The 140,611-nt window shown below is 40.3% G+C and overlaps 7 protein-coding genes and 2 long non-coding RNA genes across 21 annotated transcripts; 8 read left to right on the top strand and 1 right to left on the bottom strand.

The window, feature by feature from the left end:
* The first annotated feature begins 23,698 nt into the window (after positions 1 to 23,698).
* On the top strand, positions 23,699 to 50,352 carry wt1a (WT1 transcription factor a). Of its 7 annotated transcripts, none has more exons than XM_040035732.1 (9): positions 23,705 to 24,833; positions 28,183 to 28,305; positions 29,402 to 29,504; positions 34,050 to 34,133; positions 40,190 to 40,289; positions 42,720 to 42,864; positions 44,221 to 44,310; positions 44,684 to 44,767; positions 45,022 to 50,352. In XM_040035732.1, exons 1-9 carry the CDS (start codon positions 24,365 to 24,367, stop codon positions 45,141 to 45,143), a joined length of 1,320 nt encoding a protein of 439 aa, XP_039891666.1. In that variant the 5' UTR covers positions 23,705 to 24,364; the 3' UTR covers positions 45,144 to 50,352. The 7 variants fall into 7 exon arrangements, 4 of the variants coding, with proteins under 4 accessions (XP_039891666.1, XP_039891656.1, XP_039891680.1 ...); XM_040035722.1 differs by having other exon boundaries at positions 23,710 to 24,833; positions 44,684 to 44,776; XR_005696376.1 differs by having other exon boundaries at positions 23,699 to 24,833; positions 44,221 to 44,776; positions 45,022 to 45,050.
* Positions 50,353 to 59,058: 8,706 nt separating this feature from the next.
* LOC120735897 (probable E3 ubiquitin-protein ligase HERC3) lies at positions 59,059 to 69,278 on the top strand. Of its 3 annotated transcripts, none has more exons than XM_040035684.1 (23): positions 59,059 to 59,366; positions 59,456 to 59,576; positions 59,808 to 59,884; positions 60,108 to 60,329; positions 60,427 to 60,518; positions 60,660 to 60,790; positions 61,169 to 61,293; positions 61,378 to 61,451; positions 61,525 to 61,640; positions 61,770 to 61,829; positions 62,190 to 62,295; positions 62,922 to 63,117; positions 63,215 to 63,363; positions 63,473 to 63,589; positions 64,495 to 64,596; positions 64,726 to 64,884; positions 64,998 to 65,132; positions 65,266 to 65,438; positions 65,542 to 65,608; positions 65,695 to 65,765; positions 67,884 to 68,067; positions 68,151 to 68,253; positions 68,557 to 69,278. In XM_040035684.1, exons 1-23 carry the CDS (start codon positions 59,141 to 59,143, stop codon positions 68,772 to 68,774), a joined length of 3,024 nt encoding a protein of 1,007 aa, XP_039891618.1. In that variant the 5' UTR covers positions 59,059 to 59,140; the 3' UTR covers positions 68,775 to 69,278. The 3 variants fall into 3 exon arrangements, with proteins under 3 accessions (XP_039891618.1, XP_039891611.1, XP_039891605.1); XM_040035677.1 differs by having other exon boundaries at positions 64,717 to 64,884; positions 65,272 to 65,438; XM_040035671.1 differs by having other exon boundaries at positions 59,060 to 59,366; positions 64,717 to 64,884.
* Positions 69,279 to 70,753: 1,475 nt separating this feature from the next.
* On the top strand, positions 70,754 to 80,609 carry LOC120735913 (probable E3 ubiquitin-protein ligase HERC3). The gene is made up of 23 exons (XM_040035696.1): positions 70,754 to 71,061; positions 71,151 to 71,271; positions 71,907 to 71,983; positions 72,804 to 73,025; positions 73,123 to 73,214; positions 73,578 to 73,708; positions 74,279 to 74,403; positions 74,488 to 74,561; positions 74,635 to 74,750; positions 74,877 to 74,936; positions 75,099 to 75,204; positions 75,411 to 75,606; positions 75,698 to 75,846; positions 75,958 to 76,074; positions 76,253 to 76,351; positions 76,443 to 76,613; positions 77,211 to 77,351; positions 77,519 to 77,685; positions 77,790 to 77,856; positions 77,953 to 78,023; positions 79,031 to 79,214; positions 79,344 to 79,446; positions 79,747 to 80,609. The coding sequence occupies exons 1-23, from the start codon at positions 70,842 to 70,844 to the stop codon at positions 79,962 to 79,964; spliced, it is 3,027 nt and encodes a 1,008-aa protein (XP_039891630.1). The 5' UTR covers positions 70,754 to 70,841; the 3' UTR covers positions 79,965 to 80,609.
* Positions 80,610 to 83,187: 2,578 nt separating this feature from the next.
* On the top strand, positions 83,188 to 92,353 carry LOC120735237 (probable E3 ubiquitin-protein ligase HERC3). The gene is made up of 23 exons (XM_040034492.1): positions 83,188 to 83,601; positions 83,696 to 83,816; positions 83,941 to 84,017; positions 84,145 to 84,366; positions 84,527 to 84,618; positions 85,181 to 85,311; positions 85,513 to 85,637; positions 86,324 to 86,382; positions 86,510 to 86,628; positions 86,740 to 86,799; positions 86,893 to 86,998; positions 87,109 to 87,310; positions 87,797 to 87,945; positions 88,062 to 88,169; positions 88,298 to 88,519; positions 88,819 to 88,965; positions 89,062 to 89,202; positions 89,317 to 89,486; positions 89,682 to 89,745; positions 89,835 to 89,905; positions 90,002 to 90,185; positions 90,306 to 90,405; positions 91,589 to 92,353. The coding sequence occupies exons 1-23, from the start codon at positions 83,385 to 83,387 to the stop codon at positions 91,804 to 91,806; spliced, it is 3,105 nt and encodes a 1,034-aa protein (XP_039890426.1). The 5' UTR covers positions 83,188 to 83,384; the 3' UTR covers positions 91,807 to 92,353.
* Positions 92,354 to 92,473: 120 nt separating this feature from the next.
* LOC120735231 (E3 ISG15--protein ligase Herc6-like) lies at positions 92,474 to 93,082 on the top strand. The gene is made up of 3 exons (XM_040034477.1): positions 92,474 to 92,515; positions 92,630 to 92,799; positions 92,995 to 93,082. Exons 1-3 carry the CDS (start codon positions 92,474 to 92,476, stop codon positions 93,080 to 93,082), a joined length of 300 nt encoding a protein of 99 aa, XP_039890411.1.
* A 9,170-nt stretch (positions 93,083 to 102,252) lies between these two features.
* Positions 102,253 to 120,047, bottom strand: LOC120735865 (kinesin-like protein KIF1B). 5 transcript variants are annotated; one of them, XM_040035635.1, is made up of 10 exons: positions 118,384 to 119,430; positions 116,162 to 116,239; positions 109,612 to 109,720; positions 109,427 to 109,493; positions 109,195 to 109,279; positions 104,039 to 104,143; positions 103,807 to 103,940; positions 103,645 to 103,706; positions 102,505 to 103,604; positions 102,253 to 102,424 (listed from the first exon to the last, which is right to left on the bottom strand). In XM_040035635.1, exons 1-6 carry the CDS (start codon positions 118,397 to 118,399, stop codon positions 104,136 to 104,138), a joined length of 363 nt encoding a protein of 120 aa, XP_039891569.1. In that variant the 5' UTR covers positions 118,400 to 119,430; the 3' UTR covers positions 102,253 to 102,424; positions 102,505 to 103,604; positions 103,645 to 103,706; positions 103,807 to 103,940; positions 104,039 to 104,135. The 5 variants fall into 5 exon arrangements, with proteins under 5 accessions (XP_039891569.1, XP_039891551.1, XP_039891540.1 ...); XM_040035617.1 differs by lacking the exons at positions 102,253 to 102,424; positions 102,505 to 103,604; positions 103,645 to 103,706; positions 103,807 to 103,940; positions 104,039 to 104,143 and adding exons at positions 119,607 to 119,688; positions 119,832 to 120,047 and having other exon boundaries at positions 108,810 to 109,279; positions 118,384 to 118,603; XM_040035606.1 differs by lacking the exons at positions 102,253 to 102,424; positions 102,505 to 103,604; positions 103,645 to 103,706; positions 103,807 to 103,940; positions 104,039 to 104,143 and adding exons at positions 119,607 to 119,688; positions 119,832 to 120,047 and having other exon boundaries at positions 108,810 to 109,279; positions 118,384 to 118,599.
* Positions 103,934 to 114,282, top strand: LOC120735892. The gene is made up of 3 exons (XR_005696370.1): positions 103,934 to 104,140; positions 112,690 to 112,705; positions 114,271 to 114,282. It is a non-coding gene; the product is annotated as an uncharacterized LOC120735892 (long non-coding RNA).
* A 6,854-nt stretch (positions 120,048 to 126,901) lies between the features above and the next one.
* LOC120735884 lies at positions 126,902 to 127,833 on the top strand. The gene is made up of 2 exons (XR_005696368.1): positions 126,902 to 127,585; positions 127,667 to 127,833. It is a non-coding gene; the product is annotated as an uncharacterized LOC120735884 (long non-coding RNA).
* Positions 127,834 to 129,117: 1,284 nt separating this feature from the next.
* On the top strand, positions 129,118 to 137,693 carry LOC120735224 (probable E3 ubiquitin-protein ligase HERC3). The gene is made up of 23 exons (XM_040034463.1): positions 129,118 to 129,259; positions 129,356 to 129,476; positions 129,702 to 129,778; positions 130,406 to 130,627; positions 130,725 to 130,816; positions 131,063 to 131,193; positions 131,309 to 131,433; positions 131,522 to 131,595; positions 131,675 to 131,790; positions 131,906 to 131,965; positions 132,185 to 132,290; positions 132,871 to 133,066; positions 133,180 to 133,328; positions 133,438 to 133,554; positions 133,742 to 133,840; positions 134,234 to 134,389; positions 134,480 to 134,620; positions 134,725 to 134,894; positions 135,090 to 135,153; positions 135,243 to 135,313; positions 135,410 to 135,593; positions 135,714 to 135,813; positions 136,998 to 137,693. Exons 1-23 carry the CDS (start codon positions 129,118 to 129,120, stop codon positions 137,213 to 137,215), a joined length of 2,931 nt encoding a protein of 976 aa, XP_039890397.1. The 3' UTR covers positions 137,216 to 137,693.
* The last annotated feature ends 2,918 nt before the right edge of the window (positions 137,694 to 140,611 follow it).

The raw sequence follows: 140,611 nt of genomic DNA, 5'->3' as shown, positions 1-140,611 counted from the left end.
GGAGCTCACTTCATGAAGGAGTAGTCTGCTGTTCTTGATGCTACTGTTTTGGAGTGAAAACAAAGTTAAGGGGCTGTGAAGAGTTGCTAAACCTAGTGACAAAATGTTTAGGTTTGCAAAACTGAGGAGAAATGAAATGTAGCAATCACTGCTCCAGAGATGTCAGGGACTCCAGCTGTGAAGCGACATATAATTCTACAACAAACACTCAAAGTGAAAACCTACCCAGCAAATGAATCTCTGAATAGTGGAATTGGTTGAATAATGCTCTAACCTAAAGGTTACAGTTAACATAATGGTTGCTCTACAGTAATGCCACCTGACGCCTTTGCACCTGTCATAGTAACCAAGACCACCAAAGAGCTTCTTATGTCTGTTATATGTGAAAAAGTGTATATGTCATTTTTTAGGACATTCACTAAACAATTAGTTCCCTAACATTGCCGTTGAACGGTGTCCATTAATAGTGTAACATATAATAAACTGTGTAAATCGGTCACTTTCAAATCATTTTTAACTTAAACTACCAGGCAAAAGAGATTTTCTGATGATTTCAGAGAACGATGTTACACATAAAAGAAGCTAAAGCTACACACTGAATATTTCCACCAGAGTTGGACCGATCCACCGCTGACTGGTCTCTTGCTGTTATTTGCTTATCAAGCTGAAAATAAAATACTACATGACGAGAAAATCAGATGTTGAATTAATTTGAGCTGCTGGTGGAGTTTAAAGAGGCAGTAAAAGCATGCTCGCACCTAAACTTCTCTATAATTTACTTACTACCCCTGGAAATGTGGTAGAGTCACAGGCAAAGGGGAAAACAGATGAACTTGAGCGATGTAAAGAAAGACGGGATGAAGTGAGAGATAGAGAAGCCAGCCAGGTCTGTGATACTCTGTGGACTGTTACCAGCTCCAAAATTATCTTCACGGAGGACCACCATGGCGGCAGACATACGTTTCTGATTTCCTGAGAGGGCTTTAACTTCTTACGGGTACATGGTCCTCCCACAGACTAACACTGTCACTGATGCCTATATATCTACAGGAATGTGCGCGTATGTCGCAGCATGCGTACGTGCTTGTCTCTGCACGTGCACGCCACTCTGGAAGATGAAGCCATTTTGTAATTGATGGAGCAGGGGCCTAAATCTGGGCTCTGGGTCACACAGACACACGTGTGCAGATGCACACACACACGCCATGTTAAGTGTCAAGCCTGGGAGTCCCTCCCTCAGCGGGTTGCTCGTGGTCGGTATTGCAGAGCATTTCTTTTCATTCCAGGGGATCCTATAAACCTGTCACAGCCATGATGTCTCTCTCTTTCTCTCTCTCTCTTTATTTTCTGCTTCACAGCATCCTTGTCTCTGAATCCCAAAAACTAAACACAGCTTTTCCGAGATTAGAAGTTCTGCATCTCACTTTCGTACACACACATGCCCTTCCCTCTAAATCGTCAGCCCAGAGCAACCTGCCAGCTCCGTTTTGGTACAAATGTATTCAACTTCTAAAAGTCAGGCCTTGGAGGTCTATAACAACCCTGTGTGTTTTTTTTTTTTTCTTGTTTTGAACGTGGAACTCAGCTTGAACTCATAGATAACGGTTGCTATGTTTCACCTTGTTTTCTTAGATTTTGTTTCAAATAGATGGGACCTGCGAGGCTGAGACAATAAACCCAGGGTGTCATGTAACACGTGATTTGTGCAAAGTCCTGGCTGAACGTTCATGAATTTTAACAGCGTGCATCAAGCATGCAAGTATTATCAGAGCGCGGTGAATAACGCGGCGTTATGAGGAGAGCGGGAAGGTAAAAGGTGCATCTGTTCATATCTGTCAAGTCCTAGACACGCAAGGCTAACATAGAGGCTATGCTGTAAGATAGAGCATCTCTCCTTCTGTATATAAACACAGTCAAATTTACCATAGTGAGACTAATTCTCTGGAAGAGGTTAGGTGAACCATTGGGTAACCACAAAGCACCTCATGGTGCGCACATGCAAAAAAGCAGCTTTGTGGAAGATCCTGTCAGTGCAAATTCACTAGTCTTCTGTGAAAGCTCTTTATTTAGCATTTACATTTGTTGCTGGTCAGTTATTTCTATTGTTTGTTAATGTCTCACCTGTCTTGTTAAACTGCCACATTAACTAGATTGCATAATTGATTGCCTACAAAAATCCAGACTAATCATCCTGTATTCGTGTCTGTATGATCCATCATTTTCTCCGATGTTAAACCAAATCTATACGAAAGAAGTCATTCCATTTTTGTTTTATTAATTATTTTTGAAAAGGATGTAAGAGATGTTGAATGTTTATTTTATGGGATAAATGTGTAAAACATGTAAAAGATGGATGTGAGGTACTGTATCTGCATTCTTTCTAAGCAGCCACCAGGGGGCGACTCTTCTGAATCTCATAACATCTGGAGCTTTCCTTTTCCTGATGAGTTTACTGTTCTGGTAGTTGATTTCAGGCCTTTTTGTTTGCTTTTAAAATTATGGGTCCCATCAGTGTTAAAAAGGAGGATAAACCTGGTTATGCTTCGTTGTGTGATTGACCTGTTGCTGACAACCCGTATCCATCAGTTTTCCAGTCACATCCGAGCCTTACAAATCACTCAGTCTCAGGTTGATCCTTCACACCGTGGCTTTTGTGTTGTCCACATTTGCATGTTTTGTTGTCTGTAAATATGACTTTTGTGTTGTTTTTCCTCTGATTTTTCATCTGACGGCTGCTTTTGTGCTGACAGAACCTCTTACACGGGTCTCGTTTCAGTGCTAGACGTCATCCCACTCACTGCCCCATTAACCACTCTGATACAGCTCAGCTCTGTTTGTTTTGATAGCACAGCAGCGACACAGATGAATGTCTCTCTCTATTATGATTTCATTAACAGAGACAGTGTCATTTTCCCACTCTGTGCAGCTCATGGCCTCTGTGGTTTTCCATGGACTAGTCTGCCCAGAGACCCACTTCCTTCTTCTGCCTCCAGAGTGGGTTACTGGGGGATAAGTCTGGATGACCTCCCTGGTATACTGGAGGGGCTAGACCCAGAGATAAAATATGAATAAAAGGACAAAACAAATAGAACCAAAATGGAAATTTTACGATCTCACTCAAGGGAAATATTTTATTCTCCTCAACTGCCACAGTTTGAACAAGGTCAAAGCCATAAATATAAAAATGACAGGGAACCAGGCTCTATGAGACTACGTTTAAAGTTCATGTGTACGTGACAGTAACGGCTTTGACCTTGAGTTGTGATTTTGTGATTCAGAATACTATTTGACTTGACAAAAATCAGCTCAATGCCACAACAGAACAGAAATATGAATTCACAGATCCATTGAACCAGAGGTGTCAAACATCGGCCCGCCATGTCTGACCCCCTGGAAGACTTTCTAAATGTGCAGCGGTGCATAGATTTTGCACTTTTAACTGTTTTTTTTTAAATAAGTTTTATAGATTTTTCTATTGATTAAGACTTCCCTTGTTGCCATTCATGCAACACCAAATATTTTAGTTACTTAATAGAGAAATGATTAAATGACCTTTTTCCAGTATCTACTATATCTAAAAGAAGAACATCATTATGAATACAGCTGCCATTGCCTGGTCAACCAGCTACCAGAGCTTTTTACAATAGATTTTACAATTTTATCATAAAGAAAACTGAAATGTATTGTTGAGATTGCACTTCTTTTTCTTACATTAATATATGTCAGGGATTAAATGTAAACTTAGACACTCACAGAAAGTGGAGTTTCACTCGTCCGGCCCACTTAAGGTCACATTGCCCCTTATGCGGTAGTTTGACATCCTGCATTCATCAATTGGAGCACTACAGAGTTACAACATCTTGTACAAAATGCCAACATTAAGGAGAAAGAGATCCACAGTGTGTTTTTGTCCTGTCTCTCTCCCCTCACCCCCAACTGGTCACGGCAGATGGCTTTCCCTCCCTGAGGCTGGTTCTTCTTTTCTCTTAAAAGGAAGTTTGTTCTTCCTACTTTTGCCAAGTGCTTGCTCGGCAAAAGTAGGGGTTCATTTGATTTTTGGGTTTTTCTCTTTATTATTGTAGGGTCTTTACCTTACAATATAAAGGACCTTGAAGCTTCAGGCATGCTTTTGTGTCATGTAGAATTCAGTCTGTACACTCTGTGCGAATCTTTTAAAAGTGGTCATTATGAGCTATGAAAAGGTTTCAATATGGCAGTGAAAACACCTCAGACAGTATACAAGATGGACATCGCTGCTGTGATGTCACCCATCGGTTGTGAAGTCCCACTTAAAGCCTCAAACATTTTCCCCATTGTCTTCTTGGTGTTTGAAACTGAATGTGTTGAGTGAAGGTGTGGGTCTGACTGCACAACCACACACTCTAAATTTCAAACCACAGGCTAACAGACTAATGAACTGGGACTGAAAAGCCATTAGCCATTGGGCATGTCCTGAAATGTGCATGTCCTGAAATCAGTCGCAACTGATTTAGTTTTGTACAAATGTTTCCAGTAACAACCACAGGAGCAACAAAACTTTTAAACTTCCGCTCAGCCCTTTTCTTAACATTTCGATTGTTCTTTTTTCTTCCATAAAACAACCTTAAAATCTTAAATTCATATAAAAAAGTTCAATTTCCTGTAGAGCCTACATTGTAAAGAAACACAAGTGATGTGGTTCAAATACAGTTGTTCTGTTTTTTGTTCTTTTAGACTTCTTGATCATTGTGGTTGGTTGCAATCATAGCATGTCAAAGCAACGTGTCTGCACATCCTGCGACGTCATTAATATGCAACACGAACACTACAGAAAAGATGGATGTCGAAGCAAATATATACTTGCTGCTCGGTCTGTAGCTGTTCGTCACACTCGGGAACACAGTGTTGTTTTTTGTAGCCATTTTCTCTGTCGCCGAGTTTCAAACATGACGATTTTGATTTTCCTGAATGAGACGCTCTCATGACTCTTCGAGTGTCGCTACTGACCAGCCAATCAGTGGCATGTAGTCTGATGATGTCACATTTTAGTACCTTGTCCTTGTACCTAATGGAAAAACCTGCAAGCCTCGCCGAATCGATCAAAGTAGGTACTAATAGAAAAGGGGCTTTAGTGATCGTCTGGCAACCTCGTCTGGAAAAAATCTGCATATATGTAAATGTGTTGATGAGTGGTTGCAGGAAGAGACTGGGTCAAATCAGTCAGAAACTGGGTGCTGCACCAAAATCTGCTTGTGACTGCTTTGGTTGCTAGCAGATAACCACCTGCATCTGTAGTTTGTACGAAAGATGCAAACTTGCCTGTACTCACCATTTTACTCTCCGAGCTGTAGTGTAGCTACGCTAGCGACCAGAAACCAAATGCCAACTCATCACAGAATACACACTTTCCCCAGTTACCAAGGTGTCACTGACCCTCTCTAGGTTTGGGTGACTCGGGCTTTAGCAATTGATACCAGGAACCACTCACGTCCAGTCAGGGAATACATATTTTTCTCTGTACAACTAACCGGTTTCATGGCCTGTTTGACTGAGCCCTTAGTTGCATTATTTATATGGGTATAGAGAGGACACAAACTCAAAAGAACAAGTAAAGTCTTGGTGATCCTCAGCAAGAAAACAGGCAACACAAACAGGGCACAGAGAATGTTTGCCATCAAAATAAAAGGTTGTGCTTTAGTGCTGTAACCAAGATTTTCGAAGGTTTAACTTTTATTCGAATGGTCTCTGTTTCCTGTTTAAGTGTGACACCAAGACAAAACGGAAATAAATGTTCTTAAATTGTTGAAGTTGTTAGGTGAGAAAGGATTTTTCATTCCATTGTTGCTTTTCAATAGTTGTACCCCACACTCATACTGAGGGTTGTTATGGTTGCATATTACTCACTGCTACACTGCACATCTAGCGAAGGGGAGCCTTGGCTGTAGTGGAAACAGAAATGCAAAACTGCTCACGTTCACTAACCCCCATCAACTCCTCCAGACCTACAAAACATTACGGTTGGCCCCCACTTATCTGCTGTATTTAAATTCACAATTCCTTATCCAGCCCAGAGTTTACAAATGAGCACGAAACTGCACGCTTGTGTTTGGGAGAGCGCTTTGTAGATAGAGTTTACAGCCGTGTGGTCTAAACTGTTTTTATTGTAGAACTCCGTGTTTCAAGGCTCCTACGTTTTTTTTCAAGTTTTCTTTTGGTGTTTTGAAGCCAAGATTCATTTTTCTATTTTTGAAGTTTACCATTCTCATTCTGCAGAGCAGTAATTTTAGAAATGGCTCCATGAGCTGATTTACTGATACACAGAGGTCAGCAGTTTGATTTACTCACTTCCTGTAGTGCCTGCCTGTTATTTGTTCTCATGTTTTTTTTTCTCTCTTTTAATGGTTTTTCATAGCCGGTAAACATTTCTCAGTGAAGATAGCTGTTTTTCCCCCCATGTTGTCTAATTGATAACTCTTCAGTCATGGAATTTTTATTCGACAATAATTTTCATCGAATTGTGGGATCAAAGAGATAATTGTTACACACACGGTTTTGATAACTAATTGATAATGATGGATAAAGTGTTTTTACTTTCAAATAACTATTTGGAGGGAGGCAATAATGTGAGTCGATAGTGATCTGTTAGTAGTTGATTGATTGTGTTCAGTCCAGCCTGAAATGACCTGTCAGATGGAGGAAAAAAATGAGGTCAGAGGTCATCAGAATCAGATCAGCGGAGCTCCTGCCCACTGCCACTGTGGTCATCTCTCCCTGTGTCTCTGATAAAGACAAACAGTGTTTGTTTTCTGGTGGGTTTCTGCGTGTCGGAAGTGAAATCGGGCCGTCCTCCAAGAGCAACATGTGGAACTAGAAATAGAAGGTTGAGATTTGCAAGGGAGTTCTGATGGAAAGAAAACAGAAGATAGAAATGTTAAGAAAACTAAAGGGAAGCAGAATATCTCCTACTGGGCTGCAAGGAGTCTGCTATTGCTGTGCCGAGTTCAGTCAATGCTTTCAAGTAAAAGAACAGCGGTAACCTCAGTTATCAAAGCTTTGTCACAGTACGAGATACTTACTGACTATGCAGCACCAAAGAACAGTGTTAAAACGATCTATTATTACACTTGATGACTGAACTCATACCCCCCCATCATCGTTCGCTGTCAGCCCATTTGTTATTAAAGTGCTGGAATGTGTCTGGTACTTCATCATGGCGAGCGTCGCTGAGTGGTCACTCTGCAGCGGGAGACCTCATGACCGAGCTACGCTCTCACCCACCAACTCAAAGATGTTGCAACAAAAAACCCAGGAAAAAAGATGCAACCCGGATAAAAAGACTAAACTGTAACGAGACAAAGATGAAGATGTCAAAAGAAGCAGTGGTGATAGATTCAGAGTTGGTCTATTGGGCAATAATCTCTAAATGTATGAAGGAATATGTATGTAATATAACGAGCATCATTTTCTTCTTGTTTTTAACTGCTATGCCAAGACTGATCTCGCACTGTATTTACTGCCTAAGAATATAAATCCATAGTTTAGGGATTTCAAAATGTGGACAATGAAAAAAATATACCAATATCAACAAAATGAAAACTGGATTTGTGTGACTAAAAAGCTGTCATAATGGCATTGTAATTTATGGTTCCCTAGGGTTAAACTAGTAGAATTTTAGACACCCTATATCTCAGTTCAGATACATAGAGTTTGGTACCACACCTTCATGTAACACGTGGTTGCTTCTGTAAATTGTGAATTTTGACAGGGTAGTGTTTGCAATGCCGTCAGGGTTTTAAGTTTTGGGATGTTTTTAGTTTTCTGTCACCTCATGATTGCCGCTTTTGGATTTTGAGATGTTGGTTTTTTTGTAGGATTCTCCCTCAAGCTGTCTGTACTTCCTTGTGGTTAATCTGTGGTTACCTTTTATTAGATTATTCAGCTGTCCTTGACAGTTGACTGAGATCGTCGCGCTTCCTTCTGCATTTTATGAACATTTGCAACTTGGGCTTTTCCTGTATATGTGTATTCTATCAGGCTTGATATTCCTGAAACCAGGTAAGTAATGGCACCAGTTCTGAGCTGAACTTGTCCTTAAGATCCTAACGGCGTGTTTTTTAATGACAGATCTACTAACCAGTCACAAGTGTTGGTTGGCAGAGTGAGCTGAGTTGGAAGAAGCCATAAACTGCTAAATATCTGTAAAGTCTTTCACAGGACAGAAATCTGTTTGTTTATTTGGGGGGGAGGGTGTTTTGGATTTTTTTTAAATATGTAAAAATATGTATTTAGCCACAGGAAGGAAAGGAAAAATACTCCATATCCTCTGAAATCAGTTTTCAGTCTTCCCTCTGAGGTCTGAGCCAACATAGTTGATAATCCAAGTATAACCTTACATTTTACTTTATAGTTTATATTATATTAGAAAAGATCTTCGTGTGTGTGTGTGTGGGGGGGGGCTGTGTATAATAGGCTCAGAGCTAAACTAGACAATTGTGGTTTGATCCATGATTCTAATGGCAAACATACAGAAAACGTGTCCTGTAGCATTAGCCACAGTTTATAATACTAGTTTGGAATGTTGCTTTTTTCCTTTTTCCTAAAACGCTTTGTTGACCAGCCAGTGAACCCAACACGCATATAAACACATGTATGTAGTGCTTCCTCTGTCTGAGATCTGTTTCAGTGTTTCTGCCAGTTTACTTGCCAAATGTATCATTGCCAGAAGGGTAATCTGTTCTGGTCTGACTCCCTATTAGCTACTTTATAGTCCCGGTTGGCTGACTGAATCTCGCTCGTTATGAGCAGGTGACAAGGACAAGATGAGGATGGAGGGCAATGCTTGATCCCTGTCACTACAGTCTGGTTAGCCCAGTGTGGAAGGGTGGGGGGTAACATTTAGTTTTCTGTGTTGAGTGTAGCACTTGCATTAATACTATAAATCTGGAGAACTTTATACATATTACAATATGCTATGTAATCAAGCACTTGGCGACAGTAGGAAGGAAAATCTCCCTTTTAACAGGAAGAAACCACAGAACCAGACTCAGGGAGAGGCAGCAATTTACCTCGACCGATTGTGACCTCTTTTTTTCACAATCAATTATGATGTGAAACTTACTTACTACTAAACCTTACAACCAAAGAAGCGAGTAACTTTTTAATATTTTATTTTTCTGAATTTTTATTTTTAATTATTAATTTTTTTGACAAAGGGGGGATTTTTTTTTTTTCTTTCTTTCTCAAGTAAAAAAAAGTTCTTTTCTGAGAAATGTTCTCTCTGCTCGACATTGTTTCAAAACTCATCTGGAAACAGAATTGTGTTACGGGAGGAAAAATGAGATATCAATGAGAATGAGCGAGAGAAAGGAGACGACAGGTGTGCGCACATGAAAACTTACATTCAACAGTGTTATCATTATTAAAAACATGAGAAATCTCTGGCTGCTTCATTTTCCATTTAATATAAGGTACTTCAGAGTACCTACTTTTCATTTCCTTTATAATATGTCGGATTATTGGGCAAAGAAAAGAAAAACCTGATCATCAAAACAAGCTGGCTATGAACTTTTACCAAACATTGGCACCCATGAGTCTATAATTTGCTGATATATGGATGACAACAAGCAATACAGCCCAGAAATCCTGCAAGAGGCCAGGTAGACCCCAGGCAGGTCACCAGTCCCTCCCAGAGAGCCAGAGTAACAACACAGACACCTGGGAGACCAAGGTCAAAGTTCAAATGTTCTTGCACCTTTCCCCCGCCCCCACTTTGTGTTTCTTATTTCAACCGTGGTCTTGTTTGATGCCGTGAATCAGAGGTTACTTTGACTGTAGCACAACATCAAAACATACTCCATCAGCACCCAGCTGTTAGATCCCACTGTGGCCTTGACTGGTCTAGTTTCATTGTGTATTCTTTGTTGCATTTCACGCTCGTCTCGGTCCTTTTATCTTTCTCCATCCTGGTTTTATGTGGTTTTGGGTACAAGCAAGAGTTATCAGTACCTGTTAAACCTGGTGAACCTAGGGAAGGGTCAAGCATTGGCTAAAGGCACAGAGGGGTTGATATCAGTCTGTTTATTTATCTTTTTTATAGACGTGTTTTACCCATAGACTCGCCTTATCAGACATGAGTCCGTTCTGGTTTTGTGTGTTTATAAAACTGCTGTTTTTGTGTTTTTCTCCATGCCAGTGCCTGCATTTCCTCTGAACGTGACCTGCGTAAAGGTCACAGACTACCTGCAGTGTTCCCTCAATTTCACCTAAAAATGCAGCAGTGGCCAAAAAACTTTAATGAGCCTGATTAATGAGCAGTTCTTTTCAGTCTGTTTTAGCATCAGACAAATTTTAGTGTCTGGCGAGTTAAATCAAAGCCATCTCAAGTGGGTCAGATGTTAGGATCTATTTTCAGATGTATATTAACTCATGTCTACAGCTTCAGATTGTGTCGGTGGATTTGGCTGGATATTAAGGAGAGAGCAGTGATTTGTTGCTCTTCTATTCAATGCTGAAAATATACATACATACTGATTTGGAAGTCGTTCCCTCAGCCGTCTGCTCAGAGACAGAGATAGTATCTTTGAAGAATTGTCTGCAACAGCCAGAACATAACTTACTTTGCACAGCCTGCTAAAGCTGATAGCACGCCAACATCTGTGTGTGCGTGTGACTGTGTCTGTATATCACTACCTCTCCCTCTGTCCTCTTCTTCACATCTGCTTCAGCAAAAACATCTAAAAAGTGTTCATAGAAATCCACATTTCCACAGGAACAGCGAATACATTAATTATATCTGAACAACTTACAAATAAGTAACAATACATTGAACCATTTATGTTACTTTGAATATCTGGTCTTATAAGAGTGAGATATGTCAGTAGCGAAGTTGCCCTCATTAATATTTTTATATAATCTGTAAATCAAATTATGTGTAACACTGAGACAGCCACAGCTTGGTTTTATTTTTTATTTTTTTATGTCTTTCGGCTTCTTGTTTTGTTTTAAAGCACACATTTACATTTTTTCTCCATTGAGGATTTTGTGCTGACTGTGCATACTCTACACTCGTTCAAGAGCATGAACGGTAAATTAATTTTTTTAGTCTTAAAAACCAATCGACCAATTACACGTTCAGCTGTTCATGCACACATTCACTTCAGTTTTATTTATACTGTTTTAAGTTGCCTTGAGTTGCTTTTATTGAAAAGACCCTACAATAATACAGAGAAACCCCCAAATCTCCATCAGAACCAGGCTCGGGGAGGGACGCCCATCTGCTGTGACCCGTTGAAGGTTGAGGGGAGGAAGACGGGACAAATGGGACAAGATTAATAATAACTAATGATTGAAAGCAAAGAGGTGTATAAACACAGAGAGTGAAAAAGGTGAGTACGGAAGAAACACTCATCATGCGAAGCCCCCAGCAGCCCAGCCCTGTTGCAGCGTAACTAAGGGATGTTTCGGGCTCACCTGGACCACCCCTAACTATAAACTTTCATTGGTTCAACACTTTAGTCTGTGCTCTCTATGTTATGTGCAGATAACACACATGTATGTTCATGTACCGTATTATTTTAAACAGTTTCCCTTGCCAATTTTTTCTGTTTTATTTATAATAACCTGATATACATTACAGTGTTAGAAGAGGCCAGTGTCAAGCATAACTTTAATGATCCTTGCTTCTCTGAATTCCAGCAGTTGATTTATTTCGAGCTGCAATTCATTTTACTATTTCTTTCTTTCTGTGTGTGTGTGTGTGTGTGTGTGTGTGTGTGTGCGTATGATCACAGTTGGTTCAAGGTTGTCTAAAATATGAAAAACTGAGAGCGCAGCTGGTACTACCACACTCTTAAAGCATTCTGGGACTGCATATCCACCATCTGGGGCCGGGCCGTTATTTGCGCCCTGCTTTATCATTTGTAAAGTGGCCGGTGTTTATTCAAATAGCTTCAGAGAGGCAGAGACTTCAGTCTGTTCCAGGTCAGTCTGGTCCAGCACCTGTGTTTGCAGAGAGCGCCTGTCCACTGTGGCTTGTAAATTTGTGATTAGAATTGGCCAAAGAAAACATTATTTGGAGGTCAAAGGTCATGGCAGTGGCATTAAGTTCACTTAAAACTATTAATTACCAGTGTCAGTAAAAAAAAAGAAAGAAAGAAAAAGGTGCGACCAGTGCGTGACCTTTCCCCATCTTCTTGTGGTTCTCAAAGTTGGAAGCTGGAAGCAGTTCATGTTTAACGAGGTAACAGCACACTCACTCCATACCCACCACCACCACCTCCGGCTCAACTGTGCCCCACCTGCAGTGGTTTTAATCTCCACTCTGAGGCTTGCCGAATACTTTCAGAGGAACTGCTCTAATCTGCAAGTTATGAAACCCCAGGAGAGTTTCAACAGAAACGCGCACACTCCAAAGCCAACTTTAACATGCAAATTGTCCAACCGCCCTACAAAACTGTTGCTGAGTCAGTTTTTTGCATTTAGCACGTGTGACTCATCTTTCTTCATCATCTTGCCTCCCTCTTGATGATACTTCTGTTTTTCCACCGAGGAACAAAATGCAAGTTGATGAATATGTGGTGCACTCCCTGTTGTGTAACCAGCTGTGCTTTACTGTTGCTCTTTGCTCCTTTGCATGACTCTGGATGCGTCTTTGAGAGAAATCTGCTTTGTTTAGCTGGAGAACAATATGGCAGAGACTAACTTCTTCTTCCGCCTGAAGCACAAGGAGGAGTGCAGTAGTTAGCCTAAGACGAACTGCATATATGTACCATTGCATCTCCTTTTGTGTGTTGGCGTAATTTTCATAAAATTGCATTTTATTAATGACGATTGGCAGAAACAAAGTCATAATGAAAAAAAATGATATCAGTTACCATATTGCTGGCCAGCTGCATGCTGCAGTGCTCATCCTTGCTCCATATCAGTAAATAGCTCAAACGGGAGGATCCAGGGTGAACGCACACACACACACACACACACACACACACACACTCTTACTTGCAGCACGTCTGTAGGAGAGCAGGGAGGACACATTTTGGCCCCGGCTAATCCAGACACAACCTGCTGAAACAAAAGAGGGCTTCATACACATAAATATCTGACACAAAGGTATAAAACACACCTGAGTAAACATGAACACACACAGATTTACACAGTTAAATGTTCTAGTTAATTCTGCATGGCATCAAAACATCATCATATTCTTTAAATAAAAGGGGAAAAACTTGAAATGAGTTCTTAATTTAAAGACGCTCCACCTTAATGCCAGTCTGCTGGGAAAACAAAGTATTCCTCGGGTCACTGGGATCTCTGTGTTTCTAGAGAAAACATTGGGGCTAAGGTTGTCGAGTTTTCATTTGAAGATAATTTGTTGTTCGTGGAGCAGGAATGTGTTCCATTGGCCGCGGGGGCCATCAATCTTTAAACCAGATTGGTCGACTGGTCAGATGCCTGAGAGCTCCTCGGGGATAAGAGGCAGCCATGTTAAAGTGGAGAGTGAAAGTGAGCGTGATTCTTTGTGTGAAGGAAGAAAAAAGAACAAACAGGAGAAGAAAAAAAAAGAGGGGACGAGGTAGAGGAGACTGACCTGAACATGTTCCTGAGACTATCCTGTAGCGCGCTGCTGGCTTCTTTCTCAGCCCGAGTCCTATCAAAGATCAGAAGGCTTATCATGATGGATCAGAGGACATTTATCAGCAAAACACAGAACAAAAGACGCAAATGTGTGTTTGTGTTCGTCACTGAAGCTGAGAGGACTCTCAGACTGTGAGAATGTTAACACCAAAGATTACAAGAAGAGTGACCTCTGATATAAAATGTCCACAAACTCACGTTGGTTTAATTTAGGGCTTTAATGGACAGCTCTGATCATTACCACTTGATAAATAGAACACTAACACTAAAGATGGCTTTACTCATTTGGCTGATAAACTACAACTGACTGAAGTAAAGATGCAGTAATATTAATTGCAATTAAGGGGAAATAAAGAGTGATTTTACAGTACAAAATAATCTTTCTTCTTTCAAAATAATCTTTCTTCATCTTAAACTAAGCTGTGACAGCCCCCTTAGTTCATCCAGTGTCCGAAACAAGCTGCTTTAACTCTCTCTTAAAGACAAGAAGAGATCCTCTCGCATTTACATCACAGAGATAGAGTAAAAGAAACAATAATTAGTCTTACTCCCAAACTATGAATGTGAATTATGAATTGTTATCTCAGTTAGCAGCAGCAGCATCTTCTCCTGTGTGGCTGTGTGAACACAGAGGAAGAAAGAAACGAAGAAGGAGAAACACTTTCAGGTTCAGAAGAGCTGTTGCTAGTTTGCTACCTAATCTTAACATAAAGTTGCCTGACCTCCTGGTCCCATGTCAGAATAACAAATAAGTTAAAATGTACACGATTCACTTAAATCACCAGTTACATGTGCAACATGTTTTGAATATGAATAGTCTTGCTGAAGAACAGAAATGAAAACATCAGGTGGGAACAGGTGATGCACATTTGAGCAGAAGACTCCAAACAAAAAATATGAAAGTTGCCTGATGTTCAACCAGAATTATGAACTCATTAAACTTTTCCCAAATACAGACATTTCTACCATAAATCAGGGCAGAAAAGATACAGGTCACTCCACGATACTCCAGCAGAATGAAAAAAAATGAAGTGTGTGACGCTCTAAATATCCTGGTGGAAGATGGATAATAATGAAAGTGTAAAAGCAGGGCATGGCTAACCCTCCGCTGCTAATCACAGCATGCATTTTTCTAAAACAGAGACCGTTTCCCCCTCTCACCTCCTTCACCCTGAAAAGGCCACCTAAAATTAAAGTATCTTTCCTTACTTCTACCGCTCAGTAGGATAAAACATCCTGTAGTTAAGATTAAAACTAGACTGCATTTTATTAGCTCCATTATCAGGCAGTTGAATCTTTGTGTCGCAGTGCAGTGGCTATATTGTTACGGTCCAGCCATGCATGCATACGGAGGCAGGACTCCTGCACCCAATAAACTCATCATAACTCGAAGGATTTTTCAGCCAGTTTTCAAGTTGTTTGGTTTGGTGCTCGCTGGTGTAGATGACAACACTGATGAAGATTGTGAATTTTCCTTCAGAAGGAAGAAATGAGACAAAGTAAAGCACGTGTTTTCTTACCTGCGTCTTATTTACAGATTCACGTATATTTTGCTTAGAGGATAATGCACAGTCACACGGACTCACACTTCAATACTGAGCCATTCTTTTAATTCCCAACATGTCAGCCACAGTTTGCTCCGAAACAACATAAGCCATTATAATAAGAACAAAAACTAAACACTAAACAGCGTGTAATGGTACTAATGATATAGCAGGGGCTCGCCTTTCTTTTGGCGACAAACTTTAGGGTGGGTAATTTGGGATAAAACTCCTGGATTTGACTGTAAGTCAGTTTAATGTTCTCTAAAGTGATGGAAACACGACTCCGTGTGTGTCGGCCTGCACGTCTGGATGAGTGCACATCTACTCCTCTTTCCAAGACTCTTGTTGACGGCTGAACAAAGTAGTCTGACGCGCCGAATTCTCCTCATGACAAGCACTTTTAACACCGCGCACCTCCTGCCTCCCTCATCCTCTCCTCCTGCTAACCTCCCTCCCTCTCTCTCTCTCTCTCTCTGTTCCTTGTGGAGTTGAAGAGTTGAATCGTGGGTCAGCAGTTCTCTTGCACAGAGAGCCAGACTAGATTTCCAGATGGTGAAGTCACCATCTATCTCTCCTCATCAGCTTAACACAGATACACCCAAACTCATACAGCAGGCAGCCACATTTAACCAGTGCGCAGAGAGTAAACAACAACACACTGCTGCTGTCTAACCATGTCTGTTTACTCTGATGTACAGAGTGTTAAGCAAATTGAGTCATGTCAGTGCTATAATTGGTTCCAGAGGAGGAGCGTGATGGGAAGAAAAGTGCTGAGTGGACACTTCCGTTAAGAGGGGGAAAACCCACTTTAACTGTGATACTTTAAAGCTTCAAACTGTGTGTGTGCTTGGGTCCACTGGTGGCAGTTTGCCAGCATCTCCGGCCTGCAGAACATCCATTTGTCTTCAAAGAGAAGAGCAAGCAGACTAAAGAAAATACAAATACATCTCAAAATCAAGACATCATTTTAAAAGTTGGACGTCTTGTTTGAGAAACAAGGTGTCTTAATAAATGCTGAAGACTAAATGCGTGCAGCTGTTTGGCACCCAAACATCAGCTGGGAACTTTGTTTTCACTTCTTTTCTCGTGTTTGTGTCCAGATGTGGTCTGTTTTACACGAGGATGATGAGGAGGAAAAAAATGTCTAAGTTCTGGAGAAGCCTGTTAAAAATAAACAGAAACTTACCGAAACTGGTGTCTGGTACTGTGTGTCCGTGTATGAGCATGTTGTCAGGACAACAAGACAGCTGGCAACACCAGGAGCATCAGTCAGAGTGAGATAACCATAAATAGGCGGCGGTATCGCCGAAGACAGCACAGGGGGAATCTTAGATTTTAATGTATGTTTGGAATATGTGAACACTGGAGCTGAGAGGAGGCGGCGGTACTATGACGTGACTCTTTTCATGTTGGCTCCAGACTTTCTTAGTCTGGACCAGGCAAAAAGGTCAGCACGCTGAGTGATTTCAAGCTTTACAGTCAGATAAAAACAATGCTGATGACGATTTTTATAAATATATTTTAAATAGCTGTTTGATTTACATGAAGCATGTCAGTCACATTATTTAGATGGAGAGGATGGAAGGAGACTTCAGAGATGTGGCACATCGTTCAGTTAAATCCATCAGCACGAAGATGGAAACTAATTTCTATCTTACACTGTTATGCAAATTCTAGAGGTTGAGGTCATCGTGATAAGCAGTCGTCCGGCTGAGTTCCTGAAAGCTGCAGCTGAATAAGCAGGGGACTATTAAGTGTGCCAGCAGGGCCAAGAGGTGGCCACTGCTCTCACCACCGTTTGATCACCTCCCAAACGGGAGTCAGTCTCCTTAGAGTTATATATTAATATGTACAACTTTACAGAATTAAGCAGCATGTGTACACACTTCCTGCTATGGATCGATGTCCCCTTAATAACAGCTGAATTTCTTTATCAGATATCCATCCAAATACTGGAGATAAGGGTATGAAGCTTTGATTGACAGGCATAAAGGCTTCGATTATAGACATAAGTATTGCTGTTATTCCCTAACTGCTAGTTTCAAATTTAGCAAATATGCTCCGACCTTAGTCAGCAATTTAAAAAAAAAGAAAGAATAAACACTCCAACTTTGCGACAGTGATGCAAAGAATAACCAAATAAATGGACTGTGCTGCAAACAGCAAATCACAATGCAGAAAACAAACATTAACATTAGTTTCTGTTTAACAATTTGGTTTCAATCTTCCACGGCATGTCTTCTATCCTGTCTTCCTTCTCTCACCCCAACCGGTTGCAGCAGATGGCCCCGCCCCTCCCCGAGCCTGGTTCTGCCGGAGGTTTCTTCCAGTTAAAAGGGAGTTTTTCATTCCCACTGTCGCCAAAGTGCTTGCTCATAGAGGGTCATATGATTGTTTTTCTCTCTATGTGTTATTGTAGGGTCTACCTTACAATATAAAGCCCCTTGAGGCAACTGTTGTTGTGATTTGGCGCTGTATAAATAAAATTAAATTGAACTGAATTGAATTGAATTTCAGGCTGGTTATATCTATAAATATTTCGTAGCTTTGCCAATAAGTGCCAGTCAGTCCTCAAACCATGGCAACAATGTGAAACTCAATTTTCAATTAAATCCAGTTAGTGCCAAATCACAACAAGAGTCACCTCAGTGCACTTTATATTGTGAGGTAAAGACCCTACAGTAATACACAGAAGACCCAAACAGTTTGACAACCCCCTATGAACAACCGCTTGGTGATAGTGGGAAGGAAAAACTCCCTTTAAACAGGAAGAAACTTCCAGCAGAACCAGGCTCAGGGAGGGGCGGGGCCATCTGCCGTGACCGGTTGGAGGTGCAGAGAAAACGTTCCATAGCTATTCATTTCATCTGCTCCTTCCATTGATCCACAGGTCTTATGGTTGTGTCTCTTCGCTGGAAGCTTCAGTCAACAGCCACTTTATTAGGTACATCTCTGCAACCTGTGCAGTCCGATACTTTTCCAAAATCCTGCGTTTTCAGTCTCTATTGACAATTTTGCGCAGAAAGTTGATTTTTACTTTATGGAATGATAGTTGGTGGTACTGATGCTGAAAAGAGATATTTTATCCACTCCATTATCATACATAATTTTTGTTTTTATCTTAAAATTATAAAAGTAAAATATACGTAGTTGCAATATTCTTAATCTTCTCACATTTCACATTGGATACACTGGCCCAGTAGATATATTTTATCACGATAATTAGCAGAGGTGTAGAGCTATTAGAGTAGCTTTGCATGATTCACACTTTAAAATAATCCTTATTTATCTTATACTGGGCATTGGAGTAGGATTTCAGTTAATCCACTATCTGAAACAAAGACAAAGCCGGTGTCTTCAGATTGGCTGTCTCTAGCAAGCAAATTATTTTAACAGCAGATGGGCGGAGCTTCTGGAGCAGTGCCTGAGATGACAATACATCTGCTCTTACAGGAACCGTATAGAGCCAGGATTTCTGTTCCAATTTGGAGCAATCAGAAGTCGCAGGTTATTTGTGCAAGTAACAGATTACTTACACATGCAATGACATAATTTGACATTTGGACATGTTTAATATGAGCGTCCTGGAATCTAGGACACACATATGACAGAAAATTGTTTATCTGTGTGAGCAAGCTGACTCTACTCAACAGTGTTGTGTCACCCTGACCTCAATTAAGGAACATATAAGGCATGTCAGTTATAGTCAAGACATTTCAAAATATACACTACATACAGATTTTTCTGCACTTAATCCCATGTAGGGTGGAGCTAGCATAGGGAAGCGCCGTCTTTGTGAATGACTTTTTCTGTTGCAGTGTGGAGGCACTTCATCACAGTCGTCCTCCTCTCTCTCCCCCTCTGTGTCTTTGTGTCATCCAAAATTATAGCCGCAGGGTCATAAACTGGTCTTGAGCTTGTTTCTTGTGGCTTAGCGCACTTTGTAACATGCGGAAGTTGGCGTGGCTGAAATGTGGGAGACGAAAAGAGTTTCTCTCCTGGAAATAGCAGTGCCAAGATTAGTTTTTGATTGGTGATGTAGGCATTAAGAGCTAAATTAACAAATACGTGGTGACAGAGGTGCGTCTAGAGGGAGGGCCTTGGGTGTCACTGGCTCCCACCCAAAATAAAATCCCACTCCACAAACAGTGACGTTGAAGTGGAGTACTAGTCTTACTTTTTTTAAATGCTATAGAGCAGGGGTGCCCAATCCCGGTCCTCGAGAGCTACCGTCCTGCAGCTTTTAGATGTATCCTTGTTCCCACACACCTGAATCAAATAAATGGCTTGTTATCAGGCCTTTGCCAAACACGATGGCATGCTGAAGAGGTAATCAAACCATTTGATTCAGCTGTGTTGGAGTAGGGATGCATCTAAAAGCTGCAGGATAGTAGCTCTTGAGGACTGGGATTGGGCAGCCCTGCTATAGAGGATGGATAGGCCCATAGTGGAAATGTAATTTATTACATTCAGTTTAAATACTTTACTAAGTTACAAATTTGATCATACCTGTGTGTTTTTTAGTATTTTCTTCTTCCTGCTTCTACTCCAAAATGTATCATTTGTCCTCCATATGATTTATTTATGCTAGGTTTTTTAATCATTTTACATACTTTATTTAGATTTTCAAACATAGACAAACCTACCCAGCAATATAAAAAGAATTCAAATTGTCTAGAGCTGGAAAAGTAATGTGATATACACATTAATTAATCAATATTTATGAACCAGTAATATAATGTATATATCATGTTTATATTTTGTTGCAGTCAACTCATCCTGTTGACTGTACTTTGGTGTTTTTCTTTCCTGTCATTACAATTTTGAATTTGTCAGTGAATTTGTTCATAATGAGTATAATAATAATAATACATAATCAATTAGATTTTTGCTTTGATTTTATTAGTGCTTTTTAAAAAATGTTTTGCAGCTTCAAGGTTTCCCTGTCAAAAGTACCCAAATTCATCTATGCAGCAATTTATGCAGTTGATATTAATTTTAAATACTTTACAGCATCAAGAGGAGTAGTTGTACTCTAGTCAGTCATTTTAATTAAAATAGACTCCATTGCCGCATCCATTATCTGAACGGAGAATTTCCCAAAATGGAAATCATCAGAAGGTTGAAGGCCCCACCAACTCTACCCGGCACAGCTGGGGCATGCCCTGGTCATGTCACACATGGAAAAAGAGAGTTGGTACTGCTACACTGCAAGGCCCAGTCCAGGCGGCAGTGACCCTGCTGGGAGTGATGCATGTGCTGATGTTGCTGTCCAATTCTCAGCTGGAAGGCTTACATCATAAAGGTGTTATCTTTGGTCCTGAAACACAGACAGCAACTGTCACATACCAGCTTGCCCTGAACATAGCATGAGGCAAACTGTGTGCTCTGCCTGCCTGTAGCATGTCTTTAGCTTCACTGGTTTTTAGTTGAGAGTCAAAGTTTGGTACTTGTTGCCAACAAAATGTCAGACTGGTCTCCATCAGTGCTAACCTTTGTCAGAGGCTCTGTTCATAACTTTTAATGGGCTGAATTTCTTAGCATATCCAAGAGGCGTAGGGTGTCAGATTCAGTGGACTCATCTCTGCTTTTTGCAGATGATGTGATTCTCTTAGGTGTATCAGGTGGTGACCTCCACTTAGGCTACATCCACACTACATCGTTTTCTCTCCGTTTGGGCCTCCCGTCCACACTGAGACGACGTTTTCGCTGATGGAAAACGCAGCATTTTGAAAACGCTCCCGAAAACGCATACATTTGAAAACGGTGCTCGCGTGGCAGTGCACAGGAGCCGCTTTTTGAAAACTATGACACATTTTAGTCATGTGATGCAGTCAAGTGACCAATTACACTTATATACAAGGGCATTATACAGCAGTTGTTTTGTTTGCTCTCCCTTTTGACAGCCCTATCTCAGATTAATATCAGTTTGTACGTGCTTCAGATAGCTTTTCTTCAAATTCTTTAATTCTCACTCGCTTTTGCAACTTTCTACTTTTGTGTTACTCGCAGCAACAACTCCACCTCATTGTTAGTCCATTTAAAAAACTCGGTGCTTTTCCTCAACATTTTGCCGCGACATTTCAAAGAGCTGGAAAGTAAAGAAGCGGCAGACAGAAATGAGGCAGGTTGAATCGTCTCCCGTTTCACGCATGTGCAGTACTGGAACGTAAGCGTTTTCGGCTGTTTCACAGAATTGTTCAATGCACATTTCCGTGAAAACGACTGAAGTTGATCGTGTGGACGCGGAGCGTTTTCAAACGAAAACGCCGTTTTCAAATCTATCCGGTCTAGTGTGGATGTAGCCTTACACTCAGGTGGTTTGCAGGTAAGTATGAAGCACTAGGATGGGAATTAACACCTCCAATTCTGAGGAAGCCGTTCCCAGCTGGAAAAGGGTGGAGTGCCTACTCTGGGTCAGGGATGAGTTGCTGCGCCAAGCGGAGCAAATCTCAAGATCTCAAGGTCTTGTTCACGAGTGAGAGGCGAACAGGGTGGGAGAATGACAGAAAGATCTTGTACAGGTGTGTTGTGAAGAGAGAGCTTAAGATAAAAGCTAAGCTATTGAACTACAAGGATCAACCTGTGGTCATGAGTGACTGAATAAATACGACTGTGTTTATTAGTGGTTGAAATGAGTTTCCCCTGAAAGGTGTCTGGGCTCAGACCTAGAGGTAGGTTGCAGAGCTTGGTGCTTAATGCTCAGTGTAGAGCTACTCCTCTTCATTTAAAGGAGCAACCTGAGGTGGTTTGGATGCCTCGTGGATGCCTAATAGGTCAGGTCCTGTCTGGTGTTTATAAATAAAATAAAAAACAGCAGGAATAATATTTATATTGAAATGAGTGAAACCTCAGTGATACCAGAATCAAAGGACGGTAAATAAGCTGTTAAGTAATAATGTGAAAATTAAAAAAAAGTGTGTGCAATAATTTTTTAACTTTGCCTTGATATTACTATAATAATAGTTTTCATTATTCACTACAATTTCATTAATCACACAACTAAATTGCTCTTCTGTTTTTTAAATTTATTATTCTCGGGGTCCCCAGAGACTTCAGTTGGTAGTCTCTAATATGTAAATATTTCAGTATTAACATTTTTTTTAGGATTATGATTTTTTGTCATAGTCCTTAATATTATCATTATGAGTTTAAAAAAAAAATCTAAAAACTTCCCACTGACTAGGAGCAATGTTTAAATTCTTGTGCACCCACACATTTGATACCACCTGTAAGAGAGCACAGGGCTGCACACCAGCGAGAAAATCAAGCCTAGTTGTGTTTTTTTCCACTGTGGAAGAAAATAAACTCTGTTCCTGGTTCCCCACAGTGTCCTGTGCTACTTGATTCTTTAAAGAAAATGCTAACAACGCCCCTGCACAGTTAGTTGTGATGTTAGATTTTTTTTGTTTGTTTTTTATGCAGTTGAGCAATAACGAATTAATTTGAAAACAAAAGCACTTGAAGGAAGTCGTATTAATGGATAATAACCGGATTAATAACCGGAAATAGGTGCATTTTTAAAAGGTTTTGACGCAGGAAAAATACATTACCGGCATTTTAATTTTAATAATTTATTTATTTTTTCCTTTCCTGTTTTTTTCTTTCGCACTTTTGTTAGTCTATCAGGAGGTCAGACACTGTTAGCACTGTGTTCTCGTCGTTTTGACGCAGGTGGAAAAGACAGATTTGCATTACGGGAAAGGCCGTTGTTCTCCCTTCAGCCACGGCAACCAGCACGCGCAAACGTGGAGAGTTGAAGATAAATGGACTTTTCACGCACACTTTGGGAACTCTTATCGCATTATTCCCAAAGCAGGAAAGTGATAACCAGAATGTTAGCAGTAAGGTGAGCCGTTAAAATGTGTTTTCGTTGTATGGACGAAACATTAAATTTTAAACCACTGACACGCGCGTCTCCGTTCATTTAATTATGTATTTATTCATTTCTCAGTGATGATTTCCCTTTTTCTGGCCTTTCGGCTGAAAACCTGAGGCGTCACAGTTCTTATTATTTTAGTGTTCGTGTGATTTTAATATGTCGACAGCTTTTCAACGAATACAATTAAGAAAACAGAGTAAATAAAATAGGAAAACGTAGATAAATACAGCAGCGGGCCTTAAAAGCTGCAGTCAGACATGATTTATTGGCGCGCGGGGCGTTCGTGCGCAACCGTTTAAATTAGACCGTAACCCCGCCCCGGTTTGTACTTAAACACAACAACAAAAATTAGATAAATTAGATGTTATAATAATTTAATATTGTCTAATAATTTTAATCCGTGTAAAATGCTGCGTTTATTTTCAGTCTGGAGGAGGAAGGTTGATTCGTTTCTATTTAAAGCGGACTCCGGGCCGGGCCTCCTTTGTCACAGGTGAGTTTATTCTTTACGAAATATTTAAGTCGTCTTCAGAATAAAATCCATTTTAATGCTGCTTGATTAAATGCATTCAAAATAGCTACTGTATCGGCCTGTCAGCAATAAAATAGACTTATAGTTTGGCCTATTGTCTTTCAACAAATAGTTAGAAAATTATGCTTGTTGAAGATTTTTGTTCCCAGATTTTTTAAATACAGGAAAAGCACGTGGTTAAAATTTTATTTTTGTGTGACTGAGGTCAAAGTTTGGCTTTATTTGTTTGCATCAGAGTGACTGTTCAGTAGATGAATGAAGTCAGAGGGTGCTTTCCCTCATCACCTCCTGACTCCACCCCCTCCACCCTCCTCTCACACACACACAGACACATGCACAAGCTCAGAGAGTGGAGGGAAAAGAGGGCTACTCCTCCTCACTCCTCCTCACTCCTCTTTCTCCATTCACAGAGAAAGCTCTGAGCTCCTTCTTGAATGGACCCCATCTCTCCGAGCCAAAACTTGCTTTCTGCTGTTGTGGACGAAAACTGAAGATCACCACTGATCAATCTGTCTGGTTTTTTTTCTTCTTTTTTCTTCTTCTTTTGCTGAGAAACTTGGCTGCAGAGACTGTGCTGTGTCGCCATGAACTTCTGTACTTCTGTCAGACTTGATGATTTTCCAGAGCGCCTGTGTGTGATGTCGTAGACGACTGATTCAGAGAAGAGCTGAGAAAAAGAAGACGTACTCCTTAAAGTGACTGAAAGACTCCCAAGGATTAAGAAGGTGGACACAGGGAGACGGATCGAATTTAAAAATAGCCTTCCTTTATCCCAGTTCTCTCCCCTGGACCGCGATGGGTTCAGATGTACGCGACCTAAACTCCCTGCTGCCCCCGGTCCCGGCGGGCCCCAGCCCTGGCTGCCCGGCCCTTCCCGTCAGCACGGCCCCTCAGTGGGCTCCTGTCCTGGACTTCCACACCGCCCCCTCCCCTTACACCTCTCTGGCTGCTCCCCACTCTTCCCTGGGGGCGCACTCCTTCATCAAACAGGAGCCCAGCTGGGGGGCCGCTGGTGACCCCCACCACCACGATGCAGATCCCCATTGCCTCAGTGCTTTTACCGTCCACTTCTCGGGGCAGTTCACGGGGACTGGGGCCTGCAGGTACGGTGCGGCGTTCGGGGCACCACCTCCTCCGCCGGCCCCGAGCCAACCGCCACCCGTGGCCGCCCCGCACCACCACCAGCCCCCCAGCAGGATGTTCAGCAATCCGCCATACCTGACCAACTGCATGGACACGCAGCAGGCGGCCCGCAACCAGACAGGTAGGGTATGAGTCTGGGTGTTAGAACATCACCAATTTAACTGTCAATTCTTTCACAAGAACTTTTGACAGATGCAGCTTGAAGTCTTGGTATCATTTTTTTTTATCATTCAATTCAACATAAATCTTTTCTACTTTCTGCAGAAGGTGCTTCAGAAGGTGAAGGTCACTTTTCTATAACTTAGCACATTTTCTTTTACAAATTTTACCCCCTGTATATGCATCTGAAGTTCACTGACAAATCTGTCGGTCATTAGTACATCACCAAAAATGATTTCATGTGGTTTAAACCAGCTGACGTGTTCCTTCTCTGGCTCGAAATCTTGGCTCGGCCTGATACGACCAAGCACATTACAAACATTGACATCTTCTTAAAAGCACACACAAGTTGTAGAAAGGCGATCCAGCTAGTACTCTTACACAAGACTCCTGTTTGTTTCTGAAAAGGTGGCGTTAAAAGCATTCGAGCTGTAGGCATTAATGTTTAAGCCACAGATGTGTGTCCTGTGCAAACGGCCCATTAAAAGATCACATCCATGAACTTCTTTGGATCTGATCTTGCTTTTAATCGCAGTCACTGAATTTTTTAAATAGGGTTACAGTAATTATGATCATTCTTTTCTTTTGTGTCTGACGCCCTTATAAATTAATTTTTGGAAGGTTTACTTTTTATATAAAATAACATGTCATGTGTTACTCATAATATAGCTCTGAAAATATCATAATTCCAGGTGCAGTGCTTCATATGAAATTTTATGTAAAATTACCGTTTCATACTTTTTAAGGTAAATAAAATTTTGTCTGAAATGTTTTAATTCATTTACAAAATCCGATTGTCAAGCACAACAGTATTTTGCTCTAAAAAATGTCAAAGATTTGGCAATTTATAATTCTTTAAACATCTGCTTAATATGTAATAAATGCATGACTACAGCAACGTGCATCAGCACGATCCACTTATAATTAAATACGCCACCGAGTTAGTTCGAATTCGTAATTTCTGCCATTGGAGTCAAGGGTTTTTCACATCTCAGCTTAGTCGTGGTTGTTTAGATTTAATTTCAATTTGTGTTTTATTCGGAGAACAAAAACACTTTTCTGTTAACATCTTTAAACATTTTTCCATTATTATTTTCACGTTCGCATGTAAATTATATAAAGTTTCATTTTTTTCTGTGAATTTTTCTGTGAATTATGTTCACCTGAACCACGCTTTGTGCATCATCTCATTTAACCAGTAAAATCCGTCATTTTAACCAGACTAGAGTTCAGTAATTAACAATGAGCTGAAGCGTGTCCAAAGTCAACAGTGGGATTCATACCTTCTGAGTATCACACCCTAAACTTTTGTTTTTGTAAATGTTCATTTCAGGCAGAAAAATTCATCTGTTAGTGATTACCCAACTGATTAATTAGTAATAACGTGCTTATCAAGCAGATCGTTTAGGAATAACACAGCAATCAAAGCGCCAAGCCGACCTCTAACCTGTTTTTATCTGCTCCCCGCTGTGGCTGGACGAGCACAGACAAACAAACCAACAGCAGGACTCGGGTCACACAGTAGAGCGTGATAGCACAGTGGGGTCACACAGGGACCATCACACACACTCACACACAGCGCTTTTCTGTTTTTCTGTCATGTTCTGACGTTTTTGTGTGATTTGAACAACAAAACAAACAAAAAGTAAAATAAATTTTACCAAAATACTTCAACTTTACAGCACAACTTTTATTGTACTTATTGCCATATATTTAACCTTTAGATAACACATAAATACATACTGACGATCACCTAATATGTAAAGCTGATTTCCACAATCATCCATTTGAAGATTTATTTACAACTCTGAGTATTAAAAAAGAAGAAGACAATATGGGGTATTTCCAGAGTTTTCCAGCTGACCTCATCTCTTCTCACCTCAGTGCTAGACTTCAAGGAGGCAACAAAAATGTCCCAATACATGGATGAACACACACACGCTCAAACATATGCAGAGAGAGAAAACTCAGACAGGGAAGAAGACAAATGGAGATGTTTAATGAGTTTTTTTCTCGTCCCCCTCCGCCTCTCCTCTCAAGCACCGATTTACAGGGTAAAGTCGGTGAAAGTGCTGTATTTTAATTAATGAGGCGTGCATGTGAGAGATAAAGTGTGTGTGCGTGCGTGCATGGGTGATTTATGGCAGTGTGTCGTGCCCTTTAGGCCAGTCTAAGTCATGAGTCAGGTCTAGTCTGGGGTGTCGGGCACGGATCTCTCTCAACAGAAGTGGGCGTGTTTGAGTGTTTCTTTGTTTTTGTTTTTAATAAAACTAAATTTATTCAAACTGAACTCGCAGTTTAACTGTGTGCATATTATGCCAGTGGTGAAAATAAGATTAAGGCTGCGTAAAGAATCGAATGCAGAATAAAGTCATAAATGAGGCTAATTCAAATTTTCTGTAACTTTATAAAAAAAATGAGTAAGGGAAGCTTAAGGTGTAACATTTAACATGTCTCATGTTTTATGTGTAGAAACAAAGAAAAACCCAGAAAATCTTCTTCACCTCCTTTTTTCACTGGTTTTATCATAACTTGAGTGATTTATTTTCATCTTTTAAAGCAGAGAAAATACATAAATACAACCCAAGTACCCGAGCTGGTCCTCTAGATCATAGTCTGGCCTGCAACGTCCTAAAAAGTGGAAAAAATGAATAAATAATAATTGACATAATTATATTACTGAATCTCAAAATCTCAAAGTAGGATGTTTGCAATGAGTCTGTACTGCTTTTTAACGTATGTGTGCAAAGCAAACTTTTCTCTCGCCTTACACTGATGCGTGAACATCTCTGCCCGGTGCTTCACATTTCATGACTTTGGCTGACTTTGATGGTCTTCATCATAAATGTTACCCTGATCTTTTCCTCTTTTAGTGATCTGTGCTGCAAGACTGTCAATAATAAAAGTATCAGCGTTGATGTTCATGAAAATGAGCATCATGTATGATCACCGTTTCGTTCACCTTTTGGTGGCATTTTTTAGTCTATATTCATTTAGCTTGTAGCAGGATATATGCTGAAATGGTCATTTATGAGGATTTTTTATTAATCTTATTTCTTCATTGCAAAAACAAGAAAAAGGAAATTTTTTAATATAGAAAATTCTTGTTTTTAATCATGAAGGCCTTGTTGTGATAATCTTATGAGTTTATTATAAGTCGTTTGTTCTGCACGCGGCTCTTTGGTTACTTTACCTTTATTACCAGATTCACAAATGCAGCTATGCTGTTGTATTTAGTTTCATGTCATCGTGTTTCACTGTTATGGATTTCCGCCTGTTTTTATGTATTTATTTTTCTTTCTATGTTGCAGGTTACAGCGCAGTTGCATTCGATGGAGCCGGTAATTACGGTCACACTCCTACACACCACAGCTCGCAGTTCTCCAACCACTCCTTCAAACATGAAGACGCTTTAACTCAGCAGAACACGATGGGTATGTGCGAGTGTGGCTTTCGGCGTGCCGACGCGCCCTGTGAATTCAGTCTCTCCTGATAAATGTCTCAGCATGTAAACAGGAGTTTTCTTCCTGAGATTCATTAATCAAAATTTTTTGTTTTGCTTAAGTAAGTTAATTTTATTCTAACTATTTATAGTTAAAATATTTAAAAACCTTTTAGGTTTTCTAAACCCCCCCATATTAATATATGTGCTCAAATGGTAAAAAAGTTTTTTGTTTGTTTTGGTGTCTTTTAGTCTTCTGAAATAAACAGACTTATATATATATACACACACATATATATCTCCGTTTGCAGGGAATTGCAAGGGAAAATTGAATGACTCATAGTTGTTACACTTGCTGTTTTTTTTTTTTATTAATACACAATTATAATTTTTACAAATAGTTTTGTTGCAAGCTTATACCAAAGCACATAGTTATATAGTTGCTGCAGGTCTTTTGCCTTTGTAGGACAACTGCTCAGATAACATTTGTGCAGATCCAAAAATGCATTATTTTTCCATCTTTCTCAAAACAACAATGCATCAGAGTCTCTGCCAGTTGGAACAAAAATAGACGTTTCAGTGCGTTTTAATTCTGTGTGAGTGCACAGCTGTGTGTATGGCAGCCCAAAGGCCCTCACCTAGGGAGTGTCTTGTCCCCTATTCTGGTCCCTCGGCCCTGACCTTGCATGTTGGAGGTATAAATCAGCCACATCCTGACTGACAAACCCCTTTCATCCACCCACTTCTGTCTTTAATCCCTCCCCTCTGTATGGTATTTGTAAATATTTAAATAGGGGTGTTTTGTGGACCCGGAGCTGTAAATTTTCGATGATTTTTACAGCAAAGATTACGCCGGGAATTAGAGTGGAGAGAGGGATTTTTCAGAAATGTCAAGGGAGCCGTTGGCAGAGAGAGAAAGATCTTAACATTTGAAGAAATCTGGGGGAAAAGAGAGACCACAAAAGAAACACTGCTGAGGAATTTAACCTTCACATTATGTCTTTTTTGTTGTTGCAAAAGCCATATTTTTTTTAATGTATAACTACCCACATTATATACTGTATTGTGTATCTGTGTGGGCATTATAGGTGAGCAGCAGTATCCTGTACCTCCTCCTGTCTATGGGTGTCACACACCTTCAGATAGCTGTACGAGCAGCCAGGCTCTGCTTCTGAGGAACCCTTACAACAGGTAACACTCACATGCCTCATGCACTGCAGTGCGCACCCACCAAAATCATCAAATCTATTTTTACACCAAACTATCAGCAGCAATTAAATCTGGAAATACTTCAGAAACCATTGTTGATTGTTTTTGTGTTGCACTAAATTCAGTGAAAGGTAGCAGGATGCAGTTCTTAACAGGATGTTCACCTTCAGGACAGGTCTGCCTGCCATTGCAGTTTCCTTCTTTGCTTTTGTTCTGCTTCCTTTAGCAGCTTCTTGGTTGTTTCAGTTTTTGTGCACCCATTAGAGTATTTAAGTATTCCTCAAGTGATGTGAAAATCCTCAGTGTATGTATCGTCGTGACTTTGTGTGTAGATTAGTCCCCTTTTAATGCAACTGAACAATATCAAGTAACGGTGTTAGGACGTTCAGAAGGAAAGCATGGGCTGATTTACTGATTGTTTAAAATAAAGAAAGTCCTTTATGTTTATTCTGTGAGGATAATTGTCAGTGATTTACTGTCTACCTTTCTGGGGTTTTAATTGCTGTGAGACACTCTGGTGTTTCCTCTGAAGGACAGATGACGTCCAAGCAGAATTCGTCATTAAGTGCAGTTACATTGTGGCAAGACGCGAAAAGGCTGAGCTTCTTCCACACTGAGTCTTTCGTAAGATCCTCTGGTTCTAAACTTGCGACTGTTCTGACATCATTTTGCAACATTAGCGGGAGTTTTTGATTCAAACAGCGCAGGGCTTTGTGCTTTTATAATGCCTTGCAGAGTGATCTACATTAATCTTTATGATATGAATCAGCTCGTGTTGATACAGCGCTTACATTTAAGTTAAAACTGTTTGTTTCCATCCAATAAAAACGAAAATGAAGAAAATAAAGGAAATGTCTTCACTGACAGCAGCCTGCTTCACATAAGGTTAAATCACATTAAGCCATTTTCCAAAAGCAGTGATTTGCTGCAGTAGATGAATGACTGGAACACTAGAAATATTTCCACTCAACAAGCCGCTGAGACGAACCGAAGCTATAAGCCTGTTTTCTTGTCATGAAACTCCACCGATAGTTGATGGGCAGTTTACCTTCTTTCATTGCTTTCCTAGTGGGCTTTGCAGCATTTAATGAAAGGACTTTTTAGCAACAGTGCGCAAGACTCGCTTTTCACTTTAGATTAGATGAGCTGTCCAGTGTGACGTCCAAAACATGACTGGTGCAGTGACTTTTTTACCCAGTAGTTCCTTGTGGGACCCTGACAGGTCTCAGCACACTGTAGTTTGACTTGGAAGTTTTGTATTTGTGATAGCCATGGTGACTGTGGTCACACCTATAATCAATTTGACAAAAGTACCAAGAGAAAAAAAGCTTTTTCCCCCCCTGTTATTTATGGGTGTCAGTAATAATGTTCTGTAGCTTCTCCTGACTCAGTTGAGTCTAAGTGAATATTGGTTGAAACTTGCTCTTATGTTCCAAGCAAAGACAGAAAATAACAAACTTAACAGCTGGGGAAAAAATCAAGCTCTTCCATGATTATCTTGGTTATAGTGGTGAAGATGGAAAATGAGAAACGTGCTGCCAACATGTCGTGATAAAGCATGAGCACATTCTGAGTTTAGAGACTTTGTCTTCAACTATATGGATAAAAACACTGGGCCACCTACACTTTACTGTGGCTGCTGCCATGAAGCTCCTGGTGCGCAGTGTTTGTACTGATGTCAATGCCAGAGGAGGTTTGAGCACCTCAGCGCTCGGTGACCGCACCCTGTAACGTTGACTGCTGTTCCCGTGGTCGCTAAACGCTTCACTTTGCAGTAATACTTATAATATTTAGGGGGAAGAAACTTCATAAACTGACTTGCTGCTACGCTCACTTCCTATTTCAGTACCACACTTGAATTCAGTGAGCTCTTTAGAACGACCCATTCATTCACAGTTGTTTGGCTGACTGCGTGGCCAGGTGTTTGATTTTATACAGCTGTGGCAATGGGACTGAAAATATCTGAATTCTAAGATTAGAAATTTTCTGTCCAATATCAGTACTCTATTTGGTATGTTTTTACATACCAAGTGTGCAATTTTCTGCATGTACATATAGTGAGTCTGCTCCTCCACCAACAAGTATTTCACCTTCAGCCACACCCAAACTTAACCTTTAATCCCATCCTTTACTCCCTCACTCCACCCACATTCCAGAAATAAAAATATTGCCTAGTTTCTTAAAAATGTAGCCATTGTGCCCATTTTGTACCTGATAATTTACTGCAATTATTGTAAGTCGGATTAGTACAGAAAAACAACACAAAAAAATGGATGTTAATGTAAATATTCCACAAGCCTTCACCACACAGAGCTACCTGTGCAGCTCTTTTACAGATGCATTTAAATCTAGCGGCAATAAGCTTCCTCTGAGGTTAATACATGAACCATTTTTAGTAGGTATGTCTCCTGGCTGTGTGCTCGCTAAAGTTTTTCTTGTTCTGATTTCTAAATATAACATTCTTCACATGCCATTGCTTCAGTGTTCCCCATCGATGGACCAACGTAATAAATTCTCTGTGAATATCACAGCAGGGAAAGTTGTGTGAGAGAGAGACGTATGGTCATAGGCTGTCCTCAGAATCTCCCTGTGAGGGACGTCTTAATCATAAACATAACTGATATCCACTCGAACGCTCTCTCATAGCTGGGAAGGCTCATATGAGTCAGTGGTCTAATCTCACAGCCTGGTACCAACAGGCCTGTATTTACTCTGCAGGCTGCTGGAACAACATGAAATAAAAACACGGGCCTTATTAATGCATACAGACAGGGGGGCACTCTGGTTTTTATCAAAGTAAAAAAGAGTACGAGGTGTATGAAATCGCACACCATGTTATGAACAGTTGCTGTAATCTTTGAGCTGCAAACAAATGCTCAGGCTCTTCTTGGACATACAGGAAATTTGGCAATTTGCATAGAATTCCAAACTTTTGTGTCCTCAGGAGTCATTTGACTTCTCACACGGAGTCAGTGCATGTGGAGGGGGTGGTAGTGGGCCACTCTTTGCATATTCAGTTATTCGGTTTGCTCTGGCAGATTTTGTTTTTTCATCTCACCGAAGCACGATTCACAGTTTGTCTGAACCATTTTCAGATATGTCTGGAAATCCCCTCCTTCTGACACCTTTGAAATACAAGCTCCTTTTGCACTCGTTACTTAAATGTTTATGGCAATTTGTATCTGTATAGCTTTTTGCAATACAATGTCTCATTAGGCAGATTTGTTGCACTGATAAGCCGATATGATTATGATTATTAGTGGGATGAATGGATGCTTTTAAAGTTGCTGTTAGGTTTTTATTGTCCAGGTTTGACTATTAGTTATGATGGTTAAAGAGGCTTGATTATGCATTACTGCCATTGTTGACAGCATGAGTGGATGTTTTGTTGAGTGCTTCATGCTGAGTTCCACTGACATCCACTTCACTGAGATGGAGGCAACGTTTCAACAGTTCAGTTCTATGTTGTTCAAACTGCGATCACATTTATTATTTTACCGCTTCAGATCATTTTATCTTCTTGGATGCATTTGTTTTCTACTTTTCAACATAAAACGTAGATTCCCAGTCACTTCAGTTTATTATTTTAGCCTTTGGTGTCAGCAGACAAATCAGCCAAAGTGTCTGTATTGTGTCGGAAGTGGGAAAAAGTTGGATTTGTACATCCCTATCCAAAAAGCCTGCCTACATAGTTATTATCAAAATCATAGATATTTGGTAATTGTGCTGTTTTTGATCCTCTGTGGCACTTCTTGAGATAAATTCTCCGTTTGTTTATTCTGAAGAAAAGATAAATTCTTTTGTAGGTTAACTGTGAAGTGGAGGGTTTTTCCAGGAAACACCTGCTGTAACACACGCTGGGTGTTACGGCAGCAACAAAAAAAAGGGGGAGGGGACCGATAATGGTCATAAAATAGATGGTCAGCAATGGATCCAGTGAGAGAAGAAAAGCAGACACATATTTATTTGAAAATGTCATGGATAGCTGCTTTAAATCTTGCTCTGAGCCTCCATCCCAGCAGTATTTCAGCAGATATACCATTTGGCCCAGCTGGCCGTGTGCCCCTGTTGTACTGTAAAATAATAGCTGTGTAACGAGCAGGGTACCAGGCACCACATCTACCCCATCCACACTGCTATGTGCCTGCAGGTGGTGTAATAGAGGGACTGTGGTGTTAGGGGTGAGAGCTATAAATCCATTGTGTGTGTGTGTGTGTGTGCACGTGAGGTATTTAAACCCATGGCAGCTCTGAATAATGATTCTCGAGTCTGCCGTGTTTAATGAAAGATGGCCGTAATGAGATAATTTGGCTCTCTTGGTGTCTGAGGAACATTTTTTAATCTCAACTCCACCTGTGACTGTGTGGGTGTTTGTGTGTGTTGGCATTTTTCATTAGCGTGCTTCTACAGCGGACGACAAAAGCGAGTGAATACACACACACACATACACCCAACCGTGTCCTGGTGCTTGACAGTCCACTGCACAGCTCATGAGCTTTTCTTCTACATTTTGTCTTTCCTCCACAGCGGTGAAAATTTATATCAAATGACCTCTCAGTTGGAGTGTGTGGCATGGAACCCTGTCAATACACTGGCATCCACCATAAAGAGGTAGGAACTCATCCATCGCTCTCTTTAAGCAGCAGGAGTCTGTCAGGTTTGGGCTGAATAGGACAGTGGGTCATGTGAAGGGAAGATTAGGTCGAAGAGAGTGAGCAGACTCATTATTTTTGGAACAGCAGCGGCAGTTTTCAGTGCTGAAAGAACATCTTTAGTCTTTCCCACCTGCTGCGTCGCTGTGATGTAGAGTTTGAACAAGCCAGTAAAACACACGCTTCAATTTGGTGTTTAAGGTTTGAGGTACTGCTGCATGGACGGCAAGACACTGGGTTCAAACTCATGTGCTCATTTGCTTTTATCTTAGCATGTAAACAACCCAGCAACCACTTTCTCTGTGATTTAGAAGGACGCCAGTTTTGTAGGACGTTTGTTTAAATAGCATAAGTTCCTGCAACATACACCAGCCTTACTTAATTCAAATGCTACATCTATTCTTCCTGTTACCAGAGACATTATAAAAGCGAGATGTGCCATTAAATAGGATTTGCTATCAAATTTTTAAGCAGTTTTCAAATTTAACTGGTGATTCTGTTCATGCTGCTGTCAGGTCCCAGTGCCCGGAGGTTTTATCAGTATGACAGCAGAATGGCAAGACGTGCTTCTGTCAGGACTTTGCCTTTGTTATTACTAATATAAATAGCAGGAATAGTTACTTTTTGTTATACTATAACTTATAGTACTAGAAGTATTGTTCCAAATGGAAGTGCATCTACTACTGAGCAGGTAAGAACATTCATTTAAACCACTGATCAGCCACAGCATTAAAGCCGGTGAGCAACATTGATCATCTCATATCACTTATTAGTCAAATGATCGCCGTCTGTCCTTTGCCTAACTCAGCAACCATTGATCTGATCACTGTACTTCAGACTGGTGCTCTTTTTCAGTGGGGGTTGTCTGTGTTGCAGATCAAAATATTCAAAAGCATTGTTGCCTTGACATTAATACAGATGTTACCCTGTGGTAGCCCCCCCCCTGCGACCCTGATAAGCAGAAGAGAATGGATGGATATTTAGAGAAGATGATTGTTGGCTGATTGTTGTTTAGAGGTTAGATCTGTTTTAGGTGGTTACACACAGATGTTTAGGCACATGTCTGTTTAAAGCCATTCCACCATTTATTAGTTTGCTTCACTGACAGCCATGCTCAGCATACTGTAATGGGTACTTTTTATTGCAACTGCTCTGTTTTTTGACTCGCTCATGCTAGTGCACTGTGATAAACTTTACAGCCACTGAGTGTTTGATAAATGAGAATAATCTTACAGAACCTTGAAACAAAACACAAGCATAGCTTTAAAGGTCAAACATGGGTTTTAATTCCTAAAAGGATGTAGGAACAATAAATATAGATCAATTTATTATTGTAGGGTCTTTAACTTACAGTACAAAGACCTTGAAGCAACTGTTGTTGTGATTTGGTGTTATATAAATAAAATTCAATTGATTTAAATTAAGTTTTTGAAAGCAGTGTAACTTAAGAATGCCTTAGAAGTGTTTTCAGTGCGGTTTACCAGCCAAAAAGATAATTAATAGAAATACTGTTAATGTCAAAGTACGGATATAGTGAAAGACGTCTATATTAACAAATGTTTGCTCCTAAATTTTACATGCTGATAATTTTTGCAAAGTTGTAAAACCAGTGGGGTTTTGGCGCCAGCTCTTGTCTTTGTTCTCATCCTGGGTCGAGTATCTATCACATTTTCCCACGGCTTCTTATATTCCTGTCTGCCAGACACCAATTAGAAACCATGCAGAAATAATCACTGAAGTGTCAGCATTGTTCAGACGATCTTAAAAGCACCGAAAAGCATGCGCTGTGCTGTATGTCACTGTGACCTGCATAGCTTACTGCTGGTCAGCATCTGTGTCGACTCACAAATAGCTTTCTGCTCCGAGCCAAGAGGCATTCATCTTGGTTAACAGATGAATGTGTGTGTGTGTAATAGAGATTTGTATATGCATAAAGGTGTGGTACTGTGTGGTACTGCTGTTTCGTGAGAGCAGTGTGGGTGTGTATGTGTGGTGGGCCGAGGCTCTTTAAAGCCGGTATTAATGTGGTTTTATTCACTTAAATAAACTTTTGAAATAGAAAATATTTCATTTTGCCTGTGGCTTCATGCTAGCTGAGTGATTTTTACTGTTTCAGAGGGCTGTCTCTGACTTTGTGGCATCTGTGATGGACAGCAGGAGAAATGAAGGGTTGAGGAGTGATGAGGATGATGAGGAAGAGAAAGGAAAGCAGAAAGAAGGGGAGGAGCAGGATTTGAGGAAGTGGAAGTGTAGGGGAGCTGAGCTGAGACAGGAAGTACAGATTGGTCCCGTCCTATTATTTCGATTTGGAAACTAAACACTAAAACGATAAAGTGCACATCAGATGTTTGCTCAGTGTGAAAGAGTGAAGGCTGGAGAAGAGCTGCAGTACTGCCAGAGAAATTCTGTAGAAATATGAGATTTCATACATATTTCAAATGTGGTTCAGCAACTCTGATTATTTGCCATTACACTCTCTCAGTATCATAAAGCACTGATGTGTGGTGTTATTATCAGTTTTATTGTTTTAGCACATCATAGCAAATCATTAGTTCCCGTCATAGATGTGTTTTCAGTCTTTTGCATTCAAAGTTTTCTGCAGCATTCAAAGATCCCACCTGATTGAGAGCGACACGCTGGTTGCATGTGTTGGAAGACCTCCTTCATGGTTCTGCAGATGAGCGTGTGCACTAGCCTACAACCACGAAGGAGGAAGAATTTGAATAGCTGACCCTCTTTAGACTTTGCAACACTTTTTTGGATCAAAGTGATTAGAAATTATAAACAAGAGTCCTTGCAGGAGTTTCTGACACTCACTAACAACTCCGTATGGAAATGTGGAAGCACGTCGTCACTCATCGTTCATAATGTGATCAATCTGAAATTCATCACAGCTCAAACTTCAAAGACTAGTTGTGCCTGAAGTTGTAGCTCTTACCAGCTATTGCTATAACTATATAACCTGTTTGAAAGTTGCCTTAAATGTGAGTGTTTTATTCAAGAAATGCATTTGTTTTCTTTTTCCTGACATGAAAAGTTTGCACAGATATGTGCTGCAAAGAATGAAGCTGGAGCTACCGGTTGGTGAGATTGCATTAGCCCAAAAACTGCTAGTCTGCCCATTTCTGACTCTTTTCTGCAGAAACACTGTAGGGTAACAACACTATTTTTTATATACCTTTTATTTGTTACAGTATTATTTCTTTCTGCTTTCAGTCTTTTTGCTGTAACCTTGATATTTTGAGCAAATATAACGCTGTTTTCTCAGATTCCTCCTGCATCTCCTCATTAGACACATTACAGGTCTTTAGCATCCGTGGTTTGTTGCTCTAGCTGCAGATATATAAGATGGGACATCCTTTATTTAACTTATATTTGAGACATTCTTGCTGCCAAGAGGTAACCGTCCCTACAGAGTCTGCCTCGTGAGCTTGACAGGATGACATGAGTTGCAGGTTTGTGATCCATGATTTCTGTCCCACCAGGACATTTGTGTTTTGCATTCTGTTCTCCATTTTTAACTCGCGGATTTTGTTTTTGCTTCACCTTGCTACTTAGATTTGGGCTCTGAAAAAGTACATGTGGCAGTTAGGAAGGTATTCGGGTTTTGACACACATGATACCGATACCCTAGCCTGATGCTTCAAGGGTCAACACCAAAGGATAGCTTGTAAGTACATTCGCCATCCCAGCAGCTTTGACAAGATGAAGTTAATGGACAGCCTTGTCTTATTTTGCCTTTTGAAGGACCTCGTAGTGTTTTCTGGTTTTACACTCTTAACAGAACTACATATTTTCAAACAACTCTTCATTACACAGTTATATCTTTTATATTGTCAGATGTCATCTCCTTCTGTTTTACGTCTGTGTGATGTAATAGGCCACAAACGTCTGCGGTCACATCCACAGCTGTCCAGCCTCACAGCGAGGTGGTTGTCAGAGGACTGACTGACTTGGGTCTCTCATTATGTAAAGTACATCACCCACTATTACTAATCGCATAGACATAAAGATGAATGAATAAGGAGCAGCAAAGGAGCTTGCAGTGCAATGTAAACTCAGTTGCAGTGACTGTCTTCCTGTCTTTGGGATAATCGAGGCAGACAAAGAGCACCTTATACGCACTCGGCTGTACGGTGTACGTTTTCCACTGCAGCGGCACAGGATGCAAACTCCCATCCTCCTCGTTTGGTTAGACAGACTGAAATATAACACATTTCATAGACAAGAGCTTTCTGTGTCTCTGGGTGTTATCATAAGAAGATATGAGAGGCAGCTGTGTCAAACAGAGCAGGTTTTGTTCTGCCCTTTAAGTCATGTGAAATACGTGACTGGAAGAGTTTCTGTAGCAGCTGCTTGATTATTTTCCTTGATCAACTGTAAAATATTAACCGTTTAAAGCCTGAACCATGAAATTACTGCAAGAAAATTCAATTTTGTTAAAAAAAATCGAGTGTTTATTGAATCTTCTGACAATTAAAACAACAAACTAGATATTCATTTGCATATGTGTTTTAATTTGTGTCATATTTGCTACATATGGCATTTTTTTTTGCAATTTATTACTTAAAAATATATTGTGAAATTTATTTAGATTTTTTTGGTGGGGAAAAAACACACTGATGATGTAGAAGCCTGAAAAACTCACAAAAACTATTTGTATCTAATATGATATGCTAGGTGTTAATGGGTTAATCTTAATTTATATAATAATAATAGTCTCTTTAGAGAAATAGTTTAGCATTTAATACGCTCATTTTTCTGAAGTGTGTTTGCCATCTAAGTTAAGTTTAGTTGCAAGTATATTCTTTGATTATATCATTTCAGATGTGACACTTCCATGTAGTGCAGCTGATTTTGTATGAGGCAAAAACTTTGTGTTTTTGGCCAAATATTTTCCCCAAAAAGCAGAGGCCTGTGCACAAACGAGGAAATCAGCCCCATACATCACCACTGGTGACATCAGTACAGTGGACTCTGTGTTTTGTATTATGGGCTCTCAGTGACAGGGTAATAATGTTACCAGCCAGCACAGAGATTTGCGTGCTATTGCATTTTTAAAATCTGGTGTGTGTACACTTCACATTCATCTTGGACTCTCTGACTTCACTCTGAAGAGGTTTTGAGCTTCTACCGTCATTTAGTAGCACGGTATACTGCAGCACGGTGGACACTTGATTTTTGGAGCCAACTTTTCGGGAGTAATGAAACAGTGCTCCTTATGCTTATACGGTATATTAGCATTATATTAATAATAAAAAATAAAGCTGTCATTTATTTTGAAATGTCCAAAATAGGCATTAATTTACCACAAAGACACCGCTTGACTCTGTGCCACAATCTGAGTCATTCTGCGATAACGCCCTTTCTAAATTAACTCGGCTGTATAAAAAACAGCTTCCTTGCCGGACACCACATATACCAGTATGTTTACTGTACCAATGCCAGCCAGTTTAGCTACTTGGGAGCTGATTGAATTGACTGGAAGATGACTTTATCCGATGTCAGATGTCTTCTCCGGTCTTTAAAAAGACTCTTTACATCTAAACTTGGTTAAAAAGAACGCTCTTCCTCTCCAGCACCTCTGCATGGTCCTTGTTTGACCAGCAAATCCAAATCCAGAGCTTTCTTCCTTTGCAACAGGGATGCAACTAACCGCTGTCTGTCCTGCCGCTCTGTTTGAGAACAGTAAGTTTTGATTTTCTGGATCCTTGTGCTAATAAGCACACCATGCACTGAAACCCCAGGAAAACAGGGTTATATGTATAAGCATATGTAAATGACATGGACACGGATGTTTATTCCCAAAGAGAACAATAAAACACCAAATATACTTGCATTTGCATTTTGGAAACTGTCTGGTGAGGTGTGATGCAGACGAATATCTAAGATCAAACGTGTGGCCATGACAGACCTTCAGAAATCACGTCTCACAGACGTCTGGTACTTGGTGGGTTTAGAGACCACAACAGCAGCAGCTAATAAAACGGTCTGTTTCTCCATCTGTGTTTGCAGCCACGCAGCCAGTTATGACAGTGACCCCAGCACCCCGATGGTATACAGCTGCAGCACGCAGTACCGCATACACACACATGGAGTCTTCAGGGGAATACAGGTAGGAACCCACATTACTGCTTCTCCTGCATGCGCCTAACTCTTTGTCAAGAGGTCACCCTGAGGTCATGTGTTAAGATCAGAGTGTAGCCACATGCTTGACGATACTGAAAAACACCTGAGGTCACTTTGATAAACAGAAGAGCAAAAACAGACGATTGAGCCAGAGCGTATTTTTCTAATGGGTGGAATGAAGAAGATGAGTGGTGGAGAGTCTGATGCAATGAACAGGCTACGTGAAGAGGACTGATATGCAGCAGAGCACAGATTTACAAACCCATACACACAAATACCTGCGCGTACACACACACACACACACACACACACACATTCAGGGGCTCTTATAAGGCGACTTTAAAAGTCAAGAGGAATCTTTTTCCACAAATCCATTAGCAGTGGAGAAACACACACTCAGGGTTACGCTGGGTAACGATGCAGTTTCCATGCAGGGATCAGCATGTTAATAAATCATTAGATTTTAATTATTGTCTGTCAGCTGCTCTAAAGGACAGGGAGCAGGAGATTCTCCAGACCTGCTCTTAGTCCACAACAGGACTTTTTGAGATCTTTCTTTCTGGGGCCTGCTTCATTACTCACTCTGTTCCTTTTCCTTCTCTGAGATCTGGCTCGGTACAAAAGAATAAACAATATCTCACTCCTGTTCCTTTTTAAAGTATAATTTAAGAGCTGCTAAAAAGTGAGATAACAGATTGAGCAGCAAAATGATGCTTTGCTCCATATTTTTATTACAGGGATTACACTAATTCCCAGTCACTGCCAAAGGAAATACAGATGACAGCCGTGGAATTTCACTCTTCATTAATATTACCTCATGGCCTGCAGTCATTATTACACAGAGTGTTAAAAACCGAAGCCTCTGATCAGCTAACTATAACACTTTAGTCTCACAAAGTTGTTGTTGTTGGTCTCACATTAAATCAGTTAAACAGACCTTCAGCAAACACGTTACTTCTTAGATCTGGGTTATTTCGTATGGAGGCCCAGTGTGGTCAAAATTAATTAAACGGATATGTCATTTTAGATTACATTTTTTAAAGTAATATACATGACTTAAATGGTAGAAAGACACCTAGAATAATAATATTTAATTATCAATATTTGAAGAAAATAGTTTTTTATGCTGATATTTGTGTATTTTTTCATGCTCTTCTATTGCATAAATGTTTTTCTTGACAGTTTACCTTTTAATCAGCCATGTCCTCTACATCTCTGAAGATTTAACAATATCTACCCAATGTAAGCAGGTAACTCCTTTGAGCCACAGCAAAAACGTTCACCAAAGTTAATGAGGCTACTGCTGTAAATAAACCCACTGCACAGACAGCTTAAACTGTCTAGCTGTGTAACTCGCTATGCAGGGTTGTGAGACTAAAATATAACCCGAAATAAAAATGAAGAATCAGATCTGTAATTCTTAATCCTAAATGTTCATCATCTCAGTGCAGAATCATAAAATGCTGTCAGATTTCATCGAACAAATGTATTTAGTGCTGTATGTTTAACCATATACATATTTTTAAAGCATTTATCCAATATTAAACACATCAGGACTCCCTACATTAACACATAATAAACTATCAGTGCAAAGAGTTTGTATTGTGTGTCACACACTGTGGATTCTGATCAGTTTACAGCTCATGGTTGTCTCGATGTTCACATGGGCACGGTAGGTGACTCTTAACAGCTCTAATGTTAACAGTTCTAATTAGAACAGGGCTGACCTCTTAATCGCTGGTCATTATGCTAAACGCTGAGGAAATGAAGAGCAGATGCTGCAAACAGGGGAGGAGGAGGAGAGATGGGAGGCAGTGTGGAGGGAAAGAGGGAGAAAAGAGAAAGTGATAAAGGGAAGAATGAGGTGGAGGGGTGTAAAGTGGAAACAGAAGACGGACGGCTAAAGGAAACATGAAGAGCGTGTACTACCGTGTCAATGTAGATTAAATAACCAGCAGGTGAAATGAAACGCCAAGACGTCTGGCAGTGTAAATAAATGTAAACACTGAATTTGTCCCTTTGGTCACGTGTGTTTTCCTGTTTTCTCCTCCGGCTGTAAGCGATGCAGTGGGGGGCACTGTTAGGGGGTCGGTCTAAAAAGCGTGACTAACGGCTCCCTTTGGGCTGCACTCAGCCTGGGGTCATTTTACTGTTAATTCCCATCTAATGAATATATGACCATTTCATCATAATGAACCCCAACATGGAGATCTCATGCACTCATTTACATGCAGGACAGATTTAATTGCCTGTTTTCTAAATGTAATTTAGAAAACAGGCAATTTTTTTTTTTGCTTCGGTTATTGATGTCCTGGGAGAGTTTTTGTTAATTCTGCATTGAGCAGTTTAGCTTTAAATAGAAGTGTGTGTGTGTGTGTGTGTGTGTGTGTGTGTGTGTGTGTGTGTGTGGGTGCAGGACGTGCGGCGGGTGCCCAGCATCGCTCCAGCCATCGTGCGGTCAGAAAGCAGCGAGAAGCGCCCGTTCATGTGCGCCTACCCAGGATGCAACAAGCGCTACTTCAAGCTCTCCCATCTGCAGATGCACAGCCGCAAACACACAGGTGAAGACGCACGCTCTGCTGACACATTCATCACATGACTGCCGACAGCAGCGGCGTTCTGCACACATTTCCCAGCAGTGCTGTTAACTTCAATAAAGGCTTTCTACTTCGCTTAAGTTTTTTGAGCTTCAGGAGGACAAACTTCTTCAAATGAAGTTTCCATTGGCTCTGATTTCCGTGTCTCCTCTTGCCAGGAAATATTTCCTGTTTGGTGAAATATAGAGAAAGAGATTTTCAGTTGGGTCTGTTGCACAGAAAAGAACCTTTCACTGTGATGATTTTATTTTCAATGACTCAAAAGTCAAAAACAAAGCCAAACGTGCATGCACTAACAGATGTGAGCCCTTCAGATTTTACATATAATCTCTAAATTACCTAAAACTTTAGAACATGTCACTGTGCATACTCTCAGAATAGCACTAGTTAAAAATAATCAGTGTTATTCTGAGTATATGCTTTTTTTGTTATTATAAACAATAAAACAGCCATAATGAGACCATTAATCTCTTCAATACTATTCATTATTATTATTTATTTATTTATTTTTACAAAGTGTGTTTGAAAATGTATTAAAAAAATGTTGTCCACAACTTACCCTGATATAACTCTTAAAAGCTTTGGTTTTTGTGTTGTGGTTGCCTTTGCACACACATTTTATAGCTTAAATAATTATTTTGTTAATTACCCACTAATACATTTTTTTTAATCGTGTTCTTACTTACTCATTTAGTCTGTTGGATTTCAGGAAATACCCAGAGCCCAAGTTGATCTTTATATGCTGTATGTAGTCGGGTCAAAAGTTTGATCAGAACCAGCAAATTTATTCCTTAATTCTTTTCCCTCAATTTCATCTGATCCTGATTTTTTTATTTATCTAGTTATTGACTCTTTTATTGGTTTCTTTTGTTGTTTATTTGCTTGTTTGTTTAATTGCTTATGTGGTTAAATATTGTTGTTCTGCTTTCATGTCAGGCAGCTGCCTGGATCTTTTGCTGCTGCCTCTCATTCATTCAGTGTGACTGAACAGTGACTGCGACTATGCAAAATCATATTTTGAGCAACGCGTTTTAATTGGCTTGTATTATTTTTTTTTGAAAAATATGTTTATAAGTGATCTTTGGTAATATGAGTGTTGGTGTTCCTGCATGACTGATCACGTTGCAACAATCAGGTTCAAAGCTGCTGCACAATGTGAAACAAAGCTGGACGGGCTGATAAACTGGCCTGTTGGTTTCATCTGTACAGATCCTGCTTTTTTCCATCACTGCAAGAGTGACCAGCTGTGAATATGTGATAAAATAAGTTGAAAGGATGTCTAAATTAATCCTCTGTGTTCTTTTTCTTGTCTCTGTCCAGGGGAGAAACCCTACCAGTGTGAGTTCACAGACTGTGGCCGCAGATTTTCGCGCTCTGACCAGCTTAAAAGACACCAGAGGAGGCACACAGGTTTGACCGGTTTTACTCCCGCGGGCTGTCTGACTTCATTTTTTATTTCTTCCTGGCCTTTTGCTCTCTCCCTCTCTCTCTTCTCGCTCTCCTCTGCTTTTTGCATGACAGCTTTGTTTTTGTTTTGTTTATTTTTAAAGACAGTGCCGTCTTTAAAGTTTTGTGTTCATTGGTGCACTGTACTGAACTCACTTCAGATGAAGTTGCTAAATGCTGGCCAAACTTTGGAATGGCTTCTCTGCAAGCCTTTGCTCTACTGTATTTCTCTATCTCCCTCTGTGTGTGTGTGTGTGATGTTGAATGTGTGTTTTCCGTATGTGTTTATGTGAACTCGTGCTGAATGTGTGTGCATGCTTACTGTACATGTGTTTAGGAGTAAAACCGTTCCAATGCGAGACGTGTCAGAGAAAGTTCTCTCGGTCTGACCACCTTAAGACACACACACGGACTCATACAGGTAAAACAAGTGCGTAAACTTTTATTTTTTCATTTCTTCTTCATCCATTTAATATTTATATACATGTATATTATAGCTGAAAATGTTCATTTTAATTCCTATGAAATAAAAATAATGTTAATAGACTGGTGCTACTATGCATGAAGAGATATAGCAGCAAAATATTCGAAGAAATCCCTGATTTTAAATCCCTCTGGTGCTAATTCTCCCCCTCCTGTCGTTGCCTCACCGTCCTCCACCCACCTCTCTCTCAGGTGAGAAGCCGTTTAACTGCCGGTGGCCTAACTGTCAGAAGAAGTTTGCCCGAAGCGACGAGCTGGTACGACACCACAATATGCACCAGAGGAACCTCACCAAGCTCCAGCTGTCCATCTGAGTGTGTCTCTGCAGCCCGTTTCCAAGACTAAAATATTAACATGTTATTTTGCTTAGCCCAAAACAAAAAAGCCTCCGTGGGAGTCTTAATCGGACATTTAGGACTTAAATTTTACGAGCTACACACCACAGTCTGCACTCTGAGGTGAAATGCAAATCTGTCTAAAATCAAGGAGAATTCTGACAAAGGGGATGTAGTCTTGGAAACTGCAGTATATTACTTAGTTCATCAGTTCAGTTGATCTCAAAGCTCAGATCAGCTCATACCTTCCTTACCCATTCAGCTGACTCTCTCATTTAAGCTCTCCACTTGCAACATACCTATAACTGTGCTTCACCTTTTATGCTGTATCTGACTTAAGCATCTCATCTTCGTTCTTAAAACCTGCTGTGTCCTGTGAGCATGAAATAGGGAGGTGTCTCAGAACAGTGCCATGCTTCTTATATAAATCACTGCTGATGGAAATGATAATCTTCTTTTACTGACATGTGTTTTTGCTTCTGTCAAGAAATGCAAAAAAATCCAAAAACAAAATCAGCAATGTGTGAAAATCGCAGCGACCTCCCCAAACACCCTCGTGCAGAGTTAGTACACTGCTATGTCATCTGGTAAGATGCTACATTGGCCGGTCATAGTCCTGGTAGAGTACTCAATGGTTATTTCCCACTGAGGTTTTTTATCTTAAACAAAGTACTTCAAACACGCTGTTTTCACCAGCACGTCTACATATTTTCATGCTCTCTCTATATTATCATTTCTGCAATATATCTATGTTATTCTGAGCTCCAAACTCACAACATTTGGCCATGTATGTTTTCTTTAAGGTGGAATAACTTCCTAAAACACCTGAGTATTAGCAGGTTTTTCTCAAACAGCAATACGTAGTTCTCAGACTGATGTCTGCTGAGGATCTGGCTCAGCAGCGAGTGTATGAAATTAAATTACTAAAAAATAAAGAAATCTCTGTATGTCGATCTACGCATAGCTTGACAGCTGCTTTCTGTGATAATTTGCAGTGTCACGTTTGAGGTTGTTTGGATGTTTCAGCCTCATATATTAGCTAAAAGTTGCTGCCTGCTCCACTCGGTGTCTAAAGAGGAAGGCCACATATACATGGCTAACATAAATCTAATCCAAAGCCCTTTTACCTCCAGGTTTAGCCTTCACAGTCAAGTACCAAACCCTTGCCCTAATTCTAACTATACCTCTAAAACTCGGACTCAGAAAAAGTGTGAACGGTGCAAAAAAAATAAAAATCCTTCATCACACTGTTGGTCTTAAAATGTTTCTCACAAAGATAGCTCTATTTTCTATGGTTTCCAGTCACAGATGACTTCTGTGTTTTGGAGGAGGAGCTCCAACCTGCCACACTCACACACACACACCTTCAGCGAGTGTATCCTTGTAGCTGTTCTCAGTAACTTCATGGCTGTGACGCCTTTAGGGGACGTTCGTAAACTGTAGCCATAAAAAAATAACCCGTGTTGCACTCTCTCCAAACGGGCGCTAATTATGGTGCATGCTAGTCAGTGCAATGCTGGTATGTTTAATTATTGTAGCGTAATTATTGTGACACAGAGGAGTAATGTCTGAGTGCAGCCTGCTTCCCCAGATGATGGTGTTTTTTATGGGATTTGTTGACAGTAAATAACATACATAATCAGTTTTATATAGATTCTCTGTACCCATGTTTCAGGAGAACCAAGAAGAGATAACAAAAACAAAAAACTTCACCTGATAGTTTTGCTTGAAAGTAAAACGTGTTTCCACCTGCATAAAATATCATTTCAGGCAAACATTGGGTGTAAATGTTCTAAAAATGTATGCAAATCTTTCATTTTACATTTCCATGCCCAGGATGTGTTCCAGAGGACGCCAGATCTTAACTGTTTAATGCTGCAGAGTGAGGTCAAAGGTTATAGTCAGCGGCCTACAAACCTACAGCTTAGCGCCTTTTCAGCTGTTGTAAATATTTCTTTTGCAAAACTACTTTAAGAAGGCGCACATGTTACCATTTTGCATATAAAACCTGCTATCATTGGACGGATTAAATGCAGAGAGAGAGATTTTTTTTATCGTCCTTTTAACAATAAGCTGCTTTTAAATTGAAAGAATCAAATCAAGAGAATAACTTGCATCTTTGCAGCACTCGCTCTGTGAAAGCTTTTGGTGTTTTGTCTGGTCTGCATAAAATATCTCGTTGCCACAAACATGACTTTACGGCTGTATTTAAAAAGCTGAACTTTTTTGTTGTTGTTGTTGATTAATGTGACTTTTTTTTTTCTTGGAGCTCAGTTGTCTCTTGTCCCTGTGGTGTGTAAATATTGCTGGACTTTGGCAGTGTTTTCAGCACTGCGAGCTTTAAAATATGTCTGCCGGGTCACACTGGCTCTGTGGCCGAGACATTATGGTCAAGATGTAAATAATACTTCTTCATCATGGGAACTGAACTGTTTTCATAGGGGGAAAGATGTAAATTAACTGATATATATTAGACTTCTCTTTGGATGAATCGAGAAACTGTTTATATTTTTCTTTCTTTTCTTTGAAGTGTATTAATATTGGAGTCATAAAACAGAAAATGTCAGTGAAACATTTTGTACTCAAAGTGTGAGATTGAAAATTTCTCTCTGTTTAAATGTCTTGTGACTGTTTTGATACAGTAAGATTTGGCCTCTGTGGTTGTTTTTTGTCATTTTGTGTCCAGTTTCTGCTGTGGTATTATCTCACAGAGAATAATCTACAAGTCTTTTTTTTAAAACATTAGTTGTAGAAAGACCCAAAAGACTTAAAGTGAAATATGTGCAAAATCTAAGACTATACATTAGCTGACCTTGACCGGGGTTTCCTCCCAGAGCACACAAGAGACCTGTTTCTTCTTCCCTACATACATCCTGCCCTGTTTGTGGCTAAAACAACACTTTTTAACTTAAAATTTAATGAATGAAACATTATGGAGTGTACGCGCTCCAGCTGACGCAGACTTGCACAATAAGAAAACACACACACAGTACAGTACAGTACCATCCACCTTCCTGTCTTTATCTCTCACCAGATTCCTGGTTGCATTCCTTGACTCTCAGTGAAAAAAAGAAGAAGCAGCCAGATAAAAATGAACGTGTTTTCTTTCAGCCCCTCTCTCCTGCTGCTTTGCTTCCACTCCTCTCATTCTTCCTCGTGCACCATTAGCTTCACTTTTAGGTCAAAAGACATTCTTTTGTTCTTTTTTTTTTGGTATTATTATTATTATTTATTATTATTTAAGAAAGACGACAGTCCTCAACAGTCACATGAAAAAAAACAACAACATGGAGGAAAAAGCAGACAGATGAGTGTAGAGACGGATAATGACAGAGTAATGCTGCTTCCTTTGTGAACTTTTATCATAAGTTTAGCCAAAGTGTTAGAGTAAATCAGACAACGTGTCCGATTCCCTCGGTGGAAATCCCCTGAAACTCCCCAGGGCTCTTGTGCTATATCTCAGCTGTCGGACAAGACCTACATCTCTCATCTCTCCTTCTACCCTTACTGCGTGTGTGTGTGAGTGTGTGTGTTCGTTCATGCCGCTAAGGCCCTTTGAAGTAACAAAGCTGGTCAGTGTAACAACTTGTGTCCACTTGCAGTAGCCACATTCGATGCTATATCTAAATGTCCTAGCAAAAAACAGGGATCGGGCCCATTAGAGGTGGAGAAGAAAAACATGCCTCGCGGTGCTTCTCAAACGTAAAGCGCTTTACATTTTAGCTCCTTAATGGCAAACACGTCTTTACTCAGTTTGAGCTAATGTTCTGCTCAGTGTCAAGCAATGAGTTGCTTCTGAGGTCAAGTCAACCAGTTTTTTATGCTAGTTTTGATTTTAGGGTGCAAAAACTAGTTCTAGTTTAATTTCACTGCTCTCTGACTGCCACCGCCTGTAGAGCTGCCGCAGACTGATGCTTTTAACTGAAAAAGAAAAAAGATAAACTATTTGTTTTCTATATATCCAGAGTAATCAAAGAGTCAGATATTTTAATCTAGCAGTTGTATTAGTCCAAGCTATTTAGGTGCTGTATTGTGGAGATGTAAATGTTTTGCGTTAGAGCATTAGTCATGGCACAACGAGTCTCTTCGTCCTTTTGGACAACTGTAGTCCCTGCAATGACCACATCAGGCTTCAAGAAAACATAGAAAACGTATAAAAGATGGATGTTTTTGATTCACTGAAAAGTGAGTCAAACACGGATCTTCCTGGTTGCAGACTTTTGTAGACATTCTCCTGATGAGTTTGTTGTCTCAGATCTTAATGAATAAAACATTAAATCTACTTTTTACATTTTGGTCATTCTACATTTTATAAAGGATGATTTTCAAGGGAACACTCATTGGCTAGCAGCTTGTCTGTCCCAAGTTCTTGGCCAATGAGTGACAATGAGAACAAAATGCAGCCGACGTCTCTGTAGCTGATTTCTTCTGCACAGGGTGTAAATGGGACGTCACCAGATCTACCATTAGTATTAGCTGGTAACACTGCAAACTCTGCCCTTTTATTCAAATGTGGTAGTTCTTCTTTTCTTCTTTTATATATTTTTAAACATCACAGTAGCTACATCCATCTTTTATATACAGTCTATGGCTTAAATCAGCATTGTTTAAAAAAACATCACATACTGGAGGATACAAAGGTTAAAGGTGTTATGGACGAGTGATCTTACACATTAGTAGAAATACCCTGATCTCATGAAATGTTTTGCCCTTTAATATCAGCAAAAACACAAGTGGAAATAATAACTTTGATGATGGCAAAGTTCCATTTAGTTTCCAAATAAGCAATTCATCCTCTTGAATAAGGTTATGAGGTTTTATGTGTCAGGACATCTGGTCCTTAGCAGGAAGATTAGGTACAATACAACGTCAGATTGACTACAAAACATGACATATTACTGTGTATCATTATTTATTTAAAAAATATTAAGCCAAAACGCAGATGCAGTGTGTGTTTAACTAAGTACACACTTACTACTTTTAATTCCTTTTAGGAATTAAAAGGCTGAGTAGCAGCCATGTGCATGTTTATAGAGGCGCTTGCATCAGCAAGTGTGAGCGCCTCTATAAAACCAGAGCTTTCAGCTGTGTATCAACATAATGCCACAGTCTTCCTAAGAGTGGCTGTTCTAGCAAATTCACTCCAAGGTCAGACCGTCCAATACTCAGAAAAACTTAACCCCCCCCCCCCCCCCCCCCCAAAAAAAAACCAGGAGCTACATCTCAGACTCTACAAACCTCAGTTAGCAACGGTTAAAGTTCATAAAAGCACAATTAGAAGAAAACTGAACAAGTATGGCTTGTTTGGTAGGGTTGCAAGGAGAAAGCATCTTCCCTAAAAATAACACAGCTTAGGTTTGCAAACTTTCATCTGAACAAACAGACAGATGAAACCAAAGTGGAGATGTCTGGCTATAATGCACAGCGGCATATTTGAAAAAAACCAAACACAGCATATCAGCACAAACACCTCAAACCGAGTGTCAGGCACAGTGGTGGAGTGGTGATGATTTGGGCTTGTTTTGAAGACACAGGACCTGGATACCTCGCAGTTATTGAGTTGAACCTGAACTTCTCTGTGCACCAAATTATTTACCTAATTTTCAGAGCTGGTAAGGACGAGATAATCTTTTATTAGGTCCTGATATGTAAAACTTTAGAATTGACAGAGGGTGTACTTTCTTGTTACCATGACTGTCCCAGACCAATTTGCATATTACATAAATATCTTCCCCCCCCCTTCTTTTTCTTTCTAGAAAAAAAAAACCATAAAATATTTCAGAACTTTATTGCCAAGCGCACGAGAATATTTGAGCATTTTGCAAATCCAATTTAAATCTCACTTTAAAATTATGACTTCTTCTGTTTGTCCTAAATAGCATACCATTGATCTCATTTAAAACATCGGGTGCATACATGAGGACCTTGCTTGTGATAAAGTGTTGAGAAAGTAAACTTTTGCCCTCTTTTGAGTTAATCCAGTCACGGTGCTGACAGTGCACTGATTGTCTTATTCACGGCCCCGTGGGTCTTTCTCACTTAAGAAAATTGTTTTTAAATCATATTTCGTGTCTGAAGATAAGAGCGGAGAGCAGCGCTTATTCTGGAGCTGAAGGAAAAAGAAGCAGCAATGTTGTGAAAGAAACAGAAAGAAGAAAGAAAGCGGGAGTAAGAGGAAAAATAGGACAAATAGCATCCTCTGCGGTCATGTTGCTCCGTATTTTGTGGAAGCAAAGAAGCAGAGATGATACCGTGACTGTTTAGGTCCTGGTACGGCTCAGCACAGCCCTGAAAAGCACACGTGTACATACACACAGACGCACACACATGCATGCATGCACACAGTACTGGAAGTACTCAGTGCAGTTTGTTTCTCAAGAGGCTGCACTCCTTCACTTACTGTCAGAGATTCAAGTTGCTTCAGGAGGATAAAAATCCTGACATGAGTACAGCAAAGCTGCAGGCACAGGAGAGATGAATATCAAAAAGTGCAGCGTAAGTGCTGAATAAACAGGAGAAAAACAGTCACTTATCACGCCGTTGCTACTTGTCTTATTGTTTTGCATGCTGGTGAATTTTAGCGTGTTCATTTCTACATTAATAATGACTTCATGAAGTGATGTTTGTCAGATTCTACCAGCAGATCTACTCTGTCTTTTACATTTTGTGCCTCTGGGTAGGATTTAAAGGGGAATCTGTTTTATTGCTTCATGGCACAAAACAGGAAGAAGATGATGTTCCTCCAGCTCAGACTGAGCTAAAGCTTTTGACAGTTTCTGGCAGTGGTCGTCCAGAGGAGTAAAATCACTTCCAGCTTGGTTATCCTCTCCAGTGAAGCCAAGTGAACAACAAAGTCATTTCAAGAAATGGTGTAAACAAGAAATGGACTGCAGTCTAGGCTGACTAAGAGGGTCAAAATTTTGAGATTTTTGTCTTTAAAGCTGGTGAAATGCATTATTTTTGTTTTATATATATTTCTTTATAAACTGAAGAGAAATGTTAAAGTTGGTATGTGTATTACTCAAAAAAAAAAAATCAAGTTGTTGTTTTTTGCACATAGACTGTATATAGAAGAATAATGTAGCCACCATAACATCACAAGTTAGTCTGGACTCACAGCCATTATATTAGCGAAATGACCATATTTAGACCAGAAGAAGGGGTTTTAAGATTTCAGCTATTGCTTGCTAGCTTGGTTATCAAGGTGTATCGATTGCTGTGTATGGATGTAACACAACACAGTACATCTGATTGAGAATATTTTTAGCACCCTGGATTTAGCACCTAAATCCACATATTAAAAATCACCTCACTTGATTTAACCCTGGAGAACCCATGGGGTCAGAGCCGACCCCATTGGTTTTCTAGGGAAACCATGGGGTCAAATTTGACCCCATGGTTTCTCCAGGGTTAATCATTAAAGTGTAAAAGTTTAAGCAATACAACCCAAAAAGCACAGTCACAGACTAAAAAAATAATAACAGGTAGAAGTCAAAACCCCTAATCACCAAGCAGCTCTGACAAACTTTAGCAAAGTGAAGTAATAATGGGCGTTATGTGCAACCCTCAGCTGCTTTTTAGTGGCGACTCACCAAAGGTGGAGCACAAACTTCTTGGACAGGCTGGACCTCACAGCATGCCATTAAAATGCACCTAAAGGCACCAGCAACACAAACACTGTGGAGAGAGGCTGTTCAGTCACTCAGATTAACCGAGATCATGTTTCACAGATAGCTAGCAGCTTCAGCGGTCTTTGGGAGGACATCTGCCAATCAAAGTAAGCCACATCCCCAACTTTAAACATAAAAACAAAATCCACACGGATCTAAAACTGTTTTCTGAACATGTTGTTTTTATAGCTGAACCATTTTATCATGGGAGTCTATGGAACCAGCCATAAGTGTGCCACTTGTTTCATTTGGCTTTCCTGGTGGTTCCCATTTAATTTTTCAAGCATGCAAACCAGCTTTCCTGTCCAGGCTATCTGATCCACAACCCTTTGCACCAGTTACATGTACAGCAAGAAGTTCACTGAAAATAAAATGAAAATAGATCAAATTCCTTTCATTTAGAAGCATACAAATACATTTCAATACATAAAGAAATAATATGTTAAGAGGTATTTGGTGTCTTTGACTTTCTGCAATTGCACAAACAATTTGCATAAACTTATGCAAATTGTGCAACTTATGGAATAACTGGAAAAATACTCATGTTGTCTATAAATAAATAAAGAATATTTAATATTTATAGATACTATTAGAGAATATTACATTCTTTGCTGAGAGTGGGAGCTTCAGTAGAGGGATGTGATGCAGTGACGCTGTCCACGAACACCTGAATTCCCTCTTTGTTGTCAGCTACTTTGGAACATGTATCTCTTTAAGACACTGTAAAGATTAAAAAAAAAAAAAAAACATGCTCTGAGCCACAGTCAGTGGATCTTTTTCCTATAAGGAAATGAATTCCAAGATAGCTTGTGCCCTCTGTCTCAGTGTGAGCATTTTCCAAAGCTAACATTTCAGATGGGGCTTGTTGTTTTTAAAGCGAATAATGTCCTCAAGATAACCTTTTGCATTTTTAGCTTCCACTGGGCTAAACAGAAGCACATTGATCTTGGCTCTTTCTGTCAGTTTTTCACCTTTTAGTCAGCATTTTATCAGATTTATCTCCTCAGTCTTTTCTTGGAAACAAATAAGTCACTTTGTAAAAGTGACAGATGCTTCTTGAGTTTCAGGAAGGTCAAGGCCAAGTAACATTTTGAAAGTGTGCTTTTGTGTTTGTTGGTATCTCTGCGTTCAATGTGTGGACATTGGAGGAACTCTACCTCCCCCTTGTGGTTGATCAATGTCATTGTTTCTTTTTAGGCTGAAACCATCTGAATGTAACACGTCTGAGTGGATCATAAGACTATTGTGGTCCCTTTAATGATGTGCGGATATGTCTAGAGTTCTGTATATTAACAATACTTAAATTCCTCAACATTAACTAGTTCTTGTGCACCCAAGCAAACTTTTACTGCAGCCACAGTTGTTTTAGGTTTACTAAAAAACAAGGATACAGTCTTTTTTACATTAAGGCACGAGTCATTCAGCCATTTATGTAAATCATGTAATGCCAATGAAAGCTGATGGGCTGCATCATCAGCAGTTTTGGCCACTTAATTTCAGAATTTAAGAAACAATGCATGTGACTGAGGCCTGATATCAGCTTGGCATCCTTTCATCTCTCTAGCCTTTTTGTTAATTATGCCTTACTAAAAACGTTTACAACAGAAAGCACAATCTGTGATTAGACATTGAAACAGATGTTTACTCCCCTGATGTTCCTGCGTTCTAAAAAAGAAATTCCATTATGATTTATGTGGATGTATTGTGCAGGTACTTTCTCTGCTTCGCCCTCTTTGCTTGCTTTATCTGAGAACATAATCTGTCTTCTTTTAACTTGAGGATTTGTGTAAATCTGGCATACAATCCAAGTGTTGTCTGCCCCAGATTGAGAGTTAAAGTTTGAGTCACTGACAGTAGTGCTTTTGTCTGAATTTGTCTGTTTGACTGATAATGGACAAGCTGTTTGAAAATATGATGTGAAATCACTTAATTAACCTGCTGGATTTGCTAAAAGTGAAAATATTTATACTACTCTGGCTAATGGGTTTTGCACATCACTCTTAACTTATTAAGTGGCTATTAGTGAGGGTCATGATAATCAATTCAGTTGAGTAATGGGTTGATTAAGTCTATTTCCAGACTAAGAGAAAAAGTCAGTGAACACATCTGTAGGTTTGGGTGTAGGCTTAATCCATTTCTGAGAAAACTAAAAAGCAGAAGTGGTTATGGAGCTTCACTGACGTCTGATTTGGATTTATCCAAATACAAGTAATTTTCAGTCTGTTCAGCCTGTTTTTGTATAGCACCAAGCAGTAGACGTAAACGTGGATGTGCTTCTGGGTTCTACCTCTAATGAAAACAGATGAGTGTAAATTGCAACCATTGTTTGTAGTTTGCTGCCACCTACTGACTGAAAAAAGAACTGAAGCTGCAAAAAGCAAACAGACATTACAATAAGTCAGCATTCCTAATGATAGGCTTCATTTTGTTTCAGTTTCAGCTCATCAGACTGTTTTCCCTTTACTTTTTGATATAATAGCTTTTTAGTACTACCGATACACATATTGTTAATTAATTACTGCCATTTTCCAAGGAAGTGAGTTTCCTACAGGGTATGGAGGGTTCAATTTGAGGGAGTAACTTTCACTTTTCTTTTATTTAGTATGTGTTACTGATTCCAGTGTCACGCAGGGGAAAGTAGCATTCAGTGGTAGCTTCTTCTTGATTGTTTTAAATCCAAATATGACCCTTATTTGTGGCGCATGTTAACTTACAGTCAGCTCAGGAGTTAGTATCTGTGATCTGGTTTTAAACTGAGTAAACACAGCCTCAGATCATCACATATTGCACTACATCTATGTTTATTTAGCAAAAGTTGAGCCAAAATGCAGAAGCAGTATGTGAAAAACTACACTCTTACTGTTTCCATTGGAGTTAAAAGGGTAAGAAGCAGTCATTTGCTGCTAATAATTTAATGCAAATGATCCAAATTGACTTATCGTCAGATAGTGTTGAACATGTCAATAAAATCAGAAGGTTTTCCAGTTTGCTGGTCTGAAGCTTTATGTTTGTTAACAAAACTCAAAAGAAGAAAGACATCAGCGATGGCCTTGAAGGAGCAAATGCTGCTACACATCAATCTGGGGAGGGTTATAAGACCATTCCAAAAAACTTAAAGTCCATCATTCTACAGTAAGAGAGATTATTCAAGAGTGGAAAACATTCAAGGCAGAAGCCGGTGTTCACATTAAATTATTCAGACCTATGTTTAAAACCTATGTGGGTCGAGGTATACGGGGTTTGCACACAGACAAAACAAAATGAATGTTCTGTAAGCGATCCATCAGGATTGCCTGTAAATATTTGTTTAAAATTATTAGGACAGTGTCATGGTTGCGGCTGTGTGCAGGCAGGATGAGGACCCAAACGCAAGCTCACGGAGGCAGGATTGAACTCAAAACACAGCTTTATTGCTGGACAGAAAAACCATACAAACTAAAGTGGAAACTATAACATATTGCACGGAGAAACACACAGCCATGAATGAGGGAGAACGCGACACCGAACTGAGGGAGACGCAGACATAAATACAAAGAGGGTTAACGAGGGAAGTGGGAACACACGGGGAACACATGTGACACTGATAATCATAAGAAGACACGGCAGGAGTAAATGCAACACTGACGGGAGACTGTCAAAGTAAAACAGGAAGTACACAGAGGTTCAGACAGGAGGAGAGAGAGCACGGGGAGAACACAGACATAACGGGCTGGGGAAAACATGGAATAAAACACAAGGAGAGACGAGGGCTCACAGATACACAGAGGGGCACACAGGAGGTAAGAGTCACAAGGGGAAAACACATAAGGAACAACGTAACAGAGCAACCCAGGAAGCATGGCCTAAATAAGGAACAAAATACAAAAATGCATGAAAACTAAGAATACTGGGCCAACATGGCCCAGGACCATGACAGACAGTTTAAGTGTATCAGTTGACATCAAAGTAACTTTTTAAATTGGCTAACAAGTCATTTTAAAAACTCCAGGACCGGCCGAGGCAGATGGCCGTTGCCGAGTGCTTGCTCAGAGGGAAATGTCAGATTATTGGGGTTTTCTTTTTTGTCAACTAATACATAACTTATCTTATTGGGCACTGTAAATTGAGTTTATTAATTTAAAGTGCCCAATAAGATATGTTTTTATTAATTTTATTAATTTAATAAAATTATCTAAAAGATTATATTGTGAATATTGCATGTTTCATTGTCACACAAATGTCTACATTTTCAGCCTAGACTGAACACGTGTGCTTGTTCAAAATCACATCACTCACATTGATACAGGATGACAGGATATTTGTATGTAAACTATATTGTGATATGTAGAATCCACATATGTTGGTATATAATCTCCCAAATGTTGCCAAAACAAACAATGGCAGTAAGGAACATATAGCTCTAAATAACATTAGGATCTTTTAGACCCTCACTATAGTCTAGATGAGAAGTCAAATAGATAGGTCAGAGGTCAAATGTGGCATTAAATCCTAATGCGGTACATTCTTATGTTGGCAATACACACCACACTTGTAAGAATCAAAGGTATAAGTTAAATTATAAGGCTTTTTATAAGGTGTTTCTCTATGAAAACAGTTACGATCAGCATGCAAATACATAGGAAGGCTCTTCTTTGTATCTGCCAACAGAGGCGTTATGGTCACACTTTCCTTAAAGCAAGAGGTTCAGGTGCTGAAAGCACTTGAAAGCACCAGTTTCTGGATCAGCACCCTAAGTAGAATGATCAAATTTTCAATAATGAAAGAAATTAAAGCATCTGTCTGATATGATTTATAGCAGACAATGGTTCCCATGTGGTGCAATTCCCAGGTCTTATTATTGGCCCGCTCTAGGGACACTTTCGGAACCTCTGCTATAATAAAACCTACATTTATTACAATCACCAATGGCAGCTATCACCTCATCACTTTAACTGTAACACTTTTCGGTCTCAACTTTGCAGTTACTGTTTTCATCGTTTGTGTTACAAGCATTTGTAAGTGTAATTTGTTTGGAAGTACAGTCGTTGAATTTTATGTGAAAACATTTCTGCATCTCGGGAACGGTTTAGAGTTTGGACTACTTTTCGCCTTTAAACTGACCTGCAATTTAGTTTGGCTAAAATTTTCACAGGAGACATTTGCCCAAATTTCTGGGAGCTTTCTGGGGTGAACACTACGGAGCCTATTTCATCTGCAGACCCTCTGGCAGGTTGGTGTTACACACAAGTTAGTAAAAACATACAGAGATAATATTTACAGATCATGTGACAAGGACAAAAACAGTGAACACATCATATTAGACCAAACAATGACAAGAGGAGCGGACAACAGGGGACAATATAGATAATAATAACGGAAACACATCAGTTATATTGCACATATCCCAGTATTACACATGCTCTGACTCTGGTGATTGCACTGACACATTACGCTATGTTTCCCTTTTTGTAATACATTAACTCTTTTTCGCGTCCAACATAAAGCATGATTAATTAAACACGATCACATGTTTGTGTGTCCCTCAGCCATGTATAACTTCATCTCAAAGTTGACAATGGTGATATGAAAAGGGTTTCTTATCTAATATTTTCAATGCTCTTTTGTAGCATACTTCGATTGGCCCAATAGCAGCAAAGCTACGGAGCCCCGTACTACGGAGCCCCCCAGGGGACATGGGAGAAAAAAAAAATTACGGAGGAAAAAAAAAAAATTAGGGAGGAAAAAAAAAATTAAGACGGACTTTTGCGAGATCTCGCAATACTTTTGCGAGATCTCGCAATACTTTTGCGAGATCTCGCAATACTTTTGCGAGATCTCGCAATACTTTTGCGAGATCTCGCAATACTTTTGCGAGATCTCGCAATACTTTTGCGAGATCTCGCAAAAGTCCGTCTTAATTTTTTTTTTCCTCCCTAATTTTTTTTTCTCCCATGTCCCCTGGGGGGCTCCGTAAAAGGGGACTTGAGTTGACTGCTGTTGTAATTTTTCCCTACAAAAAGTAAAATTGAATTGAATTGAATGGAACATTAGGTATAAAAGCTATAAACATTACCAGCTAACATTAATACCATCAATATTACTCATGGATCTGAAAAACAGCGCAATCGTCTTGCGCTGGTGTTTGTTGTCTATATGATTATCTGTTATCAGTTTCACTATCGTGTTCCCGACTGTTGTCATTTTGTTGCCTCATGCTGCAAGAGCATCTGGCTGCAGCGGCATGCTTAAGTTTAAGTTTCGTTTCTGGCTGACAGACTGCAGAGTGACACAGTGAGGATCAGCTGTTGCTCCTAAACACACGACAACATGTTTTCCTGGGGAGAGGACTGTCAGCGCGGGTTTTACGTGAAAGACGGCTCCGGTACCGACAGCACGACCACTGATGATGGAGTTCATTACTTAAACATCAGCCATCACATCGCGGATCTGTCGGCAGGTCGAAACGTGCTGGCTTTCGTTAAAAGTAATGGAAACGCGTTCATTATCCGCACAAACGAGAGCAAGGATGGGAGAAGAGCGAGAGGCAGGCAGAGTGAGTATCGGTGTCACTAACAAGTTCACTCTCTGCTACATTTAATCGAACTGTGTCCACTCACACCTGCTGTGTTTGTGAATCTGCAGAGTTTGTGAAACACAAAGAGAAGATAGAGGCTGTGAGTTGTGGCGATGATGTGGTCGCACTGCTGTCTGTGAGCGGCAAAGTTCTCTGTGTGGACACCAGACACCCACCTTTCACTCCCAGGTAACAGATACAGATGTGCAAACTTTTATTATTATTATTGTTGTTGTTGTTTTTATTGGTCCTATGAGAAGGAGTATTAGTACCACGTTAAGAAAAAAAGTATGCTCCATAGACTGGCAATAGAAATGTGCAAAATGGTTTATTATGACTGTTATGATTAGGCCTTTAACCCCGCAGTGTGTAGCCTGTTTATTTGGATTTTTCTTCTGTTTCCTGTTCCTTCTCTTTCAGCCCACTGGAAGCTTTTTCTAACAAACAGGTTTCTCAGGTTGCTTGTGGGAGTCAGCACTCGGTCGCACTGACCAAAGGTACAGTACAGTTCTGCAATAAACTGCTACAAATGTAAATGAAAAACTCAAATAATTTAGACAGAGTCAGTCCATCCAACTTACATTCATACGAAACACATTTGGTTGCCTTACTAATTGTCCACACAGGGTCTATGTCATGACATTAAACATAAACTCTGAGTAAAAGTTGAAGATATCAGGAGTGAGAGTGTTTCACAGAGACAAGCTGATTCTCCCACAGATGGTCAGCTGTATACGTGGGGTCAGGACTGCAGGGGCCAGCTGGGTCTGGGTACGAGAGAGTCTGTCTGCAGATCACCTCAACATGTGCCATCACTGTCAGCGATCCCCCTGATCCAGGTCGCTGCAGGAGGAGACCAGAGTTTCGCCCTCTCTGTCTCTGGAGGTGTTTTCAGCTGGGGGAGAAATGACTGTGGACAGCTCGGGCTGGGAGACACAAAAGGTACTGTGGCTTTACAATAAATGTCCTAACTTTATTGTATGTTAATGAGCATTATAATCTGGTAACATAATAACACTGACAATCCTTTTCCTTATAGACAGACACACACCAGCTCCTGTTCAGTGTTTGAATATGAAGAAAGCTCAGCGCATTTCCTGTGGACAGGACCACACGGCCATTTTGACAAAGGTTGGACAAAATGGAAAAAAAAAAACCAAAACCCAACAACTTCTTAATAGCTTTATTTTTTGCAAACATATTAAAATAGTTGTCATGTAAAAGTAAATGGCTGTGGGACTTTACACTGTGGTTGTGTGTTTGGCTCCTCAGCATGGTGCAGTGTTTACATTTGGCTCCGGTCAACACGGACAGCTCGGTCACAACTCACTACGCAACGAACTGCGTCCTCGACTTGTTGCGGAGCTCTGGGGGGCAAAGGTCACCAAGATTACATGTGGAAGGTACGACACACATACTGTTTAATTCATGATCTAATTTTTTTCAGCTTTAACAAGGAATGTTTCTTTGTTTATTTTTCTCAGCTTTGACATCCATGTGAAGCAATTATACATTTTAAATGTATCACAATTCTTTTAGAATACATTTTTTATATAGAGTTAAAAAAATTAAAATAGATTAATTTAAAGATCACTGGTTATACAGTTACATGAGCATGCTAATATAAAACACCTTAAGTTATTATATTATCACTGAAGAGACTAACAGATATCAGAGACAACATCAAGCATCTTAAATAAAAAATGCTTAAAGTAAAGCAGTTAGTAAAGTGTATGTGTGGGTTTGAGGTCTAAATATTTAGTATATTATCATCTACACAGGAATCACACTTTAGTGCTGACTGAATCCAAGAGGGTCTACTCCTTTGGTTGTGGGGATCAAGGGCAGCTGGGACATCGAGAGGAGAGTAATCCATCTGTGCCGCTGCCTGTTCGACTGCCACAGGGTAACTACACCTCTGATAATAAACAAATTGAGGATGCAATTAATTTATCTATGAAAGAAGTGACGTGTTTACTTATCATTTAAGGCACCAATGGGCCCAAAATCAGAAACATCTTCGCAGGAGAAAACTGTTCATTTGCAACATGCTCGTCTGATGAGGTACTGACACTAACACATTAGGTACAGACTGTGATGGTGTGAATATGTAAACAGTCACTGCTTTCCTTCACAGGACATTGACGAGGGTTCAAACACAGACTGTGGCTTTGCATCACAACACTGTCTTGATAACATGGTTGGCAAATGGATCTCTGAATGTGATTTAAAGTCATGGAAAAAGATTAAACAGTAAGTACGATGCACTGGCAGTCAAAGCTTGTTGGTTTGCCTGGTGATTTATGGCTTTTGTGAGTCAAATTATTTGTTTGAAAGCAAGTTTTTTTTCTGCAATTGAATGAAAACATTAAATCTTCACAGGGAAATCATGGAGGCATTTTCCTCTGCATCCTATCTGAATAAAAGTTTCCTTGAAAAAAGGTAAATACAGAGTTAATGTCCATGTCATGGCAGGTTGTCGGTGGTAGGTCTAATATGTTTTGGCTTGAGAAATTTAGCGCTGCCATTTATGGCTGTTCTGTGCTAATTTGTAATGATATTGATGATTCTTATTAGCATGAATAAGAGGACACAGTGTGGGTTTGTCTGGTACATTGGTTGATGTCAAAATAGCAGCCAAACTAATGATATTCCTATCAGTGTTAAAAGTTAATTAATTAGCAAATGTGAACATGCTCTTAACTTAACTGGGTGATCACGGTAATGTTTTAGCTGCTATATATATTTGCTGATGCAGAAGAAGAAACGCTTTAATGTGGACTTTTTTCTTTCTGTTCTCAGCGGTGATAAACATTTCCAAACTTCACCAAAGTACCCCGGTTTGAACATGAAACATGCACGGCATGCTTTCAAAAAATTGGCAAAGAAAGACAATGTTCTTGCAGAGGTATGTTACTAGAATACATGTAATCTGTAGGAAAAGGCTCTGTTTTTGTTTTTATAAATAATCTTTCCAATAATTTGAGAAATGTCAAGACTCATGACTCCTTGTTTTTATGTCTATGTTGACAATCATTCATTTGATCCTTTTTATACTTGGAGGGGGGAAGTATTTCAATTGTTATTTTGACTGTTGCAGTATGTACAAAACTCAGACTATCTCAGACACTCACATGTAATTATTACTCTAAAACAAAGCCTCAGTCTAGACTGTCTTCTAGTTTCTACCCATTTGTATCACTGAGACAGTCTAAAACCTGATATAGCTTAATCAAGCAGACACATCATTATCATTTCATACATTGTATATATTATTGTAATGTACTTGTTATCTGTGGCCACATATTGAACAGGCACAGTCGCCTTTAAAAAAACACTTGCATATGACTCATTTAGGGGATATTTGCTAATAGTAACTGGATACACTCTAAGTGACAAGGTAAGAATCCTGGTTTTTATAAGATACCTAAATAATGCGAACATTTTTCCTCTGAACGCCACCCTGCACAAAAACAGTCCACCTTTGATCTGCCTGCTGCTGAGTGATCCTTGTAATCCTTGCCAAACTAACAGATCGAGGCTGCAGTGCTACGCCTGCTTCCTTCCCTCGATCAGAAACCACTGGGAGTGGAGGGGTTGAGAATCTACCTTCTTCTCATTGAGCTTCTGCACACAGTCCTGAAACACACACGGCAACAGAGAATAAAGCTCGCTGTGGCGGTAGCCAATGCAGTAACAAGGTTGTCGAATGAAAGCCTCCAGATTATAGGTATGCTGCCTATACCCACCACCACTATTACACGTGGAAATTTTAAAGCCCTTCTATCTGCTGTTTTTACTTTTGCTAACGTTATTGTTTTCTTCAGGCGACTGGTGGTCCTCTCTGTCGCACTCCACCATGATTCGACACATTAACGTGTGGAAGCAGGCACTCTCAGAGATCCTGTCCTTTGTGCCTGTTCCCCGCAACTCCGGGGTCAGAAATCTGCTGCTAGTCCTCAAATACATGTACAACGTCAGTGTTATTATCTTAAACCAGTCATTTTACTCCTTCTTAAGCCTTAATGCCTCTTTTTTTAACCTGAAAACAAAAATAAATTGTAAGTAAAAATTTTCTTTTAAAGGCCAACAGCAGGGTTGCGGAATCTCGAAGGATACCGGAGAGCAGTTTTTATTTATTGTTGGATGAAGCATTTCTTAATGAGGATCTGGACCACTGGCATTTACGTTCAGAAAACGGGGTAAACAAAACAAAACCCTGCCTTTTGTTTCTGTTTTAGGCTAAAGCGATGTGTCTGTCATGTGGTTGGGTCTGCTTTTGTGATGGCAGCCTGACATTATATTTACCGTCACTGTCATGGTTCTGGGTCCCAGCATTCTGAGTTTCTTCTGTTTTTATGACATTTTGTGTTATGGTTCCCTGAGTTTATTCTGTTAGCTTTTGTTCAGTATGTGTTTAAGTGTGTTAGTCTTTGTGCCTTATTTCCCTCTTCTGTGCCTGTGTTCCCATCCTTGTGTGTCATTCCATATTTTCTCCATCTATTGTGTTTATCTGTCTTCCTAGACCTTCTCGTTTCTCTGAGTGTTGTGTCCTCCCAGTCACCATGTCATGTTTGGATATTGTGTCGCCCTTTGTGTCTTGTCTCTCTCGTCTCCTCTCTCTCTCTCCCTCTCATGCTCCCTCCTGTCGGCTCCTGTGTGATGTTTCTACATTTCCTGTTTTATTGTGAAAGTCTCGTATTTCCATGTTCTGTGTGTCTAGTTGTGCTTCCCCTGTGGCGTCAGGTTCATTCGTGTCAGCTGTATTCCCCGTGTGTTCTTACTTCCCTCGTTATCCTCCTGTGTATTTATGTCAGCATCTCCCTCATGGTTGTGCGTGTCCCCGTGTGCCCGGTTTATATAATTTTCCAGTCTAGTTTTGTGTTGTTTTGCCATTTAGCAAAAAAAGCTGTGTCTGAGTCTACTTTCACCTCCGTGAGTCTGCATTTGGGTCCTTTCCTGCCTGCTGCACAGCCAAATCATGACAATCGCATTACAGCATGTAACATATCATAAAAAATGAGTGGTTCCAACTGAAAATGTCTGCATTGCTAACAATTGCATTGTTAAACTCAAAAGAACTGTATGTTTTCTTTTCTGTGTTTAGAATGCCAAAGCTGAGCCACTTCTCCTTTGTGACTTCCCAATTGTGATGGACCTGCAATCAAAAAAATTGGTTTTTGACTCTAATTCTGAATACACCAAGCTGGTAAATGACATCCTTATATGAATTTGGTGTGATACAATACTCTGTTTAAAATACACTTTAAAGTAAGTAATCAGGTAGGCAAAACAAAAACACGTTGAATCTTGAACTTTTTTTTTCCAGACAATGCAGATGAGTTACTACTTGGAGAATTTCTTTGACTTTTTGTACATTTTTGATGATTACGATGAAGATGTATTTTTACTGGACCTGAGGCGAGCAACCATTTTGGAAGACACCTTTGAACAACTGGCGGATGCTTGTGACACAGACTACAAGAAGCCACTTAGGGTAAAAACAACAAGCCAACTCAAAATGTTTGCATTGTTGTGTACACATTGTTATATAAACAATATTTTGGCATACAACAAATTTTGTTTACTTTTTATAATTTTGTCTTGTAGGTCTTGTTTGATGAAATGATCGATGACGTCTACAGGAAAGACTTTTTTTATGAAGTCTTTCATGACTTGATCTCAGCTGAATCTGGGATGTTCATGTTCAATGACTCTGAAACACTGGCATGGTTCTCCTCAAAAGTAAGCGTTACTAAGTTACTAAAAATATAATTTAAATAGACCGAGACTGACTTCTAAAACTATTTAACAATTGTGATTGCTGATTTATTACTCCTTAATTCAAGAAAACAATTTCAAATGTCTCTACTGTCAGCATCAGGCAACTCAGGAAGACCAGCGTTTCTTCCTGTTTGGAGTTCTGTGTGGATTGGCCTTGTACAACCAGTGCATCATCCACTTACCCTTCCCACTGGTGCTGTTCAAGAAGCTGCTCGGTGTAAGGCCTTCACTGGAGGATTTGATAGAATTCAACACAAGTGTTGGAGAGTAAGGGAGAAAGTTCCCTTGTATTTGCTGTATTGCGCAAATATTTGTAGTGTTAGGTGCTGATTGGTTCCACAAATCATCTCAAAGTATTTTGTGTTTAAAGGAGTCTGCAGTACATCCTGGAGGACTACGAAGATGATGACTTGGAAAACCTGGACATGTATTTTTCGGTAGGTGTTTAACACAACTTTAAGTCAAAAACGGCTTTAATATCAACTCGCTTCTTTAATCAATAATATCTATTTTTCCCCAACAGATCAACTGGGATGGAAAGGACATTGACCTTGATCCTGAAGGTCCTGAAAAGTTGGTGACAAGTCAAAATAAGTGAGGACAATGGCAGCATTTTTTCATAACATGCATTTTAAAACCAAATATAGTATTGTCCTGCCAAAGAGAAGCTAGAGATAATAACAAGCCATCACATAATATCTAACGACTCTACCAACAGTGACAGTGACAATGGAGCTGACAGAAAGATATAACTGGATGTCATCTGCAAAGAAACATACATTAAACTGTTTTGTGACCAAGCAGAAGCATTTAATTAGAAAAAGTACCAAGACTCGGTGTATATCCAGGGCTCTAGAGTGCGACTAATTTGGTCGCAAATGCGAGCAAATTTTTCAGTGGTGCGCCTAAAAAAATATTTGGTCGCACTGTTCGGGTAACCAAAAAAAAAATCTCTGCAACTCTCCGTGTGGTCACTAAACCAATCAGAGATAGTCAGGGGCGGGACCTCTCTGATTGGCCTTGGTCCAGTTGAAAGTGCAGTTGGAAGAGGGAGGTGAGTAGTTTGAATAAAGCGATATCGATTCATTAAATCCTGAATTGACTTTTAAATATAACTGTGTTTTGCCAGAAACGCCAGATTCTCAGATTAAAGCTCACAAAACCATTTCAACAACAACCAAACAGCAAATGAGAGCAGGTACACGGACTCCACACAAAGACGTAAACACAGAACGGAACCGACGCATCAGAATCAGCTTTGTCTTTCTCGGCTTTCTCACCCGACGGCCCGCAGACGGACACGCTGTCGGAGCTTAGCGATTCTGATGCGTCGGGTCCGTTCTGTGTTTACGTCTTTTTGCGCTGATTCTGAGCTGCAGGTTTTGTCTCTCTCCAACCAAAATTCGCCGAGCCAGCAGCAAAAGAAGCAGCAAACTGCGCTTCACATTTGATCAATGTCCTCATGAATTTTGCTGTTTTGCTTCCACGACTATTAAAATCACACTTCATGCACAGCTAGCTCTCTCTCTCTATCTCTCTCTGTACTTCAAGAACAGTTTCCCGTCTCAAATCTCTGTTTTCTGCATTATTCATTCGCTTATTACCCACCAGTCTACCGTTGTTTACAGCGCTGTCGGCCGCTGTCTTTTTCTTCTCTTTTTCTTTTTTTCACTTAAATGACCTCGGACAAGAAAGCCTGTTTTTTCTGTTGTTCAATACTGAAGAAATTTAAACTTTTTAAAATTATGCAAAATTACAGAATATTGCAGAATGTTTTTAAGGTTATCTGATATAAAAAGCCAGGCCAGAAAAATCTCCTTCATGTTTTTCGGTGTTTTATTCTCAGTTACTTTGACACAAAGGCATCTGCTGTGATGTTCACAATTCTGATGAAGTCTCACATGTATCAGTACTGATAAATGATCAGAATTATAATATTTCTGACTGTCTGAGGCTAAATTGAACCGAATCAGGACTTTGAGAACTGGAATCGAATGGATTATAGAAATCAGTGATGATACCCAGCCCTAGTGAGCAGCCTAGGCCCGACAGAAGTGGATGTAGCTCTGGGTAATAAGAAAAGATGAAAGGAACTATTGATAACTTTTTTGTTAAGTTAAGGCCTGATCCGTCTGAAATTCATAGCCAGTGCTCTGACACGGTGCCACCAATCTTTGAATGCTGAAAAAGCACAGTGTATCCAGAAAACACATTATATGCTGCGATAAATGCCCAAGTGTCCCCTCTCCCCACTGCCTTTCAGCAGCATGCAACAGCATGCAACAGCATCTGACAGGTCGTCAGAGGAGGCCGAGATAATGATTAAGTTTAACATTTTCTACAATATTGACAAAGCACTTTAAGCACAAGATTGTTAGTTAATAATTTAGAAATGAATATTATATGTATGGACTGCAATTTCCCCCCCAAAAAGATGCACATGTAAAACTGCGGTGTTAAGCAATGCGGTTGAAAAATTTGAGTGCGCCTAACTTTTGTGCCGGTGTGCCCATGGCAACAAGTTAATCTAGAGCCCTGATATCCTTGAGATACACCACAAGTTTGCATGTTTATTGGCAAGTAATTAATGGGAAATGTCCATGGCAGAGATATAAAGCGACCACTCTTTAAACAAAATGGAACAGAACAGTTCATGATTTGGCCAAAGTTTGGATGTGTTTCTTTTAATCACTACTTTTATCTTCCAAACAGGAAGGAGTTTGTGGATGCCTACGTGAATCATGCCTTCAACACATCAGTGGAGAATGTGTTTCAGGAGTTCAAGAGAGGCTTCTTCCTGGTGTGTGAGCGGGATTTGGTGAAACTCTTCAGGCCAAAGGAGCTGCAAGAAGTGATGGTGGGCAAAGACTTCAGTGACTGGGAAAAGCTGAAACAGGTAAACTGCTGTAATTTGTCTGCAGTTCTATTATAGTTTAAATTATCTTAAGTATATCTAACAGCCTCTTTCACTAAGATTAGAACACACATTATGAAGGTGAATACAGCGCAGACCATCCCACCATACAGATGTTTTGGGAGGTTTTTGATGAACTGACTGAGAACCAGAAGAAAGCTTTCCTTTGTAAGTATTTGAGTTGATCATATAAAACAATGAGTGCTAATCTTGTAAAGCCACAAATTGCAAGGATTTAATAAAGTAAAATATTTGTGTTTTATGTCCTGAGTTCATATGTTTCCAGAATGTTTTTACATTTCCTAATTTGTGCATTTGGTATCTGGTCTTTAGTAGGAAAAAGCATTTGATGAACTGCTGAGGTGGATGAGCAGTCATGAATGAACTGACAGTGTGACTTCAGAGGGCTATCAGGCCATAATGTTATGCACAAAATAAAACTCCCTGACTTCCACTTTTTTTTCTCTCTAGGGTTTGTGACAGGATTTGACCGGGTGCCTATTCTCGGTATGGACAAAATCAAGATGCAAGTCAAAGTTATAGATGTCAAGGACCTCGCCTATGACCAGTACTATCCTCAGACACACACGTGCTTCTCGACCTTGGAGCTGCCATTATACTCAGCTAAGGAGATCATGCAAACCAAACTCACAGAGGCCCTGAGCAACAATAAGAGGATCCATAAGTGATCAGTATTATAAGACAGTTTTTTACTGTATTGAACAGTAAAAAGTAATTGTTGACCAAGTCTAGCGTTTGCAGTTACTGAAACATACTTACTGTTACTGTCATGATCCTGCGTCTTCTACCCAGCGTTTTGGACTTTTGGTTTGGATTTATTTAATAGTCTGAGGTTGAGATCTTTGCCCTGACTCCCTCTTGGGTGTGTATATATTGTTTGTGTCTCCCTCTGTGCAGCGTCATGATCTCATCCATTCTCGGGCTGTGTGTTCTGCCTGTTAGTTTAGTTTCTGGAACATAAAAAAATTATGATGATGACTTGGCAACATTAAATGCCATTTTTTACTGTACTGAACAGAAGACATAACATTGTAATGCTGCACTCTGTGAATTGCTGACCAAAGAGTAGCATTTGTAGTTAGTTGTACTGCTGCTGATTGTGATGTAGATGGAATGTATGTATACCAAAGAAATCCCACCTACTAAAAATAAAAATGTGATACATGCTTTTATATAGTTTGGAGGAAGTGTTCCTTATTGTTACATCTCATAAAATATTCAAATATCCAAACAATATTCAAAATAACTGCATTCAGTAAATCATATTGAGCCTATGCAATGTTGTCATTGTAGACATGTGTGATATTTATTAAATATCAAAATTCTATGAAAAGTATTTACACCATAAAAAAAAAAATCTTCGTTCTGAACATAACTTTCACCGTTCAGTTTTTCAGATGTGGATTAAATTTTATTAAAGCTTTGCTTAGAATAAATTAAAACTGAAATTTGATGCACTTTGCTCATTTCCAATTCCAAATTGTTAATGCTGGACTCTGTGGAAGTCTCAGAGTTCAAAATACAATCCTTTGGCTTTAAGCCGAGTTTGTTCTGGATGTCTGCCTCCACAAACGATTTAAACAGTAAGTGGATGGAGCTCCAAGCTCATTGATACAGCTGCAGGTCTAAGATGATCATATTGGGAATATCTGCTCTCAGCAACGTCATACAGAGCCAAGATATATATTATACATGAAATATACAGTATATATTTTTTCCAGGCATATTTGATATATTGCACACTGCCAGGCAAAGCTTAACAGTAACTGCTGTTATTGTTATTTATTATTATTAGTAGTAGTAGTAGTAGTAGTAGTGTTAATATATATATTTTTAATGAATTTATTTTTTTAGCATAGGAGAGGCCAGGGAAGCAAAGTCAGGAGCATTGAAGGTGGACTGAAACTGTTATGAAGCTTATACATAAGTTCAGTAAACTAGATCTATGATGTCTGTCTGCTCCCAGTCTGTTCTTCACGTCACTTCCACTTGTTCACGCTGTCAACCTGTTTATGACATCACTGGTCCTGTCCAATCATCTTCTCAGGTTCGTGTCTCAGGTCACACGAAGCACTTTAAGTCTTAGTTCGTATCTGTCATTCTCCTTTGCAGACGCCTTCGTGCAACCCACCCACTCCCCATCACCGCCTATCACTACTCAGGCTCCATTCAAGCCTCCGTCTTTATCTCCACCACCAGCGTCCAGACTCCGGGGGATCCTGCTCTAATGCCCATCACATATGGGGTTCTGTTATGCCAAGACGGGCCATTGAAGTGTATGAGCCAAATACCTCTATCTCAATTGCATGCATCAATAAATCATGTTATTTTTAGAAACCTCTCCTTCATGATTTTTGCCAAGCCTTTAAATTTATACAGTAGTTAGTTTTTTCTCTTTTTTTAAGGTTTGTTACATAAAAAGTTGATACCAGCTAAACGCAGTATCAACATTTCCCACATTGTACAATACAAACATGCATTTTTGTCCACTTCCTGCGTGTGAAACGAAACCCAATGAAAAGCTACACAATTGACCTCTCCTTGTTATTATTATTATGATTATCTCTTATCAGTTTTACTTTCGTTTCGTTACTTTAACAGATCAGCTGACTCGTGTTATTGTTTCCTTTCCGGATGCTGTTCAGCGGCATGCTTAAGTTTAAGTTTCGTTTCTTGTTGACAGACTGCAGAGTGACACAGTGAGGATCAGCTGTTGCTCCTAAACACACGACAACATGTTTTCCTGGGGAGAGGACTGTCAGCGCGGGTTTTACGTGAAAGACGGCTCCGGTACCGACAGCACGACCACTGATGATGGAGTTCATTACATCAGCCATCACATCGCGGATCTGTCGGCAGGTCGAAACGTGCTGGCTTTCGTTAAAAGTAACGGAAACGCGTTTTTTATCCAAATAAACGAGAGCAAGGATGGGAGAAGAGCGAGAGGCAGGCAGAGTGAGTATCGGTGTCACTAACAAGTTCACTCTCTGCTACATTTAACCGAACTGTGTCCACTCACACCTGCTGTGTTTGTGAATCTGCAGAGTTTGTGAAACACAAAGAGAAGATAGAGGCTGTGAGTTGTGGCGATGATGTGGTCGCACTGCTGTCTGAGAGCGGCAAAGTTCTCTGTGTGGACACCAGACACCCACCTTTCACTCCCAGGTAACAGATACAGATGTGCAAACTTTTATTATTATTATTATTATTATTGGTCCTGTGAGAAGGAGTATTAGTATCACGTTAAGAAAAAAATATTATTTAAAAAAGTCGAAAATGTGTTATAATGTGGAGATGACAGCTGTTTCAAGACAAACTGCCAGTGCTGCTATAGTCTATCTTTTACAAAATGCTTTTTGTAGATGAGTTAGTAAAATCGTGCAGAATCGGTTTAAGTTACAAGACATTTTTTCCTTACATAAACACAGTGTGTGACCAGCTGCATCTGGTCAGAAGGCAAAAAAATGTAAGAATCGTATATTAAATAGTTTCTAATAATTAGATACAGTATAAACAGTATATATGTATTCCAGCCCTGGAATATGTGATGATTTTCAGTCTGTTTTGGTTTTTGTTTTTGTCCTGTACCGCCCTCCTGTGGGTACCCGGGTGATGTGCTGGGTGGGTGTGTCAACTTTATTTTCAAAATTGACACAATTTCTATTTCTTAATGTGGTCCTAATACTCCATCGTAGTCCTAGGAGTATATACAGTGTGATTCATGTTTATTTGGGTTCATAGTTAGCGCTCATAAATGGCTGTTTCAGCTCTGTTCTCTTCTTCTGCTCTTTCTCTTTCAGGCCACTGGAAGCTTTTTCTAACAAGCAGGTTTCTCAGGTTGCTTGTGGGAGTCAGCACTCAGTTGCACTGACCAAAGGTACAGTAGAATTTTGCAAGCGCTACAGATTTTTAGTTCAATTCAGTTTTATTTATATAGCACCATATCAGAACAACAGTCACGTCAAGGCACTTTATGTTTGACGGTAAAGACGTTACAATAATAGAGAGAAATCCCAACAGTCAAAGAACCCCTCTGAGGAAGCACTTGGTGATGGTGGGAAGGAAAAACTCCCTTCTAACAGGAAAAAAACTCCAGCAGAACCAGGGTCAGGGAGCAGCAGCCATTTCATTCTTAGCTTGTTATTTAAACAAGCTAAGATAATTAAGAGACCCTGAATCAGTCCATCCAACTTGCACTTCATAATTGTACGGACCCTAAGGTTGTAATTTAATCTGTCATGTAGTTCATGTTATTTGTCTTTGTATACATGTCTATATAGATATACATTCCTCCACATATTTTAAATTGTATAATTATAATACACATGCATGGTACAATTGTAAACAACCAAATAAAGGTATCTATCTAATGAGTAATTAGAGTATTTTAGATGTAGGAACAAACAATATTTTGCCACTGTGTGTTTAGCTACTGTGGGCAGGTTAAAGCAGTTTATTGGTGCAATCAAAATAAGATCTAATCATTTAAAGCCTAGAAGGATGGGTGAATTTTAAACTTCAGTCTCACTTTCTCCATCAGGTACACATTATCTTTTGTGCATACAAGCATTTATATATGAAATCTGAATTGGAAGTTTTATTTCCATTTGGTCATGACATTAAACATAAACTCTGAGTAAAAGTTGAAGATATCAGGAGTGAGAGTGTTTCACAGAGACAAGCTGATTCTCCCACAGATGGTCAGCTGTATACGTGGGGTCAGGACTGCAGGGGCCAGCTGGGTCTGGGTACGAGGAAGTCTGTCTGCAGATCACCTCAACATGTGCCATCACTGTCAGCGATCCCCCTGATCCAGGTCGCTGCAGGAGGAGACCAGAGTTTCGCCCTCTCTGTCTCTGGAGGTGTTTTCAGCTGGGGGAGAAATGACTGTGGACAGCTCGGGCTGGGAGACACAAAAGGTACTGTGGCTTTAAAATAAATGTCCTAACTTTATTGTATGTTAATGAGCATTATAATCTGGTAACATAATAACACTGACAATCCTTTTCCTTATAGACAGACACACACCAGCTCCTGTTCAGTGTTTGAATATGAAGAAAGCTCAGCGCATTTCCTGTGGACAGGACCACACGGCCATTTTGACAAAAGTTAGACAACTGGAGCATTTTGATGCTCTCCTTTCTTACTAATATATTATTGTAAAGAGTGTGGATTTAAACAAAAAAAATGAAATTATTCAAGGAATGCAAAGAAAGGGATTTTGAATGTTGTCTCAAAACATACTTAAAAACATCTTCCTATAGAAGTTACAAGTTCTAAACATGAAAAAAGAAAGCTGAAAGAGAATGAAAAGCTCTGTGGAGTTTGATTTTGATGCTGTACTTAACACTGGGACACAAATTTTAAAAGCAACTTAATTCTTTATTTTTTGCAAACATATTAAAATAGTTGTCATGTAAAAGTAAATGGCTGTGGGACTTTACACTGTGGTTGTGTGTTTGGCTCCTCAGCATGGGGCAGTGTTTACATTTGGCTCCGGTCAACACGGACAGCTCGGTCACAACTCACTACGCAACGAACTGCGTCCTCGACTTGTTGCGGAGCTCTGGGGGGCAAAGGTCACCAAGATTACATGTGGAAGGTACGACACACATACTGTTTAATTCATGAAATATTCAGGTTACTTTGAATATTTTTCAGCTTTCACATCAAAGATACAGAGGTTAAAGTTTTAAATGTATCCCAGGAATTATTATTTTATTATTTTATATAGAGTAAGAAAAAAACAAAAAAACAAAGCTAGGACATTTCACTGACTGTTCTGACCTAATCTGAACAAGATGCATCCTGACCCGAGATCTGATCCTGCAGAATCAGTCTCATCCTTTAACAAGGAATGTTTCTTTGTTTATTTTTTTCAGCTTTGACATCCATGTGAAGCAATTATACATTTTAAATGTATCACAATTCTTTTAGAAGAATTTTTTTATATAGAGTTAAAAAAATAGATTAATTTAAAGATCACTGGTTATACAGTTACATGAGCATGCTAATATAAAACACCTTAAGTTATTATATTATAACTGAAGAGACTAACAGATATCAGAGACAACATCAAGCATCTTAAATAAAAATGCTTAAAGTAAAGCAGTTAGTAAAGTGTATGTGTGGGTTTGAGGTCTAAATATTTAGTATATTATCATCTACACAGGAATCACACTTTAGTGCTGACTGAATCCAAGAGGGTCTACTCCTTTGGTTGTGGGGATCAAGGGCAGCTGGGACATCGAGAGGAGAGTAATCCATCTGTGCCGCTGCCTGTTCGACTGCCACAGGGTAACTACACCTCTGATAATAAACAAATTGAGGATGCAATTAATTTATCTATGAAAGAAGTGACGTGTTTACTTATCATTTAAGGCACCAATGGGCCCAAAATCAGAAACATCTTCGCAGGAGAAAACTGTTCATTTGCAACATGCTCGTCTGATGAGGTACTGACACTAACACATTAGGTACAGACTGTGATGGTGTGAATATGTAAACAGTCACTGCTTTCCTTCACAGGATATTGACGAGGGTTCAAACACAGACTGTGGCTTTGCATCACAACACTGTCTTGATAACATGGTTGACAAATGGATCTCTGAATGTGATTTAAAGTCATGGAAAAAGATTAAACAGTAAGTACGATGCACTGGCAGTCAAAGCTTGTTGGTTTGCCTGGTCTTGTATGGTTTCTGTCATTCAAACTATTTGTTTGAAAACATTTTTTTCTGCAATCGGATGAAAATATTAAATCTTCACAGGGAAATCTACGGGGCGTTTTCCTCTGCATCCTGTCTGAATAAAAGTTTCCTTCAACAAAGGTAAATACACAGTTTCTGTGCACCACATTCTTTTTCTCATTTCAAAGGTGGGAGATCTGGTGTTTCAGGATTGAAAGAACTGAAATATTGTTTTAGCTGGTAAATGTTTGCTTATGGATAAGTGCCATACTTATATGTGGACTTTGTTCATTGTCTTCTTAGCGGTGATAAACATTATCAAACTTCACTGAAGTACCACGGCTTGAACCTAAAACACGCACGGCTTGCTTTCAAGAACCTGGTAACAAAGGACAATGTTTGGGCAGAGGTATGTTGCTAGAATACATGCAATCTGTAGCAAAAGGTCTTCTTGTTTGCTTGTTATTTTATAAATATCCTACTAATAATTTGAGGAATCAGCATCTCTCCATAATCTATGAATTCCCCGTTCTACTGCCTAACATAATACACATGTAACAGTACCTGGACCTAACTGCTGCTGATCGATTCTTGCAATCCTTGCCAAACTAACAGATCGAGGCTGCTGTGCTACGCCTGCTTCCTTCCCTCGACCAGAAACCAGTTGGAGTTGAGGGGTTGAGAATCTACCTTCTTCTCAATGAGCTTCTGCATGCAGTGCTGAAACACACACGGCAACAGAGCATAAAGCTCGCTGAGGCGGTAGCTGGTGCAGTAACAAGGTTGTCGAATGAAAGTCTTAAGATCATAGGTACTGTCACAGCTGTCTACATGATATCACAATACTCTTTTTAATCTGGAAGGTGGCATGTAGTTTTTATCTGTTCTCTGTTTTTCTTCAGGTGACTGGTGGTCCTCGCTGTCACCCTCCACCATGGTGCGATACGTTAAGGTGTGGAAGCAGGCCCTATCAGAGATCCTGTCCTTTAAACCTGTACCTCGCAACTCTGGAGTCAGACATCTGCTGCTAGTCCTCCAATATATGTACAATGTTAGTATAAATATTCTAAAACAGTCATTTCACTCATTCCTAAAGTGAAATGCAACCCTTTCTCTGCCTTTTAAATGATGATAAATAGATAATCAGATGTTCTGTTGTTAGGCAAACAGAAGGGTTGCAGAAACTCGAAGGATACCAGAGAGTGATTTTTGTGTGTCAGCTGATGAAGATTTCCTTTTTGAGGATTTGCAACATTGGCTTTTACAGTCACAACGAAAGGTAAAATGTGTGTCTGTGTGTAATCTACTGTGTCATACTTTGCTATTCCATTCTTCTCATCTTTGGTTCGGTCACTTCTTAGTCAATACCCAGTGTTCAAATAAACAACATGAAGAAATGTATGTTTTATTTATGTGCAATCAAACCTTAAAGACCTCTATGGGTTTTTCCCTTTCAGTATTCACATGCTGAGCCTCTCGTCCTGTGCAAGTTCCCTATTGTGATGGATCTGCAATCAAAGAAAACAGTGTTTGACATGAATGCTTACCATGCCAAGGTAAAAAAAAAAACCTTCCAAAAACATGTGACATAGATTATTTCTTTCTCTTTGAGAAAGAGTAAAAGTGACATCATTCACTTTATTTCAGATTACAGAGGTGATGGAAGTCTGTCTGAATTTTTGGAGGACATTCGGTCGCTCTCCCTCAGTTTTGGAAGACTTTCTCTTTGTAGTGAAGCTGAGGCGAGCATCAGTTTTGGAGGACACCATGAAAAAAATGGCTGATACGAATCACAGAGACTACAAGAGGCCACTCGTGGTAAAGTATTTTAGAGTTCTGCTGCTTACTTTCAAATGCCTAAACAACCTTGCCCCTGACTATCTCACCGACCTCCTCAGTCTCTGTACTCCCTGCCGTTCTTTACGATCATCTGGCCCAGCCCAGGCACCGTCTGAAGACTAGGGGTGATCGTGCTTTTGCCTCTGTAGCACCAAACCTCTGGAATAGTTTTCCTTCTACCATTCGTGCCTCTGAATCCATTCAATCCTTTAGAGACGCTTGAAAACTGACCTATTCAACCTGGCTTTTCCGACTCGCTAATTCTCACCACTCATTAATTGCTGTATTGCTGCTCATTTCTCTGGATAATCATGATTTCTCCCTATCTCTACTTACTAATGCTTTTGCTTGTTTCTCTATTTTCTCTATTTTACCTTTTTTTAATGACTTACTGTTCAGTGTAATCATTTACCGTTATTCCTTACTGTGAAGCACTTTGGTGTACCCCCTTGTTTTAAACGTGCCATTTAAATAAAATTGTATCGTACTGTAAACATAGCAAGGCACAAATTATATTAAAAACTCGTGCATTCGTGCAGTTTTGATCTAAACTTTTTTTGCCCCTGTGTCTTGAAGGTTTTCTTTGATGGAAATCGTGTGATCGATGCGGTCTACAAGAAAGACTTTTTTTATGAAGTCTTTCATGACTTGGTCTCAGCTGAATCTGGGATGTTCATGTTCAATGACTCTGAAACAATGGCGTGGTTCTCCTCAAAAGTAAGCCTTCCTATTGATTGGAAATAAGATTAGACTCAGAATTTTCTGATTCTTTTAACTGATTATAATACAATATAACTAACAATAGTTTAGTACAGATGATAGTCATCAATACAGTCTTCGACAACTAACTTTTGATTTAAATTTGTCCTCACCGTTGACACCAGGCAACTCAGGAAGACCAGCGTTTCTTCCTGTTCGGAGTTCTGTGTGGATTGGCCTTGTACAACCAGTGCATCATCCACTTACCCTTCCCACTGGTTCTGTTCAAGAAGCTGCTCGGTGTAAGGCCTTCACTGGAGGATTTGATAGAATTCAACCCAAGTGTTGGAGAGTAAGGCAGAAAATTTAATAACAGTTATATTTATTTCACACAAATTTGTAGTTTTAGGTTTTGATTGGTTATACAAATGATCCTAAACTATATTATGTTTACAGGAGTCTGCAGTACATTCTGGAGGACTACCAAGATGATGACTTGGAAAACCTGGACATGTATTTTTCGGTAGGGGTTTTCCACACAACTTAAATCAAAACAGTTTTCAAAATGGTCTTGGGATTCGCAATTCTTATAGCAGTAAAAAAAATTTTTTTTCAACAGATCAACTGGGATGGGAAAGATGTCGATCTTGATCCAGAAAATTCGGAAAAATTGGTGACAAGTCAAAATAAGTGAGGACAATTAAAGTTTTTTTTATAACATGTTTTTGAAAAGCAAACTATGAATTATCCTGCCAGAGAGAAGCTACACATAACAAAAAGTCATAACATAAAAGAATATTTATATTTAGTAAATAATTTCTTTGTTGTAACAGCACTTCTTGGAAAGAATTGGAATGTTTTTTTCCACTAAAATTGGGTCATTTTTGTGCACATTTGTGCGTGGCGCCCATTTAAACATGCCAGATCTTCTCTGCCAAAGCCAAACAGCCTATTCTGCTATTGACTCTTGTTTTTAGGCTTCTGGTACTCGCAGTTCTGACAATCAGATGCTTATTAGGCACCTGATTGTGCCAATCAAGGCACATTGATGGAGTGAGCCCTAGCACCACCTCCAAATTTGAAGGCCAAAACAGGGGATATCAGAGACAGGTGAATCAAGAAGACACCACCACAAAATTTTACTGTATGATCACAGGGTCAAAGTGCGGATAAAACTAGGTTTTGGTGGAAACAGTGTGATGTGTTGGGTGTATGCCAGCAAATGATCCAATCGATCCAACAAATAACACCAGACAAGAGCCAATAGCAGAATTAGCTGTTTGGCATTAGCAGAGATGATCTGGAAAGTTTGTCATGGATGAAAGTCACATGCTCAACTCTGCTGCTCAACCCACAAATGCATTTTCCTTGCAAATGTGACACAATTTGAGGGTGAATAATCAGGCTTTCCAATAGTCTAAGTTTATTTGCCAAGAAGCATAGTTACAACAAGGACATAATCAACCAACCAATTTCCTTATCTTTACTACTAAGGTTAGAAAAGGTAACAAGGTCCAGTGCGATACACCACCCTCAGTTGGCCTGTTTATAGGCAAGTAATTTAAGCAATTAATAGGAAATGTCCATGGCAGAGATATAAAGCGACCACTCTTTAAACAAAAAGGAACAGAACAGTTCATGATTTGACCAAAGTGTGATTGTGTTTTTTTTAATCACTACTTTTATCTTCCAAACAGGAAGGAGTTTGTGGATGCCTACGTGAATCATGCCTTCAACACATCAGTGGAGAATGTGTTTCAGGAGTTCAAGAGAGGCTTCTTCCTGGTGTGTGAGCGGGATTTGGTGAAACTCTTCAGGCCAAAGGAGCTGCAAGAAGTGATGGTGGGCAAAGACTTCAGTGACTGGGAAAAGCTGAAACAGGTAAATCGTTAGTGACACAAAGATGTAATTTGTCTGCAATTTTTTTTTATCACATCCTTGTGCATGCTTTGATTACAGTTTGAATGAATTATTTTCAATATATCTAACAGTCTCTTTCACTACGATTAGAACACACATTATGAAGGTGAATACAGCGCAGACCATCCCACCATACAGATGTTTTGGGAGGTTTTTGATGAACTGACTGAGAACCAGAAGAAAGCTTTCCTTTGTAAGTATTTGATTTGATTTGATCATAAAAGCTAGTTAAATTTTAACATGTAAATGGAAGTTACGTTACTAATCTGCTTTATTAGCAGGAATTTATCATTGTAAATTTGCAACATTGCTTCATCACAGTGACTACTAAAGTTTTGATCAATGTTTTGACATTTGCTAATCGATGCAGTGAACATGTGGTAGGAAACATCAGTTGCACAGCAGCTGAGGTTGTGGATAAAGCACCCCAACAGGCAGAAAAGTAAACAAAAACTCACGACATTCACCGATTTCTGCTTTTTTCCTCTTCTAGGGTTTGTGACAGGATTTGACCGGGTGCCTATTCTCGGTATGGACAAAATCAAGATGCAAGTCAAAGTTAAAGAAGTCGAGGACGTCTCCTATGACCAGTACTATCCTGAGACACACACGTGCTTCTCGACCTTGGAGCTGCCGTTATACTCAACTAAGGAGATCATGCAAACCAAACTCACAGAGGCCCTGAGCAACAATAAGAGGATCCATAAGTGATCAGTATTATAAGACAGTTTTTTACTGTATTGAACAGTAAAAAGTAATTGTTGACCAAGTCTAGCGTTTGCAGTTACTGAAACATACTTACTGTTACTGTCATGATCCTGCGTCTTCTACCCAGCGTTTTGGACTTTTGGTTTGGATTTATTTAATAGTCTGAGGTTGAGATCTTTGCCTCCTTCTTGGGTGTGTATATATTGTTTGTGTCTCCCTCTGTGCAGCGTCATGATCTCGTCCGTTCTCGGGCTGTGTGTTCTGCCTGTTAGTTTAGTTTCTGGAACATAAAAAAATTATGATGATGACTTGGCATCTATGCTTGTGTGTATATTTTTTTTTAAGTGTAAATAGGTAATATTAGATTATAAAATTTGGAGAAAGTCTGTCAGTATTTCATAGTTTTTCCCCTAAATGTTACAGCTCAGAAAATACACAAATAAACTGCACTCTCTAAATCATAATCAGCCACACTTATACAATGTTGCCAGTGTTGCCAATGTTAACATATGTAAGTAAAGATTTGCAACATTTTATGAAAAACTTTGCATTATGTAAAAAAGAATGTTCGTTTTCAACATAAACTATACTGTTCTGTTTTCCAGATGTGGATTTACTATTAAAGTTTTACTTGGAGTTACCTGAAAAGTGACCCACTTTGCTCATTTCCTTCTCAATATTGTTATTCTTGCTTCAGAATAATCCAACCCCTTCCCTTTAAACCAGGATCGCTCTGTTTGGCTGCTTCCACAAACAAAAGATTTGAACAATAGGTGGGTGGAGTCTCCATCCTCAGCCACAGCTGTGTGCCAAAGTTAGTGATGTGATGTTCTGTATCGAGGCTTCGAAGCGTGTGTCGAGTAATGGAGGGGGCGTTTCCGCGATGCGCGTATCGAGGCTTGCTTCATTTATGGGAGGAGCTGAAAATGATGACGTCCAAAGCCTCGCTTGCCGGCTGTACCACGTGACTGGTTCATGAAGTGGTTCGAACTTTGCCGCGAGCTATGACAGCGATATAAACCCCTCAGACTTCATTCAAAAATGTGGGTGTTTGATGGAGAGTTGCAGTTAGTGAGAGTTAGGAGGTTTATGAGAGTGAGGAGAGAAAGTCAGGAGAGAATGGAGCCAGCTAAGAAGAGGAGGATGTCCTCCCCTGTGTGGGAACATTTTGATCTTATTCCTCCCAACAAGGTATGTAAATTTCTACAGAAGATGTATTTTCATAATACTGATGGTGCAATACAATTTATGTTGAGCTGTCTTGACTTTTGTACAAGGTGAAGTGTTTGCTATGTGCCAGGGAGCTGGGATATAACAACAACACCTCATCCATGCTTAGGCACTACAGAGCTTTGCATGAGAATAAGGGGAACAGCGATTGTGGAGCAAGACCAGGTGAGCCATCAAATGCCACGATACTATAGCATGCTGTAATGTTACTAAATGATATAACAATATTATACAGCTGTTATAAGTTACGTGTGTGATATTTATATTCGTGCTTTGTCTTTATTGTCTTTCCTCAGGAGAACAATCTCAAATAGATGAAGACCTGGTTAGCATGGTGATTGAGGACTCCCAGCTATTCAGCATTGTGGAGGACAAAGGATTCAAAAGATTTGTTAAATCATTAAATCCTAGCTATGTTCTCCCCACTAAAGGTTATAAAAGCAGTGAACATTTAGTTTTTACAGAATAAAATGTGAACAGGCAGGACTGAGGCTCAAAGCCTCAGTGTGTAGCTGTCCATACCGCAATGTTACAAAAGCACAACCACTGTCCACACCCCAACCACACCTCACCTCACAGTAAATGATCATTTCCATTTTAAGCATTTCCAAATGATCATTTTCCATACTGCCAGCATAAATATACACAGTATACTGCATCACTATAATATAGATGTTTTACACACTCCTTTTGTTGTTGACATTTACAGGCTGTGTACAAAAGGCCACACTCTTCAAATTCATGCCAACTAATATTTTTACGTCCAGTAGATGTCCTACTAGAGCAAATGAAGCTTCATGAAGCTTTGCGCTGGGGTGAACCATCTGGATGAAAAGCTTCAGTGCTTCATGAAGCTTCATCTGCCCATCACTAGCCAAAGTGTCATGTTTCGGCTGTGTGCAGGCAAGAGAAGGACCCAAACGCAAAACTCACAGACACAAAAGTGAACTCAAAACACTGCTTTATTGCAGGCTTGGGAAGGAAACAAAGAACAAACTAAACTGGGGAAAACTACAACTAAATCATACGTGAAAACACATGGCAACTCACACAGCTATGTGCAAGACCACAACACTGACAAAGAGAAACACGGGGCTTAAATACACAGAGGGATAACGAGGGAATGAGACACAGAAGGAGAGCACAGCTGGGAGTAATCAGGCTGGACGAGACAAGGGAAGCAAAACTAGAATCACTCACATGAGACATGGACCTTCAAAGTAAAACAGGAAACACACTGACTGAACTCTAGACATACAAACTTAACAGCAACTGAGAAGACAGAACATAGGGACCTGAAACATGGGACAGAAAGGCACAGTAGACACAACGTGGACATAACAATGCCACAGGGAAAGAGTAAAACAAAACACAGAACCTCTTAGAAAATAAAATAGGAAACATAATGAAACGCAGACATGACTACATGAACTTGACAACATAACAGACATGAAACACATGAAGGGCAAGGGAGACTTAACAGGGGTTGGAAGACACAAGGGGAATCTAATAACAAAGAACTAGAAAAACTCATGAGCTTAATCATATAAACATCCAAATAAACTAAACTCAAAACACTGGGTCATAAGACCCAGGATCGTGACACCAAGATGATAACATTTGGAATACCTGGTCTCACTGACATCATACAGAGCCAAGAGTTTAAAGAAACAGTCTGGAACAAAGTACTTACAAGCTTTTAGCTCACAGCGATTACTTGTACATATAATGACACCACTGTCTGAATCTTAGGTCATGTTCAATATGAGCATCCATCATTGTGATGGCATGTATGACAGAAAATAAGGAAAAGCACAAATGATATCTTGCACACCTGGTATACTTAACAGTTAACAGCCTCACACATTTTCATGTTATTTAGGGTAAAAGCCACACCTTCAGAAAACACCAAATGCAGAGTAACTTCGTGACTCATGCGAATGACTTGCTCAGTATAGGTAAATATGTTGCTGTCATGCAAAATCTGCACACGTCAACTCCAGTTTCGTTTTTGGTTTTCCAGCTAAGGTAATAAACCACGTGCCAGTGACTCACTAGGTGTGGTGTTTTTATTGTTTGTAAGTTTTGTTTTCTCACAGCTGACTTTGCTCAATAAACCAGTCAGGTTTCGTTTCATACTTCCACCTGAGTCATAAAAAGCAGCTGCTTGTACTGCACAGTCATTTTAGCATCATGTTTTCATGGGGAGAGGACTGGCAGCAGGGCTTTCGCTTGAAAAGACCCTCAAATATTTCACCTGCTGATGGAGTACGCTCTTTAAACCTCAGCTTTCAAGTCACAGATCTTTCAGCAGGTCACAGACTGCTTGCCTTCATTAAAAGAAATGGGGATGCTTACATCATTCACACAGTTGAGAACCAAGATGAGGGAAGAGTGAGAGGGAAACAGAGTGAGTATCAGCTTTATGTCTCTGTCTCAATTTCACTTCTCTGCCTGTGTTGATCCACTATGACCTGCTCTGTGTGTGGCTTGTAAATCTGCAGAGATTGTGAAATGCGAAGAGAAGATTGAGGCTGTGAGTTGTGGTGAAGATGTGGTGAGGATTCTGTCTGAAAGTGGCATCGTTTTTTGTGTGGATCAAGCTCGCCCTCCTTTCAGTCCCAGGTGAGGTCAAAGATTTGCAGCTTCAGTTTTTAAGGGATCGTCCTTCAATTTCCAGTTGAATTCACAATAACCTGCCGTTGTAATCACAGAAGAGTTTGATCACTTCTTGCATGTGTTCTGTCAGCACACCAGAAGCACTGCGCAACAAACAGGTGTCTCAGGTGACTTGTGGGAGCCAGCATACAGTCGTTTTGACAAAAGGTAGCGTGAAGTATGTAGTAAGCAATAAAAGGCTTGTGAACCTGAATGAAAATGAATCCTTTTCACAGGTTTAGTGGATTTAGGGGTTTAATATGATAGAAAAGTATTATGTTGATTTTCCTCACAGATGGTCAGTTGTATACTTGGGGCCAGGACTCCAGGGGGCAGCTGGGACTGGGCACAAACGAGCAATACGTGAATTCACCCCAGCATGTCAGATCTTTGTCAGCGATCCCAGTGGTCCAGGTCGCTGCAGGTGGAGAGCAGAGCTTCGCCCTCTCTGTCTCTGGAGGAGTGTTTAGCTGGGGCAGAAACGACTGTGGACAGCTTGGACTGGGTGACACACAAGGTACTACAATGAAAGTTTAAATCTCTCACTCTCAGTATCTGTCAATATCTGTCAATATAGCACTGAAGTGTGGTTCCCAGAAGGAATCTGATGTATATGTACTCAAGGTGCAGGTATCAAAATATACATGCAATATTCAGTATTTTCTTTTTTCTCATAGACAGACATACACCGACTCCGGTTCATTACCTAAACATGAAGAAAACTGTTTCCATTTCCTGTGGGAAGGACCACACTGCCGCTCTGACAAAGGTGAGTCAACAACAGTTAACAAGCTCACATAAAATTGTACCACCAGAACAAGCAGCGAAACAATTAAATGCTGACTATGATTTAAATGAGCTGTGATTAAAACATTGGTAGATGTCAGAAGATGTATTTTGTTGTGTGAAGTGTTGAACTCAGTATTTCAGTTGTGGTCTTTGTCGTTGTTTCCATGTTTATTTCCATAATCTTTGTTTTTTGTTTTCTTTGCGCATCTTTCAAATTACTTCACGCTTTAATTTGAAGGTTGCTTTACAGGAGGAAATAATAGATGAATGCATGATATTTGATATACACTCAATCTGTGTTCTTTTTTATTTTTTTTGTTTAAAGTTGACTCCAGTTATTTATATTGAGGTTTCTTTTATTTGTCTGTTTTTTAATTTGAAAGAAATTCCAGTACTTTCATGCCATCATTGATCATTTTGCATTAATTATGAAAGCGCCTTTTTGTTTCTTATTCTTTGGCTTCTAATTGCTTTTCCACAAACTCCTGAGATAACTATATGTACATGGCAAAAATGAATATGGACTGTTGTCTGGTTCTCAGGACGGTGCAGTGTTTACATTTGGCTCTGGTCAATATGGACAGCTTGGCCACAACTCGTTACAAAATGAACAGCGTCCTCGGCTTGTTGCAGAGCTCTGGGGGGCAAAGGTCACAAAGGTTGCATGTGGGAGGTAACATTTAATTATTATTATATCATAAATAATTGAAAAAGAAAAGCGTTTACTGCTGAGCGAACAGGAAACTTCAACTTCTGTCTTATATCTTCAGAGTGATCATACTGAGGTCCACCAACAACACAGATGTTTAAAACCTTTGAAAAAGCATGTTTTACATTGTGGACTTTCCTTTTCATGCACTCTTTTCTCAATCAGCTACCACACACTGGTACTGACAGAATCCAAGAAGGTGTACTCGTTTGGGTGTAATGAACAAGGGCAGCTGGGACGTGGAGAAGAGTCTCAGGCATCAGTGCCACTACCTGTGCAACTGCCACATGGTAAATACATTTATCTGAACAGAAGAGTTGATTCAATTTACAATTTTACAAAGATAACAATAACAATTAAATAATTTTATTGTTAGAGTAATAATTAAGGTGTGTCACATCCAACTGTATAGATAGAGGTTATAAACCTGACAAAGACACACACATATATTCACTATGCAACAATAAAAAGTGCTACTCAGAGGTACTGAGTCTTCTGAAACCAGTGAGGAGCTGCACTGTTGGGCTTTGCACTTGCTGCAGGTGTAACACAGATGAGCCAATAGCCCAATAGATAATTGGGTAAAGCTTTAGTTTAAAATAATTAGTAATTCTGACTATAAGGGCTTGAATATAATCATAGACAAAATGTTTGGCCACGCATCAAATACTGGAAAACTTAAAATAATCTAAAAATAAATGTCATGAACTCACAGCAGGTTTTAGGTTTTCTGCTGTATGTTTTTAAAGTGCTGATGAAAAAATAATTTAAGCAAATCAAACTGGACCTGAATTTGATCCAAATAACCAAGTTAACCACAGTTAACAACAAAAAGGTTTATTGCCTAAATGTCACAAATTAAGCCCACTGCAAGAGCAAGTCGCTATATCTTATCTTTCTTTCTGGAACTGAAAAACCATCCCATACAGTACAGTTGACTCTTAGGTAGATAATTTCTCATCTGTTTTTATTCTAGACATTTCTAACATCTATGCAGGAGGAAACACTTCATTTGCAACATGCACGTCTAATGAGGTACCAGCACAAATGCATACAGTGCAGTAAGGATACCTGTGGGAGGATGTAAACATGGCTTTACCAGTTATATCTACTTGTGAGGTCATGTGTCTAAACCAAACATGAACCTTTGCTTCTTTCACAGGGCGCTGATCACGAGTCAGGCAGTGGCACAAAGAACAAGGTGACAGAACACTCTATTGATAACATGATTGACAAATGGGTCTCTGCATATAATCTAAAGCTGTGGAAAAATCTAAAAGAGTAAGTCTAACACAAAAGCAGCTGTTATTGTTGTTGTTTGTAACTGGTTTGCTGCACAGCATGTACACTGTAGTCTTAGTGTTACTGACTAACCTCATGAACTCTTCACAGGGAAATTCACAGGATGCTCACATCTCCATCCTGTATGAATCAAAGCTTTCTTGACAGGAGGTAAGAACACCATTTATGAGCATGATCATGACTTCTTTATATCTGTTGAATTTAACATTTGAAGATACACATTTGTCATTTTCTTCATGTCAGCAAAGATAAACATTTCCAAACTTCACCAACGTACTCCGGTTTGGACTTGTCACTTGCACGGCAAAGTTTTGAGAAGCTGGTGATGCAAGATGTTGTTTTTGCAGAGGTATTGAACTGGAATGTGACTAACACACGTTTGTAACCTGATGAGTAATTAACTAAAAAAGTAAGAAGTGGACTTTAATTAAACCTTTAATTAATAACAAGTTGCATCAGCAGGCTGAGACTGCTGTTCTGCAGCTGCTTCCATCTGTTGATATGAACCCTGTGGGAGTGGAAGGATTGAGGATCTTCTTGCTTCTCAATGAACTTCTGCATGCATGCATACAGAAATGCAGATGGCAACAGAGCAAAAGGCTTGCTGATGCAGTCGCTGCTACCATGCAACGACTCCCCAATGAAAGCGTCCAGATTTTAGGTACGGTGACACCTACTATTTTGCTTACTGGCTGTCCCGACTTTAGTGCAGTTCTCACATCAACATCATTCTATCCAACTCCAGCAGTTCTCAAAGCAGTTAATGCATTTCTCATAACACAATCTCACCTATGCAAAAAACACTAAACTAACAACTAATTTAACAAATCTGAGGAATTAGTCCAAAACCTTGCTGAAGCTTTGCGATTTAGAGCTCATAATTATGTCACAACTCAATTATTATTTAATGTAATTTAATTGTTTTTAAAGCAATTTTAAAGTCTGTTGTTCAGGCATATATTTAGGCAGACTTTAACAACTTTAAAATCTTCAGCACATCTATTAAAAGTGTATTTATTGGATTAGTATATACTTTTTAAATGCATCAATGTATTAAATGATAGCTTTTTATTCTAATGAACACTCTAGACTTCTTAATCCATGATATCAGCCAGTGAAGAGCTGACTGTAACTTTGTCATCCTCAGGGGAATGGTGGTCCTCACTGTCACCCTCCGACATGATCAGATATGTTCAGGTGTGGAAGACGGCCCTCTCGTGGATCCCAATCTTTAAGTCTGCTTCTTGCAACGCTCAAGCCAGAAACGTACTGCTAATCCTCCAGCATATGTACCATGTCAGTATCAGAAATTATCAAAATTTAATTAAATGTATTACTGCTCAGCTTTTCAACAAAAAAAGTTGGATTTTCACACAGCCAGTATAACAAATACTACCACTTCTTGTTTTAAGACCAATGAGATAAACAAGAAAATCCCAGAAACAACTTTTTGCCTCGAGCTTAACCAGATGTTTCTAAAGGAAGATCTCCAACGTTGGCGAACAAAGTCAAAACTCAAGGTGAGGTCAGCTGACAACAAGTACGTTGAACCTGCTAAGATGGCAGTCAACCCACCAAATGACTCATTCATGTTAACACACTGTTAAGCTCACTAACTGTTTATGTGGGTTGTTTCCTTTTTTTCCAGAATGCAGATGATCTGCCTGTGATTCTTTGCAAGTACCCATTTGTGATGGATCTGAAATCAAAGAAGCTGGTTTTTGACATGAATTCTGAATTCACTCGGGTAACTTCACCACCCTGTTACAGGAAAACAATAGCAGAATTTGTAATTTTCCAGTCTGCATTAGTGTGTATTAGTGATCACACTTTAAAGCTACACTATTCAGCAGTTTTATATAACAGACAAAACAACCATCTATAAAAAACAAAGGAGTCACAACAGAAAATAAACTAACAGAATACAATCATAAATCAGCAGCTGCCCTCAGTGCTGCAGAAGATTCCAACATTTTGTTGTTTTATTTGTTTTAGTTCTCTCAGCACTCTTTTCACTCACAGTTCAGGCAGGCGTCAGTTTCAGAGCCTCAGAACAGAAGCAAGAGCCAGTCTAGCTCACGTGGTTCACCAGCCGCCCTATATACATCACAATTGGGTTTAAATAGAGAATTTATTTTAAAATCATGATACTTTGTTTTGAATGAACAGCAGATGGTTTTTGATTTTCAATACGGATGGATTTCCCAGTCAAAACCCGAATTTTTTAAACTGCACCTGCAGCGCGCATCACTTTTCGAAAGCACCTTCAGAGAGCTGGCAGCTGCTCCTCACAGCGACTTCAAGAAGCCACTTGTGGTGAATATTTGATTGATTTTCACCTGATGATTAATGCATAGCCATTCTTCTGCAACTGTTCTTTCCAGAAGCATCTCTAATATTTATATTTCTCAGGTCCATTTTGATGAGGACCCAAACACCAAAGATGTCTACAAACGAGACCTTTTTCACCACCTGTTTCTTAAAATGGTGTCAGAAGAATCTGGGATGTTCATGCTCAATGACTCCAAAACCCTGGCATGGTTTCCCTCCAATGTAAGACTTTAAAACTGAGCCCACCAACTGTATAAAATTGGTTAAAGGATTGAAATTTAAACGATAAGCAATAATGAACCAAAAATAAACCAAAGTGAATTTTTATTAATGCAGGCAACAGAGGAGAGCAAGAGAAACTTCTTCCTGTTTGGACTACTGTGTGGCTTGGCCTTGTACAACCAGTGTATCATACACTTACCATTCCCACTGGTTCTGTTCAAGAAGCTACTCAGTTTAGAGCCGACACTGGAGGATATGATGGAGTTCAGCCCGACTGTTGGACGGTAAGTATCCATTTCATTTCAGTAACACATGCTGCTGCTGGTCCCACAACCTGGCCCTGGACAAGCAGAAGAAAATGTATGGATGGATGTATTTTAAGTTGTGGTGTGTCAAAAGTTACAGTAACTTGTGACTGCTGTAAAATGTACATAGTTGAAGTTCTTTTGATACAACTTTTTGTTTTAATTTCTTTAAAGGACTCTGCAGACCATCTTAAACTATGAAGATGATGTTCTGGATAATCTCTACATGGACTTTTGGGTATGTGTTTTACTATAGAAGATGATTAGTAATCTGTCTCATTCTCAGGTTTTGCAGCTAAACTCATCTGATTTATAACTAATTTACAGATAAACTGGGATGGAATATATGTTGACCTGGATCCTCAAACTCCTGGAAAGCCACTGACAAGTCAAAATAAGTAAGCATATAAAACATGAAGTGTTTGTGAGGTTCATCTGCAGCACCTTTGTCTCGGTGAAATATTTGCTAATTTAACATTTTCCCTCCTAAACAGGAAGGAGTTTGTGGAGGCCTATGTGAATCATGCCTTCAACACATCAGTGGAGAGTGTGTTCCAGGAGTTCAAGCGAGGCTTCTTCCTGGTGTGTGAGCAGGATTTGGTGAGGCTGTTTCGACCAGAGGAGCTGCAGGGAGTGCTGGTCGGCCAGGACGTGTATGACTGGGAAAAGTTCAAACAGGTACAGTCAGCCAAACAGACACAGGCTGTAGTTTCACAGCTGCAACAGAATACCTGTGTACTGTATATGTGCCTGACTTTATCAACTCATTTGCAAAAAAATAATTTTCACTGTCTACAGAACACAGTTTATGAGTTGGAGCATGTTCGCCATTCCACCATAAAGATGTTTTGGGAGGTGTTTGACGAACTAACTGAAGAGCAGAGGAAAGATTTCCTTCGTAAGTACTTGACAAATTTCTACAGCTTTTCACTGTTGAAATCTTCCCTGTGATATGTTATTAAAATGTGGGCAATATTAAGGACTTGTGTTATGTACAGTGCTGTGTAAAAGTATTTGCCTGCTTCATAGTCAAAGTTAAATCTTTGACATGATCTAAAACAGACATGACAAAGGACCGTGGGAAGATCCAGACAATTTCTACACAAGGTATTTAGAAAAGGGGAAAACAGCTCATAGACACAGCAGGAAGAGACAAGGGAATCTAAACTAGACACAGTGCAAACAAGGCAAAGGACTAACAAAAATGAAAAAAGTCATAAAGATAGTAACTAAACACAGGGGAAGCACGATAAATAAAAAGAAAGCTAGAATACAACAAACTTTAACTGGAAACAGAACCCAGATAAGCAAATAAAGAAGGTGTAAACCTAGAAACACTAAACTAAGAGGAAAACTAAGGCTCTCAAAATCAAACAGATAAACACTGAGGAATCACAACTAACTTGACACAAAGGGATACAAGACAAACAAATAGACCAGCTCAGACACAGGAACATGAGGGACACAAGAAATACAATATATAATGAAGAGAACTAGATGTGAAACCAAAACGCAGGGTTGTGAATGCAAAGAAACAACTCACAAAATGCTGTAAAAAGACAAAACTCTGGGTCCTAGATGCCAAGACCCTAGCAGCCAGTTAGTGCATAAACACTTGATCAAAGTTCTTGCTGCCAAGGGATTCGTGGGCAGTCACATAGGGGTCAGGTAGGTCTGAATAATTTTTCCCTCAAAAATGAAATCATCATTTAAAAACTGTGTAGTTACTAGTTTACATAAAAGTGAGACAAACATGAAAAAAGACTGCCTTACAAAGACTGTACGAAAATGATGAGCAGCTCCATCTTCTTGATACATTCTGAGAATCTTTTGGATGTTGATTAGCAGTGTCACAAAACACTGATATTGATTACCAACTAACCAGATTGAATTTATTTAAACTCATCTTGTAAACAGTTTTACATTTCTGCTTACAGTCTGTTCTATTCTGTTCTATACTGTAACCATTCTAGTCTATTTGAATGAAGTGGCTAGGTCAGAAGAAACCCTATGTACTTATTGTAACAAGATTTGTTACAATAAGTTTGTAATAAGATTTTCCTTCCATTGCTGTTCTTCAGGGTTCCTGACTGGTTACAGGAGAGCTCCAATTCTTGGCATGGACCAGGTCCATATGAAGGTTCAGGTTAAGCAAATTCAGAGCGGCACCTGTGATCAGCACTTCCCTGAAGCCCTGACATGTCACTCTATTCTGTATCTGCCTTTTTACTCAACTAAGGAGATCCTGCGAGACAGAGTGACAGAGGCCCTGCTAGCAGATACTGAATTCACACTGTGATGGTGGATCGTATGCAGCTCTAAAGGAGCGTGCACTGTGTCTGTGCTGAGGAGGAGGGATGAGATTTATTTTTACTCTTGGAACTTTTTTTTCCGGTGGTACCTCAGGATAATTAACACTGTGTATTACAATAATATTACACTATAGAAAATGCACAACTTGACTTTGTAAGATTTCTTTTTAAAAAAATTCAACATTCCTACATAAGATGGCTGTGTAACAGCATCAGTATCATAAGGCACTTTAGAATTATCTAACGTTTCTTAATATGTCATAATTTATCCAATAATTTAAATTATTCCAATGAATCAAATCTAATTTTTATGCTCAGACAAAGATGAACAGAATAATTTATTACTTGTTATAAACATCTGACTATGTGTAATACAATCTAAAGTATCACTTCTGTATTATTTATCACTTTATTCTTTGTGTGTTATTTAATCCTAGTGGGATTGGATTATTACCAGTTATAAATATTTAACAAATGTAACATTGGTTATGTGTTTGAACAATAAAAATGTGTATTTTACACTAAACATTGCTTACCTGGTGTCAATAAATCACTGAACACTGCAGTCTGAGGTTTCCTTCACACGATTATGATTTCTACTTTAAATAAAGTGCAGATTTTATTTGATAATATTAGTATCTCAGACCGTTGCCCATGCTCAATGACTCCAAAACCCTGGCATGGTTTCCCTCCAATGTAAGACTTTAAAACTGAGCCCACCAACTGTATAAAATTGGTTAAAAGATTCAAATTTAAACGATAAGCAATAATGAACCAAAAATAAACCAAAGTGAACTTTTATTAATGCAGGCAACAGAGGAGAGCAAGAGAAACTTCTTCCTGTTTGGACTACTGTGTGGCTTGGCCTTGTACAACCAGTGTATCATACACTTACCATTCCCACTGGTTCTGTTCAAGAAGCTACTCAGTTTAGAGCCGACACTGGAGGATATGATGGAGTTCAGCCCGACTGTTGGACGGTAAGTATCCATTTCATTTCAGTAACACATGCTGCTGCTGGTCCCACAGCCTGGCCCCGGACAAGCAGAAGAAAATGTATGGGTGGATGTATTTTAAGTTGTGGTGTGTCAAAAGTTACAGTAACTTGTGACTGCTGTAAAATGTACATAGTTGAAGTTCTTTTGATACAACTTTTTGTTTTAATTTCTTTAAAGGAGTCTGCAGACCATCTTAAACTATGAAGATGATGTTCTGGATAATCTCTACATGGACTTTTGGTATGTGTTTTACTATAGAAGATGATTAGTAATCTGTCTCATTCTCAGGTTTTGCAGCTAAACTCATCTGATTTATAACTAATTTACAGATAAACTGGGATGGAACAGATGTTGACCTGGATCCTCAAACTCCTGGAAAGCCACTGACAAGTCAAAATAAGTAAGCATATAAAACATGAAGTGTTTGTGAGGTTCATCTGCAGCACCTTTGTCTCGGTGAAATATTTGCTAATTTAACATTTTCCCTCCTAAACAGGAAGGAGTTTGTGGAGGCCTATGTGAATCATGCCTTCAACACATCAGTGGAGAGTGTGTTCCAGGAGTTCAAGCGAGGCTTCTTCCTGGTGTGTGTGACCAGGATTTGGTGAGGCTGTTTCGACCAGAGGAGCTGCAGGGAGTGCTGGTCGGCCAGGACGTGTATGACTGGGAAAAGTTCAAACAGGTACAGTCAGCCAAACAGACACAGGCTGTAGTTTCACAGCTGTCCTGTAGCACAATAACTGTGTACTGCATACTGCCAAAAGCATTCAGTCGGCTGCTTTAACACAAATATGAACTTGAGTCACATCTCAGTCTTAATCCAGACTTTTGTATGATAGTATAATATAATAGTCAGCCCACCCTTCGCAGCTATAACTGCTTCGACTCTTCTGGGAAAGCTTTCCACAAGGTTTAGGTGTGTTTATGGGAATTTTTTGACTATTCTTCCAGAAGTGCATTTGTGGTGTCAGACACTGATGTTGGAGGAGAAGGCCTGGCTCACAGTTGCTGCTCTAATTCATCCCAAATATGTTCTATCAGGGTGAGGTCAGGACTCTGTGCAGGCTAGTCCAGTTCTTCTACACCAAACTCGCTCTTCCATGTCTTTATGGACCTTGTTTTGTGCACTGGTGCCCAGCCATGTTGGAACAGAAAGTGTCCATCCCCAAACTGGAAGCATGAAATTGTCTTGATATGCTGAAGCATTAAGAGTTCCTTTCATCTGCACTAAGGGGGCGAACCCAACTCCTGATAAATAGCCCCACAACAAAGCCGCCCCTCCACCACACTTTACACTTGGCACAGTGCAGTCAGACAAGTACTTCTGGCAACCACCAAACCCTGACACATCCATCGGATTGCCAGTCAGAGAAGTGTGATTCGTCACTCCAGTAAGCACATCTCCACTGCTTTAGAGTCCAGTGTTGAGATGCTTAAATCACTCCATCTGACGCTTTGCATTGTGTTTGCCAATGTAAGGCTGGGATGCAGCTGCTCAGCCATGGAAACCAATGAAGTTTGGACATCTGTAACAATAGCAGACTGCAGATATTGGTGACTTAAGTGCACTATGAGCCTTAGCATCAGCTGATTAGCTGTCATTTCCAATTACTTCCACTTTGTTTTAATATCACTAACAGCTGACTATGGAATATTTAATAGTGAGGAAATTTCAATTTCAATGATTTGGATGGGTTAGGGCAGGGGTCGGCAACCTGCGGCTCTTTAGTCCGTATAGTGCGGCTCCGCGTGGCTTGGGAAAATAAGTTAAAAGTATTTAACTGAAGTGTATTTTATTTATGTTAGTTCTTTTTCAACTTGTAGTTCTACATTGGAAGATTATTGTGATATTGAAATATAAAAATAAAATTATATTTTATTATTTTTTCATCGCTCAAAATAAGCGCCACACTCGCGGAAGCCGGTATACCCGCCGAAACGCTGTGCATTTATCGAGACTTTCAACCCCAGGTAGGCCAATTATGGATCTTCGGATCCACATTATGTCGGCAGCTGTTCTCCACCGTGAACTATGTGAAAAAACAAACACCGCTCACGCCTCACAGATGACAGCTTACAGTCCTGCGTGAAGATGAAAGTGACTTCATACAGCCCCGATTTGCAGACGCTGTGCGCAGAGGTTCAGGAGCAGAAGTCCCGTTGTAAACATACCACGGCAGACCCGACGATGTTTGCATGAACGTGCTTTTCAGCATCTCTTTATTGACCACTTTTCACACACGGTTGCTGTACGCACACAGCCGGCTGTAGCTTTTCAGCTCACAGCCCGACACACACCAACACAACAGCATAGATGGCACAGACGTTAAGGCGGCGAGGTGTGATTGCGGGTGGCGCTCAGGTGCGTCCGCCTCCCCTGCAGACCACGCCCCGCCACACACATTAACCAGGTAAAATACATATTTAGGCAGAATTTTGCAAATATCTATTTTTCATTTTTTAGCAGCATAGTGCTTTTTTTCCAATTATTTTTTAAAAGTGAGGTCAAGGCTCCAAAAGCCCAAAGGCGATATGAGGGTGGCGGCTCACAGTTTTTGTTTGCTACATGGATCATTTTAGTTCAGCGTCTTTCCTTTTGTTATGTTTCTTTAAGAGTTCAAAATGTGTTAATTACATTAATAAAATGTAACTTTCTCTGTAGCACTTCATGGATTTCATAAGCAACACACCGTAGTTTTTCACACAAAGCATAAAGGTAAAAAACAATATACATTATCTTCATTGTAGATTTAAAAAAGTATTTGCAGCTCCCAGTGCTTTCTTTTACGTTGAACCCGGGTCCAAATGGCTCTTTGGGTCTTAAAGGTTGCTGACCCTTGGGTTAGGGAATACTTTTGGCAACATAGTGTATATATGCCTGACTTTAAAAACTCTATTATAACAGTCATTTTCACTGTTTTCAGAACACAAGTTATGGTTGGAAATATCATGACCGCCACCCCACCATACAGATGTTTTGGGAGGTATTTGATGAACTAACTGAAGAGCAGAGGAAAGATTTCCTTCGTAAGTACTTGCTGAAGCCTCCATTATGATATGTTACTGAAATCACACTGTATCATATAAAACATTAGATTTTTCTGCACTTTACCAAGATATATTAGAGAGCAGCATTGTTCTGATTAATATACTGTAAAGCTGCTTTATGGCTGAGTTAGTCATCAAATGCAAAAGAGACACAACACCTCAAATTCTGACAGATGATTTTAAGTATAATGACAACGTAGTGACTCTCTTACTGTAATTTGAATAGGTCAGTACCCGGCTTATTGCAGATCTGACGAATATACCTTAATAACAATATTTCAGTCAAATGAAAGATTCTTCGTAGCCTGGTTAAGCCTTTTAAAAAAGCCATGTGTTTTTGCACTGGGCCCTGATTCTGTTTTTATTATGCTTGTTCAAAGTACAAAAACGTATGCCAAGGAAAGTGGGCCGAAATTCCTCCCAAAGCTATGTAAAGATTCATTACCAGTTATCACAAACACTTGACTGCAGTTCTTGCTGCCAGGATGCTTCCACCAGTTAATACATTTAGAGGTCAATTGCTTTTTCACATAGGGCCAGCTAGGCTTGAATATTTTTTCCCTTAATGAATGAAATTATAAATTAACAATTGTGTTTTGTATTTACTTATTACACATAAATGTGACAAATATGCTTTTTCCTGTGATGTGATGATGATAAGATGTATGTAAAAGTTTTCAAATTTACTAAAAAGTTGTTAATTATTTGCCTAATGAGATAACATTTTTAGTATAAGCTAGCTTAGGTGAGCCAACCAAATGACCAAAAATGATGAGCAGTGCTATCTTCCTATAGAACTGTGAGAATTTTTTGGATATTGATGAGCTTTTTCACAATATACTGACATTGATAGCTGTGTAACTATCATTAATTAAGTAAAATTATATTTTCTTTCCATTGCTGTTCTTCAGGGTTCCTGACTGGTTACAGGAGAGCTCCAATTCTTGGCATCGACCAGGTCAAGATGAAGGTGCATTTTCAGAGTGGCACCTGTGATCAGCACTTCCCTGAGTCAGAGACATGTCACTCTAATCTGTATCTGCCTTTTTACTCAACTAAGGAGATCATGCGAGACAGACTGACAGAGGCCCTGCTAGCAGATACAGATTTCACACTGTGATGGTGGATCGTATGCAGCTCTAAAGGAGCGTGCACTGTGTCTGAGCTGAGGAGGAGGGATGAGATTTATTTTTACTCTGGGAACTCATCTTTTTTTTTCCGGTGGTACCTCAGGATAATTAACACTGTGTGTTACAATAATATTACACTATAGAAAATGCAAAAAATTCAACATCCCTACATAAGACAGCTGTGTAACAGCATCAGCATCATACGGCGCTTTAGAATTATCTGACTTTTCTTAATATGTCATAATTTATCCAATAATTTAAGTTACTGCTGCATTATAATTCTTATGAATCAAATCTAATTTTTATGCTCAGACAAACATGAACAGGAGATTGTATTGCTTTATAACTACTATATTGCTATAAACATCTGACTATGTAATACAATCCAATAGAGCACTTCTGTATTATTTATCACTTTATTCTTTGTGTTTTGTTTAATTCTGGTGGGGTTGAATTATTTCCAGTAATAAATCTTTAACATATGTAACATTGGTTATTTGTTGGAACAATAAAAATGTGTATTTTACACTAAACTTTGCTTACCTGGTGTCAGTAAATCCCTAATTACTGCAGTCTGAGGTTTCCTTAACACGATTTGAAGAATGTTAAAAAAGCAAACATAGTTTCTTCCAGCCAGACAGATGCTATAGATAATAACAAGTCATCACTTATTATGATCTAATCTAATCTAATAACTCTAGATCAGCCTACAAATGCAGCTGATCTGTAAAGTCAGCTTACAGAAATATATAACCACATATCATCTACAAAGAAACAAAGCTTTATTATATAAACTCGTTTGTGGCCGAATGCATAATCCCTGTCCCCAAGAAACCTAGGATCACTGGACTAAATGACTACAGACCTGTGGCTCTGACATCTGTGGTCATGAAGTCATTTGAGCGCCTAGTTCTCTCCCATCTCAAGACCCTCACGGCCCCCCTCCTGGACCCCCTGCAGTTTGCATACAGAGCCAACAGGTCTGTAGATGACGCCATCAACATGGCCCTACACTTCATCCTGCAGCATCTGGACTCTCCAGGAACCTACGCCAGGATCCTGTTTGTGGACTTCAGCTCTGCCTTCAACACCATCCTTCCAGACCATCTCCGAGGCAAGCTTTCCCAGATGAATGTGCCTGATCCCATCTGCCGGTGGATCACTGACTTCCTGACGGACAGGAAGCAGCATGTGAGGCTGGGAAAGAATGTCTCGGACTCTCGGACCATCAGCACCGGCTCCCCTCAGGGCTGTGTTCTTTCTCCTCTGCTCTTCTCCCTGTACACCAACTGCTGCACCTCCACCCACCAGTCTGTCAAGCTAATCAAGTTCGCAGATGACACCACCGTTATTGGGCTCATGTCGGACGGGGATGAGTCTGCCTACAGGAGGGAGGTTGAACGTCTGGTGTCTTGGTGCAGCCACAACAACCTGGTGCTGAATGCCCAGAAGACAGTGGAGATTATTGTGGACTTCAGGAAGCACACAGCCCCACTCCCCCCCATCATCCTGACTGACACCCCCATCACCTCTGTGGACTCATTCCGCTTCCTGGGTACCACCATCACTCAGGACCTGAAGTGGGAGCCCACCATCACCTCCGTCATCAAGAAAGCCCAGCAGAGGATGTACTTCCTGAGGCAGCTGAAGAAATTCAACCTGCCAACACGGACGATGATGCAATTCTACACTGCAATCATTGAGTCCATCCTCACCTCCTCCATCACCGTGTGGTACGCTGGAGCCACTATCAGGGACAAACAGAGACTGCAGCGTGTTGTGCGCTCTGCTGAGAAGGTGATTGGCTGCAGACTCCCATCTCTGCAGGACCTGTACACCTCCAGGACACTGCGGCGTGCAGCTCGGATCTCAGCTGACCCTTCTCACCCTGGATACAGTCTGTTTGACCTGCTCCCCTCAGGCACGAGGCTTCGGTCCATTCGCACCAGAACCTCTCGCCATAAGAACAGTTTCTTCCCCTCTGCTGTTGGACACATGAACAATAAACGTACGACTGTTCCCACCACTAACTCATGACCCTACGCTGTGTTCACTGCATCATTCCATGTTTTGGCACTGATCACCACCTGCACTCATGTATATATCTTTCTACGTAGCACTTTTAATTCTTATTCTTACTTTTATTTTTTCATGTCTATTTAAGCGCAATTTATGACAGTATGTTTGCACTGAAGCACCGCAGCAATTTCCTAATGTTGTTAACCTGCTCAACATTTGGCAATAAAACCCTTTCTGATTCTGATTCTGATTGAAGCACACCACAAATTTTCAGGTTTCTACACAATGAATTACCATGGGCCAAGTAACCACAGTAAAATATCAGTGGCAGAGATATAAAGCGACTACTCTTTAAACAAAATGGAACAGAACAGTTCATGATTTGACCAAAGTGTGGATGTAAATCACTACTTTTATCTTCCAAACAGGAAGGAGTTTGTGGATGCCTACGTGAATCATGCCTTCAACACATCAGTGGAGAATGTGTTTCAGGAGTTCAAGAGAGGCTTCTTCCTGGTGTGTGAGCGGGATTTGTGAAACTCTTCAGGCCAAAGGAGCTGCAAGAAGTGATGGTGGGCAAAGACTTCAGTGACTGGGAAAAGCTGAAACAGATAAACAGCTGTTAGTGACACAAAGATGTAATTTGTCTGCAATTCTTTTATCACATCCCATTATTGTGAATGAGTTATCTTTGGTATATCTAACAGTCTCTTTCACTATGATTAGAACACACATTATGAAGGTGAATAAAGCGCAGACCACCTCACCATACAGATGTTTTGGGAGGTTTTTGATGAAGTGACTAAAAACAAGAAGAAAGCTTTCCTTTGTAAGGACTGTATTTCATGTTAACGTGTAAAACAATAAGTGCGAATCTTATTCTTCAGTATGTCCAAAGAGTCACAACAAAGCAACGAATCACAGGGAGTTAATAAAGTAAAATATTGGGGTTTTATGACCTGAGTTTGATGGAAAAAGCATTTGACCAACAGCTGAGATGGTTGAGCACTAATGCCTGAATTGACAGACTGATTTCAGATGTTGTGCACAAAAATTAACACATAAAAAAAAACCTCACTGAGTTTGACTTCTTTCCTCCTCTGGGGTTTGTGACAGGATTTGACCGCGTGCTTATTCTCAGTATGGACAAACTCAAGATGCAAGTCAAAGACACACACGTGCTTCTTAACCTTGGAGCTGCCGTCATATTCAACTAAGGAGATCATGCAAACCAAACTCACAGAGGCCCTGAGCAACAATAAGTGGATCCTTAAGTGATCAACAATAAATGTTTTTTTTTTTTTTTACTGTACTGAACAGAAGACATAACATTGTAACACTGAAGGGGGCAGATAGAGAAAATTTCTTAGGGTGGCATGGAAATCAAATGTGGTGGCAAAATTACATATATTCAGGTCCATAATATGCATTTTATATCGTTAAAATAGATCAAATGCTGTAAGTGTACACATGTTTCATTTAAATATACTTTGTAACATTCTTATTTTCTTTAATCTACATGATTAAACCTTTCAGTTACATAAAACATGCAATTTTTTCATTTTATGTACTGTAGCCTACATAATAAATAAGTATGTATCCAGTAAGTATAAAATCCACAAAGCTACACAACATGGGGTGGTTCATTTCCAAACACAAGTCTAACGTCAGTTTCACACTTTTTTATTATTAGAAATAATTGAATTGTTACATGTTTAAATTTACACAAAATACCAGAAATCTACACTGTCATGAACACTTTTTTCACCAACATCTAAAAAACTATTAAAGATAAAAGGTGAGTGGATGGAATGACCACTATATTAAACAGTTTAAATATAACGTTTGAAAAGCACATGTCAACTGAAAGTGTAATGAAAGAAACAAAACCTTAAATGCATTCTTGGTGGATTTTAATTCACCTAATACGAGCAATCATCGCCAGTACGATTATTTGTGTCATTATGTACTCTGTGTGTTAATGTGTTGTATCATCTTTTTTAGGTTTCCTAGTCATTGTCAGTTATATTAAACACAAAATATAAAAAGTTTGAATCGGCCCTCATCTTCCGAGGTGGAGTGGCACCGTTCCCTCTATGGCTGCTTAAACTCTTAAAATTGTGCAGTCATATCAGTGTAGACATGTGAAGAAAATACAGGCAGAACTAAGTAGATCCAGTTTTCATTCAAAAACATTGGTCCTCATTCAGTATGTGTATGGAAACATCATTGTCCTATGCAAACAAAAAACACGTGCACACACAAAATTACAGAAAACCTGTGCAAACTTTGTTCTGTGTGTTTGTTAATGACTCTGGATCATCCATATACTGTCATGCTTCTACTTCTCTTTGCAAATAAGCAAGTTTACCTCAAGGTGAAGTGGAGAAAGTGATGATGGTGTAAGAGAGACGCCTGCATCACTAAAGCAGGAAAACAGGAGGAGATATGACTGAAGAAACAGAAACAATAGCATCACAAGTCAGTGATTCATCTGTATTTTAATAAAATGATTGTTAGAATTACAATTAAAAAAAAAAAAAAGTTCTGGAACTAGCCTTAAGGCTCTTGTGCTTTCCTGCTTGGCACATCTCTGCAACATTGTGTGCAAGTCTGGTGGTGGAACATAGCACCAGCACTTTATCCTCTGAAGAACAGTGTTGACAAGTTTACCCAACAGGTCAATATATTAACCGCATCTCTTAGGGTTGTTTTGTAGCATGAGGCATCATGTCTGTACTTACAAACTGAGCATTAGTACAGATGCAGTGACAGCTTGTTTCACATTGTTAGAATGATTCTGTTCATAGAGTTTGAGCAGAACTTCTACGTACGTACAGTGATGTGAAAAACTGTTTCAGATCATTAAACAAATTTAAATATTAGATAATGATAACACAAGTAAACACAAAATGCAGTTTCTAAATCAAAGTGTTTATTACTTATGTCAAGATGCGTGGCAAGAACCGGGACCAAATGCAGGATTTTCCCATCAGAGTCGGTGTGTTTATTTACAGTGAGAAATGTGAACAATCGTGAAACAGAAGGAAAGAAGTGGTTTTGGTGAACGTGCTCCTGACTCCCGCTCCATGCTCATGGTCCGTGGTTTGACAGACAAACAGCTCCTAAACTCTGAAGACAAACATAAAAAAGACAGCTTCTGAAGTCGTTCAAAGGGCTAAGCAACTTTGAACGACTTCAGAAGCTGTCAGAGGAATGAGGACCCAAAATGCAGGACTTGATGATGAAGGCAGTGCGTTTATTTACAGTGGTGTAAATCCAAGCAACAATAAATCCCCTGTGCGATCCCGACTCCTGTTCCGTGTCTTCTCCTTTAACCCGTGCTCCGTGCTCCGTGACCGTTCCCTGTGTACTGTCCGTGTGCTGCTTCCTGGTCTCCACAATTCCTCCTGGGGAAACACAAAGGCAGCCGTGAGTACAACACCTGACGCCAGACTTGCACTAACCTTGCACATAAACCGAGACTGACGGGAAGTCACTCAACGATCCAGCGTCGAGGAGCTCTCAGCCACACTCTTTTGAAGCTCCTCTGATGAAGCTAGATCGGCGCCAGGTGTGTGTGGAGATTCCTGGGTGTGACCGGTAGCTGGCAAGGCCACACTCACCAGAGCTGAAAGTGCCTGCCATGACTGCACCCACACACCTGCCAAAACACAAGCATGGACACAGGACAGCAGAAGCACAGAACACATACATATAATATAATAATAATAATAATAATAATAATAATAATAATAATAATAATAACAATAACAACAACAACAACAGTCCATACTGCACACGGACCCCGAGTCCCTGGAACCGGGTCCGTGACACACACTGATCCCAGAACAGACCGCATGTACAAATCAAGTTCTCTCTTTAGTTCGTTTTCATCCTCCTAGTCCTCCTCGTCTCCTTGTAACCCTGTTTTTATTCCTTGGGATGAAAAAGCAAAAAGGGGCCCGAATCTAATCCTGCAGGAACAATCGGTCATTGTTTGTTTTTTAAACTGCTGAGATATGAAGTGATCCTCGCTTGTTTGTCTCTAGTTAGTCTGCAGTTTTTATGTTAACACAAATGCATGAGTATTTTACTGACTCACTAACTGACACTGGCACTATCGGCGGTTTAGAGGCGGCGTATGTACACAGATTGAGGAGGATCTAAGTATGACGTGGATGACAGAGGAAATCGGGCGTGGCCCTCCTGTCAAAGTTCATTCCCACTTTGAGTTTTTGTTTCAGAGACGGTTCAGCCTGATGTAAATTCACTGCGAGAAGAAAAATACCCTATAAATCTATTAGCAGCTATGGTTTAGGCAGCAGAGCGTAAACTAACACGTCACTTGGAGATAGCTGTAGATTTTTCCTTCATGGTTTCAAATGTAAGCTGGCTGATTTGGTTCATTTTTGTTTTTTGTTTTAAACTGAGCAAACCTGGTCTTCTCCTGAGCACTGCTGCAGGTATCATGCAAGCATCTTAATTTAATAAAAAACCAACAACAACAAAAAATAATAAAAAATAGAATGAAACTCATTTCAGGAGACAAATAACATGATGTGTCCAGGACCGTCCTCCTCTGCATCCCTGCTCAGGACATGAGCCCTCATGTTTCATGGCCGCTCACCTGGGCTTCCAGTGTCAGACGTCTTACACAAGCTCAGCTCGTAGATCCCAGTCACTCGGTTGCTATAATGAAGCAGAAGTTATGAAGAAGGAAACTTTGTAACAAGGCAGATATCTTTGATTGTGAAACAGAGATGGCCACAGTGCAGCAGCCCAGATTTACCAGTCAGGAGTTTTGGAGTATCCAGTTCCAAAGAGGTTCTTGAGAGAACGGGGTGGGGAAATCTTGGCGTCTCGGGAGTAAAAGACCGTGCAGAGGTCTTTGGTGATAATGGCAGGCTGGATGCAATGGTCCAACTGCAGAGAGGAGATAAAGGGTGTGTGTTAGACACGATGACATCAAGAGACTTAAAAACACGTACAAACAGGTACAACACGGCGGAGCAGCGGCTGACCTCCAGATACGCAGATAAGGTCATGTAGATCTTCTCTCCATAGGGAGTGACGCGGTTGAGCAGGAGGGAGTTGTGCAGGGAGCTGTCCCACACTGCCTCAAAGTCCTGAAAAAGACAGAAAGAGCAAAAGTTAGCTTGACAGCATTAATTTTTATGAAGTCCTACTTGGTGCTAACATTACAGGGTCTCTGTTTACAGCAGTGTGTCATGTTGTTAAAAAAGTGAGTGACGTGAGCACAGTTCTGACATATCAGGAAGTGAACACAGTGACTGAAGCTGTGTTCACATTCATCCTTTAATCATGACAAAACGTGAGGAATCACACTGAGGTGAGACCTTGACAACAGACAAATCAGGAGCCACGGAGTGTCAAGTGTCAGCCGACACCAATTGGGACAATGATAAGAAAGAAATTCATTTACAGACACGTGAAAAAGCAGTTTAAGGTTCTAGATCTGGATGATTACAACACATCATTATTTATTTAAAGCAACCCAAAATGCACAAATGACTATAACCAAGTACATCCTGTGATTCAGCAGCTGATAGAACCAACTTTAGCAGCAAAAACTTGAGGTAATCATTTTTTATTAGTGTTTCACAGCAGTGTGGACGGATTTCTGGCCCGTTTGTCTTTACAATGTTTCTTCGGTTCATTGAAGTTTGCAGATATTTATTCATTCACAGCTTTCTTAACGTTCAATCATGTTGAAGTCTCAACTTTGAGCCACTGCAGCACCACTCTATTGTTGCTTTGCTGCTGCGCTCTGGAGTCACTGACCCAACGATGATCTCTTTGACTCTAGAATACTTCATGGCTCACTCAGTGACCTGGACACTTTGCAGCTTCTTTGGCAGCAAAAAAAGCCCAAATAATCATCACCCGAGCAAAACCGTTACTATGAGGTGTTTGTGCTGATATGCCGTGTTTGGTTTTCACCAATGTTGAAGCTGTGCATTAGAGCTTAGCTTTTCAACTTTGCAAACCTAATCCATGCTGCCATGTTGTATTTAGAGGGAAAATGGTTTCTCCTGGAAGTCTTTCCAAACAGGCCATATTTGTTGAGTCTGTTTCTAATTGCACTGCCATGAACTCCAACATTTAGCATGCTAACTGTGGCCTGTAGAGCCTCAGATGTCTGGGGTGAATTTTCTGGGACGTCCACTCCTGGTAAGATTAGAAACAGTCTTTGGTTTTTTTAACTTGCGAATAACTTTTCTTGCTGCAAAATGATCGACTTCAAAGCCTTCCCACATTCATGGGTATCAACAACTGCTTCTCTCCTCCTCAGTATGTTACCACTTACCTGAATACACCACACCAGCAAACTGACAGTAGTGGTTACACTTACTGATGATCTAGTGCACTTGATTAGCACTTGGCTGATACTGACCCTCTTAAATAATTATGGAAATAGTCTTGGATGTACTTAGTTTTTGAAACATCTGAATTTCAGCTCAGTGTGTGTTAAATAAATAAAGACCTGGTATAAAGTGTTATGTGTTGTTCATCTGAGGTTGCATTTACCTCATATTAAGACCTACTAAGGACCTGATTTTTTTAAATTATGTCCTGATACATAAATCCAGAGAGCTCACATAACTGCATATGCTCAGAATAGACAGCACACATGGATACAAATTACTGCCTTGAAGCAGCAATCTTAAGACCATCACTATGAGCTCCATACAAAGTTACACTGTTCCTGTTATTAACAGCAGGGGGCACTATCAGCCACAGACTGAGAGCCAGATATGCTCTGCTGGTGCCTCATTGGCCTCATTGTTACTGAGGAAAGACTCTATAGTGAGAAACAGCTGAGGGGGAAACATTGATCTGGGAACGTCTGAGTGTTACAGAGGATATACATAGCACTGTGGTTCAGTGTCACACAATCACAAACAAATATAGCAAAGTACTAAAAAGGGTGCTGCCTCCAAAGATCGCTTTTACTGGTTTGGAGTTTACATTTACATTTACAATAATTGATTACACAGCGGTGGAGAGTAGACTTTATCAAAGTAGATGTCTTTCTGAAAGCACTGTAACTAAGTTTAAGAATATAATCCACCCACTGTTATCATCTCCAATGCCCTGTACCAACATAGAGCAGAGCAGCTATCTGAACGCTACCCCAACAGAGGTCGATTATCTTGTTAATAATTTCACCTCCTCACTACGTACGACTCTGGATACTGTAGCTCCTGTGAAAACTAAGGTCTCTAATCAGAAGTACCTGACTCCGTGGTATAATTCTCAAACACGTACCCTAAAGCAGATGACTCGTAAGCTGGAGAGGAAATGGCGTGTCACAAATTTAGAGGATCATCATTTAGCCTGGAGAAATAGTTTGCTGCTTTATAAGAAAGCCCTCCGGTATGGCAAGGCTGGGATGGTCAATTTGGTAAAGTAAATCCGTTGGGCATCTTTCTTTGCCTTTAGACAACAATTCTGATGGCAAAAGAGCCAAATGGGACAGGCAAAAAAAAAAAAAAGAAAGAAAGCCCTCCGGAAAGCCAGAACATCCTACTATTCATCACTGATTGAAGAAAATAAGAACAACCCCAGGTTTCTCTTCAGCACTGTAGCCAGGCTGACAAAAAGCCAGAGCTCTTTTGAGCCAACAATCCCTTTAACGTTAACTAGTAATGACTTCATGAACTTCTTCACAAATAAAATTTTTATCATTAGAGAAAAAATTACCAGTAATCATCCCACAGATGTAATATTATCTACAGCTACTCTTAGTACCATTGATGTTAAGTTAGACTCTTTTTCTCTAATTGATCTTTCTGAGTTAACTTCAATAATTACTTCCTCCAAACCATCAACGTGTCTTTTAGACCCCATTCCTACAAAACTGCTCAAAGAAGTCCTGCCATTAATTAATTCTTCGATCTTAAATATGATCAACCTATCTCTAATGATCGGCTATGTACCACAGGCCTTCAAGCTGGCTGTAGTTAAACCTTTACTCAAAAAGCATCTCTAGACCCAGCAGTCTTAGCTAATTATAGGCCAATCTCCAACCTTCCTTTCATATCAAAAATCCTTGAAAGAGTAGCTGTCAAACAGCTAATAGATCATCTGCAGAGGAATGGTTTATTTGAAGAGTTTCAGTCAGGTTTCAGAGCTCATCACAGCACAGAAACAGCTTTAGTGAAGGTTACAAATGATCTTCTTATGGCCTCTGACAGTGGACTCATCTCTGTGCTTGTCCTGCTAGACCTTAGTGCAGCATTCGATACTGTCGACCATAATATCCTATTAGAGCGATTAGAACATGCTGTAGGTACTACAGGTACTGTGCTGCAGTGGTTTGTATCATATCTATCTAATAGACTCCAATTTGTTCATGTAAATGGAGAGTCCTCTTCACACACTGAGGTTAATTATGGAGTTCCACAGGGTTCAGTGCTAGGACCAATTCTGTTTACATTATACATGCTTCCCTTAGGCAGTATCATTAGAAGACATAGCATAGATTTTCACTGCTAAGCTGATGACACCCAGCTCTATCTGTCCATGAAGCCAGATAACACACACCAATTAGTTAAACTGCAGGAATGTCTTAAAGATATAAAGACCTGGATGGCCGCTAACTTTCTGCTTCTTAATTCAGATCAAACTGAGGTTATTGTACTCGGCCCTGAAAAGCCTAGAAATATGGTAGCTAACCAGATTCTTACTCTGGATAGCATTACCTCGGCCTCCAGTAATGCGGTGAGGAACCTTGGAGTCATTTTTGACCAGGACATGTCCTTCAATGCACATATTAAACAAATATGTAAGACTGCGTTCTTCCATTTGCGCAACATCTCTAAAATTAGAAATATCCTGTCTCAGAGTGACGCTGAAAAACTAGTTCATGCTTTTATTACTTCTAGGCTGGACTACTGCAATTCATTATTATCAGGATGTCCAAAAAACTCACTGAAAAACCTTCAGCTAATCCAAAATGCTGCAGCAAGAGTCCTGACAGGGACTAGAAAGAGAGAGCAGATTTCTCCTGTTTTGGCTTCCCTTCATTGGCTTCCTGTTGAATCCAGAATTGAATTCAAAATCCTGCTCCTCACATACAAGGTCTTAAATAATCAGGCCCCATCTTATCTCAATGACCTTGTAGTACCATATCACCCTATTAGAGCGCTTCGCTCTCGCTCTGCAGGCCTACTTGTTGTTCCTAGAGTATTTAAAAGTAGAATGGGAGGGAGAGCCTTCAGTTTTCAGGCCCCTCTTCTGTGGAACCAGCTTCCAGTTTGGATTCAGGAGACAGACGCTATCTCTACTTTTAAGATTAGGCTTAAAACTTTTCTTTTTGCTAAAGCATATAGTTAGGACTGGACCAGGTGACCCTGAATCCTTCCTTAGTTATGCTGCAATAGACATAGGCTGCCGGGGGATTCCCATGATGCACTGAGTTTTTCCCTTCCAGTCACCTTTCTCGCTCACTATGTATTAACAGACCTCTCTGCATTGAATCATATCTGTTATTAACCTCTGTCTCTCTTCCACAGCATGTCTTTTATCTTGTCTTCCTTCTCTCACCCCAACCGGTCGCAGCAGATGGCCGCCCCTCCCTGAGCCTGGTTCTGCCGGAGGTTTCTTCCTGTTAAAAGGGAGTTTTTCCTTCCCACTGTTGCCAAAGTGCTTGCTCATAGGGGGTCATATGATTGTTGGGTTTTTCTCTGTATCTATGAAGCGCCTTGAGGCGACTTTTGTTGTGATTTGGCGCTATATAAATAAAATGAATTGAATTGAATTGAATAGGAGGCTTAATAACGACAGGCATGAATGAAGACAGATCAGAACAGCTGTTTTATCACAGCATCCAGTACCAACACAATCATCCACACTCAAGAGCCTGTTGGCTTCAGAGTCAGCAGCTGAATGTCTAAAATATCAAATGTCATTTTTTGGTCCATCAGCTACAGCATGAACTGCTTGAAGTGAGAAGCAGCCTAAAGCCCCACAGATTCATCTTTCCAGACTGAAAATATCTCAGAGTGAACCGAGTGGTGCGTTTTCAGTGTGATCTCACAAAGTCAAATCCCTTTAATGATGTTCTGTCCTGTCTTCCTCTATCAAAAGCACACAAACACTATAAAACATTGTTTCTGTGCTTTGGGGTTTTTGTTTTCTGTAGGCTGCTCACCTACAACCAGCTCATGAACATCTTTCCAATGGAGCTCGCTGCCCTTCTCGTGGATGAGGGTCACTGTGATCCTCCGCTGGATCCCCTGCAGCAAACATAACAGGAGCTCAGGATCACAGTGAGCACAGCTAGAGCAACATTACGCTTTAAAAGAAGATATTCAACTGTGTACAAAGGAAGCGGTTACCACTGTGCGAGTAATAAGAAAACAACATATGCACCAATCCTGTACCTGGTGCAGCAGGTAGGTACCATGACAGGGCAGGCCTCCACTGTGATCCACGATGGCTGGGATGTACCTGTGCATGGAGGGAGGAGGTGACACAACATCCCAACTTATAATATTCTTCCTGGAGATAATTTTTATGGTTCCTTTAAAGCTTGTGCGTGAATATAACACTCCAGGTGGATACTCACTCTCCAGTGGGCTCCAGCTCGCTGATCTCAAACCAGACCAGCAGGTCGTACTTGCTGACACACTGACCCAGGTTGGATTTGGTGATGGTGTTCAACTTGGTGGCTGCAACTGCCACACACACACACACACACACACACACACACACACACACACACACACACACACACACACACACACACACACACACACACACACACACAAGCTCAATGTTATCAAGCTGGAATTTGTCTGAATTTAAGGGAAGATGAATAAAAGTGAGGAGTATTTACTACATGCTTTGGGTGACTAAAAGGAGGATGGATAGGTGACATGAAAACACTACTGACCCTTTATACTGAGCCAATAGCTCACACACTTCTATTAAATCTGTCTAAAGAGCCAGTAATCTCAGAGGATAGATACTGGAAACATACTGAAATGTTAGGAGGAACTAAATCACACATTACAACACCAGTGGCAGCACCCTGCTGTCTCATACATCAGGTCCTCATGGTCCTGTTGAAACAGGCTAATTGCTAAAGCTCACAGTTGCATTCATCTATACTCAATACGATCGAAAAAACAATTTTAACAAACAATTAAAAAATGAACAAGTAAAAGATCTACTATAGCCAAAAGAAGACCATTTACAGACTATAGCGCTGTGAACAAGTATTTGCCTCCTTTCTGATTTCGTATCTTATTCCATATTTGTCACACTTACACGTTTCACATCAATACATTTATAACATTAGACAAGAACGTGTTAGGATGCCTGGGTCGTTGACCCAGGGTTTTGAGTTTATTATATTATTGATCATTTCCAGTCTTTGGTTTCTTTGAGTTCTGTCTTATGGTTTATGTCTCTGTGTTCTCTAGTTGCTCTGTCTCCCCTGTCAGCTGTATCCCCTTGTCAAGTTCGCGTCTCTGTGTTTTGTTTCCTGTTTTACTTTGAAAGTCGGTGTCTCATGTAAATGCGTCTGGTTTTGCTTCCTTTGTCTCGTTAGGTCTGATTTGCCCCAGCTGTGTTTCCCTCCTGTTACCCATTCCCTGATTGCTCCCTCTGTGTATTTAAGCCCTGTGTTTCCCTGTGTTCATGCTGCGCTCTATCTAGCTGTGTGTTCTGGCTGCGTAAGTGTATTTTGTAGTGATGGCCAAATGAAGCTTTCTGAAGCTTGTGTTGAAAAACGGTTCATTACTCGAAGCTTTTCAACACAGTCCTCTCTGGTGACATCTGGTGGCCACAAATATGAAGAGCAGCTTGAATCCACAAAATAAAACCAGCTGCTTCATAATGATTGCCCACTCGACAGAGTGGAGTTCTGTCTGATATTGGGCCGCCGCTGTGTTGCTTTAAACGTGTATTTTTTGGTGGTTAAAAAAATGTGGTTTATTTGTTTAATAAATAATTTTGACCAGTAAACTCTCCTTGTTTAAACATGCACCATTGTGTGGTCTTTCTTTGCTTGTGACTTCTTGATGTTGGTAAATACAATAATTGAAAAATACCACATTACATATAATATACATATGATAATGTACAACACATTATGGAGTATGCTTCCGCTGTGAGGTCCTGTCTCCATGCACTTATGCAATTAACCGCTAGACGGGTATATTTATAAATAATATTATATTAGGGAAATTTCCCCAGACATATTTTTGACCTGGGGGGAGAATTGATTGTGAGATGGAAAAGGAAAATGCTTATGAACTTGCAAATTAAAAACATGATGCATTTAAAGTAGCCCTTTTTCATTTTTATTTAAGAAGAGAATTTGTTTCACTCTGCGATGGCCGAACCTGTTCCTTTTCGTGGAGATAATTTCTCCTGCCTTAAGGGAAATCCCTTCACATGGCACAGAGGAGGCTGGAGTGCAGAGAAACTGGTAGAGATGCAGTTATACAGTCTACCTGGGCCCCACAAACTATCAGATAAAGAGAATAAATAAATCCAATTGCTGCACATTTGGCAGACTAACATTTTCAGATTAATTAAACAATAAAATATATATTTTTACAACATTACATGTAAAGAGTCAAGTGGAAGTTTTTCTAAAGTTATTTAATGATATTTATATTATGGAAGCAGATTTTTGACATTTTACCTTTTTCCCGTTTTCAGATATAATAAACACGCACAAAACAAAAGCAAACGGCCAGAACACAAAGCTGGAAAACCCACCCGATTGACAAAAATCAACTCAAAATTCTCCCACACAACAGAACCCCCTCTATTCCTCGCTGGCTCCAAATCTCTCAGTAGAAATATCAGTGGTTCGCTATCTGTCACCATCAAAACGCTCCACAAATCCTGCGAATGATTCATTTCCTTATAAACCATTGAATCAGACACCGAAGCAGTTAGGTTCTAAATGAAGCTTCGGACGTCACTGATCACGTGACTCTGGCCAAACGAATCAAGCTTCGACACAGTGCTTCTGAAGCAGTGTGTTGATTTTTTTGACACACGCACCGGAGCTTCAGCTTCAAGCGGGCCATCACTAGTATTTTGTATTCCTAGTTTTGTTGCCTTTGGGTCCTTTTCCTGCCTGCACACAGCCGTTCACATAACAGAATGTCTAATATTAAACGGCAGTTTTCAAGGGCAAAAAGCTATCCAAACATAGAATAGAATAGAATTCAACTTTATTGTCATTGCACATGCACAGGTACAGGGCAACGAAATGCAGTTTGCATCCATCCAGAAGTGCTTTAGTGATATAGATATATTACAATATATATTAGCAATAATATAGATATGTGAGTATATTACAGAAATGGGTCTATTATGGTATGTTATAATGTACACGGTATGAAGTATGTTGTGAATATTCTATAACTATAAGTATGTACAGGCTGTAGTGAGTACAAGCTATGAACAGGCTATGAACAGGATATAAATATGAAAAACTATACAGAATATGAAATAAGTAACTTTACAGAATCTGAGATATACAGCTATACAGAAATGGGAACTATGCAAGTTGTAAACAGTTGTAGGATTAAAGATTATCGAATGTACAGAATGATTATTTACACAGAGCTATACAGTAGTGCAGTTAAGATAAGTGAGGGTGTAGATAGTTTCTACAGAGGCTATATAAAGTGCTGGTGGTTGTGAGTGGTGGTTCAGTCCATGTTATTATTGTGTGTTTGAGGGTACAGTTGTCCATTGTGTGTATGTTCAGTCCATGAGTTTAACGTGGGTCAGATGTCAGGAGGCAGAGTTCAGGAGTCTGACAGCTGTGGGGAAGAAGCTGTTCCGGTACCTGGTGGTCTTAGTCCGGAGGCTCCTGTGGCGCCTCCCAGAGGGCAGGAGGGTGAAGAGTCCATGCGATGGGTGACTGGGGTCTTTGATGATTTTCCCAGCCCTTTTCAGACACCGCTTCCTGTAGATGTCTTTTATGGCAGGAAGTGGTGCTCCGGCGATGCGCTGGGCAGTTTTCACGACCCTCTGCAACGCCTTCCGGTCCGAGGCAGAGCAGTTCCCGTACCAGACTGTTATACAGTTGGTCAGGATGCTCTCGATGGTGCAGCGATAGAAGTTCACCAGGATGTCTGAGGACAGGTGGTTCTTCCTCAGAGTCCTCAAGAAGAAGAGGCGCTGGTGAGCCTTCTTGACCAGCTTGGAGCAGTTGGTCGTCCAGGTGAGATCCTCGGAGATGTGGACTCCCAGGAACTTGAAGCTGCTCACACGCTCAACAGCCGTCCCCTTAATGTGGATGGGTGGATGTGGGTCAGCATTCCTCCTGTAGTCCACGATGAGCTCCTTGGTCTTCTCGGTATTAAGCAGCAGGTTGTTTCTGTCGCACCACTCAGCCAGATGATCCACCTCCTCCCTGTAGGCGGCCTCATCGTTGTCACTGATGAGGCCAATCACCGTGGTGTCATCTGCAAACTTAATGATGGTGTTGGAACCATCAGCAGGTCTGCAGTCGTGGGTGAAGAGGGAGTAGAGGAAAGGGCTCATCACACAGCCTTGTGGTACACCGGTGTTCATTGTGATGGTAGATGAGCAGTGGTTATCCAGCCGGACATGTTGGGGGCGGTTGGTCAGGAAGTCCAGTAACCATTTGCAGGTGAGGGAACTGATGCCCAGGTCTGTCAGTTTCCTGATGAGTTGTGAGGGGTGGATTGTATTGAATGCTGAACTGAAGTCTATAAACAGCATTCTGGCGTAGGTGTTGTTGTTGTCCAGGTGTGAGAGGACAGAGTGCATTGCGATGGAGACTGCATCCTCTGTGCTCCTGTTCTGGCGGTATGCGAATTGGTGGGGGTCCAGGGTGGGGGGGAGACAGGATTTGAAGTGTGCTAGGACCAGTCGCTCTAAGCACTTAGTGATGATGGGGGTGAGTGCTACTGGGCGGTAATCATTGAGGCAAGATGGGTTGGAGTTTTTGGGTATCGGGACGATGGAGGTGGATTTGAAGCAGGCCGGTACCACAGCGTGGGCCAAGGAGAGATTGAATATGTCTGTGAGCACTCCTGCAAGCTCCCCAGAACACGCTCTGAGAACACGCCCGGGGATGCCATCAGGGCCTGCAGCCTTGTGGACATTGATCCTGCTCAGCACCGCTCCTACATCGGTGGGGGAGAGAGTCAGAGGTTGGTGGTCTGGCGTCATGTCTGCTTTGGTTGTGGTTGTGGGGTTCCCTCGCTCAAAACGAGCATAAAAGTTGTTGAGCTCGTTGAGGAAGGAGACATCAGAGGATGCGGGGGAGGGTTTGGTGGTCCTGTAGTCTGTGATGGTCTGGAGTCCTTGCCACATGCGTCGGGGGTTGGAGTTGGAGAAGTGTTCTTCTACCTTCTTTTTGTAATGGTGTTTGGCTTTTTTGATGCCCTTCTTTAGATTAGCCCTGGCTGTACTGTAGGCGTGTGCATCTCCTGACCTAAAGGCAGTGTTGCGGGCCTTCAGGAGGAGACGAACATCCCGGTTCATCCAAGGCTTCTGGTTGGGGTACATGGTGATCCGTTTCTGGGTGGTGACACTGTCTGTGGTTTTGGAGATGTAATCCAGTACAGATGAGGCGTACTGGTCCAGGTCTGTGTGGGTGAACATATTCCAGTCTGTGTTTTTAAATCTGTCCTGGAGCACTGCGTCTGTCCCCTCTGGCCACACTTTAATTGTCCTCACAGCAGGTTTCACACGTTGGATGAGTGGTGAATACCGAGGTGTGAGGAACAGGGAGAGATGGTCCGATTGTCCAATGTGGGGGAGGGGTGCGGCTTTGTAGGCTCCAGCCAGGTTGGAATACACATGGTCTAAAGTCTTGTCTCCTCTGGTGTGGCAGGAGACATGTTGGTGGAATCTGGGGAGGACTGTCTTTAAGTTGGTGTGGTTGAAGTCACCAGCAACAATAAAAGCAGCCTCGGGGTGTTTATTCTGGTGTTTGTTAATGGCTGCAGAAAGTTCTTTCATGGCCAACCTAGCATTAGCGTCGGGGGGTATATACACGGCAGTGAGTATGATAGAAGTGAGTTCTCTGGGGAGATAATAAGGTCTGCATTTGACCATTAAAAACTCCGCATTAGGTGAGCAGTGACTCTCAGTAGTAGTGGAGTTCATGCACCAAGCATTGTTAATATAAATGCACAAACCTCCACCTCTGGTCTTGCCGGAGTCATCTGCTAGCCTGTCGGCTCGGTGTGTGTGGTGTCCTGCTAACTCGATAGCATTGTCCGGGCAGCTGTTGTTCAGCCATGTTTCGGTGAAAAACGTGACATTTGAGTCCATAATCCGTCTGTTGTTAGTGATGGAGAGCCGTATCTCATCCATTTTGTTTGCCAGAGAACGGACATTGGCGAGAAAAATACTGGGTAAAGGCAGCCGGTGTGGTGTTAGCTTTAGCTTAGCCCGTAGCCCTCCGCGCCTACCTCGCCTTTGTTTACGATCTCGGCGCCGTCTGCGTGCACTTCCGCCCGGCCGGGGAGAGTGGGCAGCCTCCGGTGTTCTGGAGATCTCTGGGATGAGTCGGAGATCGGCGATAAAACTGTTGGAGTTGTGAGTCCAGATGTCCAGAAGCTCTTGTCTGCTGTAGGTCAGCAACGCACAGCAATTCTGGACGAATAATCCGGTTAAAAGTAGATAAAAAACCGCTAAATAGCAGATTCTGGAGAGACACTGAGCCTCGCGTTGTTCACGCGCCGCCATCTTGGTCCTATATGAAAAAGTAATTGCAGCGAAAACCTGATACCTTGTGTGTCACCTCTGACACCAAGAACTGCAGCAAGCGTTTGGTGCTAGAGGTCACATTTTGAGTTTGTGAAGATATTTAAGGTAGACACACGTAATTAGCGACAAGATGAGTAAGGCTGAAGTTATTGGACTGTATCAAGTTTAATAACTTCATGCATACCAGTGACATCGCGTCACCGTCGCCAACGAACACCCCAGTGGCTTCAAGCCTAGGCTTAGCCTCTACAGGAGAGGTTTCAGCCATGAAAAGTGTGTCCATCACAAGCCCACCACCATGATCTCAGGCCTTGAAGCAACAATCATGAAAACTAATCTTAACTGAGAGTGTTGGATGTCCTCATTGTTGCAGAGCACATGGACAGCATACTCACCTGGTTCTGTGGGCCAGCAGCACATGTCACACCATCCATCACCCTTGTCATCACATTCAATCTTGGTCTGAGAGAAACCTGAAGAGAAACAGAGCAACTTCAGAGAAGAAACTGAAGCTAATCAGCACATGCTTTCAGGACCCCCCTTGTACCAACATTGTGTCCAACAGCCTCCACCACAAAGTTAGCAGATTTACCAACAACGCCTCCTTCCAGTCCAGTTCACTTTAATCATGCATTAACAATTCGTTGGCCGCTTAGAACAACATTTAAAATACAAAAAAAACCATAGCTCAGAGTATAAATCCCTTTCAGGCAATAATAATTTTAGGTTACTTTACAAAAGTAAAAAGAAGAAAAAGAAATGGTACATTTTAAAATCCTTTGTTTATGGACAGAATTCTTCCTGTTGGACACAAGAAGCAGACTCCAAAAAAACTGAGACTCTACAGAAGTCTGATTAGGCTGCTGTTCATGCAACTGGCTCACTGTGGTGTGACAATAGTGCGTTTCCTGTAAACAGTTTGCAACAAAAAACTGAATGTCCTTCACGTGATCCAAAGTGGGGCCTTCAAACAGTTTTTTGTGTTTTCTTTGAAATGTTGTAATCCACTGTGGATTGGCTGGGCATGCGACAAATTAGTTGATAGGGAACAACTGCTAGATGGATGGGTGTGTCCGGAGGTGGCCTATCAGCTGTGTAAAGACCTTTCATGAGGAGGAATGTGTGAAGGCCAGGTGAAAAGAGGGACTCGCTGCCTGATCGTGGGACTGCGACGCCTAAGCTGGAGACGGATCGGCCAGCGTGACGTGGCGACCCAGCCCTGACAGCAAGGAATGGCAACAGTAGGAGACTACGCATGTGATTGGCAGCAGGGCAGAGGTATACCTCTGCCTGCATTTGTAAGTAGTGTCTCCACTGTTGTTTACCGGGTGAAGCTGGGTTGGGAGAGGGTCGCCATGTCTATAAGCCAGGGCCACTTCCAGGGACGACCGTTCTGGCCCCTGTTTGTTATTTTGCAGGGCCCTGACGCGAGAGCAGCCATGGTGGCATCGCATGACGGACTCCGGTGCAGAACGCGAGCTGGGCTGGGATGCGCTGGACCCAGTGAAGGGACAAGAGGAGGATTGGAGGCTTCTCCTCGTCTGCCGGGGACGAGGCTGGCGTGGACTCCGCTCTAAAAAAGGAATTCCTGGCCTGCTGGTGGACCCATAATAAACATGTGGCATAATTAGATCAGGGGATTTTAGTAAACATAGAAAATTGTATTTTTACTAGTTTTAGAATCGGGTTTGTTTATTCCTGGGGGATTTTAGTTATTGATAACATTTTATTGTGTACGTTTTTTAAGGGTGTTTTTATTTGTGCTCCCTGGCCTGGAAATAAACGGTTTCCGATCAGACCTGCTTCATCTTTGTGCCCTTGGTATCTGACTCGCTTGCTCCCCCATGCATTTTAAAAGAATCCTTCTCTTCAGCATGACATTCTGGCACAGCTTTAGTGTCTGCGTTACATGTACACAAAGACAGAAACGTTCAATGATAAAAACACACAGTAGAATAAAATTCTAAGAAGTCATCAGTTGATGCAGTTTAAGGACACTTGTTCTTCTGTGCAGTCTCACCTGGAGCTCACGTTTCTAGTTCATGACATCATGACCAAAGATTCTTCAATTAATAGTTTAAAGATGTCCGTGAATGCACTGCTAACTGCTCTTCAACCTTATAAAAATCAACATGCATTTAGAATAAGAAACACTTTTACAAAACCAAAAGCTTCACTGTACTTAGTGATTTATGTCTAAAAAACAGGTTCAGTTTGTAACTGAGAGAGCGGCTCGGTGGTGCTGAATTATATTTCCAATAGAAACACAATTTCATATGTTGTAGTAACAACACACTGCCACAAGATGGCAGCCTAGGCCTACTTTACCATGCTGTTCCAGTAAAAAAGAAAAAGTGACAGAGCCCTGAAAGAGTGACAGTGACACTTTTTATGAACTCATCTGTAATGTGTCACCTTTTCTGTAGAATGAAGAAGTGCTTCCCTTCTTTTAAACTAAATACAGGCTTACAAAGATCCTCTAAACATGTTTCTGAAATAATCCTAAACACAATCATTAAACCAAAAATGCAAGAAACAATTTATTTAATCACTCTTCTTAACTTAATTCCTTAACTTAGTAAAAAATAAATAAACAAGAACTTTTCTGCTGTCTCACCTCTGTCAGTTTTCATGCTTTTGCAAGAACAGGTGGAGGTGCAGGTGGAACTTTGACTTCACTGTGGTTTGTATGTGCAGGCAGGAGTGTGACATCTCAGAACAGCAGAGGATTGTGGAGCACGGTGACTCCTGCTGCGACGCCCCCGTCTGACTGTCCTGAGCTCTTGGTCCTCAGCAGACGGCCCACACACTCATTCATCACCATGTCTTTACCCTGCCTGTAAGAAAACCAAGAAAAGGCTAACATTAGAAACAGCCACCAACCAATCCCTTTTACTCCACCACCCAAAAACCAGTGAGAAACACTAGCTAGTATTAACTTGGAATCAAAGTCCACTAATCCCCAGGCTCCCAGCATAACATACAGTCCGACACAAACTCCACAAACTGTCTTGCTTCAGCTGACTTTCCTTCACCTTCTCTCCAGACAATCTGTTGTGCTCTTTTCAGCACAAAGCCACACTCCTGCTCACTGATCCTCACCTCTTTTTAACCTAGTCTCAGCAACTTTGTCCCATAGCTTGCACATCCTTTCCACCTCCATCTTTCTTCCCAGCCAACTGATACATACCTTTTCTCCTTCCTTAAAAGCCAGCCTAAGAAATACGATTTTATAAACGTCCCATAAATTAAACTGCCATTTTCAAAAATCGTATCATCCAAATTCATGCAGCGTGGCTAAATTAAGAATGAATTACAAACCCTAGCTTCCTTGCTAACATGATTAACAGATAAATGCTATCATAGTGGAGGTGTAAAATTACTGCTAAAATAGCTCATATGAACCCTGATACTGGACTATGTATTTATCAAAACAAATGATCTGATATTACAAACTAATGATTGCTTTTTACAGTATTGGCCCAGAGTGATGTAAGGCAGGGTGGTTAGTCAGCCATAACCTGCTGACAACTTGTATCTGGTAGCTTTTTCACATCCTGATCCATGTTGTTGTCAAGTGTGTCTCATATACACTATTATCTCAGTCACAGTACAGCATGCATGAATCACAGTAGATACACAGTAATGCAAAACAGCAGGCAGTCATGTATGTGTTGTCACTGTTTTGACTGAGGCTAGCTCATACATGGAATGCAAGGAAATGCTGCATGTGTGTGCAGATCCACACATGCACTGCTTAAACTTCCCTAGTTTAACAAATGGTGAGTAATAAACAGAAGTTTTCAACATTTTTAAAGATGCTTCTATCCCCCGCTGTACCTCCTCCTTCTCGCTGAGACTTCAAGACAAACCGTTCTGCTGCTGACAAGGCCACTGATACTGTTTTGTCCCTCTCTGGACCCTGTAGACGAGCGCAACCACAGAGAAATAAATCAGAGGAATAAAATGCAAACGATATTGCTTACACTGAACAGCAACACCCAGGTGAGGATTATCTAATGCCAAATTTTCCAAACAATGAAAAAACCGTGCCCTTTTTCTCACCATGTCTAGAGTGTAGAGGTCAGCAAATGTCGCTCGGATCTGCTGCACAGCTTAAGGCTGGTCTGGGAAGAATCTGTCCAGGACTCCAGGTCTGGGGAGCACTTGCTGAACCTTATAATGGATTGGATTTATATAGCGCTTTTCAAGGCACCCAAAGCACTTTACAATTCCACTATTCATTCACACACTGGTGGAGGCAAGCTACGGTTGTAGCCACAGCTGCCCTGGGGCAGACTGACAGAAGCGAGGCTGCCATATCGCGCCATCAGCCCCTCTGGCCAACACCAGTAGGCAAGTAGGGTAAAGTGTCTTGCCCAAGGACACAACAACCAGGACAGAGAGCCCAGGGATCGAACCAGCGACCTTCCGGTTACAGATGCGAGTCCCTAACCCCCTGAGCCACAGTCGCCCTTCATTACTGATTACTTCCCCCAAAAGGCAATCCCGTTACTTTACTGATTACTTATTTTCAAAAGTAATTAATTACTTAGTTACTTTTTAAAAAACATGATTTATGACCTGAATAGGTAATAAAGCGATAGATCTTTCAGCCCAATTCTACTTTTTCTGCATAATCCATCATACAAAATGTAATCAAATGGAAAAGTCTCTTTTTAAAACTTGTTTTATTAGTTTTAATCTTTTAACTTTATGCATCAAGCAAAAATTTTATTATATGCAACATTCTGACTAGAAGAAATTTGTGGAAGAATCCGCGAGTCTCTCTGTGAATTTCCAATCCCGTAGTAGCGTACTCGGTGCTTGCTCTGAAGTTAAGGGTTTTTTTTCGGTGTAAAAGGAAGTTTCTAAAAGTTTTTGTCACTTTTTACGGAATCAAACTCAAAGTAAGCTCAGTACTTCCACGCTTTAAACGCTGCACGGTCATACTCTCTCTACAATCCTCGATAGATTATCCATTGTTGATCTGCACACAGCTGTTATTGTCATGAGGCACTCTTGCAAAAATATTATGGTTTTAGTAACGCAGTAACGCAGCGTGCTTACGGGAAAGTAACAGTAATCGAATTACCTTTTTTGCAATAGTAATCCCTTACATTACTCGTTACTTGAAAAAAGGAATCGGATTACAGTAACGCTTTACCCAGCGTTACTGCCCATCTCTGGCTGTGAAACACTAATAAAAAATGATTAACTCAAGTTTTTGCTGCTAAAGTTGCTTCTATCAGCTGCTGAATCACAGGATGTACTTGGTTATAGTCATTTGTGCATTTTGGGTTGCTTTAAATAAATAATGATGTGTTGTAATCATCCAGATCTAGAACCTTAAACTGCTTTTTCACGTGTCTGTAAATGAATTTCTTTCTTATCATTGTCCCGATTGGTGTCGGCTGACACTTGACACTCTGTGGCTCCTGATTTGTCTGTTGTCAAGGTCTCACCTCAGTGTGATTCCTCACGTTTTGTCATGATTAAAGGATGAATGTGAACACAGCTTCAGTCACTGTGTTCACTTCCTGATATGTCAGAACTGTGCTCACGTCACTCACTTTTTTAACAACATGACACACTGCTGTAAACAGTGTGTCACGTTACTTGAAAAAAGTAATCGGATTACAGTAATACGTGGGCAGTTAACATCTCTGTTAACTAGTCATGATAGAAGCCAATATTTCTGTCCTAACATGGTCTGAATATGTTTCACTACAAGCTAACATTTACAGCATGACTTTAAGCTAGCACCATAAAGACGGTAAAAGACACTGTAATATGTAGAAATGCATGTGAAAAGTGTTATATTAGCAGTGGCTGTGCTACTCCACACAGCCACTTTAACATTACTGACACTGTATTTCTTACCTGTAAACAGCGGTCATGTGTGATAAAAGCTTGTGCAGAAAGTAGCAGGTGTAGACTGGCCCATAGCACTGTATGAAGTGATAAGATGTGAAAGGACATATATAGGGTACCTTAAAGGGCGCCTTAAAAGTGTTTCCCTGAGCTTTTACTTGCGGCTTGATATCTAAATAAATGTAAATAAATGTGAATGAAAAAAAAAAAAAGCTGGAAAAAGGAGGAGCCCGGAGCTTCGTCTTTCGCTCGGCCTACCCCGCTATAGCAGACGGACCGTCAGAGACTCGAACTTGGCCGTTAAACTCTGGGGTCTGAATGCTGGCCTCTTAACGCTGTGCACCACACAGCCGGCCAGTTCCCATTAGAAAAAAAAGCACATTTATCTTCTGTTGTTCAACAATTTTTTTTTTCGTTTTTTTAAATCTGTTTAGCTTCTTGTGCAGTATTGTTCCACACAAATGACACATGGAAACCTAGCTATTTTTCTATTGGCTTTCACAAAATGGGACTGCCAATGTTGTAGGTGTTACTGCGCCAAAGTCTTCCTGCTAGCCGGAAACCTGCTGGAGGTGCCATTATGTTCTCACCACACTCTTCAGCATCAGCTTTGTTGCCTCTTTTCGGCACACCTACCTAGTCCCCCTCATCCACTTTATCTGCTCATGGCAGATTTCCCCACACTGAGCACTCCTTGGATGAAGGTAAACTCAAGCAGGTCATTATAAAAAAGACACACAGCTTATCATCTTATACTTGTGCAACACCTAAAAGCACTCTGTTCATTTGTTTGCTAGATTAGCCGCTAGCATACACACACTGTGTTAGAGGCTTGTTGCTACCTAGTTAGCGATGCTACACACCTGTTACTGTGTATTTTTCAATGGTTCAGCACTCCTTGGATTTTTAGACAGTAATGAGATCATCTCCACAGAGGTCCAGAGTCCAAATGTGACCTCTAGCACCAAACGCTTGCTGCAGTTGTTGGTGTCAGAGGTGACACACAAGGTATCGGGTTTTCGGTGCATTACTTTTTCATATAGGACCAAGTATGTTTGGATAGCGTTTTGCCCTTGAAAACTGCCGTTTAATATTAGACATTGTTGTCTAATGTTATAAATGTATTGATGTGAAACGTGTAAGTGTGACAAATATGGAATAAGATACGAAATCAGAAAGGAGGCAAATACTTGTTCACAGCGCTATAGTCTGTAAATGGTCTTCTTTTGGCTATAGTAGATCTTTTACTTGTTCATTTTTTAATTGTTTGTTAAAATAGTTTTTTCGATCATGTTGAGTATAGAGGAATGTGAGCTTTAGCAATTAGCCCGTTTCAACAGGACCGTGATCCCGATGTGTGAGACAGCAGGGTGCTGCCACTGGTGTTGTAATGTGTGATTTAGTTCCTCCTAACATTTCAGTATGCTTCCAGTATCTATCCTCTGTGATTACTGGCCCTTTAGACAGATTTAAATGAACACATCCAGTAGCTGTTGTGAGATGAACTGGCATTTATAGTACATCTGTTCCAACACAGTGAAGTCACATGCAATTTAGATGGTCATCATGAGACGTTTTAGCAAAAGCTTTTGTAATTCTTTTCAGTCTGTCAGTGTGGCATCTGTGTATACACTTGGATTTGAAGTTTATAGAGGTTAAAGAGCACATTGTACACGGGCCTTGAAGAAAAGGTATGTAGTCTTAAGCTCGATGTTTTGGTGGAGTCAGGGGTCTGTAGCATTTTGCACTTCCAGCAGACTGACGTTTGGTCATCATCATCATCATCACTGAGTCACAACATCTTCTCCTTCACCCTCACACTTTAACTCCACTCTGTTCCCTTTCATACATCATATATACTTAGTCTGCTACAAACCAGGAGGCGTAACGCAGGATAAAGTTAAAAGTTTGACCCATTGTGTAAACTAACTAGAATGATCAACAACCAGGAGGAGGCAACGATTATGGAGGCCCGGGAGGTGAGGACCACGCAGGTGGAGGAAGTGAGGAATGTGATGGAGAAGATTGAGCTCAACAAGGGACAGGATGACCCACTGAGCACTTCAGAGGGGCAAGTGGAGCACGCAGGCAACAAGACCAGCAAAGGTAATTTGTATGTTTGTATGTATTGTATGCTTTATATTTGGAGTCCAGGCTGAATTTTAGAGGAGTACCTGATTGGCTGAAACAACAGTAATTTATGTTCCCTGACCAAGGATCAAGGAACATGTATTTTACACCAGCTGATACATGTACAGTCAAATCTATTGAATGTTGATATTATTACATTTAATGTAACCATTTAAAATGATTTTGTTTTTGTTTTTCTCCCAAAATCACGTACGTCAACACAGGATCCAGCAGGGGGAGAGTTTTTGGTGAAAGCCACAAAAAGACAAAGATGGGTATGTCATTGTTTGTGGAAGTATTTAGACTAGTTTGATACACTGTAGTAGAGTGTGTATGGTAGATTTGATTCAAGGAACATTATCATATGAAGATGAAAACCAAAGTTGTGCGATCTCTGAAAGTGTTTTGTTTATTTGCTTTTTGTTTGTTTATTGTTTATGAAACTGGTGACTTGGCTGTGATCTTCAGTCCCAGAGGCATTAAGATCCAGACCTAAGAAGAAAAGGCCACTAGTAAGTATGCTTTTGCTAATGCTTTTAATCACCACAGCTCATTCCATTCAGTACAAATACCTGTAGATATGTGATGATTCCAAGTTTACATTATGGCAGGAAACTGCATACATGTGTCACCTTATACACATACCACATACTATAGAATTCAGTCCCCTTTGCTTTTTGCAGTCTTATTGCAATATATAAGTACTTTTAACAGATGATGCACGTACAGTTAAATGCATTCACTCCAGTAAAAATGCTTCTAACACAATGCTGTTGCAAGCAGCAGATTTTCTTTTTCTGTTGTCGATGTAGATTAGATAGAATTTTATTAATCCCTCGGGTGGTTCCTCTGGGAAATTCAGTTTCCAGTATCAGAACACTGACAGAAGTTGCATATTACAGAGTTAGAATATCAGGACGGGACCAGGTTGGTGGGGGTCAAACAGCAGATCCAGTCGTGCAGTGATAATTCATATTTAATGCAGCAGATTTTGTTAGAAATGTGTAAACGATTGTATTCTAATCACATTGGCTAATTTTATATGCATATATAGAAAAAAGGTATTTTTATTATGTCAAGAGTCCTCCAACAGCATCCAGGAAGTACTATCCTATTCCCATGCCTCTGTCCAAACCAGGCGAGTGTTTCCATGTCACTTCAATGTGTTCTTTGCCATCAATAATTTTATGTTGATTTTTTGTTACATAAGCATGCCTCATGTGACCTTCCACTTTTTTTCCCTTGCCATTTCTCACCTCCTTTGGATATGTATGTATGTATCTCTTATTTATATAATCCTCTTACCCAACTCTGTCCTCCTTCCTCTTCTTTTCTCCTTCAATCTCTCTCACCGTTCATCAATATCGCACATCCAGACTATACCCGTAAGATAGAGTTGATCCGCTACCTTGTGAGCGGCTATGTGAACGGCAAAGTGCTGGACATGCTGTCCGAGCACGCCAACTCCCTGGCGTCCTCTGCTGTGGCCAGTCTGGAGGACGAGGCTGACCAGCTCTCTCACTTCCCCTTCCTCCCAGTGGCCAGTGACCCTGTGCTAACTGTCCCCAAGCATCATGGTTGGTACAGTGGACTCTGTTGTAGCTAATGAGTCAGACATTTGATGCTGGTGCTGTAGTGATTAGAGTCGTGGTGTGCTCTTATAGTGCTCTGTGGCTGCAGGCGGTAGCACGGTAAAGCTCTGCTGTGGTTATGAGTGCTGCACCTTGCTGACATATCATTCACACCAAAAGAAGACGTGAATAGAGCAGTTTTCAAGTGTAATAACATTCCTTTCGATCATATTGAGTATAGACGAATGCAACTGTGAGCTTTAGCGATTAGCCCGTTTCAACAGGACCGTGATCCCGATGTGTGAGACAGCAGGGTGCTGCCACTGGTGTTGTAATGTGTGATTTAGTTCCTCCTAACATTTCAGTATGTTTCCAGTATCTATCCTCTGATATTACTGGCTCTTTAGACAGATTTAGTAGAAGTGTGTGTGCTATTGGCTCAGTATAAAGGGTCAGTAGTGTTTTCACGTCACCTATCCATCCTCCATTTAGTCACCCAAAGCATGTAGAAAATACTCCTCACTTTTATTCATCTTCTCTTAAATTCAGACAAATTCCCACTTGTTAACGTTGAGCTTGTGTGTGTGTGTGTGTGTGTGTGGCAGTTGCAGCCTGCAGAAGAATATTATAAGTTGGGATGTTGTGTCACCTCCTCCCTCCATGCACAGGTACATCCCAGCCATCGTGGATCACAGTGGAGGCCTGCCCTGTCATGGTACCTACCTGCTGCACCAGGTACAGGATTGGTGCACATGTTGTTTTCTTATTACTCACACAGTGGTAACCGCTTCCTTTGTACACAGTTGAATATCTTCTTTTAAAGCGTAATGTTGCTCTAGCTGTGCTCACTGTGATCCTGAGCTCCTGTTATGTTTGCTGCAGGGGATCCAGCGGAGGATCACAGTGACCCTCATCCACGAGAAGGGCAGCGAGCTCCATTGGAAAGATGTTCATGAGGTGGTTGTAGGTGAGCAGCCTACCTTTAGGGTCTAGTCATACTATACCTCTGTGTAGAAAACAAAAACCCAAAGCACAGAAACAATGTTTTATAAATGGTAAATGGCTTGTATTTGTATAGCGCTTTTACTAGTCCCCCCAAAGCGCTTTACACACCCAGTCACCAAGTGTTTCTTCCTGGTCTCAGGTACAGCAGTGATCTCTGCTCCTATTGTCCTGGGGGCTGTTGGTTTCACCTCAGCTGGAATAGCAGCTGCAGCTCCTGTGGCCAGTGGAGGAGTGGCAGCAGGTAGTGCGGTGGCTGTTTTGCACTCAGCAGGTCAAAAAAAAAAAAAGAAGAAAAATCCCCTGAGTTGGTGAATCATACGTCGCACAACTTAAAATGCTTTTCACCATTTTAACTCATAGCTCACCGTTTTAACTCATGAGCTAAAACTCCCTGATTTTTTTAACCTGGTTTTGCTTTTTTTTTTTTTTTGATTGATTGAATCTTTATTTTGAACATGTTGAAAAAGTACAACAAAATAGAATTAAAAGAGACAAATGAACAAAGCAAAACAAAAGGAAAACGAGCAACCATAACTCCAAATAAAAGAATTTAAAAGAATCTAATGATGTTGGAGGGAGGACTCGTTTTAATTAGGATTCATGTGGATCTGCTGGGATAAAAAGACTGGATTAGAGACCCTCTGTGCCCAAGGAAAGGAAATTGGTCAAAATTTGGAAGAAAAAATTATTGTTTTCAAAATAAACTGCATTATTCCTAGACTCTGATAAAGTAGCTTTGCATGATTCAATGTTCAAAATAATCCAACCTTTTCATTTTAAACCAAGTTTCTTTTGGTTGGCTACCTCCACAAGCAAAACGTTTGAGCAGTTGGTGGGTGGAGCCTCCATATCTGACCATATCTGCTCTATCTGTCACGGACCCGGCTCTGGGGACTCGGGGTCCGTGGGCAGTGGGGACTATGACTGTTGTTGTTGTTATTATTATTATTATTATTATTGTTATTTTTGTTGTTGTTATTAATATTATTATTATTATTATTTGGTGTGTTGTCTGCACTGACCCTGTGCACATCTGTATGTAGGCAGGTGTGTGTGTATTGCCTTTCTGCTGTGGCCAAGTTACAGGCACCTTCAGCCCTGGGGGCGTGGCCTAACTTGAGGGCTGGCCACACCCGAAGTCCTGGCCGCACACCTGCTCCTCATCTGGGCTCGTCGGGGGAGCTATTTAGATGAGCGATGGAGCTTCCACCGACGCTGGATTATTGCGTTTGACTACACGTCAGTCTTCAAGCAAGTCAAGTGTGAGTGTATGCCTGCTGGGATAAGTTGTAACGGCTGCCTCTATTGTTTTCCCCTCAGGAGGAGTGTGGGACGAGAAGGAGCAGTGAGCACGGGGAGTGCAGGGACACTGGGGCAGAGAGCACTACACGGGGACTTTTGGGAAGAAGACACTACACGGGAGTCTGGGAAACTGGGGATTTATTGTTGTTTACTTCACCACCTTGTAAATAAACACTGTTGCACTGAAGAGTCCGGCGTTTGGGTCCTATTTCCCCATCTCACCACGGTCTGCCAGCCAGACCGTGACACTATCTGACATCATACCAAGCCATGGCTATACAGACATTTATTTTAAACTTTGGCTATGTTCAGGTGGGGGAACCAGCATTTTGAAAATATATCTGTGATAGAAAACAAGGGAAAGTACAAAAGGTCTCCTGTAATATAGCACTGATTTCCAGGCAGTTGCAAGGGAACCAAGGCCAGGGGCATTTGAGGTGAGGGTAGGAAGAAAGAACAAAAGACAAGCTGTGAAATAAAGAGTTAATAATTGTGATGACTAAATTCGAAGTGGTGTGTATAAACAAGAAATGTCCCTTGTTTCTATGGCAGTCGATATATCTGATCCTGAATTTACAAGCTCTCATTTGCATGTCTTACACTTATCCACCTCCACAGAGTGCAAATGTCCAAATGACTACTGCATTGATACTACACATCAAACAAGGACGTTTCACACAATGACGTCAGTGTATACTTAACCAATCCCTGCAAGCAAAAAGCTTCTGATTGTTCCAGACTCTCCATTTTCTCCTGCTCCTGGCTCAGTATCACTTTAATTTAAGTTGAAATCCTTTAATAACCTCAGGCACACAGTCTATGATCACAGCAACCCCACCTGTTAAGAATGATTACACAGTATGAAGACTAACACAAATGAGCATAATAACACACTTTAGCTTAACTGTATTACTTACTACTTTATACATTTCACGCTCACATGATAATGTACGTGCTGTAGTTTGTTTGTAGTTTATTAAGTAAAAATGTGAGCCCATCTCTCAGCATTATTAACATTTCCCACACTGTACCACGGAAACATACTCTTTACCACTGAGTTTGCTGGGATCTTTTATTATTTATTTATTTTCGAGTTTTCTTCACTCACTTTTTAAATACAACCTCTTCCTTAACAGTCCTGAATCCTCCTTCTCTGCGTGTGAAACGAAACCCACATAACTACACAATTTTCGTTTTCATTATCTGACATATTTATCATCAGTTTCGCTTTCCTTACTTTAACTGATCAGCTGACTCGTGTTATTGTTTCCTTTCGTCACGCTGTTCACGTCGTATTTAAGTTTTGTTTTCCAGGTAAGTTTCGTTTCTTGTTGACAGACTGCAGAGTGACACAGTGAGGATCAGCTGTTGCTCCTAAACACACGACGACATGTTTTCCTGGGGAGAGGACTGTCAGCGTGGGTTTTACGTGAAAGACGGCTCCGGTACCGACAGCACGACCACTGATGATGGAGTTCATTACATCAGCCATCACATCGCGGATCTGTCGGCAGGTCGAAACGTGCTGGCTTTCGTTAAAAGTAACGGAAACGCGTTCTTTATCCGCACAAAACGAGAGCGACGATGGGAGAAGAGCGAGAGGCAGGCAGAGTGAGTATCGGTGTCACTAACAAGTTCACTCTCTGCTACATTTAACCGAACTGTGTCCACTCACACCTGCTGCGTTTGTGGCTTGTGAATCTGCAGGGTTTGTGAAACACAAAGAGAAGATAGAGGCTGTGAGTTGTGGCGATGATGTGGTCGCACTGCTGTCTGAGAGCGGCAAAGTTCTCTGTGTGGACACCAGACACCCACCTTTCACTCCCAGGTAACAGATACAGATTATGCTCCACAGACTGGCATAAAAAGTCATATTATGTATTATTATTATTATTATTAGTAGTAGTAGTAGTAGTAGTAGGCAGGTAGCACCATTGTTAGTATTCCTAGTCCTACGACCCTACAATGCCTATATTTGGATTTGGATTTTGTATAGATATATATATATGGCTTCTTTCAGCTCTGTTCTCTTCTTCTGCTCCATCTTTTTCAGGCCACTCGAAGCTTTTTCTAACATACACGTTTCTCAAGTTGCTTGTGGGAGTCATCACTCCGTTGCACTCACCAAAGGTACAGTAGAATTCTGCAAGTGTTACAAATGGACAAGTAAAAATGATTAAAACAGACTGAGTCAGCCCATCCAGCTTACATTCAATCACATTTGGTTGCACTTTATAATACACATGTAATTTTATATCATAGTCTGTTTTCATGTAGTTCATGTTACTTTGGCACGTGTGTGTACAGGTATGTATCCCTAATACATGCATGGTATCATAGTTTATCTATCTATCAAACAAACAAGGGATTGAAGTATCAGCTGAACCGTCAGCGTATGTGGTTGGGCAAAAAGATACGCTTATAAATTGGGATTGCAGCTGAGATTAATTTTTGTCCTCCATAAACATTATCCTTGATTTTCACACTTGAGTCTCCGTCAGGAATTTTCACATTATTAACAATGCACACCTGCATGTCTACATTTCTATTTGAAATGGAAATTTCTTGTGCATTATTTTATAGAAATGTAATCAACTTTCTTCAGCGTGACTTATCTTCCTAAAGATTTATCTTTAGGAACTTTGGGATCTGCACCAGGATATAAAATTTTATTATATAAAAATTTTACTGCACACCCTCAGTTTGTGACCATCCAACTGATGGGCTTGTCATAACATTGATCATAAACTCCCACAGATGGTCAGCTGTATACGTGGGGTCAGGACTGCAGGGGCCAGCTGGGTCTGGGTACGAGGAAGTCTGTCTGCAGATCACCTCAACATGTGCCATCACTGTCAGCGATCCCCCTGATCCAGGTCGCTGCAGGAGGAGACCAGAGTTTCGCCCTCTCTGTCTCTGGAGGTGTTTTCAGCTGGGGGAGAAATGACTGTGGACAGCTCGGGCTGGGAGACACAAAAGGTACTGTGGCTTTAAAATAAATGTCCTAACTTTATTGTATGTTAATGAGCATTATAATCTGGTAACATAATAACACTGACAATCCTTTTCCTTATAGACAGACACACACCAGCTCCTGTTCAGTGTTTGAATATGAAGAAAGCTCAGCGCATTTCCTGTGGACAGGACCACACGGCCATTTTGACAAAGGTTAGACAACTGGAGCATTTTGATGCTCTCCTTTAAACTCTTCTTTGGTTTCTACCAGCTCCTAATGGAAAAATGTGGTTGCTAAATACTCCGTTTGTCCATTGGTGTAAGCTGGTGCTGGGACAGCATGGCCCAGTTTCTTTATCTGAGCCTTTTGCTACCTGCTGTATTGTAACAGTACAGTGAAGAAAAACAATAATAATGGCTGTGGGACTTTACACTGTGGTTGTGTGTTTGGCTCCTCAGCATGGTGCAGTGTTTACATTTGGCTCCGGTCAACACGGACAGCTCGGTCACAACTCACTACGCAACGAACTGCGTCCTCGACTTGTTGCGGAGCTCTGGGGGGCAAAGGTCACCAAGATTGCATGTGGAAGGTACGACACACATATTGTTTAAATTTATGATGTAAACAGTGCTCAAAGAAAGCAGTTAGTAAAGTGTAACTATGGTTTTTAGGTCTAAATATTTTGTATATTATCATCTACACAGGAATCACACTTTGGTGCTGACCGAATCCAAGAGGGTCTACTCCTTTGGTTGTGGGGATCAAGGGCAGCTGGGACATCGAGAGGAGAGTAATCCATCTGTGCCGCTGCCTGTTCGACTGCCACAGGGTAACTACACCTCTGTTATTAATAATTTAAGGATACAATGAATTTGCTGTATCTGAGAAAGAAATGATGTGTTTACCTGCCATTTCAGACACCGGTGAGCCCAAAATCAGAAACATCTTCGCAGAAGATAACTCTTCATTTGCAAGATGCTTGTCTGATGAGGTACTGACACTAACACATAAAGTACAGACCATGATGGAGGAGGTGTAAATATGTAAACAATCACTGCTTTCTTTCACAGGGCATTCACAAGGGTTCAAAGACTAACTGTGGCATTGCATCACAACACTGTCTTGATGACATGGTTGACAAATGGATCTCTGAATGTGATTCAAAGCCATGGAAAAAGAAAAAACAGTACGTTTGATGCACTGGCAGTCACAGCTTGTTGATTTGCCTGGTGTTTTATGGCTTCTGTGACTCAAATTATTCATTTTTTCTGCAATGGAATGAAAACATTAAATCTTCACAGGGAAATCTACAGGGCATTTTCCTCTGCATCCTGTCTGAATAAAAGCTTCCTTGAGCAAAGGTAAATACACAGTTTCTGTGCACCACATTCTTCTTTTTCTCATCTCAAAGGTGGGCTATCTAGTCTCTCGGGCCTGAAATAACTAAAGTATGGCTATAGTTGCTATATATATATATATATATATATATATATATATATATATATATATATATATATAAATTCATAGATAGATAGATAAGTGCAATACTTTGATATGGACTTTCTTCTTTTTCTTCTTAGCGGTGATAAACATTTCCAAACTTCACCAAAGTACCACGGCTTAAACCTGAACCATGCGCAGCTTGCTTTCAAGAAACTGTTAACAAAGGAAAGTGCTCGGGCAAAGGTATGTTGCTAGAATACATAAGTAATCTGTAAGAAAAGTTATGTGTTTGTTTGTTTGTTATTTTATAAATATCTTACTAATAATTTGAGAATTCTGTGTTTGTCCATAAATGCCTAGTAATATAAAGCTAAATCTGTACAGACGTGTCACACAGACACAAATATCTTCTAAGTGTTGATTGAGAGACTAATAAAATACTAGAATTTAATTTGATGAGCATCCAAATCAGAACTTCAGTTCCTCACTCGTGGTGTTCAGATGAGCGGTTCTTGAAAAAACTGCAACCGATATTCAGTTTGTTCTGCATGGCCACATTCTGATCAGACAGTCATACACACATGACACATTTAGTGAACGTATCCTTATAGCTAACCTTTTTGACAACTTCAGATTGTAACTGGTTACACTCTCCCTGACCAGGCACTGCTCTTGTCTGTGTTAACTGAATAAGCTTTCTGACTTTTAAAGAATGACTAAATAGTCCTAGCATTTTTCCTCTGAACACCGTTGAACAAAAGCCACATTCAATGTACCTGGAGCTACCTGCTGTTCAGTGATTTTTGGAATCATCTTCAAACAGATCGAGGCTGCTGTGCTACACCTGCTCCCTTCCCTTGATCAGAAACCAGTTGGAGTGGAGGGGTTGAGAATCTACCTTCTTCTCAATGAGCTTCTGCATGCAATCCAGAAACAAACATGGCAACAGAGCACAGAGCTCGCTGAGGCGGTAGCTGGTGCAGTAGCAAGGTTGTCGAATGAAAGTCTTAAGATCATAGGTACAGTCACAGCTGTCTACATGATATCACAATACTCTTTTTAATCTGGAAGGTGAGAAAGTGCTGAAAGCTTCATGGCATGTAGTTTTTATCTGCTCTCTGTTTTGCTTCAGGTGACTGGTGGTCCTCGCTGTCACCCTCCACCATGGTGCGATACGTTAAGGTGTGGAAGAAGGCCCTATCAGAGATCCTGTCCTTCAAACCTGTACCTCGCAACTCTGGAGTCAGACATCTGCTGCTAGTCCTCCAATATATGTACAATGTTAGTATAAATATCCTAAAACAGTCATTTTACTCCCTCTTAAGCCTTAATCTGTCAGTTATTTTACCTGAAAAAAAAAGAAATTTAAAGTCAAACGTTTCCTTTAAAGGCCAACAGCAGGGTTGCAGAGTCTCGAAGGATACCAGAAAGTGATTTTTGTGTGTCAGCTGATGAAGCATTCCTTTTTGAGGATTTGCAACATTGGCTTTTACAGTCACAACGAAAGGTAAAATGTTCTGGTCTAAAGTAGTGTGTCTGTGTGTAATCTACTGTGTCATACTTTGTTATTCCATTCTTCTCATCTTTGATTCTGTCACTTTTAGTCAATGCCTAATGTTGATGTTGATATTACAAAGAAATGGTTTTCATGTGTTGGTAAACCTAAATGATCTATGTGGATTTTTCTATTTCAGTATGCAAATGCTGAGCCGCTCATCCTGTGCAAGTTCCCAATCGTGATGGATCTGCAATCAAAGAAAACAGTGTTCGACATGAATTCTGAATGCACTCAGGTAACTTAAGCCTGAACCAAGCAACTGCTTTATCTTCCACAAATTTGCTTTACACTGCCTGCAATATTTAAAAACAAAACAAAACAGGAGGAGTTATTTAATTAGTCAGCAGCCTGATAACCTGAGCAGTGCTTAAATGAGACAGGTTATTCATCAGGTGACCGGAAGTGTGTCAAATGATAATATTGTTCTTCAATTATGAAACTATCAGCAAATTTAGTCCCAGTAATCTTGTGAGGCAGTAGTCATTGTTATTATGGATTACTGTGCTGCCCCCCAGTGCACAGCAAAATAAATGCCATTATAAGAAGTAAGACTTACTGTATTCAATAAAATGTCATTCAAGGAGAAAAAGAATTTTTAAAAATATTTTTTTTGTTATCTCTATTGTAGAGACAGCACCAGATGGCTTTTGGTTTGCCTGATAAATTGAATCCTCTGTCAAATCCCAATTATTTTGAACTGCGGCTGCAGCGTGCGTCACTTTTCGAAGGCACCTTCAGAGAGCTGGAAGCTGCTCCTCACAGCGCCTGCAAGAAGCCACTTGTGGTGAATATTTTCCCCTGATGATTAAAGTATATCCAGACTCTTCTGCAACTGTTCTCATCAAAAACTTCTGCAACTCTTATATTTTCGCAGGTCTATTTTGATGAGGACCCAAAAACCAAAGATGTCTACAAACGAGACCTTTTTCACCACCTGTTTCTTAAAATGGTGTCAGAAGAATCTGGGATGTTCATGCTCAATGACTCCAAAACCCTGGCATGGTTTCCCTCCAATGTAAGACTTTAAAACTGAACCCACCAACTGTATAAAATTGGTTAAAGGATTGAAATTTTAACGATAAGCAATAATAGAACCAAAGTGAACTTTTATTAATGCAGGCAACAGAGGAGAGCAAGAGAAACTTCTTCCTGTTTGGACTACTGTGTGGCTTGGCCTTGTACAACCAGTGTATCATACACTTACCATTCCCACTGGTTCTGTTCAAGAAGCTACTCAGTTTAGAGCCGACACTGGAGGATATGATGGAGTTCAGCCCGACTGTAGGACGGTAAGTATCCATTTCATTTCAGTAACACATGCTGCTGCTGGTCCCACAGCCTGGCCCTGGACAAGCAGAAGAAAATGTATGGATGGATGTATTTTAAGTTGTGGTGTGTCAAAAGTTACAGTAACTTGTGACTGCTGTAAAATGTACATAGTTGAACTTCTTTTAATACAACTTTTTGTTTTAATTTCTTTAAAGGACTCTGCAGACCATCTTAAACTATGAAGATGATGTTCTGGATAATCTCTACATGGACTTTTTGGTATGTGTTTTACTATAGAAGATGATCAGTAATCTGTCTCATTCTCAGGTTTTGCAGCTAAACTCATCTGATTTATAACTAATTTACAGATAAACTGGGATGGAATAGATGTTGACCTGGATCCTCAAACTCCTGGAAAGCCACTGACAAGTCAAAATAAGTAAGCATATAAAACATGACGTGTTTGTGAGGTTCATCTGCAGCACCTTTGTCTCGGTGAAATATTTGCTAATTTAACATTTTCCCTCCTAAACAGGAAGGAGTTTGTGGAGGCCTATGTGAATCATGCCTTCAACACATCAGTGGAGAGTGTGTTCCAGGAGTTCAAGCGAGGCTTCTTCCTGGTGTGTGAGCAGGATTTGGTGAGGCTGTTTCGACCAGAGGAGCTGCAGGGAGTGCTGGTCGGCCAGGACGTGTATGACTGGGAAAAGTTCAAACAGGTACAGTCAGCCAAACAGACACAGGCTGTAGTTTCACAGCTGCAACAGAATACCTGTGTACTGTATATGTGCCTGACTTTATCAACTCATTTGCAAAAAAATAATTTTCACTGTCTACAGAACACAGTTTATGAGTTGGAGCATGTTCGCCATTCCACCATAAAGATGTTTTGGGAGGTGTTTGACGAACTAACTGAAGAGCAGAGGAAAGATTTCCTTCGTAAGTACTTGACAAATTTCTACAGCTTTTCACTGTTGAAATCTTCCCTGTGATATGTTATTAAAATGTGGGCAATATTAAGGACTTGTGTTATGTACAGTGCTGTGTAAAAGTATTTGCCTGCTTCATAGTCAAAGTTAAATCTTTGACATGATCTAAAACAGACATGACAAAGGACCGTGGGAAGATCCAGACAATTTCTACACAAGGTATTTAGAAAAGGGGAAAACAGCTCATAGACACAGCAGGAAGAGACAAGGGAATCTAAACTAGACACAGTGCAAACAAGGCAAAGGACTAACAAAAATGAAAAAAGTCATAAAGATAGTAATTAAACACAGGGGAAGCACGATAAATAAAAAGAAAGCTAGAATACAACAAACTTTAACTGGAAACAGAACCCAGATAAGCAAATAAAGAAGGTGTAAACCTAGAAACACTAAACTAAGAGGAAAACTAAGGCTCTCAAAATCAAACAGATAAACACTGAGGAATCACAACTAACTTGACACAAAGGGATACAAGACAAACAAATAGACCAGCTCAGACACAGGAACATGAGGGACACAAGAAATACAATATATAATGAAGAGAACTAGATGTGAAACCAAAACGCAGGGTTGTGAATGCAAAGAAACAAATCACAAAATGCTGTAAAAAGACAAAACTCTGGGTCCTAGATGCCAAGACCCTAGCAGCCAGTTAGTGCATAAACACTTGATCAAAGTTCTTGCTGCCAAGGGATTCGTGGGCAGTCACATAGGGGTCAGGTAGGTCTGAATAATTTTTTCCCTCAAAAATGAAATCATCATTTAAAAACTGTGTATTTACTAGTTTACATAAAAGTGAGACAAACATGAAAAAAGACTGCCTTACAAAGACTGTACGAAAATGATGAGCAGCTCCATCTTCTTGATACATTCTGAGAATCTTTTGGATGTTGATTAGCAGTGTCACAAAACACTGATATTGATTACCAACTAACTAGATTGAATTTATTTAAACTCATCTTGTAAACAGTTTTACATTTCTGCTTACAGTCTGTTCTATTCTGTTCTATACTGTAACCATTCTAGTCTATTTGAATGAAGTGGCTAGGTCAGAAGAAACCCTATGTACTTATTGTAACAAGATTTGTTACAATAAGTTTGTAATAAGATTTTCCTTCCATTGCTGTTCTTCAGGGTTCCTGACTGGTTACAGGAGAGCTCCAATTCTTGGCATGGACCAGGTCCATATGAAGGTTCAGGTTAAGCAAATTCAGAGCGGCACCTGTGATCAGCACTTCCCTGAAGCCCTGACATGTCACTCTATTCTGTATCTGCCTTTTTACTCAACTAAGGAGATCCTGCGAGACAGAGTGACAGAGGCCCTGCTAGCAGATACTGAATTCACACTGTGATGGTGGATCGTATGCAGCTCTAAAGGAGCGTGCACTGTGTCTGTGCTGAGGAGGAGGGATGAGATTTATTTTTACTCTTGGAACTTTTTTTTCCTGTGGTACCTCAGGATAATTAACACTGTGTATTACAATAATATTACACTATAGAAAATGCACAACTTGACTTTGTAAGATTTCTTTTTAAAAAAATTCAACACTCCTACATAAGATGGCTGTGTAACAGCATCAGTATCATAAGGCACTTTAGAATTATCTAACGTTTCTTAATATGTCATAATTTATCCAATAATTTAAATTATTCCAATGAATCAAATCTAATTTTTATGCTCAGACAAAGATGAACAGAATAATTTATTACTTGTTATAAACATCTGACTATGTGTAATACAATCTAAAGTATCACTTCTGTATTATTTATCACTTTATTCTTTGTGTGTTATTTAATCCTAGTGGGATTGGATTATTACCAGTTATAAATATTTAACAAATGTAACATTGGTTATGTGTTTGAACAATAAAAATGTGTATTTTACACTAAACATTGCTTACCTAGTGTCAATAAATCACTGAACACTGCAGTCTGAGGTTTCCTTCACACGATTATGATTTCTACTTTAAATAAAGTGCAGATTTTATTTGATAATATTAGTATCTCAGACCGTTGCCCACGCTATGTTTCTGTATACTTATGTCAAAGAGAAGAAAAGTTACTATGCAGTCCAGAGACTCTGCTAGAGCGCCATTCAACCACCAGATGGATCCAGATTTAAATCCAGTGGCTTCATTTGTTTTAACATTATTTGTCGACTTGAACAGACGCACCAATAAGCTGCTAATTCAAATCCAAGGTGAAGGAAAATCTTTACGGAGTCTAGGAACTTGAAGCCACCTGAAATTACATGAAAAAAGACAGTAATACCTTTCAGTTTAACCTTTTTTGTTATTTCCTGCCTCTTTTGAGCTAAAAGAGGCCACACAAACACGTGAGATATCATTGGAAAGCCAAGGATATCCTCTATTGAGCACATCGGGACTTAGTAGGGCAGCTTAATAAGTTCAAAAGATGTAAAATGTCCATTGCAGAGGACATAAAAAATACACTGCATCTCAGGATCTCACATGATTCTGAAAGAGGAATAATAGTGTAACCCTGATGTAGCAATAGTGCTGCTTGAATCACATGCTTTTGGGGGGGGGGGGGGGGTGCATTTGAAGAAAGAAAGAAAGAAAGAAAGAAAGAAAGAAAGAAAGAAAGAAAGAAAGAAAGAAACCACTAGATGTCCCCACTATTCTGCTGGTTGGCTGTCTGGTTCGATGAAACAAAGAACAGCTAGGATGAGATCATCTTGCAGACAAATGCAGCTTTGCAGAGTAACAATGCTTCACATTCAAAACCAAACACAACAAAAAAACATCAAATAAAATCTTCATTCAAGAATGAAAATATCTTACACATCAGTTCAAATTAACATATACCTTTAAACTTATATTTATGCATGACATCATTAATAATACTATTTGGATTCTTTAAAGAGACAGCACAGATTTTCTTTCTGAATAAGGAAAATTATAAATTGAGACTTTTTTAAAATTTCAGTGGATCAGTTTTTTTTTTCATGTTGACTGTGACAACAAATTCTATTCTTGGACTTGGAGAGTAGCTTTTCTGAAATAATCCTTATTTATGTTAAAACATTTAAAGGTTTTGGCTCTTCCCTTCCTGAGGGGACAGCCTTCTACTGAATGGCTTCTCCTCACAAACAGAAAATTTGAACATCAAATCAGCTCAGTGTTCACAATTAAAGCTGTGTGCCTCAGATGACGACGATACCAGCTCCCAGCAAAATGAAAGAGATCCAAGATAATAAAAAATAGAGCTCTTACCTCACATTGTTTAACATAAACTGGCCTAATTACTTGAAACTAACTATCACATTTAATGTGATCATCCATTATTGTAGCAAATGACAGAAAACAAGAAAAAGAAGAATAGGTCAACTTTAAGCCCTGATTTCCCTCGAGGCTTTCTGAGTCACTCTGTGTGATTTCCGGTCAAATGAATAAAGTCATATGGTCATGGGAAGACAACTGGTCAGGGGATCAGTGGGACAGATCTGCTACAAAAAAGGACTACAGGGACACAGAAAGTGACCACAAAGCGAAAACTAATGCCATAAAAAAAGAGGCAAAAAAACAATCACAAATGCAAAACAATTCACACAGATACATAAATTGCCCTACAAAGAGACACAAAACTCTCCTAAACACATGCAAATACAAAAATATTGCAAAGAATTCTGACTTATTTTAGGTTGGAAGGGCCAAGGCAGTAGGACACATCTGCTAAACAATCAGTAAACTATATTTCCAAAACTATTCACACATATTCAAGATTCAAGGACTTTATTGTCAGTATAATATACACAGTATACAGCATACCGAAATGCCGTTTCACCCCAATGCTCATCTATGTGTTTATGGACCTTGCTTTGTGCACTGGTGTGCAGTCTTGTTGAAACAGGAAGGGGCCATCCCCAAACTGGGAGCATCAAATTGTGCAAAATGTCTTGGTACACTGAAGCATTAAGAGTTCCTTTCACTGGAACTAAGGGGCCGAACCCAACTCTTGAATAACAACCCCACACCATAATGCCCACTCACCAAACTTTATACTTGGCACAGTGCAGTCAGAGAGTACTGTTCTCCTGGCAACCGCCAAGCCCTGACTCATCCATTGGACTGCCAGACAGAGAAGTGTGATTCATCACCCCAGAGAACACATCTCCACTCCTAGAGCCCAGTGGTTGCGTGCTTTACACCACTGCATCCCATGCTTTGAATTGGGTTTGATGATCTAAGACCATCTAAGACCATGGCTCACCCATTGCATGAAGCTCTCTGTGAACTGTTATGGAGCTAGTCTGAAGGCTACACGAAGTCTGGAGCTCTGTAGTGAGTGACTCTGCAGAAAGTTGGTGACTTCTGTGCACCATGCACCTCAGCATCTGCTGTGATTGTACTTGCTGTGAATGTTGACTAGTATATCATGGCTTAGTTGCTACCATTCGAAACCTCTTCTACTTTGTTATAATATCAGACAGTTTACTGTGGAATATTTATGGTTGCTATCATGGTACCATGCTGGAATTCACTCAGATCCTGAGAGCGACCCATTCTTTCACAAATGTTTGTAGAAGCAGTCTGCATGCGTAGGTGCTTGAATTTATGCATCTGTTGAAGTGTTTGGAACACCAGAAATTCAAGGATTTGGATTGTGAGTGAAGACTTTTGGCAATATAGTGCATTTACATTTGAACTATGAAGAGAGAAAGAATATAAAAAGCAAAGATAACACACAAATGCAAAAACTGTCACACTGAAACATAAAGTGGCTGT

This window comes from Simochromis diagramma, unplaced genomic scaffold (assembly GCF_900408965.1).
Source record: "Simochromis diagramma unplaced genomic scaffold, fSimDia1.1 OVJJ01000333.1, whole genome shotgun sequence".
NCBI lineage: Eukaryota > Metazoa > Chordata > Actinopteri > Cichliformes > Cichlidae > Simochromis > Simochromis diagramma.
This window is presented reverse-complemented; position numbering and strand designations above follow the sequence as displayed.

Excerpts from the sequence above, each read along its gene's own strand:
- wt1a (XM_040035722.1), top strand. The coding sequence starts at position 24,365 with ATGGGTTCAGATGTACGCGACCTAAACTCCCTGCTGCCCCCGGTCCCG. Across the intron at positions 29,505-34,049 it reads CTGAGGAACCCTTACAACAG|CGGTGAAAATTTATATCAAA; the intron begins GTAACACTCACA and ends TTTCCTCCACAG. Across the intron at positions 34,134-40,189 it reads CTGGCATCCACCATAAAGAG|CCACGCAGCCAGTTATGACA; the intron begins GTAGGAACTCAT and ends CTGTGTTTGCAG.
- LOC120735897 (XM_040035671.1), top strand. The coding sequence starts at position 59,141 with ATGTTTTCCTGGGGAGAGGACTGTCAGCGCGGGTTTTACGTGAAAGAC. Across the intron at positions 61,452-61,524 it reads CAACATGCTCGTCTGATGAG|GACATTGACGAGGGTTCAAA; the intron begins GTACTGACACTA and ends TTTCCTTCACAG. Across the intron at positions 68,254-68,556 it reads CCAGAAGAAAGCTTTCCTTT|GGTTTGTGACAGGATTTGAC; the intron begins GTAAGTATTTGA and ends TTTTCTCTCTAG.
- LOC120735913 (XM_040035696.1), top strand. The coding sequence starts at position 70,842 with ATGTTTTCCTGGGGAGAGGACTGTCAGCGCGGGTTTTACGTGAAAGAC. Across the intron at positions 75,847-75,957 it reads TCCTCCAATATATGTACAAT|GCAAACAGAAGGGTTGCAGA; the intron begins GTTAGTATAAAT and ends TTCTGTTGTTAG. Across the intron at positions 76,075-76,252 it reads TTTTACAGTCACAACGAAAG|TATTCACATGCTGAGCCTCT; the intron begins GTAAAATGTGTG and ends TTTCCCTTTCAG.
- LOC120735237 (XM_040034492.1), top strand. The coding sequence starts at position 83,385 with ATGTTTTCATGGGGAGAGGACTGGCAGCAGGGCTTTCGCTTGAAAAGA. Across the intron at positions 85,312-85,512 it reads ACAAAGGTTGCATGTGGGAG|CTACCACACACTGGTACTGA; the intron begins GTAACATTTAAT and ends TTTCTCAATCAG. Across the intron at positions 86,383-86,509 it reads CAACATGCACGTCTAATGAG|GGCGCTGATCACGAGTCAGG; the intron begins GTACCAGCACAA and ends CTTCTTTCACAG.
- LOC120735231 (XM_040034477.1), top strand. The coding sequence starts at position 92,474 with ATGCTCAATGACTCCAAAACCCTGGCATGGTTTCCCTCCAAT. Across the intron at positions 92,516-92,629 it reads TGGCATGGTTTCCCTCCAAT|GCAACAGAGGAGAGCAAGAG; the intron begins GTAAGACTTTAA and ends TTATTAATGCAG. Across the intron at positions 92,800-92,994 it reads TTCAGCCCGACTGTTGGACG|GAGTCTGCAGACCATCTTAA; the intron begins GTAAGTATCCAT and ends ATTTCTTTAAAG.
- LOC120735865 (XM_040035617.1), bottom strand. Across the intron at positions 109,721-116,161 it reads CTGCTGGCCCACAGAACCAG|TTGCAGCCACCAAGTTGAAC; the intron begins GTGAGTATGCTG and ends TGTGTGTGGCAG. Across the intron at positions 109,280-109,426 it reads GTACCTACCTGCTGCACCAG|GGGATCCAGCGGAGGATCAC; the intron begins GTACAGGATTGG and ends TGTTTGCTGCAG.
- LOC120735224 (XM_040034463.1), top strand. The coding sequence starts at position 129,118 with ATGGAGTTCATTACATCAGCCATCACATCGCGGATCTGTCGGCAGGTC. Across the intron at positions 132,291-132,870 it reads AGGAAAGTGCTCGGGCAAAG|ATCGAGGCTGCTGTGCTACA; the intron begins GTATGTTGCTAG and ends ATCTTCAAACAG. Across the intron at positions 135,314-135,409 it reads CCACTGACAAGTCAAAATAA|GAAGGAGTTTGTGGAGGCCT; the intron begins GTAAGCATATAA and ends CCTCCTAAACAG.